The sequence below is a fragment of the Atractosteus spatula genome, unplaced genomic scaffold (genome assembly GCF_055471065.1).
Source record: "Atractosteus spatula isolate fAtrSpa1 unplaced genomic scaffold, fAtrSpa1.hap1 Scaffold_9, whole genome shotgun sequence".
NCBI lineage: Eukaryota > Metazoa > Chordata > Actinopteri > Semionotiformes > Lepisosteidae > Atractosteus > Atractosteus spatula.
The window spans coordinates 342612-458345 of NW_028296923.1; the positions used below are offsets into that span (position 1 = coordinate 342612).

The following is a 115734-nucleotide window of genomic DNA, read 5'->3' on the forward strand; positions in this document are numbered from 1 at the left end:
CTTTTGCACTTTTATTTGAACATTTCCATCGATTGTACAAGCACTTGAAAACTGTCCAATCCCTAGTTCATCAGGCATTTTCTTTTACGTTGCGGGCATTCTCCCGGTCTGGTGCCGGTCTGTGTCTTCTAGGATATAATGCCAGCGATTTTTTGTTAAATTTGGGATTCCAATAACGCCGCAGCAAACTCTTGTTTTTATGTCCACTATAACAGACAATCTCCTTTGCTTTTAACCGAGCGTTTAATAATTTCCTAAAATGAAAATGATTTACTTTATTTCCCTCACGGGATCAATAAAATTATCTATCATCTATCTACATAACCTATGGGACAGAATTCTTGGTTCTCCCTATACCAGAGATTATGGTAGGGCTTCAGAATGGTGATTGGCTGACAGCATCTGACACCCCTCTGATTGGAGGAAAAAGACGTACTGGTTTGCTATACATACTGTACCAGGAAGAGGATTTCTTTCTATTCGAATCGTGTATTTTAAAAGTTTAATTAAGAAGTAAAAACCTTACAGCGTACACAGATTTCTAAACTGATCAGGAGGAAGAAAAATCACCCGTGTTTCGTCCATAAAAAGTGGTTATTAACTATCGAAACCTGTTTTATTTATTTTATTTTTATTTAGATTAAGAGTTCCCGTCACCCCCATTCCTATTTAAATCACAAACCCGTGTTTAATTAAATGTCTTTTAACGTAAATCGTTATCTTTGTCTTATGCATAATAATGTTCACCACTCTGTCCAGCAAATTAATAATAAACTTTATTTTATATAGCGTTTTAAACGAATAAGTATTTAGATCGCTCATAAACCTAATCACTTATTCTGCATAAACACAGCGTAATTGCTCTGTGAAAATGCTTTTTCTTTTTATTTAGGCTCAGATTTCAACTATAGATCGTATTATTAATAACCATAATAACGACCAACCAACAAAAACAACCATATAAACATAATACCAACCAAAAACATAGATAACAACCACAATACAAAATCAAATATATCAAACCATTAAACTCTCTCAAATTCCTCCAATTATCATAACCCCGCCCCTTATGCAAAACCAAACCTTCCTCACATCCCAGTTTATCCTCTTTATCATAAACAAAATCCACCTTAATTTTCAACATAAAGCATTACACAAAATCAATACCTCAACACTCCATACTCAACAACGATAATTCACAAACAGCCAGAACATGTAACTCCACATTCCCAAATAGACCTAATTTCCCCGCCCCTTATGCAAAACCAACATCCCTCCCCTGTTCTCTCTCTCCGCTGGCATTTGTAATTGTTTTTACTTTTAAATAAATTTTAGCAAAGTCATGTATTTTAAAAATCTTAAGATTTCTATATTTATGTCTTTATTTAGTGGTTTCATTAGTGACAAAGGCTAAACTTTCTTGGAAAAATGTCTTTTATGTAAACCATGTTTGCTATTAATTCATTTAGGGCTAGAATATGTTCATTGTCTTTCAATGAAAAAAGGGTTCCTTTCGCCGTAGTTGGGAGACATTAGAAGCTTGCCACTCCCAGACTGTTACACCAACGTATTAGCATGTTAAAGCGATTTCATTGAGGAGCCTAGCTTTCTTAACTAGTAAGTACTGTACTTACTGGGTTTTTGAGGGCGGGAGGTGTCTTTCGCTGGAAATCTCGCCCCCTTCTACTTTGAAAATACCTGTGAAACCGGTTTAATTCGTCACAGCCAGCACTCCCGCAGAGAGGGGGGTTGTACTTGCAGTGTATCGGTATACAGTAGATGGGAAAGCCAGAGCCGACCGCTACGCCGCCCACGTGTTATGCTCTTCGTTAATGTCTAAGCCGGAACACATCATTATATCTCATTTTGTATTTCTTAAAAAAAAAATCATTTGCCCAGCCTAACAGTATTGTTGTTATTGTTTTTAACCTGTAAAGCGCTTTGAGGAGCCACCTTTAAAGGCGCCATATACAATAAAGTTCATTATTATTACTATTGTTAATTTGCTGGACAGAGAGGTGAACATTATTACACAGAAGACAAAGATAGCGATTTACGTTGCATTGTGCATTGTGCTGCTGTAATACAGTTTTAAATAATTAAAAGTCTAAACAGTATCAGCTTTTTTTATGGGTTTTAAATAAAGGCGATTTAAACGCAATTTAAGTCAATATAAATGTTTATATTGTAACGCATAGGTGACTATTCATTGTTATTAAAATGACTTAAATTCGATCATGTTGTGATATTTAGAAATATACATTTGTTTGGTGCGAGTGAAGTTTTATTTAATCTCTGAGCCATACTGATTCTTATGGAAGCCAGTTTCCGCCAGGGAGTAAAAAAAAAACACACTATGGTATTCTCTCCGATGCAGTGCAGTTAAAAACATATCTCTGATGCTGTTCCTAAATGAATATCGTTTATGACCATCAGACGCTTTATGCTCCTTTTCTTTTTTCCAGTGGATTGAACAGGGAGAGGCATTTCATGATGTACTTTTCACTGATGAAACAACAGTGGCTCTGGAACAGTTTTCAACCATGTCGTTTTATAAAAAGGGAAGATATGTGAACAAGCAAAACCCAAAACAAACATGTATGCCATACGGCGTACGCATTACTGAAGCTAAAAGTTTAGCCTTTGTCACTAATGTAACCACTAAATAAAGACATATAGAAATCCCTACGTTACAGACTGTATATGGCTGGTATTGGTAGTTTAAAGAAAAAATACACACCAGTATTCCACTTTCACAGAAAAGGTTAAAAGACTATCACTTTTCACAAAGTATATAATCCTAATATGGTCAGAAGGAGCACGTACAAACGTTTCCCAAATAACAACATGTAAGACTTTGATGCTTAAAATGTTTAGGGAGAAATGGAATACTGGTGTGTTTTTTCTTTAAACTACCTAGACCAGCAATATACAGTGCAGTTTACATACAGTAATATGTTTATGTTCCTAAATTAATATCGTTTATGAGCATGTGAAAGGCATGGTGAATCGGAGATTCTCAAGAATTACTTTGTATGATTGGAAACGAATGCGTGATCGGATCAACTAAATGCTGTGGTGTTACTTTTTGTCAATGAAAAAATAAACTCTTTTCGTTTACAAAGATGGTTACAAAGAATGTGGACCAGGGTAATATTTTGAGCTTACAGCTTGTCCAAGGTCATTCATTATTAATACTATTAGTAATATCTTCGGTAAAGACTTTGATGCATAAAATATTCCTGCATAATTAAAATATTTATAATAAAGGTGGTAGGTTGTGTACTTTTGTCCAAAAGAACAATCTTGCTTTTATAAAAGATACCGCCTTTTTAATGTTTAATGATTAACATGCTGTAATACACTGTTTAAATTTAAAAGTCTAAAGAGTATACAACTTAAATTCTTAATTGAATAAAGATTGTCCCTCAGCAGTGATTCGAAACTGACGTTTTCTGGTGACAGCTCAAATGCTGTACAGGAGAGGTTAACCTTTATTAGCTCCACCTGGCGGTTTTACAAGGTGATTCCGGATACTATTAACATAATCTAATTTGCATACGTTATGATGCGGTTTATTGTGACACGCCCACCATGTTATACCGCAGCATACCCCGCTTGTTTTGAATGGCTGCATCTGTATATTCCCTTTTAATCAAATTCTAAAAGTATGCTTGTTGCCTCCGGTATCACGTTAGTTAAAGACTTCGATGCTTAAAATGTTTAGGGAGAAATGGAATACTGGTGTGTATTTTTTCTTTAAAGTACCGAGACCAGCCATATACTGTATGTTTATGTTCCAAAATTAATATCGTTCATGGCCTTCACACGCATTACAGTATGCTCCTATTCTTTTTAGGCTCAGCTACTAAGATTTCCCTTCAGTGGTAAAATTCCATATAAATATTCAATACTAAAACAGGCACAGTAAAGACATTTAAATCTTTCTACGACCGACCAACGCACCACGAGTGCCCCTGTCGGTCAACCAATCACGTACCGCAGTATATTGCGTCATCGCGCGTCACGATCCGCGAGGCCGTAGCCAATTACCTCCGGTACGTGTCAGTGCCGCGCACTTTGAATGGCTGCATCTGTAGTCCACATGAAAGGTAGAAATATTCTCTTGTCTGTCTCTTGTTTGTATATAACTGAATGTCCCTGACAATGTACTATTAGTTTTAATTTAAGAATGGCATTTGTGTTAAAATATGCCAGATAAGTTTATGTAACTGCTCATGCGACACTCAGTTGTAATTAGTCAAAAAATAAACTTGAAGAACAGCTGCAGGTTTGAATCTGAACATGTATCAGATTGCAGCGCCTTTTACTTCCATTGACAAATGATAGAGATTCGAAGAGAGATCCTTCAGACCAGCAAGCAAACCCATGGCTATTTCGGTTTTCTATCTAGGCAACGTCGGTGTCTGCAATAGCATAAATGAAAGCGTTATGCAATTTCTGCGGCTACATTTGTTGCACTTCATGTGCAGTGAGAGTGTTTCTCACACCAAATAAAAAGTCAACAATTAGCGATCAGGCCTTCTCCTCAGTTAATACACTGAAACCCTTTGATGTTAACAGTTCTTTACAGGCGTGCTTTACAAGAACCTATCGTGTCGGTTCTTTCAGCTTTATTAGGTTTTCAAAGGCATAAGTAGAACACCGGTCGTGCGAACACAAAACGTGTCGTTATCTGAAGAATTGATTTCCATGGCACAGGGTCCAAGCGATTTAGCGTTTTTATAGTACCAGAAAAAGGGGAAGCGGCACTTTGCCTTTGCTGCGCAGGCATACGGTGACGTACGGCAGACGCCGTAGTCGGCAGGATTCAAAACTGCGCGGGGAGTCCCCAACAGATTTTTAGTCTATCGCCTTAACCACTCGGCTACGACTACAGCAAGCGCTGCTGCCGCTGCATTGCATTCCTCCTACAATCTAACATGGAGTGCGAGGTGGCTGCGGAAACCTTTTCAAAGTCGCTCTCTGTTCAAAAAAAATGTTTGACAAAATACATGCCGGCAGACAGATACGCCTCCGAGGGTTTAAGGGCAGCTTCACGTTCGAATGATCAAGTCTCCCCGTCCGGATGTCAAAATGCAACTTTGGCAGACAGATAAAACATCAACAAACGAGAAATGTGGACAAGGATTTTACAAGCTGCACCACACTGCACTTTGAAAAGCTTTTACATTAGTGTTAGACGCGGGAATTGCCTTTGATTTACGCGCTTACGAAAGCCCTCAGCTCCTGAAGTTGAATATAATGCCGTTACGTGTCGAAGCAGTATTTTACGTCATCCTACCACTGCAACACGGGGCATATATGGAAATGAGCACACGCTACGAATCGTCTCAATCACTACCTAGAGATGTAAGGCGCATTGAAGGGTGCACCCCCATCGTTAATCGTTGCGCGTTTGTGAAAGGAAAGCTCTTGAGCAGTCTTTGAAACAGTTCGGATGAAACACTTGATTGCTTCCATGTGCATCTGGAATTGATTTCTTATTTTCATTTCACGCCGCCCAAAGCATTTCTAAAACAGCAGATTCGCGTTTGGGAATGCGTCCTGCTGTACAAATAAAACTGGTCTACGGGTCTGAAACCTGCTCCACGGAAAACACTTTTGTTGCGCTTTTGATTGTACTGTATAACGTCTAGAGGAATCACAAACTATTTGAGAGGCCATCATTCCAGGGGGAACTGACAAAGTCTATCTCTAAACACCTAGCGCAGTTTCTCGAGAGACTGTCAAAAATTGCTTTCTCCGTTTGCGTTGCAAGTAAGTGAAAGAGCAGTCTTAACCCAGAGCCACTTGGGAGCAGTGGCACGTAAATACTGTTCAATTCAATTCAATTCAATTCAAGGTGCTTTATTAGCATGACCGATGGGTACAATCAGTGTTGCCAAAGCAAATAAAATAATACAATTAACATAGAACAAAACATAAAATAAAATCTACAGACATATTACAGACATTTACAACAGAGACATGTCATAAAATATTTACATATACTGTAAACATATTGAGCATTATTGGGAGACAGGCTCACTGTTCCTCAGGCTGTGACAGGAGATCACATACTGGGCTGCCAGTTCAACTGAGTTCCCTCCTCCCTCTCCCAGTAGGATTGGGACCCGTTGTGATCTGGCAGGTGTGGGATCTCTGGGACTAGATTTCTGAATTTAGAGAAGGATGTTTCTCTAATCCCAGAGTATCTGTCACAGTGCAGTAGGAAGTGCATCTCTGCCTCTATTTCTCCCCGCTGGCAGTGGGAGCACAGCCCGTCCTCTTTGGGCAGCCAGGTCTGCCTGTGTCGCCCAGTTTCTATTGCCAGGCTGTGGTCACTGAGCCTTTACTTCCTCAGGGTCTGATTCTTTTTGTTGTTTCTTATCTTGGTCAAATATTCGGCTTGTGTGTATTGCCTGTTTAGGGTTCTGTAGCATTGCAGTTTATGTTGTGTTTGTGTGTGTGTGTCCCAGTGTGTGAGATATTGCTGTTTGGTCTGTGATGTGGTTGAGTCTGAGTTGTGGTGCTCTAGCAGTGCTGTCCTGATGCTGGTTAGTGTCAGTGTGGCTTGTGTCAGTGAGCCTCGGGACCAGCTGGCTCAGGGGGCTCTGTTTTGGGCTCAGCTCTTGGCTCAGCAGGGCTTTGTGGTGGTATGAATTTTGGTCACTGTTTTTTAGGTGTAGCCAATACTTTAATAATCTTTTTTGTATGTTTATCAATAGTGGGTACTGGCCTAATTCGGCCCTGCATCCGTTGTTAGGTGTTTTTCTCTGCACATGGAGGATGTTTCTACAGATCTCCATGTGCAGAGTTTCTGTGGGGTGTTTGTCCCATTGAGTGTACTCCTGGACTGTGAGGGGGGCCCACACTTCACTGCCGTATAGGGCAATGGGTTGGATTACACTTTTAAATATTTGGAGCCAGATTCTTGTTGGTGGGTTGATGTTGAAGAGCCTCCTTCTTATTGCGTAGAATGCCCTGAGTGCCTTCTCCCTCAGTGCCTTCACTGCCAGGTCAAAACTCCCAGATGAGCTGATGGTGAGACCGAGATATGTGTAGCTGGATGTATGCTCCAATGTGTTGCTGTTGAGTGTGAATTTGTTCCTGTTTCCCTGAGGTCTGGCTTTCTTCTGGAAAACCATAACTCTGGTCTTGTCCAGATTGACTGTCAGTGCCCAGGTCTGACAGTACTGCTCTAGCAGTGCCTGATTCTGCTGCAGCCTCTGTTCTGTGGGCGACAGCAGGACCAGGTCATCTGCATAGAGAAGGAACATGATTTCTGTGTCATGTAGTGTGAGACCAGGAGCTGCAGACTTTTCCAACATTCCTGCTAATTCGTTGATATAGATATTGAACAGTGTTGGGCTCAGGCTGCAGCCCTGTCTCACCCCACGGCATTGGGTGGAGAATTTGGTCCTTTTGTTTCCAATTTTCACTGCACATTTGCTCTCTGAATACATTAATTTAATAATGTCGTACACATTGCCTCCTATGCCACTTTGGAGTAGTTTATAAAACAATCTTTCATGCCAAATCAAGTCAAATGCTTTTTTGAAATCGACAAAGCAGGCAAAAATTTTTCCTTTGTGTTTTTGGTGGACGTGTTTGTCTATCAGTGTGTGTAGGGTGTAAATGTGATCAGATGTGCGGTGATCTGGTAAGAAGCCAATCTGACTCTTACTCAGGACATTGTGTTCGGTAAGGAAGGCCACTATTCGTGTATTTAGGATACTGCAGAATACCTTCCCCAGGTTACTGTTCACACAGATGCCCCGATAGTTGTTGGGATAGAGTCTATCTCCACTCTTATAGATGGGCGTGATCAGTCCTTGGTCCCAGGCCTCGGGGAAACATCCGGCTGTCATGATAAGATTGAGGAGTTTGAGCAGGGCTTGTTGCAACTTTGGGCTGCTGTGTCTCAGCATCTCATTTATGACTCCATCTTGGCCACAGGCTTTGCGTGGTCTGAGGGCCTGGAGTTTGTCTAGTAGCTCCTGCTCAGTGATAGGGGAGTCTAAGGGGTTTTGGTTGTCTTTGATAGCCAATTCAAAAATTTCGAGTTTTTCATAAATGGTGTTTTAGTCTGATTGATTTGTATTTGGGAGCCTTTGATAGTGATTTTCAAAGTATGTTTGCCAGATTGTTCCATTTTGGATGGCCAATTCTTCTGGTTTTGATTTGTTTAAATTGTTCCACTTCTCCCAGAAACAGTTCTGATTTAGTGTCTCCTCAATTTCTGCAAGTTGTTTGTTTATGTATGTGTTTCTTTTCTTTTTCAGCGTGTGTTTGTAAAGTTTTACCGTATCACAGTAGCTGAGGTTTAGTTTTGTGTTGTGTGTTTGTCTGTGTTTTTGATTTGAGAGTTTTCGTAGTGCATTTCTGATGTTTTTGCACTCCCTATCAAACCACTTTTCTTTTGCTTTTGTTTTTTGGTAGTTTTTTGATTTAGTTGTTTTTAGTTTAGATTTTGATGCCAGTTTGTGAAATAGGTGATTTAGTTTTTGTGTGGCCAAGTTTATGCCTAATTTGTTGGATTGATACGGAGTGTTTAGGAATGTGAATTTCTTCATCGCCCAGTACAGTTTGGTATCTGTCTAGGCTGTTTGTGTCCCATCTGTACGCCTGGTTGAGGTCATACAGCTGGCTGGGCTGTGTCAGTGTGTCTCTGTGCTGGTGTGCTCTCTTCATGTAGAGTGTGATCTGGCTATGGTCGGAGAGGAGTTTGTGGCCTGATAGTGAAGGCACTGATACAGAAGGGGTCCAGGTCGGTGATGGCGTAGTCCACCACACTGCTGCCCAGAGCTGAGCTGAAGGTGAACCTGCCTAGAGAGTCCCCTCTAGTGCTGCCTTTGACGATGTACAGGCACAGCCCTTGACAGCTGGAGCAGCTCGCACCGGTGCTGTTGACCGTGGTGTCATGGCTGCACCTGTGTGAGGTGACTGGTGTGTGGTACAGAGGGGATTGTCCGAATACATGAGTGTTTCCCTGTGTGTTAGTAAAGTCTGCCAGTGTGCCTGTTTGTGCATTGAGGTCACCACAGAGCAGCACGTTTCCCTGGCCCTGGAAATGACCGATCTCCGTGTGGAGACTGGGGAGAATTCCCCCACTGTAGTAAGGGGATTCTGAGGGTGGGATGTAGACAGCACACAGAAAAACCTCATTTTCTGTACATATGGTATTTCTTTTGATTTTAAGCCAAACTTGTGACTCTTCTCTCTTAACTAATTGTATGGAGTGACTGAGCTCCACTCTGTACCACACAATGATCCCCCCAGAGTCTCTGCCCCGGGTGATTTGTTTTTTTTTGACAAAGGGCACCATGATCTCCTTGTAGCCGGGGGGACAGTGGGTAGCCAAGTCTCCCTGACACCATGTCTCCTGTAGGATCATGATGTCTGTCTCCTTTACATTCTTCATAAAGTCAGGATCAGTGTTCTTCAGCCCAAATGCTGACAAGCCCAGACCCTAAATGTTCCATATACTTATCGTTAGAGATCTCATTGTTATCGTTTGAATTATCTTTGCAGTTTGTTTTTGCTTTCTGGAACTGTAACAAATTTGTGTCGGACACTTACATCATCAACAAAAACAGTATTGTCTGTCGCTGTGGGTGGTGGTAGTTTAGCTCATAAGCCGGGTGCAGATGAGGTTCAGGAGCTGCCAGATTTCTCCCAGCTCCAAACCGCTCGGGACTGCTGGTCTGGCCAGGGCTGCGGCGTAGCTGTGCAGGAGGGGCTCGGTCCAGCTCTGCTGTTGTGCTGGGTGGGGGTTTGTGGATTGGCCTGGTTCAGCTGCTGGTCTGGCTGAGGGGCATGGGGTGAGGCGCTGGTTCTGGTCCCGTTCGGTCGTTGGTCTGGGTTGGAGGGCTGTAGGATGGGGCTGGTTCTGTTCTTTGTGGGTTGAGCTGGTCTGGGGTGGGGGTGTGGGTGTTGGGGTGTTCCTCTGGTAGTCCTGCTGTTTCTCTCTGGGGTGCTGTTTGGGTGTCTGCCCAGTGTGGTGTCTTTCAGAGTTTTTGTGAAGAGTCCGATGGTCTGTTTTTTGAGGTGTTTATGGTCATGTAGATGCTGTGATCCAAGGGTGGGGTGATGGGCCAGGTGGACGTTTGGGAGCAGGGCACAGCACTGTGAGATCTCAGCTTTGATTCTCTGGATGGTGTGGTGCTGCTCATCCTGTCTTGACAGCAGGGTGGAGATGACAATTGGGCGCGAGGGAACTCCTGTATGGCCCTCTCTGCCACTCTCCTAATGGACTGGGCCACCTGCTCCCTCCAGGTCCTCAGATCGTTGGTGCCGGTGTGGATGATGATGTGCCGTGGGGCTCCCAGGACAGACCTGGACAGCAGCTGCAGGGCCTTCTCTGTCGTCGGACACCAGAGCTTTGCTGTTTGTAGTCCCGGGAAGAGCCTGTGCTCATCAATGTACTTCCCGTTGGAGTCAATGAGAAGGGCTACTTCCGTGCATCTGCCTCTGGTGTCTGGTGTGCTGCCAGGCGGGGGGCTGCATGGGGGGTGCAGTGTGTGAGGTGGAGGTGTTGGGTGGGGCCGTCTCTGGGACTGGGTGTGTGTGTGGGTCACCCTGAGTGTTTGGCAAGGTGGATGTGCTTTTGGGGAGTGATGTTGTGAGTGGATCTGGGATGCCGGGGGGTGCAGTGGGTGTGGTGTTTGCTACGGTGGGGGTATTGGGTAAGTGGGAGTTGGTGGTGGAGGTTGTAGGGATGTCAGGTTGTGTGGGGGTCGGTGTGTCTTTGCGGGTTGGGGGTGGGTGTTGTGTGTTGTGTGTTCTGGGCCTCAGGGCTGTTCTGTTGCAGTCGGGGCTGCAGTGGGAAGTAGTGAGTTTCCTCAGCTGTTCTTTGAGGGTCTTGCTTGTCCTCTCCGCGAGCTGCACCTCCTCTCTCAGCTCTGCTACTTCCGACTGCAGCTTACTGTTGTCCTGCAGCAACTCTTCCATCTGTGCCCTGAGCTGTTTGTTGGAGGTTTTGCATTCGTTCCTGTGTTTGTTAACCTCGTCTCTTAGCTGTTGTGCTGTCTGCCCCTCTGTGAGTCTCCCCAGCATCAGTTCCTTGGACTCAGTGAAGTCCAGCTCCAGAGCAGAGAGTTTCTCTCTCAGGAGGCGGGCTGTGCTGTGGTCATAGGGGGGTTGGTGTGGGCCGTGTGTGTCTGGGTGGTGTGATTCAGTGTTGCCTAGGGCTACACTCTTGCTGATCTGTTCTGTAGCTGTGGCTGTGTTCATGGGCTCAGAGTCAGGTGGAGCTGAACTCTCCGGTGTGGTAGGCATCAGGCTACTGGGTCTCTCTCCTGTTTCTGGGGGAGGTTTCTCCAGGTCAGCCTGTGATTTCAGGTCCGTGAACTTTTCCTCAAATAGCTCCAGAGCAGCCTCACTGCCCTTTATCATCACTGTACCATTGTGGTAAGTGTTGACGGTCAGGACAGTGTCTTCTAGCTCGCTGTCACCCCCTATGGAGATTTGCCTGCCTTTGCTGATGCCCCTTCTCGTGGTGTTTGTATATGTCTTGCACACAGCTGTGTGCCAGGCATTTGGGTGCTCAGTAAAGAAGAGCAGGTTTTAATGTGTTTTTCTCCTGCCTGGCAGTAGTCAGCGATAAGGGTCTCTGGATTTTCCTTCATCCATGTGTCTTTGTACTGTTTCCTGGTCTTAACGGTTTTCGCGTCCTCAGGGTATTGGAGTACTGTGCTGAGAGGGCAGGGCTGGTCCAGTGGGGCTGTCTTCTGCTCTGTACTCATCTTGCTTCTTTTAAATACAATTGGCCCAGGTGAGGCTAGGGCGTTTTGAATACAATCAGCCCCACTGTTGCTTGGGAACAGGTTCTTCAACTTTGGCCTTTTGAGTTTAATGGGCCCAAGTGGTATTTGGTTTAGTTTAAACTTTAAGGTAACTTTTTCTAAAGACTTTTTTTTTACTTTTATTTAGTAAATCAGTTCAATTTTAGAGGCCTCTTCAAATAAGGAGAAGAAAGATCAGGGCTTACCAGTTGTTTTTCATGCTTATGGCTGAGTTCTTGGCTTCTCTTGATGCTGCTTGTATTTTCCCTTTCCTTCTTGTTTCCTTTGGTGTACTTTTTATTTCTTTCTTGTCTTCTTATTCTATTTCCTTGTTTTAATTGTTCCTTTTTTCTGTTTGCTCCTCTTCATTTCTTGAAGATTTTTCTCTTTGAAGTTTTTCCTCAGGTCCTTTATCTTCAGGTGTAGCTGTGTCTTATAGTTGGTCTTCAGATTTTCAGATGTTTGCTTTGTTGTTTTTTTTTCAATGATAATTTCAATGATTTTTCTTTACTTCTTTGGTTTTCTTTAGTTTTTGTTAGATGTTGCCTTATTCCTAGACTATTTGTTCAGTTACAGAAAACAATAAAATCTCAAAGAAATTAGGAGCTCAACTTCTGAGCTGCCTCTCTCTCTCTCAGTAAATACTGTTACTGTCACTGCTCGATACCGATGTTAGCCTACTATACCATCTTCAGCCACAGCTAGAAAATGTACTGCTCTAGTACCGGAGCAAAAGAAAGCAAGGCCAACTTTGAATGGGCACATGTGTCAAATGCTGAATGTGACAAGGATGGGATTCAAACCCATGCATGCAAAGCCCAATGAATTAGCAGTCCATTGCCTTAACCACTTGGCCACCTCGTCAAGGAAACTGGGCTGTCCGTACATGTGTTGGCGTGCTCCAGATGATCTTTTTTTTTTCCCTTGTACTCGAAGGGTCATTTTTCTGTTCCACATGCGATTTCAACATTTTCTTTGGGAGATATCAAGCCACCAAGCCACTGCTGTGCTTCAGTGGCCGGTGTGGAGTTCAGTGGCCCTGTTGTACACGGAAAGCACATTGAGCTCCTTGGACATGAAAAGTTCCAGATAAAAGCCATTTGTCATCCTTTCTCTTGGTGTCGATGTTGCTTTTGTATGTAAAGGTGGCAACTTGCTCAGCGAGCAGGCGGAGCGCGCACCGAATGCAGATGTCTCAGAGTGGTGTGTCCAAGTAGTTGTAAAAGGACAGCACTCCAGGGGTGCTGTGGCTTAGTTGGTTAAAGTGCCTGCCTAGTAAACAGGAGATCCTGGGTCCGAATCCCAGCGGTGCCTTTTTTTTCTGTCTTCTCGTACAGAACTGGTCATTATGGACAACCTCCTACGGCTAGACTTAATTCAATGCAAGTATTCATTTCCTGTCTTGAACGACTTTTTTTTAAATGGATGCAACTTGCAAAAGATGAAATACAAACCTTGCTAATCTGCGCTCGTGGCTGGCAAAAAAAAGTCAGCAATGTTTTCTCATTAACCTTAACCCTGCGAATGGAGAATAGTTAAATGACCAAGTCTATGCAGCTTAATCGGTCCGCACATCGGGCTCTTAGGGTGGTGAATCACGCTCACCCCAGTCCTTAATCTTTTAAAGAGGATAAAAAATTGAACCTAGCCGCCACATCTCATACATTCTGTTCAGTGATATAAAGGTAACATTTATCCTCGCTCCAGAGAAAATCACACGTTTAGGGCATTTTTTTTTTCACTTTACCATGAGTCGGGCTCGGCTGCACAGAGGCGAGAGCAGAGCAATGAGGTCACGGGGACAGGGTAGTCACACACTGGCGGTTTAAACACGCGGAAGATCACTGAGGGATCTATATGGACCCTCCGTGCGCCATCAGTCCGCACTCTGGACTCTGAATCCTGCCATCTGAGTTTAGATCTTGGCTGAACCTGAGCCGCAGTTCCTTCTTAAAACGTAATCTGGTGAGCGTTTTATAGAATCGTTCTTGTATGGATTCAGAACTAGCAATACATCAGGAACGAACCGGTCTTCTTCCTGTCTAAAGAGTGTGACCTGCTTGGACCCGCAGTCGCTTTTCTCATGTGCACAAACTCTCACTAGTAAGCCAGAACTAACTAGCTGGTCTTCAGAGAGCCTACTACCAGAGCGTCGCAGCAGGAATCTCTCCCACTTCCCTCATGCCAAACCAGCACTGCCTGACACTAGGCCAGAGAATGCTGATTGGACACAGCAACAAGCCTGCCACTGTTTCTTTGTGTCCACGGGAGATCTGAATCCACACAGATTGGATGAGTATTCAATATTCTGAGTTACAGCTCGAGAATTCAATTGTTACCTCAACCCCAGTTGATATCAGTTTAATTCCTATGAGTGATGTACTTGCTTTTGAGTATCTAGTGTAGAAACTGAAATCAAAGCTCATTAACGAAATGGTATAAATGAATGGTATACTCAATGTATGTCCCTCTTGGTTTGTAACTCTTCGTGATCGAATATATACCTTTTGTATTCTGCTAACCCTCACTATAAGATCTGTTATGTTTATATACACATTTTATGCCTTAATAAATGTATTGTTGTGTAATAGTATCCGTGTGTGTGTGTGTTATCCCGCAAGGTTGGTTTTCTAATAGCCATCAAAGAATCATTTTGTGACTTACTGCTACAATTAATAATTGTCCCTGTAATGCACAAAACCCCTACATTTATTGGTGCCTCATGAGAGGATGCCTACAAACTCAAACTCAGTGACTGACTACAGAAAGTGATAAATAGCACTAAAGTATCTGCCAACGTGCACTAGAACAGTCCAGAATGCTGGTTCTGCTGGCGATCCTCTCCTGGGTCCCTGCTCTGGACATCCCTTCCCCCGCCTCTCTGGGCAGACCAGACACCCGCATTGCAGCTCTTCACCACTACCGTATTTTTTTATTTATTTTACCTTATACGGCATCCAAAGTTTCATCTAAATGCTCAGAATACCCCATTTCTGGTACCAAAATTTGTAGCCTGGCAAAGAACACACCGTACTACAATGAATTTAAATGGGGATTTTTTAATTCTGGATCTGCATGAAATCATAAAAATGAGGGGTTGTATTATTTTCTGTTACAGAACTTAGGTTGGATGCAGTATAACCTTTAACTCAAAAGCTTCACATAGATATACCTGGAGATATACACACACCAGGATGCACAAAGAGCGACTATAGCTCTTTGTTATTATATATACTATAATAACAAAGACAAAGCAAAAAATATGGTAGTGGCAATTTCCTCTTTGATCTCGCCTAATCCAAGATGCACAGAACATCAGTCTTATTTGAACATGCTCTTTGCATTCACATCATGTGTAGCCACAGACCACGCTCAACTGTACGATGTCCACTCCCACAATTACTGGCGTGCTGATGTCACTCATACGTGCATGTCTTAAAGAGACAGCTACCAATTTCAGTGTCAGATTTCAAATATCCCCTCCATAACCACCTGGTTACACAGTCATCGCTCAGAATCCCCAGTAAGATTCTCCCCAATTCAGTTTTGCAGTGCTTTAGCTCTTTCAAAGGGTTGGGCTTTGCTAGTCGCATTCCTAGGTTCATCACAGCATTTGAAAATATTCACCAATGTGTTGGCTGGGAATCAAACCTGGGTCAACTGCTTGGAAGGCAGCTTTGCTCACCACTATACCACCAACGTACACAACCAGAAGCCATGGAGCACACCATCAGAGAATGCTCACGATATCGGAAGCTGTCTCTGGGACGTGCTGATTCCACATATTGTGAATAAATCATGATATTGTTAGTAACTGTAGCTAGACGTTCAAATGAGTTTCATGGCCAGATGGACTGTTTCCTCGAGTGGTATAGTATTGCAGTGAGACAGCACGATGCCTGCAAGACTATGTCACGCTAAACGCCACAGATTATGATTGTCCATTTGTGTCAGTCGTCCTGCAGCTACAGGAAGAGAGACACAAACATGCTGCAATGCTTTCAGGACATTAGGATTTGTTTGTGCAACATCCGAGAAGAGTACTTGTGGCTTCAATGTGAACTGTACGTGCCTGCCCCCTTTCATCTGTAGTGCATGAATTCCTCCCGGCATGCACCGGGGTAAAGTTTGATAACGATTTTGGCATGCCAGTAGCGTTTTCACGAAACCTCCTAGGGTTACGAGAACACTTGCTTTGTGTATAAAGTACATTGTGACTGTTTTCACAGCCTTCACTTTGTCGTTTTTATGACATTTTTTTTGACAACTCACTAATATTCTCTTGTCCATATCAACACAATGGAAACACAGAACGCCTTCAAACCAGATGCATTTTAAAGAAGACCCCCTTATTTCAGTATATTACCTGTAGTGCTATAGTCAAAAAATCATTAAAAAATAAAGAAAAGTTCACAACACAAAACAAAGCTGGGAAAGGTCAGAGGACCGGCCTAGTATGTGAAACACTTAGCTGCAGCATTGTGGGTGTTGTGCTTAAAAAGAAATTGAGTCATGAAGAAGACCCCACTATCCCAGTGTATTGCATGTCTCATGGTGCCAATATAAAACAAAAAGGTTTCACAAGCCAAAGCAAGGCTTGGAAAGGTCAGAGGACCTGCTTAGTGTGTAAAACACTTACTTGCAGCATTGTGGGTGCTGTGGTTTGAATGCTATTGTCTTCTGAACAGCATTCCCCTATCCCAGTGCATAGTGCCACATTAAATAAAAGCACGAGAAAAAGAGATTCAGAACGCAAAGCTGTGTCAGCCTCCTGTGTAAAAAATCGGTTGGTACATCATGGGAGCTGTTTTTAATATGCTGCTGAGTAAAGAATATTCTTAATTTTCCTGCTGTCAGCAGTATTGTGTATATAGTTGACCCTTACCTGAATGAAAACAGGATACAAACAAAGGGTTTCAGAAATCAAACAAAGCTTTGGTCCCATGCTTACAGTCTGGGGAATTGGAGACTGCACTGTTCTGCTTCCTATGGTGATATACAGGTTTTTCGCACAAAACCGTATTGAGCAGTCTTTCTCACATTGTGAACGTGTGTATAGAGTGGTCCACCAGGTTACAGTTAGTGCGTAATTATGCATCATTGAAAAACCGGAGGTTTAAAAAAAGATAATTGGCTCACTGATAGTTTGATGTAGAGAGTGTGAAAATTTTCATAAGTCATAGTCTTTAAAATGCATTTGGTTTGAAGGCGTTCTGTGTTTCCATTGCGAAGATATGGAGAAAAGAATTTTCGTGCGTGCTCAAAAAAATAGCTTAAAAATGACAAACAGATGGAGCCATTCAAAGTGCGCGGCACAGACACGTACAGCGGGTAATTGCCTACGTCCTTGCAAATTGTGACACACGATGACGCGCAATACTGTGGTACGTGATTGGTAGACCGAAAGGGGCACTCGTGGTGCATTGGTCGGTCGTAGAAAGAACAGTTATTTATGGGGGTGGGTGGGTCTTTCACAGAGGCTCAGGACAAATCCCCCGCCTGAAAGTCTACTGTGTGCGTTCAGACAGTCACAGGTCAAGAGCCAGGCAGGAGGACAATGGACAGAAGAGCCAACGAACTAAAAATAAAAGAACGAATATGAAAAAGCCACCATCTTTTTCTTTTTGACATTTTCCGACTTTCATGCAAGTCAGGACAAAGTTGCTCGTAGCTACTTGTGGATTCAAATACTCTATCGAGTGCTTTGATGAGTTTTTGCAATTTGATTGTCGTCCTGTCGTCCTGTTTCTGTTTTTTTTTCAATCTAGTGATGGAAAGCATGAGGGAAATGATGGAGCAATCAATAACCGCTCCGGAAAAATGGCCGAAAGAAATGGCCCGTCACTTAGGACATTTGTGAAGCAGAGGAGTGACATCACCACAAAGGCGACATATTCTGCTGATCGTTTTGGTGAATAATGATTGAGGCGCGTTAAGAGAAAGGTAGCTGCGTCAGCATGCGTAGGCTGCAAAGGATCAAGCAAAGGTTTACTCCATGCTGAAAAGAGAAGAAAAGAAGCACCACGTTTCGGCTGTGGAGCCTTCTGCGCCATCTTCTTTAGCGGTGATGATGTTTACATTTGAAAAACTGAGACACGCGTCCCTGGGTGGGCTTGAACCACCAACCTTCCGGTTAACAGCCGAACTCGCAACCCATTGCGCCACAGAGACTGATGGCCTTTTGTGCTTCCTACATTTGCAGGTTTATGGTCAAGGAAAACAATCACTTGCGCTTCTTGCAGCCGGCGATATTTTTCCATTGACAACCAAGAAATGGATTTCATCTTTCACAAGCTGTATGGATTTCTTCAAAAACAAGTTCTTCCAGAAAGGAAATTAATTCTTGTATTAAACTGAACCAAGCTGTGCATGTTTATCTGAAATGATACATTCGGCACAACAAGACACAGAGAGAGGCACCGCTGGTATCCAGACCCAGGATCGCCTGCTTTCCAGGTAGGCACTTTAAGCCACTAGGAAACAGCGCCAGCGGAGCACCGCGCTTTTACAGACACTTGGACACATCTGCGTTCGGTGTGCACTTAACCTGCTCTCTGAGCCCCTTGCCTCCGTCCCATTTAATAGCAGAACTGACGCCAAGAGAAATGATGAGAAATGGCATTTATCTGGCACTTTTCATGTCCAAGGAGCTCAATGCCCTTGACACCTCCCCAAGGCGACAGAGCTGGGCATTCTTTGGCGACACCGTTTTTTCTTTTGTTTTATTTCTATACTTATTGATAGAAAAAAAACGATATGTCATGTACTGTAAGGGAAATGTCTCTTTTCATGGGGAAAGCTAGCACCAGCAAATGTTGTGTTTAGAAGTGATTGAACATGACACGTGACCTAATTTACCGCAGCAAAAGCTCACCCAGCAAGCCCTGCTTTACTTCTACAGGAGAGAAGTAGAGTCTGCAAGATGTTCAGCTGGGGAGCTACGTTAACATGCCTCGGCTGCAAAGGAACAAGTAATAGGTTTATTACATGCTGAAAAGAGAAGAAAGGAAACACAACGTTTCGGCCGTGAGGTCTTCTCACACCTGAAGAAGCCTCACACCTGTAAAAGGCTCCATGGTTTTCTTTCTTCTCTTTTCAACATGGAATACACCTATTGTCTGCAAGATGTGACAATTTCACGGTGTTTTGGAAGTAAACGTTTTTTCTTTGAATTCAAAATCAATCTGAATTTCAGCACGACACATCAACACTTTTTCTGTTTTAAGGAGATGATATTTTAAACCTGTTAAAAATAGTAGGAAACACAAGTTTCTTGCTTTGAAAATTTAGATGGGGAAGTGTACTACTAGTAGCAGTGTAGAGCTCTCTGTGGTGGAGTGCAAGTGCGTGTCACGTGGGCCAGTGGCGTAATGGATAACGCGTCTGACTTCGGATCAGAAGATTGTAGGTTCGAGTCCTGCCTGGCTCGTGAGGCTTTTAAACCTCTCAGGTTCCTCGATAACAGGTTGCCTTCATGTAAATGAACTAGAGAAAAACATTTGCCACAACCAGTAAATTAGCACGCAAGTGCGGGCTAGTTAACACAGTACTGTATGGAGATCATCTCCAGCTCCGAGCTCAATTGCAATGAAAAAACATGCAGAACAGAACTGGAGAGCAGCTGAGTTTGTGCTCAGTAGGGTGGGGAGGACTCAGCATTGCTATTGTTCTAATTAGCATGAACTGCAGGGGATCTGAATCAGAACATGTCAGTTAGTTTGATCATTGCGTCAATATGTAGGCCACGTTAATATAGAATTATTACTTTGTCTGTCTCTTCTTTGTATATAGCTGAATGTCCCTGACAATTTCATGTTAGTTTTTAAGAACGACATTGGTGCTAATATATACATATATAGCATATAAGGAACGCGTAAAAGTTTAGTCCATGCTGAAAAGATAAGAAAACCGCCACAACGTTTCATCTTGGAATAACTCTTTACTTGTTGTTTTGCAGCCTACCCATTCTGACCTAACTCATCCCTTGAAATTCCCTAACAGATAAGGGTACGTAACTGCTCATGCGATGCTCAGTTGCAATTTGTCACAAAACAAACAAGAACAGCAGCTGAGGGTTTGAGTTTGAACATGCACTGTATTAAAGCAGCTTTTATTTCCATTGATAAATGCTAGATATTCCTACAGAGATTCTTCAGGTGAGTAAGTGATTCCTGTTTCTGTTTCATATATATACAGTATATATATATGTGTTACATGTGTCTCTGCAATAGTATAAATGTGTTATACACTATCAGGGGCTGCTTTTTTGTGCACCTCATCTACAACAAGGGTTTTTTTTTTCATTTATGTTTGTGGACCTTCACCATTTGAGGTAGTGAGTTAGATAAGAAAGTTACAGGTATGGTGAGCAATGACTGACAAAGGCGCGTACTGCATATTCCTTACAGAAGAGTAAGCAATTTGTTCTAAAAAACACCAGCTAAAGTCCAACAGCGTTAGCAATCTTATTACTTAAACACAATTAACATCAATAAACTGTAAGGTGCTGGTACATGGGAGTGGATTTGATCTTCTATTAAACAAAAATACAATTACAGCTCTAAAAAGGTCAACCTAGACTTCTGTAACAGATCTGTTCAGGTCATCGCTGTTCCTCTGACCTTGTGAGTGTTTGGAATTTTAAAACTGTATTTTGCTTGCCTTTCATGTGGTCTGTGTAAAAGTCACTGTGGCGTATGCGGTCCTACACAGCCTTGCTATAGACGTGACGAGCCTCCGCTATGTTGCAATGGAGAACGGGTTCAGTACGGAGCTGCTGGAAAGCTGGTTGCAGAAAAAGCATCATTATCTGCGTCCAGCCGCAAAGCGTCACTCGTGGGTGCTGAAGAATCGATTTCCAAGGCAGCGGGTCCAGGCGATTTAGAGTGTTAAAGGCCCCAGCGAAAACAAAACGGCGCTGGTCCTTTTTCACACACGCACGCGACCAAATGCAAAGAACGCCGTAGTCGGCAGGATTTGAACCTGCGCGGGGAGACCCCAACGGATTTCAAGTCCGTCACCTTAACCACTCGGCCACGACTACAGCAAGCGCTGCGCCCGCTGCCTTCTTGCTACAGTCGAACAGGGAGTGCGAGGCGGCGGCGGCAACTTTTTTCAAGTTCGCTCTCCGTTTAAGAAACCTTTTACGCCAAAAGTGCAAGCAGACACACACACCTCAGAGTACTTAAGGGTGGCTTCAAGTTGGAATGATAAAGTCTCCCCGTTCGGACATGAAAATAGAACTTTCTTAGACAGAAAGAAATCAACAACGGAGAAATGTGGACGACGATTTCAGTCACTGCACTTTGAATAGCATTTTTACTCGAGTTACAGGAGATGCACGAATGGCCCTTGACCTACGCTCTTACGAATGCCTTGAACATTCAAACAAAACAGCCCTCAAGTCCTGCGGTTTAATATAATGCTGTTACGTGTCGAGGCAGTATTTGACTCCGTCCTACCGTTGAGACACGGGCCCTTTATGGAAACGAACACACGCTACGGATCGTCTCTAATCAGTCCCTACAGTTGGAAGGCTCCTTGAAGCGTGCACCCCCATCATTCATCTTTGCGCATCTGTGAAAGGTATACTCTTGAGCAATGTTTGAGCCAGCTCTAAGGCAACTAGTGCTATTGGACAGACACCTCTGGAAGATCCTAAGAGTCTCTTAACACCACTTCCAGCAGCAAGCTTAATTGTTCGCTGGAGGTCTCCCACCCAGGTACTGACCAGGCAAACAATCACCAGTACATTGAATGTGGAAGTTAATCCTGAAATCCAATTACATATCTCAAGGTAAGACAAATCCATAAGAGCATGTCTTAGTATTACTTCGTTTACATTAGTATGGCACTGAGTTGGAGCTCCTCTTTAAGCTGTGGTTTAGTTTTGCATTCATGTGTTTCTGGAGCAGTTATTTATGGGGGTGGGTGGGTCTTTCACAGAGGCTCAGGACAAATCCCCCGCCTGAAAGTCTACTGTGTGCGTTCAGACAGTCACAGGTCAAGAGCCAGGCAGGAGGACAATGGACAGAAGAGCCAACGAACTAAAAATAAAAGAACGAATATGAAAAAGCCACCATCTTTTTCTTTTTGACATTTTCCGACTTTCATGCAAGCCAGGACAAAGTTGCTCGTAGCTACTTGTGGATTCAAATACTCTATCGAGTGCTTTGATGAGTTTTTGCAATTTGATTGTCGTCCTGTCGTCCTGTTTCTGTTTTTTTTTTTCAATCTAGTGATGGAAAGCATGAGGGAAATGATGGAGCAATCAATAACCGCTCCGGAAAAATGGCCGAAAGAAATGGCCCGTCACTAAGGACATTTGTGAAGCAGAGGAGTGACATCACCACAAAGGCGACATATTCTGCTGATCGTTTTGGTGAATAATGATTGAGGCGCGTTAAGAGAAAGGTAGCTGCGTCAGCATGCGTAGGCTGCAAAGGATCAAGCAAAGGTTTACTCCATGCTGAAAAGAGAAGAAAAGAAGCACCACGTTTCGGCTGTGGAGCCTTCTGCGCCATCTTCTTTAGCGGTGATGATGTTTACATTGGAAAAACTGAGACATGCGTCCCCGGGTGGGCTTGAACCACCAACCTTTTGGTTAACAGCCGAACGCGCTAACCGATTGCGCCACAGAGACTGATGGCCTTTTGTGCCCCCTACATTTGCAGGTTTATGGTCAAGGAAAACAATCACTTGCGCTTCTTGCAGCCGGCGATATTTTTCCACTGACAACCAAGAAATGGATTTCATCTTTCACAAGCTGTATGGATTTCTTCAAAAACAAGTTCTTCCAGAAAGGAAATTAATTCTTGTATTAAACTGAACCAAGCTGTGCATGTTTGTCTGAAATGATACATTCGGCACAACAAGACACAGAGAGAGGCACCGCTGGTATCCAGACCCAGGATCGCCTGCTTTCCAGGCAGGCACTTTAAGCCACTAAGAAACAGCGCCAGCGGAGCACCGCGCTTTTACAGACACTTGGACACATCTGCGTTCGGTGTGCACTTAACCTGCTCTCTGAGCCCCTTGCCTCCGTCCCATTTAATAGCAGAACTGACGCCAAGAGAAATGATGAGAAATGGCATTTATCTGGCACTTTTCATGTCCAAGGAGCTCAATGCCCTTGACACCTCCCCAAGGCGACAGAGCTGGGCATTCTTTGGCGACACCGTTTTTTCTTTTGTTTTATTTCTATACTTATTGATAGAAAAAAAACGATATGTCATGTACTGTAAGGGAAATGTCTCTTTTCATGGGGAAAGCTAGCACCAGCAAATGTTGTGTTTAGAAGTGATTGAACATGACACGTGACCTAATTTACCGGAGCAAAAGCTCACCCAGCAAGCCCTGCTTTACTTCTACAGGAGAGAAGTAGAGTCTGCAAGATGTTCAGCTGTGGAGCTACGTTAACATGCCTCGGCTGCAAAGGAACAAGTAATAGGTTTATTGCATGCTGAAAAGAGAAGAAAGGAAACACAACGTTTCGGCCGTGAGGTCTTCTCACACCTGAAGAAGCCTCACACCTGTAAAAGGCTCCATGGTTTTCTTTCTTCTCTTTTCAACATGGAATACACCTATTGTCTGCAAGATGTGACAATTTCACGGTGTTTTGGAAGTAAACGTTTTTTCTTTGAATTCAAAATCAATCTGAATTTCAGCACGACACATCAACACTTTTTCTGTTTTAAGGAGATGATATTTTAAACCTGTTAAAAATAGTAGGAAACACAAGTTTCTTGCTTTGAAAATTTAGATGGGGAAGTGTACTACTAGTAGCAGTGTAGAGCTCTCTGTGGTGGAGTGCAAGTGCGTGTCACGTGGGCCAGTGGCGTAATGGATAACGCGTCTGACTTCGGATCAGAAGATTGTAGGTTCGAGTCCTGCCTGGCTCGTGAGGCTTTTAAACCTCTCAGGTTCCTCGATAACAGGTTGCCTTCATGTAAATGAACTAGAGAAAAACATTTGCCACAACCAGTAAATTAGCACGCAAGTGCGGGCTAGTTAACACAGTACTGTATGGAGATCATCTCCAGCTCCGAGCTCAATTGCAATGAAAAAACATGCAGAACAGAACTGGAGAGCAGCTGAGTTTGTGCTCAGTAGGGTGGGGAGGACTCAGCATTGCTATTGTTCTAATTAGCATGAACTGCAGGGGATCTGAATCAGAACATGTCAGTTAGTTTGATCATTGCGTCAATATGTAGGCCACGTTAATATAGAATTATTACTTTGTCTGTCTCTTCTTTGTATATAGCTGAATGTCCCTGACAATTTCATGTTAGTTTTTAAGAACGACATTGGTGCTAATATATACATATATAGCATATAAGGAACGCGTAAAAGTTTAGTCCATGCTGAAAAGATAAGAAAACCGCCACAACGTTTCATCTTGGAATAACTCTTTACTTGTTGTTTTGCAGCCTACCCATTCTGACCTAACTCATCCCTTGAAATTCCCTAACAGATAAGGGTACGTAACTGCTCATGCGATGCTCAGTTGCAATTTGTCACAAAACAAACAAGAACAGCAGCTGAGGGTTTGAGTTTGAACATGCACTGTATTAAAGCAGCTTTTATTTCCATTGATAAATGCTAGATATTCCTACAGAGATTCTTCAGGTGAGTAAGTGATTCCTGTTTCTGTTTCATATATATACAGTATATATATATGTGTTACATGTGTCTCTGCAATAGTATAAATGTGTTATACACTATCAGGGGCTGCTTTTTTGTGCACCTCATCTACAACAAGGGTTTTTTTTTTCATTTATGTTTGTGGACCTTCACCATTTGAGGTAGTGAGTTAGATAAGAAAGTTACAGGTATGGTGAGCAATGACTGACAAAGGCGCGTACTGCATATTCCTTACAGAAGAGTAAGCAATTTGTTCTAAAAAACACCAGCTAAAGTCCAACAGCGTTAGCAATCTTATTACTTAAACACAATTAACATCAATAAACTGTAAGGTGCTGGTACATGGGAGTGGATTTGATCTTCTATTAAACAAAAATACAATTACAGCTCTAAAAAGGTCAACCTAGACTTCTGTAACAGATCTGTTCAGGTCATCGCTGTTCCTCTGACCTTGTGAGTGTTTGGAATTTTAAAACTGTATTTTGCTTGCCTTTCATGTGGTCTGTGTAAAAGTCACTGTGGCGTATGCGGTCCTACACAGCCTTGCTATAGACGTGACGAGCCTCCGCTATGTTGCAATGGAGAACGGGTTCAGTACGGAGCTGCTGGAAAGCTGGTTGCAGAAAAAGCATCATTATCTGCGTCCAGCCGCAAAGCGTCACTCGTGGGTGCTGAAGAATCGATTTCCAAGGCAGCGGGTCCAGGCGATTTAGAGTGTTAAAGGCCCCAGCGAAAACAAAACGGCGCTGGTCCTTTTTCACACACGCACGCGACCAAATGCAAAGAACGCCGTAGTCGGCAGGATTTGAACCTGCGCGGGGAGACCCCAACGGATTTCAAGTCCGTCACCTTAACCACTCGGCCACGACTACAGCAAGCGCTGTGCCCGCTGCCTTCTTGCTACAGTCGAACAGGGAGTGCGAGGCGGCGGCGGCAACTTTTTTCAAGTTCGCTCTCCGTTTAAGAAACCTTTTACGCCAAAAGTGCAAGCAGACACACACACCTCAGAGTACTTAAGGGTGGCTTCAAGTTGGAATGATAAAGTCTCCCCGTTCGGACATGAAAATAGAACTTTCTTAGACAGAAAGAAATCAACAACGGAGAAATGTGGACGACGATTTCAGTCACTGCACTTTGAATAGCATTTTTACTCGAGTTACAGGAGATGCACGAATGGCCCTTGACCTACGCTCTTACGAATGCCTTGAACATTCAAACAAAACAGCCCTCAAGTCCTGCGGTTTAATATAATGCTGTTACGTGTCGAGGCAGTATTTGACTCCGTCCTACCGTTGAGACACGGGCCCTTTATGGAAACGAACACACGCTACGGATCGTCTCTAATCAGTCCCTACAGTTGGAAGGCTCCTTGAAGCGTGCACCCCCATCATTCATCTTTGCGCATCTGTGAAAGGTATACTCTTGAGCAATGTTTGAGCCAGCTCTAAGGCAACTAGTGCTATTGGACAGACACCTCTGGAAGATCCTAAGAGTCTCTTAACACCACTTCCAGCAGCAAGCTTAATTGTTCGCTGGAGGTCTCCCACCCAGGTACTGACCAGGCAAACAATCACCAGTACATTGAATGTGGAAGTTAATCCTGAAATCCAATTACATATCTCAAGGTAAGACAAATCCATAAGAGCATGTCTTAGTATTACTTCGTTTACATTAGTATGGCACTGAGTTGGAGCTCCTCTTTAAGCTGTGGTTTAGTTTTGCATTCATGTGTTTCTGGAGCAGTTATTTATGGGGGTGGGTGGGTCTTTCACAGAGGCTCAGGACAAATCCCCCGCCTGAAAGTCTACTGTGTGCGTTCAGACAGTCACAGGTCAAGAGCCAGGCAGGAGGACAATGGACAGAAGAGCCAACGAACTAAAAATAAAAGAACGAATATGAAAAAGCCACCATCTTTTTCTTTTTGACATTTTCCGACTTTCATGCAAGCCAGGACAAAGTTGCTCGTAGCTACTTGTGGATTCAAATACTCTATCGAGTGCTTTGATGAGTTTTTGCAATTTGATTGTCGTCCTGTCGTCCTGTTTCTGTTTTTTTTTTTCAATCTAGTGATGGAAAGCATGAGGGAAATGATGGAGCAATCAATAACCGCTCCGGAAAAATGGCCGAAAGAAATGGCCCGTCACTAAGGACATTTGTGAAGCAGAGGAGTGACATCACCACAAAGGCGACATATTCTGCTGATCGTTTTGGTGAATAATGATTGAGGCGCGTTAAGAGAAAGGTAGCTGCGTCAGCATGCGTAGGCTGCAAAGGATCAAGCAAAGGTTTACTCCATGCTGAAAAGAGAAGAAAAGAAGCACCACGTTTCGGCTGTGGAGCCTTCTGCGCCATCTTCTTTAGCGGTGATGATGTTTACATTGGAAAAACTGAGACATGCGTCCCCGGGTGGGCTTGAACCACCAACCTTTTGGTTAACAGCCGAACGCGCTAACCGATTGCGCCACAGAGACTGATGGCCTTTTGTGCCCCCTACATTTGCAGGTTTATGGTCAAGGAAAACAATCACTTGCGCTTCTTGCAGCCGGCGATATTTTTCCACTGACAACCAAGAAATGGATTTCATCTTTCACAAGCTGTATGGATTTCTTCAAAAACAAGTTCTTCCAGAAAGGAAATTAATTCTTGTATTAAACTGAACCAAGCTGTGCATGTTTGTCTGAAATGATACATTCGGCACAACAAGACACAGAGAGAGGCACCGCTGGTATCCAGACCCAGGATCGCCTGCTTTCCAGGCAGGCACTTTAAGCCACTAAGAAACAGCGCCAGCGGAGCACCGCGCTTTTACAGACACTTGGACACATCTGCGTTCGGTGTGCACTTAACCTGCTCTCTGAGCCCCTTGCCTCCGTCCCATTTAATAGCAGAACTGACGCCAAGAGAAATGATGAGAAATGGCATTTATCTGGCACTTTTCATGTCCAAGGAGCTCAATGCCCTTGACACCTCCCCAAGGCGACAGAGCTGGGCATTCTTTGGCGACACCGTTTTTTCTTTTGTTTTATTTCTATACTTATTGATAGAAAAAAAACGATATGTCATGTACTGTAAGGGAAATGTCTCTTTTCATGGGGAAAGCTAGCACCAGCAAATGTTGTGTTTAGAAGTGATTGAACATGACACGTGACCTAATTTACCGGAGCAAAAGCTCACCCAGCAAGCCCTGCTTTACTTCTACAGGAGAGAAGTAGAGTCTGCAAGATGTTCAGCTGTGGAGCTACGTTAACATGCCTCGGCTGCAAAGGAACAAGTAATAGGTTTATTGCATGCTGAAAAGAGAAGAAAGGAAACACAACGTTTCGGCCGTGAGGTCTTCTCACACCTGAAGAAGCCTCACACCTGTAAAAGGCTCCATGGTTTTCTTTCTTCTCTTTTCAACATGGAATACACCTATTGTCTGCAAGATGTGACAATTTCACGGTGTTTTGGAAGTAAACGTTTTTTCTTTGAATTCAAAATCAATCTGAATTTCAGCACGACACATCAACACTTTTTCTGTTTTAAGGAGATGATATTTTAAACCTGTTAAAAATAGTAGGAAACACAAGTTTCTTGCTTTGAAAATTTAGATGGGGAAGTGTACTACTAGTAGCAGTGTAGAGCTCTCTGTGGTGGAGTGCAAGTGCGTGTCACGTGGGCCAGTGGCGTAATGGATAACGCGTCTGACTTCGGATCAGAAGATTGTAGGTTCGAGTCCTGCCTGGCTCGTGAGGCTTTTAAACCTCTCAGGTTCCTCGATAACAGGTTGCCTTCATGTAAATGAACTAGAGAAAAACATTTGCCACAACCAGTAAATTAGCACGCAAGTGCGGGCTAGTTAACACAGTACTGTATGGAGATCATCTCCAGCTCCGAGCTCAATTGCAATGAAAAAACATGCAGAACAGAACTGGAGAGCAGCTGAGTTTGTGCTCAGTAGGGTGGGGAGGACTCAGCATTGCTATTGTTCTAATTAGCATGAACTGCAGGGGATCTGAATCAGAACATGTCAGTTAGTTTGATCATTGCGTCAATATGTAGGCCACGTTAATATAGAATTATTACTTTGTCTGTCTCTTCTTTGTATATAGCTGAATGTCCCTGACAATTTCATGTTAGTTTTTAAGAACGACATTGGTGCTAATATATACATATATAGCATATAAGGAACGCGTAAAAGTTTAGTCCATGCTGAAAAGATAAGAAAACCGCCACAACGTTTCATCTTGGAATAACTCTTTACTTGTTGTTTTGCAGCCTACCCATTCTGACCTAACTCATCCCTTGAAATTCCCTAACAGATAAGGGTACGTAACTGCTCATGCGATGCTCAGTTGCAATTTGTCACAAAACAAACAAGAACAGCAGCTGAGGGTTTGAGTTTGAACATGCACTGTATTAAAGCAGCTTTTATTTCCATTGATAAATGCTAGATATTCCTACAGAGATTCTTCAGGTGAGTAAGTGATTCCTGTTTCTGTTTCATATATATACAGTATATATATATGTGTTACATGTGTCTCTGCAATAGTATAAATGTGTTATACACTATCAGGGGCTGCTTTTTTGTGCACCTCATCTACAACAAGGGTTTTTTTTTTCATTTATGTTTGTGGACCTTCACCATTTGAGGTAGTGAGTTAGATAAGAAAGTTACAGGTATGGTGAGCAATGACTGACAAAGGCGCGTACTGCATATTCCTTACAGAAGAGTAAGCAATTTGTTCTAAAAAACACCAGCTAAAGTCCAACAGCGTTAGCAATCTTATTACTTAAACACAATTAACATCAATAAACTGTAAGGTGCTGGTACATGGGAGTGGATTTGATCTTCTATTAAACAAAAATACAATTACAGCTCTAAAAAGGTCAACCTAGACTTCTGTAACAGATCTGTTCAGGTCATCGCTGTTCCTCTGACCTTGTGAGTGTTTGGAATTTTAAAACTGTATTTTGCTTGCCTTTCATGTGGTCTGTGTAAAAGTCACTGTGGCGTATGCGGTCCTACACAGCCTTGCTATAGACGTGACGAGCCTCCGCTATGTTGCAATGGAGAACGGGTTCAGTACGGAGCTGCTGGAAAGCTGGTTGCAGAAAAAGCATCATTATCTGCGTCCAGCCGCAAAGCGTCACTCGTGGGTGCTGAAGAATCGATTTCCAAGGCAGCGGGTCCAGGCGATTTAGAGTGTTAAAGGCCCCAGCGAAAACAAAACGGCGCTGGTCCTTTTTCACACACGCACGCGACCAAATGCAAAGAACGCCGTAGTCGGCAGGATTTGAACCTGCGCGGGGAGACCCCAACGGATTTCAAGTCCGTCGCCTTAACCACTCGGCCACGACTACAGCAAGCGCTGCGCCCGCTGCCTTCTTGCTACAGTCGAACAGGGAGTGCGAGGCGGCGGCGGCAACTTTTTTCAAGTTCGCTCTCCGTTTAAGAAACCTTTTACGCCAAAAGTGCAAGCAGACACACACACCTCAGAGTACTTAAGGGTGGCTTCAAGTTGGAATGATAAAGTCTCCCCGTTCGGACATGAAAATAGAACTTTCTTAGACAGAAAGAAATCAACAACGGAGAAATGTGGACGACGATTTCAGTCACTGCACTTTGAATAGCATTTTTACTCGAGTTACAGGAGATGCACGAATGGCCCTTGACCTACGCTCTTACGAATGCCTTGAACATTCAAACAAAACAGCCCTCAAGTCCTGCGGTTTAATATAATGCTGTTACGTGTCGAGGCAGTATTTGACTCCGTCCTACCGTTGAGACACGGGGCCTTTATGGAAACGAACACACGCTACGGATCGTCTCTAATCAGTCCCTACAGTTGGAAGGCTCCTTGAAGCGTGCACCCCCATCATTCATCTTTGCGCATCTGTGAAAGGTATACTCTTGAGCAATGTTTGAGCCAGCTCTAAGGCAACTAGTGCTATTGGACAGACACCTCTGGAAGATCCTAAGAGTCTCTTAACACCACTTCCAGCAGCAAGCTTAATTGTTCGCTGGAGGTCTCCCACCCAGGTACTGACCAGGCAAACAATCACCAGTACATTGAATGTGGAAGTTAATCCTGAAATCCAATTACATATCTCAAGGTAAGACAAATCCATAAGAGCATGTCTTAGTATTACTTCGTTTACATTAGTATGGCACTGAGTTGGAGCTCCTCTTTAAGCTGTGGTTTAGTTTTGCATTCATGTGTTTCTGGAGCAGTTATTTATGGGGGTGGGTGGGTCTTTCACAGAGGCTCAGGACAAATCCCCCGCCTGAAAGTCTACTGTGTGCGTTCAGACAGTCACAGGTCAAGAGCCAGGCAGGAGGACAATGGACAGAAGAGCCAACGAACTAAAAATAAAAGAACGAATATGAAAAAGCCACCATCTTTTTCTTTTTGACATTTTCCGACTTTCATGCAAGCCAGGACAAAGTTGCTCGTAGCTACTTGTGGATTCAAATACTCTATCGAGTGCTTTGATGAGTTTTTGCAATTTGATTGTCGTCCTGTCGTCCTGTTTCTGTTTTTTTTTTTCAATCTAGTGATGGAAAGCATGAGGGAAATGATGGAGCAATCAATAACCGCTCCGGAAAAATGGCCGAAAGAAATGGCCCGTCACTAAGGACATTTGTGAAGCAGAGGAGTGACATCACCACAAAGGCGACATATTCTGCTGATCGTTTTGGTGAATAATGATTGAGGCGCGTTAAGAGAAAGGTAGCTGCGTCAGCATGCGTAGGCTGCAAAGGATCAAGCAAAGGTTTACTCCATGCTGAAAAGAGAAGAAAAGAAGCACCACGTTTCGGCTGTGGAGCCTTCTGCGCCATCTTCTTTAGCGGTGATGATGTTTACATTGGAAAAACTGAGACATGCGTCCCCGGGTGGGCTTGAACCACCAACCTTTCGGTTAACAGCCGAACGCGCTAACCGATTGCGCCACAGAGACTGATGGCCTTTTGTGCTCCCTACATTTGCAGGTTTATGGTCAAGGAAAACAATCACTTGCGCTTCTTGCAGCCGGCGATATTTTTCCACTGACAACCAAGAAATGGATTTCATCTTTCACAAGCTGTATGGATTTCTTCAAAAACAAGTTCTTCCAGAAAGGAAATTAATTCTTGTATTAAACTGAACCAAGCTGTGCATGTTTGTCTGAAATGATACATTCGGCACAACAAGACACAGAGAGAGGCACCGCTGGTATCCAGACCCAGGATCGCCTGCTTTCCAGGCAGGCACTTTAAGCCACTAAGAAACAGCGCCAGCGGAGCACCGCGCTTTTACAGACACTTGGACACATCTGCGTTCGGTGTGCACTTAACCTGCTCTCTGAGCCCCTTGCCTCCGTCCCATTTAATAGCAGAACTGACGCCAAAAGAAATGATGAGAAATGGCATTTATCTGGCACTTTTCATGTCCAAGGAGCTCAATGCCCTTGACACCTCCCCAAGGCGACAGAGCTGGGCATTCTTTGGCGACACCGTTTTTTCTTTTGTTTTATTTCTATACTTATTGATAGAAAAAAAACGATATGTCATGTACTGTAAGGGAAATGTCTCTTTTCATGGGGAAAGCTAGCACCAGCAAATGTTGTGTTTAGAAGTGATTGAACATGACACGTGACCTAATTTACCGGAGCAAAAGCTCACCCAGCAAGCCCTGCTTTACTTCTACAGGAGAGAAGTAGAGTCTGCAAGATGTTCAGCTGTGGAGCTACGTTAACATGCCTCGGCTGCAAAGGAACAAGTAATAGGTTTATTGCATGCTGAAAAGAGAAGAAAGGAAACACAACGTTTCGGCCGTGAGGTCTTCTCACACCTGAAGAAGCCTCACACCTGTAAAAGGCTCCATGGTTTTCTTTCTTCTCTTTTCAACATGGAATACACCTATTGTCTGCAAGATGTGACAATTTCACGGTGTTTTGGAAGTAAACGTTTTTTCTTTGAATTCAAAATCAATCTGAATTTCAGCACGACACATCAACACTTTTTCTGTTTTAAGGAGATGATATTTTAAACCTGTTAAAAATAGTAGGAAACACAAGTTTCTTGCTTTGAAAATTTAGATGGGGAAGTGTACTACTAGTAGCAGTGTAGAGCTCTCTGTGGTGGAGTGCAAGTGCGTGTCACGTGGGCCAGTGGCGTAATGGATAACGCGTCTGACTTCGGATCAGAAGATTGTAGGTTCGAGTCCTGCCTGGCTCGTGAGGCTTTTAAACCTCTCAGGTTCCTCGATAACAGGTTGCCTTCATGTAAATGAACTAGAGAAAAACATTTGCCACAACCAGTAAATTAGCACGCAAGTGCGGGCTAGTTAACACAGTACTGTATGGAGATCATCTCCAGCTCCGAGCTCAATTGCAATGAAAAAACATGCAGAACAGAACTGGAGAGCAGCTGAGTTTGTGCTCAGTAGGGTGGGGAGGACTCAGCATTGCTATTGTTCTAATTAGCATGAACTGCAGGGGATCTGAATCAGAACATGTCAGTTAGTTTGATCATTGCGTCAATATGTAGGCCACGTTAATATAGAATTATTACTTTGTCTGTCTCTTCTTTGTATATAGCTGAATGTCCCTGACAATTTCATGTTAGTTTTTAAGAACGACATTGGTGCTAATATATACATATATAGCATATAAGGAACGCGTAAAAGTTTAGTCCATGCTGAAAAGATAAGAAAACCGCCACAACGTTTCATCTTGGAATAACTCTTTACTTGTTGTTTTGCAGCCTACCCATTCTGACCTAACTCATCCCTTGAAATTCCCTAACAGATAAGGGTACGTAACTGCTCATGCGATGCTCAGTTGCAATTTGTCACAAAACAAACAAGAACAGCAGCTGAGGGTTTGAGTTTGAACATGCACTGTATTAAAGCAGCTTTTATTTCCATTGATAAATGCTAGATATTCCTACAGAGATTCTTCAGGTGAGTAAGTGATTCCTGTTTCTGTTTCATATATATACAGTATATATATATGTGTTACATGTGTCTCTGCAATAGTATAAATGTGTTATACACTATCAGGGGCTGCTTTTTTGTGCACCTCATCTACAACAAGGGTTTTTTTTTTCATTTATGTTTGTGGACCTTCACCATTTGAGGTAGTGAGTTAGATAAGAAAGTTACAGGTATGGTGAGCAATGACTGACAAAGGCGCGTACTGCATATTCCTTACAGAAGAGTAAGCAATTTGTTCTAAAAAACACCAGCTAAAGTCCAACAGCGTTAGCAATCTTATTACTTAAACACAATTAACATCAATAAACTGTAAGGTGCTGGTACATGGGAGTGGATTTGATCTTCTATTAAACAAAAATACAATTACAGCTCTAAAAAGGTCAACCTAGACTTCTGTAACAGATCTGTTCAGGTCATCGCTGTTCCTCTGACCTTGTGAGTGTTTGGAATTTTAAAACTGTATTTTGCTTGCCTTTCATGTGGTCTGTGTAAAAGTCACTGTGGCGTATGCGGTCCTACACAGCCTTGCTATAGACGTGACGAGCCTCCGCTATGTTGCAATGGAGAACGGGTTCAGTACGGAGCTGCTGGAAAGCTGGTTGCAGAAAAAGCATCATTATCTGCGTCCAGCCGCAAAGCGTCACTCGTGGGTGCTGAAGAATCGATTTCCAAGGCAGCGGGTCCAGGCGATTTAGAGTGTTAAAGGCCCCAGCGAAAACAAAACGGCGCTGGTCCTTTTTCACACACGCACGCGACCAAATGCAAAGAACGCCGTAGTCGGCAGGATTTGAACCTGCGCGGGGAGACCCCAACGGATTTCAAGTCCGTCGCCTTAACCACTCGGCCACGACTACAGCAAGCGCTGCGCCCGCTGCCTTCTTGCTACAGTCGAACAGGGAGTGCGAGGCGGCGGCGGCAACTTTTTTCAAGTTCGCTCTCCGTTTAAGAAACCTTTTACGCCAAAAGTGCAAGCAGACACACACACCTCAGAGTACTTAAGGGTGGCTTCAAGTTGGAATGATAAAGTCTCCCCGTTCGGACATGAAAATAGAACTTTCTTAGACAGAAAGAAATCAACAACGGAGAAATGTGGACGACGATTTCAGTCACTGCACTTTGAATAGCATTTTTACTCGAGTTACAGGAGATGCACGAATGGCCCTTGACCTACGCTCTTACGAATGCCTTGAACATTCAAACAAAACAGCCCTCAAGTCCTGCGGTTTAATATAATGCTGTTACGTGTCGAGGCAGTATTTGACTCCGTCCTACCGTTGAGACACGGGGCCTTTATGGAAACGAACACACGCTACGGATCGTCTCTAATCAGTCCCTACAGTTGGAAGGCTCCTTGAAGCGTGCACCCCCATCATTCATCTTTGCGCATCTGTGAAAGGTATACTCTTGAGCAATGTTTGAGCCAGCTCTAAGGCAACTAGTGCTATTGGACAGACACCTCTGGAAGATCCTAAGAGTCTCTTAACACCACTTCCAGCAGCAAGCTTAATTGTTCGCTGGAGGTCTCCCACCCAGGTACTGACCAGGCAAACAATCACCAGTACATTGAATGTGGAAGTTAATCCTGAAATCCAATTACATATCTCAAGGTAAGACAAATCCATAAGAGCATGTCTTAGTATTACTTCGTTTACATTAGTATGGCACTGAGTTGGAGCTCCTCTTTAAGCTGTGGTTTAGTTTTGCATTCATGTGTTTCTAGAGCAGTTATTTATGGGGGTGGGTGGATCTTTCACAGAGGCTCAGGACAAATCCCCCGCCTGAAAGTCTACTGTGTGCGTTCAGACAGTCACAGGTCAAGAGCCAGGCAGGAGGACAATGGACAGAAGAGCCAACGAACTAAAAATAAAAGAACAAATATGAAAAAGCCACCATCTTTTTCTTTTTGACATTTTCCGACTTTCATGCAAGCCAGGACAAAGTTGCTCGTAGCTACTTGTGGATTCAAATACTCTATCGAGTGCTTTGATGAGTTTTTGCAATTTGATTGTCGTCCTGTCGTCCTGTTTCTGTTTTTTTTTTTCAATCTAGTGATGGAAAGCATGAGGGAAATGATGGAGCAATCAATAACCGCTCCGGAAAAATGGCCGAAAGAAATGGCCCGTCACTAAGGACATTTGTGAAGCAGAGGAGTGACATCACCACAAAGGCGACATATTCTGCTGATCGTTTTGGTGAATAATGATTGAGGCGCGTTAAGAGAAAGGTAGCTGCGTCAGCATGCGTAGGCTGCAAAGGATCAAGCAAAGGTTTACTCCATGCTGAAAAGAGAAGAAAAGAAGCACCACGTTTCGGCTGTGGAGCCTTCTGCGCCATCTTCTTTAGCGGTGATGATGTTTACATTGGAAAAACTGAGACATGCGTCCCCGGGTGGGCTTGAACCACCAACCTTTCGGTTAACAGCCGAACGCGCTAACCGATTGCGCCACAGAGACTGATGGCCTTTTGTGCTCCCTACATTTGCAGGTTTATGGTCAAGGAAAACAATCACTTGCGCTTCTTGCAGCCGGCGATATTTTTCCACTGACAACCAAGAAATGGATTTCATCTTTCACAAGCTGTATGGATTTCTTCAAAAACAAGTTCTTCCAGAAAGGAAATTAATTCTTGTATTAAACTGAACCAAGCTGTGCATGTTTGTCTGAAATGATACATTCGGCACAACAAGACACAGAGAGAGGCACCGCTGGTATCCAGACCCAGGATCGCCTGCTTTCCAGGCAGGCACTTTAAGCCACTAGGAAACAGCGCCAGCGGAGCACCGCGCTTTTACAGACACTTGGACACATCTGCGTTCGGTGTGCACTTAACCTGCTCTCTGAGCCCCTTGCCTCCGTCCCATTTAATAGCAGAACTGACGCCAAGAGAAATGATGAGAAATGGCATTTATCTGGCACTTTTCATGTCCAAGGAGCTCAATGCCCTTGACACCTCCCCAAGGCGACAGAGCTGGGCATTCTTTGGCGACACCGTTTTTTCTTTTGTTTTATTTCTATACTTATTGATAGAAAAAAAACGATATGTCATGTACTGTAAGGGAAATGTCTCTTTTCATGGGGAAAGCTAGCACCAGCAAATGTTGTGTTTAGAAGTGATTGAACATGACACGTGACCTAATTTACCGGAGCAAAAGCTCACCCAGCAAGCCCTGCTTTACTTCTACAGGAGAGAAGTAGAGTCTGCAAGATGTTCAGCTGTGGAGCTACGTTAACATGCCTCGGCTGCAAAGGAACAAGTAATAGGTTTATTGCATGCTGAAAAGAGAAGAAAGGAAACACAACGTTTCGGCCGTGAGGTCTTCTCACACCTGAAGAAGCCTCACACCTGTAAAAGGCTCCATGGTTTTCTTTCTTCTCTTTTCAACATGGAATACACCTATTGTCTGCAAGATGTGACAATTTCACGGTGTTTTGGAAGTAAACGTTTTTTCTTTGAATTCAAAATCAATCTGAATTTCAGCACGACACATCAACACTTTTTCTGTTTTAAGGAGATGATATTTTAAACCTGTTAAAAATAGTAGGAAACACAAATTTCTTGCTTTGAAAATTTAGATGGGGAAGTGTACTACTAGTAGCAGTGTAGAGCTCTCTGTGGTGGAGTGCAAGTGCATGTCACGTGGGCCAGTGGCGTAATGGATAACGCGTCTGACTTCGGATCAGAAGATTGTAGGTTCGAGTCCTGCCTGGCTCGTGAGGCTTTTAAACCTCTCAGGTTCCTCGATAACAGGTTGCCTTCATGTAAATGAACTAGAGAAAAACATTTGCCACAACCAGTAAATTAGCACGCAAGTGCGGGCTAGTTAACACAGTACTGTATGGAGATCATCTCCAGCTCCGAGCTCAATTGCAATGAAAAAACATGCAGAACAGAACTGGAGAGCAGCTGAGTTTGTGCTCAGTAGGGTGGGGAGGACTCAGCATTGCTATTGTTCTAATTAGCATGAACTGCAGGGGATCTGAATCAGAACATGTCAGTTAGTTTGATCATTGCGTCAATATGTAGGCCACGTTAATATAGAATTATTACTTTGTCTGTCTCTTCTTTGTATATAGCTGAATGTCCCTGACAATTTCATGTTAGTTTTTAAGAACGACATTGGTGCTAATATATACATATATAGCATATAAGGAACGCGTAAAAGTTTAGTCCATGCTGAAAAGATAAGAAAACCGCCACAACGTTTCATCTTGGAATAACTCTTTACTTGTTGTTTTGCAGCCTACCCATTCTGACCTAACTCATCCCTTGAAATTCCCTAACAGATAAGGGTACGTAACTGCTCATGCGATGCTCAGTTGCAATTTGTCACAAAACAAACAAGAACAGCAGCTGAGGGTTTGAGTTTGAACATGCACTGTATTAAAGCAGCTTTTATTTCCATTGATAAATGCTAGATATTCCTACAGAGATTCTTCAGGTGAGTAAGTGATTCCTGTTTCTGTTTCATATATATACAGTATATATATATGTGTTACATGTGTCTCTGCAATAGTATAAATGTGTTATACACTATCAGGGGCTGCTTTTTTGTGCACCTCATCTACAACAAGGGTTTTTTTTTTCATTTATGTTTGTGGACCTTCACCATTTGAGGTAGTGAGTTAGATAAGAAAGTTACAGGTATGGTGAGCAATGACTGACAAAGGCGCGTACTGCATATTCCTTACAGAAGAGTAAGCAATTTGTTCTAAAAAACACCAGCTAAAGTCCAACAGCGTTAGCAATCTTATTACTTAAACACAATTAACATCAATAAACTGTAAGGTGCTGGTACATGGGAGTGGATTTGATCTTCTATTAAACAAAAATACAATTACAGCTCTAAAAAGGTCAACCTAGACTTCTGTAACAGATCTGTTCAGGTCATCGCTGTTCCTCTGACCTTGTGAGTGTTTGGAATTTTAAAACTGTATTTTGCTTGCCTTTCATGTGGTCTGTGTAAAAGTCACTGTGGCGTATGCGGTCCTACACAGCCTTGCTATAGACGTGACGAGCCTCCGCTATGTTGCAATGGAGAACGGGTTCAGTACGGAGCTGCTGGAAAGCTGGTTGCAGAAAAAGCATCATTATCTGCGTCCAGCCGCAAAGCGTCACTCGTGGGTGCTGAAGAATCGATTTCCAAGGCAGCGGGTCCAGGCGATTTAGAGTGTTAAAGGCCCCAGCGAAAACAAAACGGCACTGGTCCTTTTTCACACACGCACACGACCAAATGCAAAGAACGCCGTAGTCGGCAGGATTTGAACCTGCGCGGGGAGACCCCAACGGATTTCAAGTCAGTCGCCTTAACCACTCGGCCACGACTACAGCAAGCGCTGCGCCCGCTGCCTTCTTGCTACAGTCGAACAGGGAGTGCGAGGCGGCGGCGGCAACTTTTTTCAAGTTCGCTCTCCGTTTAAGAAACCTTTTACGCCAAAAGTGCAAGCAGACACACACACCTCAGAGTACTTAAGGGTGGCTTCAAGTTGGAATGATAAAGTCTCCCCGTTCGGACATGAAAATAGAACTTTCTTAGACAGAAAGAAATCAACAACGGAGAAATGTGGACGACGATTTCAGTCACTGCACTTTGAATAGCATTTTTACTCGAGTTACAGGAGATGCACGAATGGCCCTTGACCTACGCTCTTACGAATGCCTTGAACATTCAAACAAAACAGCCCTCAAGTCCTGCGGTTTAATATAATGCTGTTACGTGTCGAGGCAGTATTTGACTCCGTCCTACCGTTGAGACACGGGGCCTTTATGGAAACGAACACACGCTACGGATCGTCTCTAATCAGTCCCTACAGTTGGAAGGCTCCTTGAAGCGTGCACCCCCATCATTCATCTTTGCGCATCTGTGAAAGGTATACTCTTGAGCAATGTTTGAGCCAGCTCTAAGGCAACTAGTGCTATTGGACAGACACCTCTGGAAGATCCTAAGAGTCTCTTAACACCACTTCCAGCAGCAAGCTTAATTGTTCGCTGGAGGTCTCCCACCCAGGTACTGACCAGGCAAACAATCACCAGTACATTGAATGTGGAAGTTAATCCTGAAATCCAATTACATATCTCAAGGTAAGACAAATCCATAAGAGCATGTCTTAGTATTACTTCGTTTACATTAGTATGGCACTGAGTTGGAGCTCCTCTTTAAGCTGTGGTTTAGTTTTGCATTCATGTGTTTCTAGAGCAGTTATTTATGGGGGTGGGTGGGTCTTTCACAGAGGCTCAGGACAAATCCCCCGCCTGAAAGTCTACTGTGTGCGTTCAGACAGTCACAGGTCAAGAGCCAGGCAGGAGGACAATGGACAGAAGAGCCAACGAACTAAAAATAAAAGAACGAATATGAAAAAGCCACCATCTTTTTCTTTTTGACATTTTCCGACTTTCATGCAAGCCAGGACAAAGTTGCTCGTAGCTACTTGTGGATTCAAATACTCTATCGAGTGCTTTGATGAGTTTTTGCAATTTGATTGTCGTCCTGTCGTCCTGTTTCTGTTTTTTTTTTTCAATCTAGTGATGGAAAGCATGAGGGAAATGATGGAGCAATCAATAACCGCTCCGGAAAAATGGCCGAAAGAAATGGCCCGTCACTAAGGACATTTGTGAAGCAGAGGAGTGACATCACCACAAAGGCGACATATTCTGCTGATCGTTTTGGTGAATAATGATTGAGGCGCGTTAAGAGAAAGGTAGCTGCGTCAGCATGCGTAGGCTGCAAAGGATCAAGCAAAGGTTTACTCCATGCTGAAAAGAGAAGAAAAGAAGCACCACGTTTCGGCTGTGGAGCCTTCTGCGCCATCTTCTTTAGCGGTGATGATGTTTACATTGGAAAAACTGAGACATGCGTCCCCGGGTGGGCTTGAACCACCAATCTTTCGGTTAACAGCCGAACGCGCTAACCGATTGCGCCACAGAGACTGATGGCCTTTTGTGCTCCCTACATTTGCAGGTTTATGGTCAAGGAAAACAATCACTTGCGCTTCTTGCAGCCGGCGATATTTTTCCACTGACAACCAAGAAATGGATTTCATCTTTCACAAGCTGTATGGATTTCTTCAAAAACAAGTTCTTCCAGAAAGGAAATTAATTCTTGTATTAAACTGAACCAAGCTGTGCATGTTTGTCTGAAATGATACATTCGGCACAACAAGACACAGAGAGAGGCACCGCTGGTATCCAGACCCAGGATCGCCTGCTTTCCAGGCAGGCACTTTAAGCCACTAGGAAACAGCGCCAGCGGAGCACCGCGCTTTTACAGACACTTGGACACATCTGCGTTCGGTGTGCACTTAACCTGCTCTCTGAGCCCCTTGCCTCCGTCCCATTTAATAGCAGAACTGACGCCAAGAGAAATGATGAGAAATGGCATTTATCTGGCACTTTTCATGTCCAAGGAGCTCAATGCCCTTGACACCTCCCCAAGGCGACAGAGCTGGGCATTCTTTGGCGACACCGTTTTTTCTTTTGTTTTATTTCTATACTTATTGATAGAAAAAAAACGATATGTCATGTACTGTAAGGGAAATGTCTCTTTTCATGGGGAAAGCTAGCACCAGCAAATGTTGTGTTTAGAAGTGATTGAACATGACACGTGACCTAATTTACCGGAGCAAAAGCTCACCCAGCAAGCCCTGCTTTACTTCTACAGGAGAGAAGTAGAGTCTGCAAGATGTTCAGCTGGGGAGCTACGTTAACATGCCTCGGCTGCAAAGGAACAAGTAATAGGTTTATTGCATGCTGAAAAGAGAAGAAAGGAAACACAACGTTTCGGCCGTGAGGTCTTCTCACACCTGAAGAAGCCTCACACCTGTAAAAGGCTCCATGGTTTTCTTTCTTCTCTTTTCAACATGGAATACACCTATTGTCTGCAAGATGTGACAATTTCACGGTGTTTTGGAAGTAAACGTTTTTTCTTTGAATTCAAAATCAATCTGAATTTCAGCACGACACATCAACACTTTTTCTGTTTTAAGGAGATGATATTTTAAACCTGTTAAAAATAGTAGGAAACACAAGTTTCTTGCTTTGAAAATTTAGATGGGGAAGTGTACTACTAGTAGCAGTGTAGAGCTCTCTGTGGTGGAGTGCAAGTGCATGTCACGTGGGCCAGTGGCGTAATGGATAACGCGTCTGACTTCGGATCAGAAGATTGTAGGTTCGAGTCCTGCCTGGCTCGTGAGGCTTTTAAACCTCTCAGGTTCCTCGATAACAGGTTGCCTTCATGTAAATGAACTAGAGAAAAACATTTGCCACAACCAGTAAATTAGCACGCAAGTGTGGGCTAGTTAACACAGTACTGTATGGAGATCATCTCCAGCTCCGAGCTCAATTGCAATGAAAAAACATGCAGAACAGAACTGGAGAGCAGCTGAGTTTGTGCTCAGTAGGGTGGGGAGGACTCAGCATTGCTATTGTTCTAATTAGCATGAACTGCAGGGGATCTGAATCAGAACATGTCAGTTAGTTTGATCATTGCGTCAATATGTAGGCCACGTTAATATAGAATTATTACTTTGTCTGTCTCTTCTTTGTATATAGCTGAATGTCCCTGACAATTTCATGTTAGTTTTTAAGAACGACATTGGTGCTAATATATACATATATAGCATATAAGGAACGCGTAAAAGTTTAGTCCATGCTGAAAAGATAAGAAAACCGCCACAACGTTTCATCTTGGAATAACTCTTTACTTGTTGTTTTGCAGCCTACCCATTCTGACCTAACTCATCCCTTGAAATTCCCTAACAGATAAGGGTACGTAACTGCTCATGCGATGCTCAGTTGCAATTTGTCACAAAACAAACAAGAACAGCAGCTGAGGGTTTGAGTTTGAACATGCACTGTATTAAAGCAGCTTTTATTTCCATTGATAAATGCTAGATATTCCTACAGAGATTCTTCAGGTGAGTAAGTGATTCCTGTTTCTGTTTCATATATATACAGTATATATATATGTGTTACATGTGTCTCTGCAATAGTATAAATGTGTTATACACTATCAGGGGCTGCTTTTTTGTGCACCTCATCTACAACAAGGGTTTTTTTTTCATTTATGTTTGTGGACCTTCACCATTTGAGGTAGTGAGTTAGATAAGAAAGTTACAGGTATGGTGAGCAATGACTGACAAAGGCGCGTACTGCATATTCCTTACAGAAGAGTAAGCAATTTGTTCTAAAAAACACCAGCTAAAGTCCAACAGCGTTAGCAATCTTATTACTTAAACACAATTAACATCAATAAACTGTAAGGTGCTGGTACATGGGAGTGGATTTGATCTTCTATTAAACAAAAATACAATTACAGCTCTAAAAAGGTCAACCTAGACTTCTGTAACAGATCTGTTAAGGTCATCGCTGTTCCTCTGACCTTGTGAGTGTTTGGAATTTTAAAACTGTATTTTGCTTGCCTTTCATGTGGTCTGTGTAAAAGTCACTGTGGCGTATGCGGTCCTACACAGCCTTGCTATAGACGTGAAGAGCCTCCGCTATGTTGCAATGGAGAACGGGTTCAGTACGGAGCTGCTGGAAAGCTGGTTGCAGAAAAAGCATCATTATCTGCGTCCAGCCGCAAAGCGTCACTCGTGGGTGCTGAAGAATCGATTTCCAAGGCAGCGGGTCCAGGCGATTTAGAGTGTTAAAGGCCCCAGCGAAAACAAAACGGCGCTGGTCCTTTTTCACACACGCGACCAAATGCAAAGAACGCCGTAGTCAGCAGGATGTGAACCTGCGCGGGGAGACCCCAACGGATTTCAAGTCCATCGCCTTAACCACTCGGCTACGACTACAGCAAGCACTGTGCTCGCTGCCTTCTTGCTACAATCGAACAGGGAGTGCGAGGCGGCGGCGGCGGCGGAGGCGGCAACTTTTTTCAAGTTCGCTCTCCGTTTAAGAAACCTTTTACGCCAAAAGTGCAAGCAGACACACACACCTCAGAGTACTTAAGGGTGGCTTCAAGTTGGAATGATAAAGTCTCCCCGTTCGGACATGAAAATAGAACTTTCTTAGACAGAAAGAAATCAACAACGGAGAAATGTGGACGACGATTTCAGTCACTGCACTTTGAATAGCATTTTTACTCGAGTTACAGGAGATGCACGAATGGCCCTTGACCTACGCTCTTACGAATGCCTTGAACATTCAAACAAAACAGCCCTCAAGTCCTGCGGTTTAATATAATGCTGTTACGTGTCGAGGCAGTATTTGACTCCATCCTACTGTTGAGACACGGGGCCTTTATGGAAACGAACACACGCTACGGATCGTCTCTAATCAGTCCCTACAGTTGGAAGGCTCCTTGAAGCGTGCACCCCCATCATTCATCTTTGCGCATCTGTGAAAGGTATACTCTTGAGCAATGTTTGAGCCAGCTCTAAGGCAACTAGTGCTATTGGACAGACACCTCTGGAAGATCCTAAGAGTCTCTTAACACCACTTCCAGCAGCAAGCTTAATTGTTCGCTGGAGGTCTCCCACCCAGGTACTGACTAGGCAAACAATCACCAGTACATTGAATGTGGAAGTTAATCCTGAAATCCAATTACATATCTCAAGGTAAGACAAATCCATAAGAACATGTCTTAGTATTACTTCGTTTACATTAGTATGGCACTGAGTTGGAGCTCCTCTTTAAGCTGTGGTTTAGTTTTGCATTCATGTGTTTCTAGAGCAGTTATTTATGGGGGTGGGTGGGTCTTTCACAGAGGCTCAGGACAAATCCCCCGCCTGAAAGTCTACTGTGTGCGTTCAGACAGTCACAGGTCAAGAGCCAGGCAGGAGGACAATGAACAGAAGAGCCAACGAACTAAAAATAAAAGAACGAATATGAAAAAGCCACCATCTTTTTCTTTTTGACATTTTCCGACTTTCATGCAAGCCAGGACAAAGTTGCTCGTAGCTACTTGTGGATTCAAATACTCTATCGAGTGCTTTGATGAGTTTTTGCAATTTGATTGTCGTCCTGTCAGCCTGTTTCTGTTTTTTTTTTTCAATCTAGTGATGGAAAGCATGAGGGAAATGATGGAGCAATCAATAACCGCTCCGGAAAAATGGCCGAAAGAAATGGCCCGTCACTAAGGACATTTGTGAAGCAGAGGAGTGACATCACCACAAAGGCGACATATTCTGCTGATCGTTTTGGTGAATAATGATTGAGGCGCGTTAAGAGAAAGGTAGCTGCGTCAGCATGCGTAGGCTGCAAAGGATCAAGCAAAGGTTTACTCCATGCTGAAAAGAGAAGAAAAGAAGCACCACGTTTCGGCTGTGGAGCCTTCTGCGCCATCTTCTTTAGCGGTGATGATGTTTACATTGGAAAAACTGAGACATGCGTCCCCGGGTGGGCTTGAACCACCAACCTTTCGGTTAACAGCCGAACGCGCTAACCGATTGCGCCACAGAGACTGACAGCTTTTTATGCTCCCTACATTTGCAGGTTTATGGTCAAGGAAAACAATCACTTGCGCTTCTTGCAGCCGGCGATATTTTTCCATTGACAACCAAGAAATGGATTTCATCTTTCACAAGCTGTATGGATTTCTTCAAAAACAAGTTCTTCCAGAAAGGAAATTAATTCTTGCATTAAACTGAACCAAGCTGTGCATGTTTGTCTGAAATGATACATTCGGCACAACAAGACACAGAGCAAGGCACCGCTGGTATCCAGACCCTGCCTGGAAAGCAGGATCACCTGCTTTCCAGGCAGGCACTTTAAGCCACTAGGAAACAGCGCCAGCGGAGCACCGCGCTTTTACAGACACTTGGACACATCTGCGTTCGGTGTGCACTTAACCTGCTCTCTGAGCCCCTTGCCTCCGTCCCATTTAATAGCAGAACTGACGCCAAGAGAAATGATGAGAAATGGCATTTACAGATGCAGCCATTCAAAATGCGCGGTAAAAACCCGCGGTACAGTAACTTACCCACAAGCCACCGCAGGGCACCGGAGGGCACCGCGGTAAGTGATTGGCTGGCCAAAATGACCGACAGGGGCACTCGTGGTGCATTGGTTGGTAGTGCAAAGATTTAATCATTTAATGTCTTTACTGTGCACATTTTAATCCGCTTAGTTTTGAATATTTATATGGATTTTACCACTAAAGGGAAATTTTAGTAGCTGAGCATAAAAAGAAGAGGAGCATAACGCATCTGAAGGTCATAAACGATATTAATTTAGGAACATAAACATTACTGTATGTATGTAAACTGTACTGTGTATGGCTGGTCTTGGTAGTTTAAAGAAAAAATACACACCAGTCTTCCATTTCTCCCTAAACATTTTAAGCATGAAAGTTTTATGAAACGGTACCCAATATGCGATTCCTGTATAGAATGAATTTTAATTTAAAAAAAATATTTAACACGAACATTAAGCTGTTTACATCTTCCGCCTGAGAACAGTCACCCGTTGCTACCCAATGCAGAAACACAGCCACTAACTAGCAAAGAGAGGACATTAGCTACCCAATATGATAAAGAAATAAATGATTATTTTGTTTATTTCTTTTGCACATTTATTTGAACATTTCCATCGATTGTACAAGCACTTGGAAACTGTCCAATCCCTAGTTCATCAGGCATTTTACCGGTCTGGCGCCGGTCTGTGTCTTCCAGGATATAATGCCAGCGAACTCTTGTTTTTATGTCCACTATAACAGACAATCTCCTTTGCTTTTAACCGAGCGTTTAATAATTCCTAAAATGAAAATGATTCACTTTATTTCCCTCACGGGATCAATAAAAGTATCTATCATCTGTCTAAACTATGGGACAGAATTCTGGGGTCTCCCCATACCAGAGATTATGGTAGGGCTTCAGAATGGTGATTGGCTGACACCATCTGACACCCCTCTGATTGGAGAAAAAAGACGTGCTGGTTTGCTATACATACTGTACCAGGAAGAGGATTTGTTTCTATTCAAAACGTGTATTTTAAAAGTTTAAGAAGTAAAAACCTTACAGCGTACACAGATTTCTAAACTGATCAGGATCGTTATCTTTGTCTTATGCATAATAATGTTCACCGCTCTGTCCAGCAAATTAATAATAAACTATTTTATATAGCGTTTTAAACGAATAAGTAATTAGATTGCTCATAAACCTAATCACTTGCTTTTTCTTTTTATTTAGGCTCAGATTTCAACTATAGATCGTATTATTAATAACCATAATAACAACCAACCAACAAAAACAACCATATAAACATAATACCAACCAAAAACATAGATAACAACCACAATACAAAATCAAATATATCAAACCATTTTACTCTCGCAAAGTCCTCCAATTATCATAATCCCGCCCCTTATGCAAAACCAAACCTTCCTCACATCCCAGTTTATCCTATTTATCATAAACAAAATCCACCTCAATTTTCAACATAAAGCATTACACAAAATCAATACCTCAACACTCCATACTCAACAACGATAATTCACAAACAGCCAGAACATGTAACTACACATTCCCAAACAGACCCAATTTCCATAGCCCCGCCCCTTATGCAAAACCAACATCCCTCCCCTGTTCTCTCCCTCCCCTGGCGGTTGTAATTGTTTTTATTTTCAAATCAATTTTAGCAAAATCATGTATTTTAAAAATCTTAAGATTTTTATATTTATGTCTTCATTTAGTGGTTTCATTAGTGACAAAGGCTAAACTTTATTGGAAAAATGTCTTTTATGTAAACCATGTTTGCTATTAATTCATTCAGGGCTAAAATATGTTCATTGTCTTCTAATGAAAGAAGGGTTCCTTTCGCCGTAGTCGGGTTGAAATTAGAAGCTTGCCACGCCCGGACTGTTACACCAACGCATTAGCATGTTAAAGCGATTTCACTGAGGAGCCTAGCCTTTAACTAGTAAGTACTGTACTTACTGGGTTTTTGAGGGGGGGGGAGGTGTCTTTCGCTGGAAATCTCGCCTCCTACTTTGAAAATACCCGTGAAACCGGTTCAATTCGTCACAGCCAGCACTCCTGCAGAGAGGGGGGTTGTACTTGGAGTGTATACAGTAAACGCGTTATGCTCTTCGTTAATGTCTAAGCCGGAACATATCATTATATCTCATTTTGTATTTCTTAAAAAAAAAATCGTTTTCCCAGCCTAACAGTATTGTTTTTAACCTGTAAAGCGCTTTGAGGAGCCACCTTTAAAGGCGCCATATACAATAAAGTTCATTATTATTACTATTGTAAATTTGCTGGACAGAGAGGTGAACATTATTACACAGAAGACAAAGATAGCAATTTACGTTGCATTGTGTATCGTGCTGCTTTAATACAGTTTTAAATAATTAAAAGTCTAAACAGTATCAGCTTTATTTATGGGTTTTAAATAAAGGTGATTTAAACGCGATTTAAATCAATATAAATGTTTATATTGTAACGCATAGGTGACTATTCATTGTTATTAAAATGACTTAAATTCGATCATGTTGTGATATTTAGAAATATACATTTGTTTGGTGCGAGTGAAGTTTTATTTAATCTCTGAGCCATACTGATTCTTCTGGAAGCCAGTTTCCGCCAGGGAGTAAAAAAAAAAAACACACTATGGTATTCTCTCCAATGCAGTGCAGTTAAAAACATACCTCTGATGCTGCTCCTAAATGAATATCGTTTATGACCATCAGAAGCTTTATGCTCCTTTTCTTTTTTCCAGTGGATTGAACAGGGAGAGGCATTTCATGATGTACTTTTCACTGATGAAACAACAGTGGCTCTGGAACAGTTTTAACCATGTCGTTTTATAAAAAGGGGAGATATGTACACGTTACTGAAGCTAAAAGTTTAGCCTTTGTCACTAATGTAACCACTAAATAAAGACATATAGAAATCCCTACGTTACAGACTGTATATGGCTGGTATTGGTAGTTTAAAGAAAAAATACACACCAGTATTCCACTTTCTCCCTAAACATTTTAAGCATCAGAGTCTTACATGTGGTTATTTCGGAAACGTTTGTACGTGCTCCTTCTGACCATGTTACTGTTTACTGTTACTGACCATATTAAGTTTAAGTGCCTGTGGGCACTTTTCCTGTCCGTGGGGGGTGGACCGTCTTTCATTAGAAGGTTAGTCTGTTCTACTCTGAGAATGTAGAGGGGGTGGAAAGTGCCCGCGGTCATTTAATTAGTATTAAAATTCGCACTGATTCCCTTGCAAAGATACGGACATAGGAATATTCGTGCGTGGTCAAAAAATGGCATAAAAACGACAAAGTGAAGGCTGTGAAAACATTCACAATGTACTTTATACACAAAGCAAATATACCCCCCCCCCCTCAATTCAATTCAAGCTGCTTTATTAGCATGACAGATGGGTACAATCAGTGTTGGGTATTTACTTTGCTTTGAGATGCCACTTTTAAAGGTGATATATAAAATCAAGGCTTTAACTTGCTTTAACTCCGCAAGTCTGAGTTCTTGTGTCTGTCCTATCCGAACCCGAAAGTATTACAATATGTATCTTTATAGCAGGTGGTGTACAGCTTTTTAGTATAGATTACACTTTTCTAAAATGTATTTAAAAAATAAAAACGATTACAATCTAATCTTTCCACGTTTGATCCCAAAATAAATCTAAACGGGGAGAAAGCTATGCTGAAAGTTTATTAAGATACTTAGAAGACAAAGATATCAATTTATGTTGCATTTGTCTGATTGTGAATCAAAAAACACATATATTTAAACCCGCATTTTCGATTTAAATCAAAACATTATTTAAATCAATATAAATGTTTATATTGTAACGCCTAGGTGACTATTCATTGTTATTAAAATGACTTAAATTCGATCATGTTGTGATATTTAGAAATATAAATTTGTTTGGTGCGAGTGAGGTTTTATTTAATCTCTGACTCAGTGATGGCCTGGCATGGTGAGGTGCGCTGGCAGCTATGTGGTGTTACGCAGTGGTGGCCTGACACGGTGAGGTGCCCTGGCAGCTGTATGATGCAGTGGTGGCCTGGCACGGTGAGGTGCGCTTGCAGCTATGTGATGCAGTGGTGGCCTGGCACGGTGAGGTGCGCTGGCAGCTGTGTGATGCAGTGGTGGTCGGGTATGTAGAGGTGCACTGGCAGCTGTGTGTTGTGACGCAGTGGTGGCCTGGCACGGTGAGGTGCGCTGGCAGCTGTGTGATGCAGTGGTGGCCGGGCACGGTGAGGTGCGCTGGCAGGTGGGTGATGCAGTGGTGGCCTGGCACCGTGAGGTGCGCTGGCAGCTGTGTGGTTTGTCACAAAACAAACAAGAACAGCAGCTGAGGGTTTGAGTTTGAACATGCACTGTATTAAAGCAGCTTTTATTTCCATTGATAAATGCTAGATATTCCTACAGAGATTCTTCAGGTGAGTAAGCGATTCCTGTTTCTGTTTCATACAGATGCAGCCATTCAAAGTGCGTGGTACAGATACCGCAGGTATGATGACACGGGATACCGCGGTGCGTGATTGGTTGACCGACAGGGGCACTCGTGGTCCGTTGGTCTGTCGTAGAAAGACTTACTGTAAACGTCTTTACTGTGCCCGTTGTAGATATTGAATTTTACCACTGAAGGGAAATCTTAGTAGCTGAGCATAAAAAGAATAGGAGCATACTGTAACGCGTGTGAAGGCCATAAACGATATTAATTTTGGAACGTAAACATACAGTATATAGCTGGTCTTGGTACTTTAAAGAAAAAAATACACACCGGTATTCCATTTCTCCCTAAACATTGTAAGCTTCGAAGTCTTTAACTAACGTGATACCGGAGTCAACAAGCATACTTTTAGAATTTGATTAAAAGGGAATATAATATGGAATCGCGTATCTCAAGAATTTAATAACGGTATGATTATATCCGTGTACTGCGGCAGGGCTGTGTAGGGCTGTTTCGCCTGCTTGATCATGCAAGCTCTCTTGTAGCCTCCTGGTCTAGGTGCGTGACTACTAACTAGCAGGTTGTGTGTTTGAATCCAGCTGGTGCTGGACTTTCATTTTAACAAACATTTCTTCAAAAAAATAGGTAAGCGATATTATGGACAATCAGTTGACTTTTATATTTCAAAATATCGCAACATGATCGATATTTGCGATATTTTGAACATATCTTCCCTTCTGACAGCGGTTCCTGCTTCTATTGTGTGTGTGTGTGCAACAGTAAATTTTTATAGAGAAATGGAGGCTGGACAGTATGCGTTACAATATAAACATTTATATTGATTTAAATCGTGTTCTGATTTAAATCGCAAACGCGTGTTTAATTATGTGTTTTTAATCATAATCAGGCTAATGCATTTCTACATTTTCTGTATGAACCAGCTTAGAGGTTCATACAGAAAGACAGCTTGTGTTTAAATTGAGTGTAAGGTAATTTATGCTTCTAAAGTCATGGTCAGTATTATTGTACTGTGCTGTACTGTGTCACATTATTTTATAGCGTTTTTATTGCGTTATTAAATCCGGTGGCGCTGTGTTAGTTTCCTGACTCACATTATTTAAACTACCACACTGATCATTCATCTCTAAATAAACTTTATTTTATTTTATAAACTAGTATAGTTTGCTATACTAAATAAACTTTATTTTATATAGCGTTTTAAGCGATTAGGTAATTAGATTGCTCATAAACCTAATCACTTTTTCTACATAAACACAGCGTGATTGCTCTCTGAAAATGCTTTTCCTTTATTTTTAAAGTAGGCTCAGATTTCAACTATAGATCATATTATTATAAACTTTCTTGGAAAAATGTATTTTATGTAAACCATGTTTGCTATTAATTCATTTCGGGCTAAAATATGTTCATTGTCTTCCAATCGAGTTGACATTGGAAGCCTGCCACACCCGCACTGTTAAACCAACGCATTAGCACGTCAAAGCCCATTGAGCCAGTATTGGCTTTAGTATCCCCCCCTTCTCCCCTCAATTCAATTCAAGGTGTTTTATTTGCATGACAGATGGGTACAAGCAGTGTTGGGTATGTATATTGTAACGCTTACAGCAGACAGGCACTGTGTAGGAGCCGATATTAATTTTGGAACTTAAACATACAGTATATGGCTGGTCTCGGTACTTTAAAGAAAACATACACACCAGTATTCCATTTCTCCCTAAACATTTTAAGCATCGAAGTCTTTAACTAACGCCATACCGGAGTCAACAAGCATACTTTTAGAATTTGATTAAAAGGAAATATAATATGGAATCGCGTATCTCCAGAATTTAAAGACCAGACAATCGCAAACTCGTTTTCAATAAAATTATTTTATTCATTCAGCAGTTTGTGAGAGGGACATCCAGCAGGGAGAGACACACACACCGGTTTTCATTGACAACATTGTTTTTTTTTCAATTCCTCTTGTCTAACAGGAATGTTTTGTTTGTGGACAGACTGTTAGACAAGAGGAAAAGACCGCCTCCTCTTACGAAGCATTTCGTTGATCCGATCACGAATTCTTTTCCAGTCGTACGCAGCAAGGGTTGAGAATCTCCGATTCACCATCGTACTAATGGTTTCCCGGAGATTACAAGGCAAGGCACTTTTGCCTCTGGACCCATCGAAATTTACAGACGTGGTCCACCCCCAGTAAATTTCAAAAGTCACAAGATTTCGAAACACGAGGGCGGCGTAGCGGTCGGCTCTTGCTTTCCCGTCTATGCCGATGCACTGCAAGTACAACCCCCCCTCCATCTCCTGGGTGATGGGTAGCAGTTGGACATCTGGGAGAATTATTCGTCCCACTGGCATCTGTGAATTCCGCTGTGCTTCCTGGGGGGAGATAGCCGGCGGGGACAGCATCAACAGAGTCCTGCGCGGTGGTGAACTGAGAGGCCGGGATGGAGTTTTTTAATTTGTTAGACAAATTTCCTCTTGTCTAACAGTCTGTCCACAAACAAAACATTCCTGTTAGACAAGAGGAATTGAAAAAAAAACAATGTTGTCAATGAAAACCGGTGTGTGTGTCTCTCCCTGCTGGATGTCCCTCTCACAAACTGCTGAATGAATAAAATAATTTTATTGAAAACGAGTTTGCGATTGTCTGGTCTTTAAATTCTGGAGATACGCGATTCCATATTATATTCCCTTTTAATCAAATTCTAAAAGTATGCTTGTTGACTCCGGTATCGCGTTAGTTAAAGACTTCGATGCTTAAAATGTTTAGGGAGAAATAATTTAATTTTGAAAGCCACTGAGACATCAGGTACTACTGTTGTATTTATGAAAAAGAAACAAAACAAAAAACATACTAACAACTGTGCCATCCTACTCCTTAGTTAATACATTTTATTATTCATAAACAGTTAACATTGTTAGCAAAATATTTTGAATTATATTTAACCCTATTTTTTCTTTAGTTTTGTATTTAACTTATTATATGATAGTCAGACTTAATGTATATTTGAACAATGAAAATATATTTTTACAAGATTTTACATTAAGCACTTAAAATTAATATGGTTAATAATAGTAAACTGTAACATGCTGTAACAAGATCGGTTAAACTGCGAAGAAAATGCTTTCAGAGAAAATGTTTCAGGTGTGAAGAACATAAATCTCCAATGCAATTTCAACCAAACCTGTTCCCACACACCCTGCCCCCACTACCATTAGAATATACACAAACATTTTAGCGTTTCATTCTGAGCAGAAGACCCTCACACCTGAAGAGTGCTGGCTGTGACGAATTAAACCAGTTTTTCCGGTTTCAATCACAGACCATGTGACATGGGACTCAGTAAACTAACAGCGCCACTGGATTTGATAATACCTAACCAAAATCCGCAATATGGAAACAGAACCTGTGTGATTGTTGATAGATGATGTACTCGTAACATTTTTTCAAGACGAACTACAACATTTAAAAAATGACTTGTATGTACTTGATATCTCTAATCAATCCATGGCTCCCAGCACAAAACGAAAGTAACACGCATACCGTTTCGCGCTAATTATTAGTTGCTCAAAAGTAATTTGACCGTATGAAATGCATAATATAAACCTAGAAACATATACGTGAGCAGTACTTAAGCACTGTAGTATCGGTGTTAAGACATACCTCTCAAATACTGTAAATCAAGTTAAAAATATCTCAAGACCGATTCTGGTCGTAATGAAACCATGTTTCGTGTATGTTTTCTTTTTCATCTTGAAATAACTCATTTCTAAATACCTTTTTCACTGTTAACATCTTGCAGCAACTTTGCGACAAAATATACACTCTGACAGTTCATCCTGCTACCAACATTAAATAAAACAAATCTTTAGATTTCTATATTTATGTCTTTATTTAGTGGTTTCATTAGTGACAAAGGCTAAACTTTCTTGGAAAAATGTATTTTATGTGTTGCAGAAAAAACTGACTTGCTTTAACAAAATATGTTTACAAATCCTTTCACCTGGCATTTTCGTAGTTAGAAATTATGGAACGCTCTGTTAAAAGCAAGGGAGTTTTTATGTCCGTTGCAGTTCTTTTGCAACATGAATATAATTATATCGTTATTAATTTCTTGAGATACGCGATTCCATATTATATTCCCTTTTAATCAAATTCTAAAAGTATGCTTGTTGACTCCGGTATCACGTTAGTTAAAGACTTCGAAGCTTACAATGTTTAGGGAGAAATGGAATACTGGTGTGTATTTTTTTCTTTAAAGTACCGAGACCAGCCATATACTGTATGTTTATGTTAAGATTTCCCTTCAGTGGAAAATTAGATATGAATATTCAATACTTAAACGGGCACAGTTAAGACATTAAATATACATATACATATTGTATACAGTACAGTTTGCATACGGTAATATGCTTATGTTACGTGATTAAAAAATAAATAAATAAATAAAACTGGAAGGTCCAGCACCAGCTGGATTTGAACACACAACCTGCCAGTTGGTAGTCACGCACCTAGACCAGTAGGCTACAAGACAGCCCGCATGAACAAGCAGGCGAAACAGCCCTACACAGCCCTGCCGCAGTACACGGATATAATCATACCGTTATTAATTTCTTGAGATACACGATTCCATATTATATTCCCTTTTAATCAAATTCTAAAAGTATGCTTGTTGACTCCGGTATCACGTTAGTTAAAGACTTCGAAGCTTACAATGTTTAGGGAGAAATGGAATACCGGTGTGTATTTTTCCTTGTGATATTTTAAGCTCTAGTTGAATGATAGGTGTCGCATTTTAAATCATTTTCGTAGCTAGAAATTATGAAACGCCCTGTTAAAAGCAAGGAAGTTTTTATGCCCGTTGAAGTAAAACAAAATGCCTGACAAAGTATGGCTTGGACAGATTCCAAATGCTTGTACAAATGTGCTAAAGAAATTATACTTTGAGTATACAGCTTGTCCAAAGTCATCCATTATTAATACTATTAGTAATATCTTCAGTAAAGGCTTTGATATTTCTGATAAAGGTAGGTTGTGTACTTTTGTCCAACTGAGCAATCTTGCTTTCATAAAATATACCAACATTTTAATGACTGATGATTAACATGCTGTAATACACAGTTCAAAATTAAAGGCTCAAATAATGTACATGAGAGGTTAAGCTCCCCCTGGCGGTTTTACAAGGCAACGCCAGATAGTTAACCACGTGACACCACGTTAACTGCATCATACCGCGTGATACTGTGACACGCCCACCGGGGTATGCCGCGAAATACCTCATGCATTTTGAATGGCTGCATCTGTATATATACAGTATATATATATGTGTTACATGTGTCTCTGCAATAGTATAAATGTGTTATACACTATCAGGGGCTGCTTTTTTGTGCACCTCATCTACAACAAGGGTTTTTTTTTTTCATTTATGTTTGTGGACCTTCACCATTTGAGGTAGTGAGTTAGATAAGAAAGTTACAGGTATGGTGAGCAATGACTGACAAAGGCGCGTACTGCATATTCCTTACAGAAGAGTAAGCAATTTGTTCTAAAAAACACCAGCTAAAGTCCAACACCGTTAGCAATCTTATTACTTAAACACAATTAACATCAATAAACTGTAAGGTGCTGGTACATGGGAGTGGATTTGATCTTCTATTAAACAAAAATACAATTACAGCTCTAAAAAGGTCAACCTAGACTTCTGTAACAGATCTGTTCAGGTCATCGCTGTTCCTCTGACCTTGTGAGTGTTTGGAATTTTAAAACTGTATTTTGCTTGCCTTTCATGTGGTCTGTGTAAAAGTCACTGTGGCGTATGCGGTCCTACACAGCCTTGCTATAGACGTGACGAGCCTCCGCTATGTTGCAATGGAGAACGGGTTCAGTACGGAGCTGCTGGAAAGCTGGTTGCAGAAAAAGCATCATTATCTGCGTCCAGCCGCAAAGCGTCACTCGTGGGTGCTGAAGAATCGATTTCCAAGGCAGCGGGTCCAGGCGATTTAGAGTGTTAAAGGCCCCAGCGAAAACAAAACGGCGCTGGTCCTTTTTCACACACGCACGCGACCAAATGCAAAGAACGCCGTAGTCAGCAGGATTTGAACCTGCGCGGGGAGACCCCAACGGATTTCAAGTCTGTCGCCTTAACCACTTGGCCACGACTACAGCGAGTGCTGCGCCCGCTGCCTTCTTGCTACACTCGAACAGGGAGTGCGAGGCAGCGGCAGCGGCGGCGGCGGCGGCGGCAACTTTTTTCAAGTTCGCTCTCCGTTTAAGAAACCTTTTACGCCAAAAGTGCAAGCAGACACACACACCTCAGAGTACTTAAGGGTGGCTTCAAGTTGGAATGATAAAGTCTCCCCGTTCGGACATGAAAATAGAACTTTCTTAGACAGAAAGAAATCAACAACGGAGAAATGTGGACGACGATTTCAGTCACTACACTTTGAATAGCATTTTTACTCGAGTTACAGGAGATGCACGAATGGCCCTTGACCTGCGCTCTTACGAATGCCTTGAACATTCAAACAAAACAGCCCTCAAGTCCTGCGGTTTAATATAATGCTGTTACGTGTCGAGGCAGTATTTGACTCCGTCCTACCGTTGAGACACGGGGCCTTTATGGAAACGAACACACGCTACGGATCGTCTCTAATCAGTCCCTACAGTTGGAAGGCTCCTTGAAGCGTGCACCCCCATCATTCATCTTTGCGCATCTGTGAAAGGTATACTCTTGAGCAATGTTTGAGCCAGCTCTAAGGCAACTAGTGCTATTGGACAGACACCTCTGGAAGATCCTAAGAGTCTCTTAACACCACTTCCAGCAGCAAGCTTAATTGTTCGCTGGAGGTCTCCCACCCAGGTACTGACCAGGCAAACAATCACCAGTACATTGAATGTGGAAGTTAATCCTGAAATCCAATTACATATCTCAAGGTAAGACAAATCCATAAGAGCATGTCTTAGTATTACTTCGTTTACATTAGTATGGCACTGAGTTGGAGCTCCTCTTTAAGCTGTGGTTTAGTTTTGCATTCATGTGTTTCTAGAGCAGTTATTTATGGGGGTGGGTGGGTCTTTCACAGAGGCTCAGGACAAATCCCCCGCCTGAAAGTCTACTGTGTGCGTTCAGACAGTCACAGGTCAAGAGCCAGGCAGGAGGACAATGGACAGAAGAGCCAACGAACTTAAAATAAAAGAACGAATATGAAAAAGCCACCATCTTTTTCTTTTTGACATTTTCCGACTTTCATGCAAGCCAGGACAAAGTTGCTCGTAGCTACTTGTGGATTCAAATACTCTATCGAGTGCTTTGATGAGTTTTTGCAATTTGATTGTCGTCCTGTCGTCCTGTTTCTGTTTTTTTTTTTCAATCTAGTGATGGAAAGCATGAGGGAAATGATGGAGCAATCAATAACCGCTCCGGAAAAATGGCCGAAAGAAATGGCCCGTCACTAAGGACATTTGTGAAGCAGAGGAGTGACATCACCACAAAGGCGACATATTCTGCTGATCGTTTTGGTGAATAATGATTGAGGCGCGTTAAGAGAAAGATAGCTGCGTCAGCATGCGTAGGCTGCAAAGGATCAAGCAAAGGTTTACTCCATGCTGAAAAGAGAAGAAAAGAAGCACCACGTTTCGGCTGTGGAGCCTTCTGCGCCATCTTCTTTAGCGGTGATGATGTTTACATTGGAAAAACTGAGACATGCGTCCCCGGGTGGGCTTGAACCACCAACCTTTCGGTTAACAGCCGAACGCGCTAACCGATTGCGCCACAGAGACTGATGGCCTTTGGTGCTCCCTACATTTGCAGGTTTATGGTCAAGGAAAACAATCACTTGCGCTTCTTGCAGCCGGCGATATTTTTCCACTGACAACCAAGAAATGGATTTCATCTTTCACAAGCTGTATGGATTTCTTCAAAAACAAGTTCTTCCAGAAAGGAAATTAATTCTTGTATTAAACTGAACCAAGCTGTGCATGTTTGTCTGAAATGATACATTCGGCACAACAAGACACAGAGAGAGGCACCGCTGGTATCCAGACCCAGGATCGCCTGCTTTCCAGGCAGGCACTTTAAGCCACTAGGAAACAGCGCCAGCGGAGCACCGCGCTTTTACAGACACTTGGACACATCTGCGTTCGGTGTGCACTTAACCTGCTCTCTGAGCCCCTTGCCTCCGTCCCATTTAATAGCAGAACTGACGCCAAGAGAAATGATGAGAAATGGCATTTATCTGGCACTTTTCATGTCCAAGGAGCTCAATGCCCTTGACACCTCCCCAAGGCGACAGAGCTGGGCATTCTTTGGCGACACCGTTTTTTCTTTTGTTTTATTTCTATACTTATTGATAGAAAAAAAACAATATGTCATGTACTGTAAGGGAAATGTCTCTTTTCATGGGGAAAACTAGCACCAGCAAATGTTGTGTTTAGAAGTGATTGAACATGACACGTGACCTAATTTACCGGAGCAAAAGCTCACCCAGCAAGCCCTGCTTTACTTCTACAGGAGAGAAGTAGAGTCTGCAAGATGTTCAGCTGGGGAGCTACGTTAACATGCCTCGGCTGCAAAGGAACAAGTAATAGGTTTATTGCATGCTGAAAAGAGAAGAAAGGAAACACAACGTTTCGGCCGTGAGGTCTTCTCACACCTGAAGAAGCCTCACACCTGTAAAAGGCTCCATGGTTTTCTTTCTTCTCTTTTCAACATGGAATACACCTACAGATGCAGCCATTCAAAATGCGTGAGGTATTTCGCGGCATACCCCGGTGGGCGTGTCACAGTATCACGCGGTATGACGCAGTTAACGTGGTGTCACGTGGTTAACTATCCGGCGTTGCCTTGTAAAACCGCCAGGGGGAGCTTAACCTCTCATGTACAGCATTTGAGCCTTTAATTTTGAACTGTGTATTACAGCATGTTAATCATCAGTCATTAAAATGTTGGTATATTTTATGAAAGCAAGATTGCTCAGTTGGACAAAAGTACACAACCTACCTTTATCAGAAATATCAAAGCCTTTACTGAAGATATTACTAATAGTATTAATAATGGATGACTTTGGACAAGCTGTATACTCAAAGTATAATTTCTTTAGCACATTTGTACAAGCACTTGGAATCTGTCCAAGCCATACTTTGTCAGGCATTTTGTTTTACTTCAACGGGCATAAAAACTTCCTTGCTTTTAACAGGGCGTTTCATAATTTCTAGCTACGAAAATGATTTAAAATGCGACACCTATCATTCAACTAGAGCTTAAAATATCACAAGGAAAAATACACACCGGTATTCCATTTCTCCCTAAACATTGTAAGCTTCGAAGTCTTTAACTAACGTGATACCGGAGTCAACAAGCATACTTTTAGAATTTGATTAAAAGGGAATATAATATGGAATCGCGTATCTCAAGAAATTAATAACGGTATGATTATATCCGTGTACTGCGGCAGGGCTGTGTAGGGCTGTTTCGCCTGTTTGTGCATGTGAGCTGTCTTGTAGCCTACTGGTCTAGGTGCATGACTACCAACTGGCAGGTTGTGTGTTCAAATCCAGCTGGTGCTGGACCTTCCAGTTTTATTTATTTATTTTTTAATCACGTAACATAAGCATATTACCGTATGCAAACTGTACTGTATACAATATGTATATGTATATTTAATGTCTTAACTGTGCCCGTTTAAGTATTGAATATTCATATCTAATTTTCCACTGAAGGGAAATCTTAACATAAACATACAGTATATGGCTGGTCTCGGTACTTTAAAGAAAAAAATACACACCAGTATTCCATTTCTCCCTAAACATTGTAAGCTTCGAAGTCTTTAACTAACGTGATACCGGAGTCAACAAGCATACTTTTAGAATTTGATTAAAAGGGAATATAATATGGAATCGCGTATCTCAAGAAATTAATAACGATATAATTATATTCATGTTGCAAAAGAACTGCAACGGACATAAAAACTCCCTTGCTTTTAACAGAGCGTTCCATAATTTCTAACTACGAAAATGCCAGGTGAAAGGATTTGTAAACATATTTTGTTAAAGCAAGTCAGTTTTTTCTGCAACACATAAAATACATTTTTCCAAGAAAGTTTAGCCTTTGTCACTAATGAAACCACTAAATAAAGACATAAATATAGAAATCTAAAGATTTGTTTTATTTAATGTTGGTAGCAGGATGAACTGTCAGAGTGTATATTTTGTCGCAAAGTTGCTGCAAGATGTTAACAGTGAAAAAGGTATTTAGAAATGAGTTATTTCAAGATGAAAAAGAAAACATACACGAAACATGGTTTCATTACGACCAGAATCGGTCTTGAGATATTTTTAACTTGATTTACAGTATTTGAGAGGTATGTCTTAACACCGATACTACAGTGCTTAAGTACTGCTCACGTATATGTTTCTAGGTTTATATTATGCATTTCATACGGTCAAATTACTTTTGAGCAACTAATAAGAAGCGCGAAACGGTATGCGTGTTACTTTCGTTTTGTGCTGGGAGCCATGGATTGATTAGAGATATCAAGTACATACAAGTCATTTTTTAAATGTTGTAGTTCGTCTTGAAAAAATGTTACGAGTACATCATCTATCAACAATCACACAGGTTCTGTTTCCATATTGCGGATTTTGGTTAGGTATTATCAAATCCAGTGGTGCTGTTAGTTTACTGAGTCCCATGTCATATAATAAGTTAAATACAAAACTAAAGAAAAAATAGGGTTAAATATAATTCAAAATATTTTGCTAACAATGTTAACTGTTTATGAATAATAAAATGTATTAACTAAGGAGTAGGATGGCACAGTTGTTAGTATGTTTTTTGTTTTGTTTCTTTTTCATAAATACAACAGTAGTACCTGATGTCTCAGTGGCTTTCAAAATTAAATTATTTCTCCCTAAACATTTTAAGCATCGAAGTCTTTAACTAACGCGATACCGGAGTCAACAAGCATACTTTTAGAATTTGATTAAAAGGGAATATAATATGGAATCGCGTATCTCCAGAATTTAACGACCAGACAATCGCAAACTTGTTTTCAATAAAATTATTTTATTCATTCAGCAGTTTGTGAGAGGGACATCCAGCAGGGAGAGACACACACACCGGTTTTCATTGACAACATTGTTTTTTTTTCAATTCCTCTTGTCTAACAGGAATGTTTTGTTTGTGGACAGACTGTTAGACAAGAGGAAAAGACCGCCTCCTCCTACGAAGCATTTCGTTGATCCGATCACGAATTCTTTTCCAGTCGTACGCAGCAAGGGTTGAGAATCTCCGATTCACCATCGTACTAATGGTTTCCCGGAGATTGCAAGGCAAGGCACTTTTGCCTCTGGACCCATCGAAATTTACAGACGTGGTCCACCCCCAGTAAATTTCAAAAGTCACAAGATTTCGAAACACGAGGGCGGCGTAGCGGTCAGCTCTTGCTTTCCCGTCTATGCCGATGCACTGCAAGTACAACCCCCCCTCCATCTCCTGGGTGATGGGTAGCAGTTGGACATCTGGGAGAATTATTCGTCCCACTGGCATCTGTGAATTCTGCTGTGCTTCCTGGGGGGAGATAGCCGGCGGGGACAGCATCAACAGATTCCTGCGCGGTGGTGAACTGAGAGGCCGGGATGGAGTGTCCTGAGGCGGTGTGTGCTCTGCAGGCTACGAAGAAATAATGAAAGAAAGAAAAGAAAGAAAATATAATTATCGAACGTGAGACTGTCTTTCTCTGACTTACATTCCCGAATGTCCCCCGCCCCGGTCAACAATCCTAGGAAGAACACGAAACAGCCTGTTAATAAAATTGTTACAATTTTGTTCGGTCAGTTCTTCCTCCCAGAATTTATAGATCGCATCGATCAGTTCCTGCTTTGTGACGGGCTTAGCGGTTTTCCGAATGTAGTCTTTCAACGAATGCCAAACCATTTCTATCGGATTTAGATCTGGGGATTCGGCTGGAGTTTTCACCCAGTTCACTCCTTCTGCTATAAGCCTCGCCCTTGCTGCTGTGTGTTTCGGATCGTTGTCTTGAAAGAGACGGTGCCTTGATCCAAACTGCTCCCTGATATATGGGGCAGCATGCTGTGTGACCACGACTTCCTCGAAGAATACACGGTCCATAATTCCTTCGAAAATAAGAAGTGGTCCCGGGCCTCTTCTAGATATACCCCCCCAGACGTGAACCTTCAGTGGATGCTTGGGCTTTGGCTTGTCCACATGTCTCCCCTTTTTGCAAAATGCCATTGTTGAAAACTGTTCCAGAGCCACTGTTGTTTCGTCGGTAAAAAGTACATCCTGAAATGCCTCCCCCTGTTCAATCCATTGGAGCGCTTGCTTGAGTCTTTCCTCTTTTTTAGCTTTATCATGGGGCATGTGTTGGTTTTTCTGTATCTCCATCCAAGCCTCCTGCGTACTCTTCTTATCGATGTCGGGCTTATATTCGCACCGAGGTCAGCCCATAGCCGTCTTTGGACTTGCATCGCCGGTAGCTCATCATTTTCATCGGTCAGTTTGTCGATAGCTCGCACAATAGGACTTGAAAAAAAAAAGAGATCAGCAGTTAGTTTTAAAAATAATGTGCGTAGTTGTATTTACATGCAAGAAAAGTATTTTTAGAAATTTATTTACCTTTGAATCGTCCTCGGTTTAGATTCTCTTTGCCTCCTCTCCCCTTTATAATGCCGTCTCACTGTGCTTTCAGAAACGAAGATGTCCATCGAAGCCAACTGCTGTACAATGTCCCGTGTTGACTTCCCATTTCTTTTCATCCTCATTATTTGGTGTGAGAGAGTACAGGTGAATATAGCATAAAAGACACCAAGGGATTGGGTGAGCTCCCATCACAAAAAAAAAAACTGCGAACCTGCACTACAGCGACCATAGTACAGTATGGAGACCAAGACCTTTTACGGGAAGAGACGAGGTGCTTCTGCCGCCCCAGCTTCCAAAGAGCGAAGGGTAAGCAAATACAGCAGACTTCATCTGAAATATGCGATTACAGCGCATATTACAAGGTATTATTGCCGTTTTGAATTTTAAATTCAATTATAATTATTTCTTCGTAGCCTGTTCTTCAAGAAAACACCGCACGGGCGAAACGATCTACCACAAGGACAGTAAAAAAGAAAGCGGTAAGACGGAAAAAAAGAAAAGTTTATTTTGACTTCTGTTCCGCGACTGATGAATACTACTGTGTGACTTTATTTCTTACATGAATTATGTTATTTTGCCACAGGCCGTGGGTCTCTGCTCTCGGCCACTGGCCAGGGTGCCAACCTGTAGAAGCAGCACCTGTATGGAGACATTTTGGCAGCAGCTGGAGCAGTACGATGCATTACTGGGGAGGACTGGGAGGCTAGAGACACTCCTGAAAATGCAGAGGAAGGAGACAGTATGTTCCAGCAGTCAAACAGTTGAGCAGCTGTCTCCTGAAAAGTGCCTCTCCCCGCCGCGCAGGTTGCAATGCCTGGCGGAAGCTCTGCCCCCCGCAGAGCACACACCGCCTCAGGACACTCCATCCCGGCCTCTCAGTTCACCACCGCGCAGGACTCTGTTGATGCTGTCCCCACCGGCTATCTCCCCCCAGGAAGCACAGCGGAATTCACAGATGCCAGTGGGACGAATAATTCTCCCAGATGTCCAACTGCTACCCATCACCCAGGAGATGGAGGGGGGGTTGTACTTGCAGTGCATCGGCATAGACGGGAAAGCAAGAGCCGACCGCTACGCCGCCCTCGTGTTTCGAAATCTTGTGACTTTTGAAATTTACTGGGGGTGGACCACGTCTGTAAATTTCGATGGGTCCAGAGGCAAAAGTGCCTTGCCTTGCAATCTCCGGGAAACCATTAATACGATGGTGAATCGGAGATTCTCAACCCTTGCTGCGTACGACTGGAAAAGAATTCGTGATCGGATCAACGAAATGCTTCGTAGGAGGAGGCGGTCTTTTCCTCTTGTCTAACAGTCTGTCCACAAACAAAACATTCCTGTTAGACAAGAGGAATTGAAAAAAAAACAATGTTGTCAATGAAAACCGGTGTGTGTGTCTCTCCCTGCTGGATGTCCCTCTCACAAACTGCTGAATGAATAAAATAATTTTATTGAAAACGAGTTTGCGATTGTCTGGTCTTTAAATTCTGGAGATACGCGATTCCATATTATATTCCCTTTTAATCAAATTCTAAAAGTATGCTTGTTGACTCCGGTATGGCGTTAGTTAAAGACTTCGATGCTTAAAATGTTTAGGGAGAAATGGAATACTGGTGTGTATGTTTTCTTTAAAGTACCGAGACCAGCCATATACTGTATGTTTAAGTTCCAAAATTAATATCGTTTATGGGCTTCACACGCGTTGCAGTATGCTCAGGCACTAAGTAAAAGGAGATGCTTCGTATTGCTTGACTAATTTTAAAAACTAAGTTATAAATGCAGGCGCTGCTCTGGTGCGTCGGCTCCTACACAGTGCCTGTCTGCTGTAAGCGTTACAATATACATACCCAACACTGCTTGTACCCATCTGTCATGCAAATAAAACACCTTGAATTGAATTGAATTGAGGGGAGAAGGGGGGGATACTAAAGCCAATACTGGCTCAATGGGCTTTGACGTGCTAATGCGTTGGTGTGGCAGGCTTCCAATGTCAACTGGACTCGATTGGAAGACAATGAACGTATTTTAGCCCTAAATGAATTAATAGCAAACATGGTTTACATAAAATACATTTTTCCAAGAAAGTTTATAATAATACGATCTATAGTTGAAATCTGAGCCTACTTTAAAAATAAAGGAAAAGCATTTTCAGAGAGCAATCACGCTGTGTTTATGTAGAAAAAGCGATTAGGTTTATGAGCAATCTAATTACCTAATCGCTTAAAACGCTATATAAAATAAAGTTTATTTAGAGATGAATGATCAGTGTGGTAGTTTAAATAATGTGAGTCAGGAAACTAACACAGCGCCACCGGATTTAATAACGCAATAAAAACGCTATAAAATAATGTGACACAGTACAGCACAGTACAATAATACTGACCATGACTTTAGAAGCATAAATTACCTTACACTCAATTTAAACACAAGCTGTCTTTCTGTATGAACCTCTAAGCAGGTTCATACAGAAAATGTAGAAATGCATTAGCCTGATTATGATTAAAATCACATAATTAAACACGCGTTTGCGATTTAAATCAGAACACGATTTAAATCAATATAAATGTTTATATTGTAACGCATACTGTCCAGCCTCCATTTCTCTATAAAAATTTACTGTTGCACACACACACACAATAGAAGCAGGAACCGCTGTCAGAAGGGAAGATATGTTCAAAATATCGCAAATATCGATCATGTTGCGATATTTTGAAATATAAAAGTCAACTGATTGTCCATAATATCGCTTACCTATTTTTTCGAAGAAATGTTTGTTAAAATAAGGGTCCAGCACCAGCTGGATTCAAACACACAACCTGCCAGTTGGTAGTCACGCACCTAGACCAGTAGGCTACAAGAGAGCTCACATGATCAGGCAGGCGAAACAGCCCTACACAGCCCTGCCGCAGTACACGGATATAATCATACCGTTATTAAATTCTTGAGATACGCGATTCCATATTATATTCCCTTTTAATCAAATTCTAAAAGTATGCTTGTTGACTCCGGTATCACGTTAGTTAAAGACTTCGAAGCTTACAATGTTTAGGGAGAAATGGAATACCGGTGTGTATTTTTTTCTTTAAAGTACCAAGACCAGCTATATACTGTATGTTTACGTTCCAAAATTAATATCGTTTATGGCCTTCACACGCGTTACAGTATGCTCCTATTCTTTTTATGCTCAGCTACTAAGATATCCCTTCAGTGGTAAAATTCAATATCTTCAACGGGCACAGTAAAGACGTTTACAGTAAGTCTTTCTACGACAGACCAACGGACCACGAGTGCCCCTGTCGGTCAACCAATCACGCACCGCGGTATCCCGTGTCATCATACCTGCGCACTTTGAATGGCTGCATCTGTATATATACAGTATATATATATGTGTTACATGTTTCTCTGCAATAGTATAAATGTGTTATACACTATCAGGGGCTGCTTTTTTGTGCACCTCATCTACAACAAGGGTTTTTTTTTTCATTTATGTTTGTGGACCTTCACCATTTGAGGTAGTGAGTTAGATAAGAAAGTTACAGGTATGGTGAGCAATGACTGACAAAGGCGCGTACTGCATATTCCTTACAGAAGAGTAAGCAATTTGTTCTAAAAAACACCAGCTAAAGTCCAACAGCGTTAGCAATCTTATTACTTAAACACAATTAACATCAATAAACTGTAAGGTGCTGGTACATGGGAGTGGATTTGATCTTCTATTAAACAAAAATACAATTACAGCTCTAAAAAGGTCAACCTAGACTTCTGTAACAGATCTGTTCAGGTCATCGCTGTTCCTCTGACCTTGTGAGTGTTTGGAATTTTAAAACTGTATTTTGCTTGCCTTTCATGTGGTCTGTGTAAAAGTCACTGTGGCGTATGCGGTCCTACACAGCCTTGCTATAGACGTGACGAGCCTCCGCTATGTTGCAATGGAGAACGGGTTCAGTACGGAGCTGCTGGAAAGCTGGTTGCAGAAAAAGCATCATTATCTGCGTCCAGCCGCAAAGCGTCACTCGTGGGTGCTGAAGAATCAATTTCCAAGGCAGCGGGTCCAGGCGATTTAGAGTGTTAAAGGCCCCAGCGAAAACAAAACGGCGCTGGTCCTTTTTCACACACGCACGCGACCAAATGCAAAGAACGCCGTAGTCGGCAGGATTTGAACCTGCGCGGGGAGACCCCAACAGATTTCAAGCCCGTCGCCTTAACCACTTGGCCACGACTACAGCGAGCGCTGCGCCTGCTGCCTTCTTGCTACAATCGAACAGGGAGTGCGAGGCGGCGGCGGCGGCAACTTTTTTCAAGTTCGCTCTCCGTTTAAGAAACCTTTTACGCCAAAAGTGCAAGCAGACACACACACCTCAGAGTACTTAAGGGTGGCTTCAAGTTGGAATGATAAAGTCTCCCCGTTCGGACATGAAAATAGAACTTTCTTAGACAGAAAAAAATCAACAACAGAGAAATGTGGACGACGATTTCAGTCACTGCACTTTGAATAGCATTTTTACTCGAGTTACAGGAGATGCACGAATGGCCCTTGACCTACGCTCTTACGAATGCCTTGAACATTCAAACAAAACAGCCCTCAAGTCCTGCGGTTTAATATAATGCTGTTACGTGTTGAGGCAGTATTTGACTCCGTCCTACCGTTGAGACACGGGGCCTTTATGGAAACGAACACACGCTACGGATCGTCTCTAATCAGTCCCTACAGTTGGAAGGCTCCTTGAAGCGTGCACCCCCATCATTCATCTTTGCGCATCTGTGAAAGGTATACTCTTGAGCAATGTTTGAACCAGCTCTGGAAGATCCTAAGAGTCTCTTAACACCACTTCCAGCAGCAAGCTTAATTGTTCGCTGGAGGTCTCCCACCCAGGTACTGACCAGGCAAACAATCACCAGTACATTGAATGTGGAAGTTAATCCTGAAATCCAATTACATATCTCAAGGTAAGACAAATCCATAAGAACATGTCTTAGTATTACTTCGTTTACATTAGTATGGCACTGAGTTGGAGCTCCTCTTTAAGCTGTGGTTTAGTTTTGCATTCATGTGTTTCTAGAGCAGTTATTTATGGGGGTGGGTGGGTCTTTCACAGAGGCTCAGGACAAATCCCACACCTGAAAGTCTACTGTGTGCGTTCAGACAGTCACAGGTCAAGAGCCAGGCAGGAGGACAATGGACAGAAGAGCCAACGAACTAAAAATAAAAGAACGAATATGAAAAAGCCACCATCTTTTTCTTTTTGATATTTTCCGACTTTCATGCAAGCCAGGACAAAGTTGCTCGTAGCTACTTGTGGATTCAAATACTCTATCGAGTGCTTTGATGAGTTTTTGCAATTTGATTGTCGTCCTGTCAGCCTGTTTCTGTTTTTTTTTTCAATCTAGTGATGGAAAGCATGAGGGAAATGATGGAGCAATCAATAACCGCTCCGGAAAAATGGCCGAAAGAAATGGCCCGTCACTAAGGACATTTGTGAAGCAGAGGAGTGACATCACCACAAAGGCGACATATTCTGCTGATCGTTTTGGTGAATAATGATTGAGGCGCGTTAAGAGAAAGGTAGCTGCGTCAGCATGCGTAGGCTGCAAAGGATCAAGCAAAGGTTTACTCCATGCTGAAAAGAGAAGAAAAGAAGCACCACGTTTCGGCTGTGGAGCCTTCTGCGCCATCTTCTTTAGCGGTGATGATGTTTACATTGGAAAAACTGAGACATGCGTCCCCGGGTGGGCTTGAACCACCAACCTTTCGGTTAACAGCCGAACGCGCTAACCGATTGCGCCACAGAGACTGATGGCCTTTGGTGCTCCCTACATTTGCAGGTTTATGGTCAAGGAAAACAATCACTTGCGCTTCTTGCAGCCGGCGATATTTTTCCACTGACAACCAAGAAATGGATTTCATCTTTCACAAGCTGTATGGATTTCTTCAAAAACAAGTTCTTCCAGAAAGGAAATTAATTCTTGCATTAAACTGAACCAAGCTGTGCATGTTTGTCTGAAATGATACATTCGGCACAACAAGACACAGAGAGAGGCACCGCTGGTATCCAGACCCAGGATCGCCTGCTTTCCAGGCAGGCACTTTAAGCCACTAGGAAACAGCGCCAGCGGAGCACCGCGCTTTTACAGACACTTGGACACATCTGCGTTCGGTGTGCACTTAACCTGCTCTCTGAGCCCCTTGCCGCCGTCCCATTTAATAGCAGAACTGACGCCAAGAGAAATGATAAGAAATGGCATTTATCTGGCACTTTTCATGTCCAAGGAGCTCAATGCCCTTGACACCTCCCCAAGGCGACAGAGCTGGGCATTCTTTGGCGACACCGTTTTTTCTTTTGTTTTATTTCTATACTTATTGATAGAAAAAAAACGATATGTCATGTACTGTAAGGGAAATGTCTCTTTTCATGGGGAAAGCTAGCACCAGCAAATGTTGTGTTTAGAAGTGATTGAAGATGACACGTGATCTAATTTACCGGAGCAAAAGCTCACCCAGCAAGCCCTGCTTTACTTCTACAGGAGAGAAGTAGAGTCTGCAAGATGTTCAGCTGGGTAGCTACGTTAACATGCCTCGGCTGCAAAGGAACAAGTAATAGGTTTATTGCATGCTGAAAAGAGAAGAAAGGAAACACGTTTCGGCCGTGAGGTCTTCTCACACCTGAAGAAGCCTCACACCTGTAAAAGGCTCCATGGTTTTCTTTCTTCTCTTTTCAACATGGAATACACCTATTGTCTGCAAGATGTGACAATTTCACGATGTTTTGGAAGTAAACGTTTTTTCTTTGAATTCAAAATCAATCTGAATTTCAGCACGACACATCAACACTTTTTCTGTTTTAAGGAGATGATATTTTAAACCTGATAAAAATAGTAGGAAACACAAGTTTCTTGCTTTGAAAATTTAGATGGGGAAGTGTACTACTAGTAGCAGTGTAGAGCTCTCTGTGGTGGAGTGCAAGTGCATGTCACGTGGGCCAGTGGCGTAATGGATAACGCGTCTGACTTCGGATCAGAAGCTTGTAGGTTCAAGTCCTGCCTGGCTCGTGAGGCGTTTAAACCTCTCAGGTTCCTTGATAACAGGTTGCCTTCATGTAAATGAACTAGAGAAAAACATTTGCCACAACCAGTAAATTAGCACGCAAGTGTGGGCTAGTTAACACAGTACTGTATGGAGATCATCTCCAGCTCCGAGCTCAATTGCAATGAAAAAACATGCAGAACAGAACTGGAGAGCAGCTGAGTTTGTGCTCAGTAGGGTGGGGAGGACTCAGCATTGCTATTGTTCTAATTAGCATGAACTGCAGGGGATCTGAATCAGAACATGTCAGTTAGTTTGATCATTGCATCAATATGTAGGCCACGTTAATATAGAATTATTACTTTGTCTGTCTCTTCTTTGTATATAGCTGAATGTCCCTGACAATTTCATGTTAGTTTTTAAGAACGACATTGGTGCTAATACAGATGCAGCCATTCAAAATGCGCGGGCGATACCGCATTATTTTGCGGTACGCTGTACGCAGTCTACCGCAACCTACCGGTAAATACCGCGAGTTACCGTAAATTCTCCTATAATACGACAAGCAAAATAATAGTATCCGGAATTTCCGCAAGGTGGAGCTAATAAAGCTCAACCTCTCATGTTTGAGCTGTGGCCATCAAAGTCTTTAACGAAGATATAACTAATAATATTAATTATGAATGACCTTGGACAAGCTGTAAGTGTAAACTCAAAGTATTGCCCTGGTCAACATTCTTTTTTTCATTGACCATCTTTGTAAAAGTAACACCACAGCATTTCGCAATCACGCATTTGTTTCCAATCATGCAAAGTACAGTGATTCACCATGCCTTTCACATGCTCATAAAAGAGATTGATTTAGGAACATAAACATATTACCGTATGCAAACTGTACTGTATACAGTATGTATATGTATATTTAATGTCTTAACTGTGCCCGTTTAAGTATTGAATATTCATATCTAATTTTACCACTGAAGGGAAATCTTAGTAGCTGAGCATAAAAAGAATAGGGGCATACTGCAACGCGTGTGAAGGCCATAAACGATATTAATTTTGGAACATAAACATACAGTATATGGCTGGTCTCGGTACTTTAAAGAAAACATACACGAAACATGGTTTCATTATGACCAGAATCGGTCTTGAGATATTTTTAACTTGATTTACAGTATTTGAGAGGTATGTCTTAACACCGATACTACAGTGCTTAAGTACTGCTCACGTATATGTTTCTAGGTTTATATTATGCATTTCATACGGTCAAATTACTTTTGAGCAACTAATAAGAAGCGCGAAACGGTATGCGTTTTAGTTTCGTTTCGTGCTGGGACCCGTGGATTGATTAGAGATATCAAGTACATACAAGTCATTTTTTAAATGTTGTAGTTCGTCTTGAAAAAATGTTACGAGTACATCATCTATCAACAATTACACAGGTTCTGTTTCCATATTGCGGATTTTGGTTACGTAATATTATTTTCTAGATTTCACGTTGTGAATATATGATTTGGGCAAACAGAGCCGCAAAGAAGTACATTATGGGTTGTTGTTTTTTTTTTGCAGTTTTATCTAGAACAAGCGATACTTAAACCTTTGTCTGATTCTTGTGAAACTATCCACACGACAGTTACAGTACCTAGGAGTTGACTTCAGTGATGTCACTGATGGGATGTTTCTAAAAATCCATCCTCTGTAAAACGTCTTCTCTAGTTGTCCTGCATATGTATTCGCTAATGAAGCTGTGTGTTCTGAGCCTGGATCTCTACATTTCTGTATGAACCAGCTTAGAGGGCTAAAGACAGCTTGTGTTTAAATTGAGTGTAAGGCAATTTATGCTTCTAAAGTCATGGTCAGCATTTATTATTGTACTGTGCTGTAAACTTGTTCTGTGCCAAGTCACATTATTTTATAGCGTTTTTATAGCATTATCAAATCTGGTGGCGCTGTGTGTTAGTTTCCTGACTCCCATGTCACATGGTCTGTGATTGAAACTTGTAAAACCGGTTTAATTCGTCACAGCCAGCACTCCGGTTGTAAAGTAGAAGCAGGCGAGATTTCCAGCGAAAAACACCTCCCCCTTCTTCAGGTGTGAGGGTCTTCTGCTCAGAATGAAACGCTAAAATGTAATTTAGGCTCTGAATGGGTTCAATTATGATTTGGGCTTGATTAAGGTCGCTGCCTTTCATCTAAAACCCTACTTGAATCCTTCTAAACTAAAAATCAGTGTTAGTGAGTTCTAAATAAAGAGGTACTGTATCCAGGTAACAGTGAAACGGGCGGACAGTCTGGGGAGATCGCCCGTTTTCCATGTAAATAGTTCCTTGGTTCCGCACCCCTTAGTGTTTCTCTTGCTCTCTCTCGGGACACCTGACCATTAGCTCGAAAGATTTGAGTGCTTTGTGTATATTCTAATGGTAGTGAGGGCAGGGTGTGTGGGAACAGGTTTGGTTGAAATTGCATTGGAGATCTATGTTCTTCACACCTGAAACATTTTCTCTGAAAGCATTTTCTTCGCAGTTTAACTGATCTTGTTACAGCATGTTACAGTTTACTATTATTAACCATATTAATTTTAAGTGCTTAATGTAAAATCTTGTAAAAATATATTTTCATTGTTCAAATATACATTAAGTCTGACTATCATATAATAAGTTAAATACAAAACTAAAGAAAAAATAGGGTTAAATATAATTCAAAATATTTTGCTAACAATGTTAACTGTTTATGAATAATAAAATGTATTAACTAAGGAGTAGGATGGCACAGTTGTTAGTATGTTTTTTGTTTTGTTTCTTTTTCATAAATACAACAGTAGTACCTGATGTCTCAGTGGCTTTCAAAATTAAATTATGCATGCAAACCTGTGAACTAGAAAGATAACTAAGATATCCATCCATTATATTCCATAATATCCATGAAATATATGGCACTGAAATATGTGTGATGCAGTGGCGGCCTGACACGGTGAGGTGCCCTGGCAGATGTATGATGCAGTTGTGGCCTGGCACGGTGAGGTGCACTTGCAGCTATGTGACGCAGTGGTGGCCTGGCACGGTGAGGTGCGCTGGCAGCTGTGTGATGCAGTGGTGGTCGGGTATGTACAGTGCCTTGCGAAAGTATTTGGCCCCCTTGAACTTTTCAACCTTTTGCCACATTTCAGGCTTCAAACATAAAGATATAAATTTTTTATTTTATGTGAAGAATCACCAACAAGTGGGACACAATTGTGAAGTGGAACGAAATCTATTGGATTTTTGAAACTTTTTTAACTAATAAAAAAATGAAAAGTGGGGCGTGCAAAATTATTCGGCCCCTTTACTTTCAGTGCAGCAAACTCACTCCAGAAGTTCAGCGAGGATCTCTGAATGATCCAATGTTGTCCTAAATGACTGATGGTGATAAATAGAATCCACCTGTGTGTAATCAAGTCTCTGTATAAATGCACCTGCTCTGTGATAGTCTCAAGGTTCTGTTGAAAGCGCAGAGAGCATCATGAAGACCAAGGAACACACCAGGCAGGTCCGTAATACTGTTGTGGAGAAGTTTAAAGCCGGATTTGGATACAAAAAGATTTCCCAAGCTTCAAACATCCCAAGGAGCACTGTGCAAGCGATCATCTTGAAATGGAAGGAGTATCAGACCACTGCAAATCTACCAAGACCTGGCCGTCCCTCTAAACTTTCAGCTCAGACAAGGAGAAGACTGATCAGAGATGCAGCCAAGAGGCCCATGATCACTCTGGATGAACTGCAGAGAACTACAGCTGAGGTGGGAGAGTCTGTCCATAGGACAACAATCAGTCTTACACTGCACAAATCTGGCCTTTATGGAAGAGTGGCAAGAAGAAAGCCATTTCTCAAAGATATCCATAAAAAGTCTCGTCTAAAGTTTGCCACAAGCCACCTGGGAGACACCCCAAACATGTGGAAGAAGGTGCTCTGGTCAGATGAAACCAAAATCGAACTTTTTGGCCACAATGCAAAACGATATGTTTGGCGTAAAAGCAACACAGCTCATCACCCTCAACACACCATCCCCACTGTCAAACATAGTGGTGGCAGCATCATGGTTTGGGCCTGCTTTTCTTCAGCAGGGACAGGGAAGATGGTTAAAATTGAGGGGAAGATGGATGCAGCCAAATACAGGACCATTCTGGATGAAAACCTGTTGGAGTCTGCAAAAGACCTGAAACTGGGACGGAGATTTATCTTCCAACAAGACAATGATCCCAAACATACAGCAAAATCTACAAAGGAATGGTTCACAAATAAACGTATCCAGGTGTTTGAATGGCCAAGTCAAAGTCCAGACCTGAATCCAATCGAGAATCTGTGGAAAGAGCTGAAAACTGCTGTTCACAAACGCTCTCCATCCAACCTCACTGAGCTCGAGCTGTTTTGCAAGGAAGAATGGGCAAGAATTTCAGTCTCTCGATGTGCAAAACTGATAGAGACATACCCCAAGCGACTTGCAGCTGTAATCGCAGCAAAAGGTGGCTCTACAAAGTATTAACGCAAGGGGGCAGAATAATTTTGCACGCCCCACTTTTCATTTTTTTATTAGTTAAAAAAGTTTCAAAAATCCAATAGATTTCGTTCCACTTCACAATTGTGTCCCACTTGTTGGTGATTCTTCACATAAAATAAAAAATTTATATCTTTATGTTTGAAGCCTGAAATGTGGCAAAAGGTTGAAAAGTTCAAGGGGGCCGAATACTTTCGCAAGGCACTGTAGAGGTGCACTGGCAGCTGTGTGTTGTGACGCAGTGGTGGCCTGGCACGGTGAGGTGCACTGGCAGCTGTGTGATGCAGTGGTGGCCTGGCACGGTGAGGTGCGCTGACAGCTGTGTGGTGTGGCGCAGTTGTGGCCTGGCACGGTGAAGTGCGCTGGCAGCTGTGTGATGCAGTGGTGGCCGGGCACGGTGAGGTGCGCTGGCAGGTGGGTGATGCAGTGGTGGCCTGGCACCGTGAGGTGCGCTGGCAGCTGTGTGGTGTGACGCAGTGGTGGCCTGGCACGGTGAAGTGCGCTGGCAGCTGTGTGGTGTGACGCAGTGGTGGCCTGGCACGGTGAAGTGTGCTGGCAGCTGTGTGGTGTGACGCAGTGGTGGCCTGGCACGGTGAGGTGCGCTGGCAGCTGTGTGGTGTGACGCAGTGGTGGAAATGTTCACCATGTTTCACCATGCTGAAAATGTTTGTACCAGACTTTTTTGAGGCCTGTTTAATTGTGTCTGAAGTCTGATGTTGTAAATTTTATTGTTAAAAAGCTCCATGAAAATGTCACTACTAAAGTTAGCTGGTACTGTTGGTATTGTAAGTGGCAAGTAGAGCTCATATTTTAGATTTTGTGTAGTTGCTAGTGTTGAACTGTGTGTTGGATGCACATGAATATATTAATTATATGCCAGCGCACCTCACCGTGCCAGGCCACCACTGCGTCACAACACACAGCTGCCAGTGCACCTCTACATACCCGACCACCACTGCATCACACAGCTGCCAGCGCACCTCACCGTGCCAGGCCACCACTGCGTCACATAGCTGCAAGCGCACCTCACCGTGCCAGGCCACCACTGCATCATACAGCTGCCAGGGCACCTCACCGTGTCAGGCCACCACTGCGTAACACCACATAGCTGCCAGCGCACCTCACCATGCCAGGCCATCACTGCGTCACACCACACAGCTGCCAGCGCATGTAACCGTGCCAGGCCACCACAGCGTCACACCACACAGCTGCCAGCGCACCTCACCGTACCAGGCCACCACTGCATCACACCACACAGCTGCCAGCGCACTTCACCGTGCCAGGCCACCACTGCGTCACACCACACAGCTGCCAGCGCACTTCACCGTGCCAGGCCACCACTGCGTCACACCACACAGCTGCCAGCGCACCTCACGGTGCCAGGCCACCACTGCATCACCCACCTGCCAGCACACCTCACCGTGCCCGGCCACCACTGCATCACACAGCTGCCAGCGCACCTCACCGTGCCAGGCCACCACTGCGTCACAACACACAGCTGCCAGTGCACCTCTACATACCCGACCACCACTGCATCACACAGCTGCCAGCGCACCTCACCATGCCAGGCCACCACTGCATCATACAGCTGCCAGGGCACCTCACCATGTCAGGCCACCACTGCGTAACACCACATAGCTGCCAGCGCACCTCACCATGCCAGGCCATCACTGAGTCAGAGATTAAATAAAACCTCACTCGCACCAAACAAATTTATATTTCTAAATATCACAACATGATCGAATTTAAGTCATTTTAATAACAATGAATAGTCACCAAGGCGTTACAATATAAACATTTATATTGATTTAAATAACATTTTGATTTAAATCGCAAATGCGGGTTTAAATATATGTGTTTTTTGATTCACAATCAGACAAATGCAACATAAATTGATATCTTTGTCTTCTAAGTATCTTAATAAACTTTCAGCATAGCTTTCTCCACGTTTAGATTTATTTTGGGACCAAACGTGGAAAGATTAGATTGTAATCGTTTTTATTTTTTAAATACATTTTAGAAAAGTGTAATCTATACTAAAAAGCTGTACACCACCTGCTATAAAGATACATATTGTAATACTTTCGGGTTCGGATAGGACAGACACAAGAACTCAGACTTGCGGAGTTAAAGCAAGTTAAAGCCTTGATTTTATATATCACCTTTAAAAGTGGCATCTCAAAGCAAAGTAAATACCCAACACTGATTGTACCCATCTGTCATGCTAATAAAGCAGCTTGAATTGAATTGAGAGGGGGGGGGTATATTTGCTTTGTGTATAAAGTACATTGTGAATGTTTTCACAGCCTTCACTTTGTCGTTTTTATGCCATTTTTTGACCACGCACGAATATTCCTATGTCCGTATCTTCGCAAGGGAATCAGTGCGAATTTTAATACTGGCGGAAACTGGCTTCCAGAAGAATCAGTATGGCTCAGAGATTAAATAAAACTTCACTCGCACCAAACAAATGTATATTTCTAAATATCACAACATGATCGAATTTAAGTCATTTTAATAACAATGAATAGTCACCTATGCGTTACAATATAAACATTTATATTGATTTAAATCGCGTTTAAATCACCTTTATTTAAAACCCATAAATAAAGCTGATACTGTTTAGACTTTTAATTATTAAAAACTGTATTAAAGCAGCACGATACACAATGCAACATAAATCGCTATCTTTGTCTTCTGTGTAATAATGTTCACCTCTCTGTCCAGCAAATTTACAATAGTAATAATAATGAACTTTATTGTATATGGCGCCTTTAAAGGTGGCTCCTCAAAGCGCTTTACAGGTTAAAAACAATACTGTTAGGCTGGGAAAACGATTTTTTTTTAAGAAATACAAAATGAGATATAATGATATGTTCCGGCTTAGACATTAACGAAGAGCATAACGCCTGTACTGTATACACTGCAAGTACAACCCCCCTCTCTGCAGGAGTGCTGGCTGTGACGAATTGAACCGGTTTCACGGGTATTTTCAAAGTAGGAGGCGAGATTTCCAGCGAAAGACACCTCCCCCCCCTCAAAAACCCAGTAAGTACAGTACTTACTAGTTAAAGGCTAGGCTCCTCAATAAAATCGCTTTAACATGCTAATGCGTTGGTGTAACAGTCCGGGCGAGGCAAGCTTCTAATTTCAACCCGACTACGGCGAAAGGAACCCTTCTTTCATTAGAAGACAATGAACATATTTTAGCCCTGAATGAATTAATAGCAAACATGGTTTACATAAAAGACATTTTTCCAAGAAAGTTTAGCCTTTGTCACTAATGAAACCACTAAATAAAGACATAAATATAAAAATCTTAAGATTTTTAAAATACATGACTTTGCTAAAATTTATTTGAAAATAAAAACAATTACAACCGCCAGGGGAGAGAGAGAACAGGGGAGGGATGTTGGTTTTGCATAAGGGGCGGGGCTATGGAAATTAGGTCTGTTTGGGAATGTGTAGTTACATGTTCTGGCTGTTTGTGAATTATCGTTGTTGAGTATGGAGTGTTGAGGTATTGATTTTGTGTAATGCTTTATGTTGAAAATTGAGGTGGATTTTGTTTATGATAAACAGGATAAACTGGGATGGGAGGAAGGTTTGGTTTTGCATAAGGGGCGGGATTATTATAATTGGAGGACTTTGCGAGAGTAAAATGTTTTGATATATTTGATTTTGTATTGTGGTTGTTATCTATGTTTTTGGTTGGTATTATGTTTATATGTTTTTTTTTGTTGGTTGGTTGTTATTATGGTTATTAATAATACGATCTATAGTTGAAAACTGAGCCTAAATAAAAAGAAAAAGCAAGTGATTAGGTTTATGAGCAATCTAATTACTTATTCGTTTAAAACGCTATATAAAATAAAGTTTATTATTAATTTGCTGGACAGAGCGGTGAACATTATTATGCATAAGACAAAGATAACGATCCTGATCAGTTTAGAAATCTGTGTACGCTGTAAGGTTTTTACTTCTTAAACTTTTAAAATACACGTTTTGAATAGAAAGAAATCCTCTTCCTGGTACAGTATGTACAGCAAACCAGCACGTCTTTTTTCTCCAATCAGAGGGGTGTCAGATGGTGTCAACCAATCACCATTCTGAAGCTCTACCATAATCTCTGGTATGGGGAGACCCCAGAATTCTGTCCCATAGTTTAGACAGATGATAGATACTTTTATTGATCCCGTGAGGGAAATAAAGTAAATCATTTTCATTTTAGGAAATTATTAAACGCTCGGTTAAAAGCAAAGGAGATTGTCTGTTATAGTGGACATAAAAACAAGAGTTCGCTGGCATTATATCCTGGAAGACACAGACCGGTGCCAGACCGGTAAAATGCCTGATGAACTAGGGATTGGACAGTTTCCAAGTGCTTGTACAATCGATGGAAATGTTCAAATAAATGTGCAAAAGAAATAAACAAAATAATCATTTATTTCTTTATCATATTGGGTAGCTAATGTCCTCTCTTTGCTAGTTAGTGGCTGTGTTTCTGCATTGGGTAGCAACGGGTGACTGTTCTCAGGCGGAAGATGTAAACAGCTTAATGTTCGTGTTAAATAATTTTTTTAAATTAAAATTCATTCTATACAGCAATCGCATATTTGGGTACCGTTTCATAAAACTTTCATGCTTAAAATGTTTAGGGAGAAATGGAAGACTGGTGTGTATTTTTTCTTTAAACTACCAAGACCAGCCATACACAGTACAGTTTACATACATACAGTAATGTTTATGTTCCTAAATTAATATCGTTTATGACCTTCAGATGCGTTATGCTTCTCTTCTTTTTATGCTCAGCTACTAAAATTTCCCTTTAGTGGTAAAATCCATATAAATATTCAAAACTAAGCGGATTAAAATGTGCACAGTAAAGACATTAAATGATTAAATCTTTGCACTACCAACCAATGCACCACGAGTGCCCCTGTCGGTCATTTTGGCCAGCCAATCACTTACCGCGGTGCCCTCCGGTGCCCTGCGGTGGCTTGTGGGTAGGTTACTGTACCGCGGGTTTTTACCGCGCATTTTGAATGGCTGCATCTGTATATACATATATAGCATATAAGGAACGCGTAAAAGTTTAGTCCATGCTGAAAAGATAAGAAAACCGCCACAACGTTTCATCTTGGAATAACTCTTTACTTGTTGTTTTGCAGCCTACCCATTCTGACCTAACTCATCCCTTGAAATTCCCTAACAGATAAGGGTACGTAACTGCTCATGCGATGCTCAGTTGCAATTTGTCACAAAACAAACAAGAACAGCAGCTGAGGGTTTGAGTTTGAACATGCACTGTATTAAAGCAGCTTTTATTTCCATTGATAAATGCTAGATATTCCTACAGAGATTCTTCAGGTGAGTAAGTGATTCCTGTTTCTGTTTCATATATATACAGTATATATATATGTGTTACATGTGTCTCTGCAATAGTATAAATGTGTTATACACTATCAGGGGCTGCTTTTTTGTGCACCTCATCTACAACAAGGGTTTTTTTTTCATTTATGTTTGTGGACCTTCACCATTTGAGGTAGTGAGTTAGATAAGAAAGTTACAGGTATGGTGAGCAATGACTGACAAAGGCGCGTACTGCATATTCCTTACAGAAGAGTAAGCAATTTGTTCTAAAAAACACCAGCTAAAGTCCAACAGCGTTAGCAATCTTATTACTTAAACACAATTAACATCAATAAACTGTAAGGTGCTGGTACATGGGAGTGGATTTGATCTTCTATTAAACAAAAATACAATTACAGCTCTAAAAAGGTCAACCTAGACTTCTGTAACAGATCTGTTCAGGTCATCGCTGTTCCTCTGACCTTGTGAGTGTTTGGAATTTTAAAACTGTATTTTGCTTGCCGTTCATGTGGTCTGTGTAAAAGTCACTGTGGCGTATGCGGTCCTACACAGCCTTGCTATAGACGTGACGAGCCTTGCTATAGAAGTGCAAGCAGACACACACACCTCAGAATACTTAAGGGTGGCTTCAAGTTGGAATGATAAAGTCTCCCCGTTCGGACATGAAAATAGAACTTTCTTAGACAGAAAGAAATCAACAACGGAGAAATGTGGACGACGATTTCAGTCACTGCACTTTGAATAGCATTTTTACTCGAGTTACAGGAGATGCACGAATGGCCCTTGACCTACGCTCTTACGAATGCCTTGAACATTCAAACAAAACAGCCCTCAAGTCCTGCGGTTTAATATAATGCTGTTACGTGTCGAGGCAGTATTTGACTCCGTCCTACCGTTGAGACACGGGGCGTATATGGAAACGAACACACGCTACGGATCGTCTCTAATCAGTCCCTACAGTTGGAAGGCTCCTTGAAGCGTGCACCCCCATCATTCATCTTTGCGCATCTGTGAAAGGTATACTCTTGAGCAATGTTTGAGCCAGCTCTAAGGCAACTAGTGCTATTGGACAGACACCTCTGGAAGATCCTAAGAGTCTCTTAACACCACTTCCAGCAGCAAGCTTAATTGTTCGCTGGAGGTCTCCCACCCAGGTACTGACCAGGCAAATAATCACCAGTACAGATGCAGCCATTCAAAATGCGTGAGGTATTTCGCGGCATACCCCGGTGGGCGTGTCACAGTATCACGCGGTATGACGCAGTTAACGTGGTGTCACGTGGTTAACTATCCGGCGTCGCCTTGTAAAACCGCCAGGGGGAGCTTAACCTCTCATGTACAGCATTTGAGCCTTTAATTTTGAACTGTGTATTACAGCATGTTAATCATCAGTCATTAAAATGTTGGTATATTTTATGAAAGCAAGATTGCTCAGTTGGACAAAAGTACACAGCCTACCTTTATCATAAATATTTATGCATCAAAGCCTTTACTGAAGATATTACTAATAGTATTAATAATGGATGACTTTAGACAAGCTGTATACTCAAAGTATAATTTCTTTAGCACATTTGTACAAGCACTTGGAATCTGTCCAAGCCATACTTTGTCAGGCATTTTGTTTTACTTCAACGGGCATAAAAACTTCCTTGCTTTTAACAGGGCGTTTCATAATTTCTAACTACGAAAATGATTTAAAATGCGACACTTATCATTCAACTAGAGCTTAAAATATCACAAGGATCCTCAAGAGCACAGCAAAGAGTGTATTAAAAGACACTTGTATTTATCAACGCTTTCTTTTCCGTATACCAGATTTTATGGAACCACTTCAGAGGGGTGTCAGCCAGTCAGATTCCAGGATTCGGCACTTTAAAGGAAAAATACACACCGGTATTCCATTTCTCCCTAACGATTTTAAGCATCGAAGTATTTAACTAGCATGTGAAATAGCGTGTGAAAAAGTGGTAGTTTTAAGCTTTTCTGCTAATATAATATGGAATCGATATTGATTTAAATCGTGTTCTGATTTAAATCGCAAACGCGTGTTTAATTATATGTGTTTTTTAATCATAATCAGGCTAATGCAACATAAATTGATACAGTATCTTTGTCTTCTAAGCATCTTAATAAACTTTCAGCATAGCTTTCTACCCGTCAAGATTTATATTTCTTGGGATTTTGGGATCAAACGTGGAAGGATTAGATTATAATCGTTTTTATTTGTCAAATACGTGATTGTATTTCTGAATGTTATGTGACACCTACAGTAGTTCACTGCTTTAAATACATCGAATTAAGAAAGTTATGTGTAGCACTTTAGATCTTTTTTCTGAACCAGGGAAAATCTGATCATGTTTCTCTATAACAATAATAAAAAAAACTTTATTTTACATATCGCCTTTAAAAGTGGCATCTCAAAGCAATACAGTAGATCGAAAAACAGTTAAAAGGGACCAGATTAAATACCAGACAATCGCAAACGCATTTTCAATAAAATTATTTTATTCATTCAGCAGTTTGTGAGAGGAACATCCAGCAGGGAGAGACACACACACCGGTTTTCATTGACAAAATTGTTTTTTTTCAATTCCTTTTGTCTAACAGGAATGTTTTGTTTGTGGACAAACTGTTAGACAAGAGGAAAAGACCGCCTCCTCCTACGAAGCATTAATCGCGTATCTAAGGAAAATTGCAGTATACCTTTGTTCATGCACATCATTATACAGTACAGTATCTCAATTTGTATTTCGATAAAAAAAATCGTTTGCCCAGCCACTACTGTTGTTATTGTTTTTATCCTGTAAAGCGTTTTCTTTTTCTGCGTTTTCCATTTCCTTTTTCTGATCACTCGCTTTCTGGATACACATCTCACCTGTCCTGTTCTTTGTTTTCCTGGTTTGCTGATTATGCCTGCTGCGGTCCACTCCTACCCTCACACCTAAAGAATACTATTTTAAATTTCTTGGCGCAGTTCATTAACCCTTGTATGTGCTGTCCGCGCCCAAAATGCAATTAAAAAAAAGTAAAAAACCGCGCTCAAAATGCAATTTAGAGCTTAATAAGATACACTCCACAGGCAAAATTAAAGACAAAATTAAAGACGATTAAAATCTGTAATCTTTCCACTTGTACTGTGAGTCATCGGACAGTTTCTGCTTTGTGTAAGGATGGTGAGAAAGCTGTGTTCAATGTATTTAAGGGACTCAGAAGTAAAAGAAGATGCTTCATATTGCGTGACTAATTTTAAAAACCAAGTTATAAATGCAGACGCTCCCTCGGTGCCGCGCCGGGTGTAAATATCAAAGTATACATTCCCAACAAGAATTGTACCCATCTGTCAAACAAATAAAACACCTTGAATTGAATTGAGGGAGAGATGGGGGTAGTGGGACAGAGATACTGTAGACAGACTCAAGGCAAATAAGATACTTATGGGTACGCAGGCATTCACGACAGCAACATACGAAACGTTTGCACGTACTGTATAGTTAAGTTATTACTTGGTTTTCAAAGTGCAACGAAATACAATATTGTTGTTGCTGCTGTTCTGGTTGTTTTTATCCCGTAAAGCGTTTTGAGAAGCCACCTTTAAAGGCGATATATACTGTAAAACCACTGATTCTTATGGAATGTGCTCCGCAGGAGATTCAAATTTTTATTTATTTATTTTTTAATCGCGTATCTTAGGAAATCTCAGTATAACTTTGTTCATGAACAGTGGCATGTTACATTATCATTCGTTTTTTTAACAAGGCTCGCCAGCTAATGTGAATCGAAACCTGTCTTGCTAGCTTTTAAAGTCGTGCATGTGTAAACTGTACTAGAGGGCATGCAAGTTACTCTGCCCCTTTCAGCGGCAGGGAGTCCCTCTGCTGCAACACACAGCAGACAGAACGGGAGACTATTGCCTTTCATATCTGACACCAGTGAAGTAAAAGGGGTGTCTAAAGGGGTGATTTTAGACCACATTTTAGTTACTTTATTTTGTTTACTTTTAACATTTCTGTAATTTACAGTAGATGTCACAATAGAAGCCCGAAGCCTATTATACTCAGTCTAGCCTTGGATCCTCTGAGTCCCTTGACTCAGTTATTGCATATTAATTTCTTGAGATACGCGATTCCATATTATATTCCCTTTTAATCAAATTCTAAAAGTATGCTTGTTGACTCCGGTATCGCGTTACTTAAAGACTTCGATGCTTAAAATGTTTAGGGAGAAATGGAATACTGGTGTGTATGTTTTCTTTAAAGTACCGAGACCAGCCATATACTGAACGTTTAAGTTCCAAAATTAATATCGTTTATGGACTTCACACGCGTTGCAGTATGCTCCTATTCTTTTTATGCTCAGGCACTAAAATCTCCCTTCTGCTTTGTGTAAGGATGGTATCAAGAGCAATCTTAAGTGGTGAGAAAGCTGTGTTCAATGTATTTAAGGGACTCAAAAGTAAAAGAAGATGCTTCATATTGCTTGACTAATTTTAAAAACCAAGTTATAAATGCAGACGCTCCCTCGGTGCGCTGCTCTGGTGCGCCGGCTGTTACACAGTGCCTGTCTGCCGTAAGCGTTACAATATACATACCCAACACTGCTTGTACCCATCTGTCATGCAAATAAAACACCTTGAATTGAATTGAATTGAGGGGAGAGGGGGGGAATACTAAAGCCAATACTGGCTCAATACCCTCAATGGGCTTTGACGTGCTAATGCGTTGGTTTAACAGTCCGGGTGTGGCAGGCTTCCAATGTCAACTCGACTCGATTGGAAGACAATGAACGTATTTTAGCCCTAAATGAATTAATAGCAAACATGGTTTACATAAAATACATTTTTCCAAGAAAGTTTATAATAATACGATCTATAGTTGAAATCTGAGCCTACTTTAAAAATAAAGGAAAAGCATTTTCAGAGAGTAATCATGCTGTGTTTATGTAGAAAAAGCGATTAGGTTTACGAGCAATCTAATTACCTATTCGCTTAAAACGCTATTAAAAATTTACTCTGTTGCACACACACACACAATAGAAGCAGGCACCGCTGTCAGAAGGGAAGATATGTTCAAAATATCGCAAATATCGATCATGTTGCGATATTTTGAAATATAAAAGTCAATTGATTGTCCATAATATCGCTATTCTATTTTTTCGAAGAAATGTTTGTTAAAAGAAAAGACCAGCACCAGCTGGATTCGAAAACACAACCTGTCAGCTGGTAGTCACGTCTACAAGACAGCTCACATGAACAGGCAGGCGAAACAGCCCTACACAGCCTTGTCGCAGCACACGAATACCATTATTAAATTCTTTAGATACGCGATTCCATATTATATTCCCTTTTAATCAAATTCTAAAAGTATGCTTGTTGACTCCGGTATCGCGTTAGTTAAAGACTTCGAAGCTTAAAATGTTTAGGGAGAAATGGAATACTGGTGTGTATTTTTTTCTTTAAAGTACCAAGACCAGCTATACACTGTATGTTTATGTTCCAAAATTAATATCGTTTATGACCTTCACACGCGTTACAGTATGCTCCTATTCTTTTTATGCTCAGCTACTAAGATTTCCCTTCAGTGGTAAAATTCAATACCTACAACGGGCACAGCAAAGACGTTTACTGTCTTTCTACGACAGACCAACGGACCACGAGTGCCCCTGTCGGTCAACCAATCACGTACTGCGGTGCCCCGCGTCATCTTGCGTCATACTGAGCGACGTCACCTGCGGTACGTGTCTGTAACGCGCACTTTGAATGGCTGCATCTGTACATTGAATGTGGAAGTTAATCCTGAAATCCAATTACATATCTCAAGGTAAGACAAATCCATAAGAACATGTCTTAGTATTACTTCGTTTACATTAGTATGGCACTGAGTTGGAGCTCCTCTTTAAGCTGTGGTTTAGTTTTGCATTCATGTGTTTCTAGAGCAGTTATTTATGGGGGTGGGTGGGTCTTTCACAGAGGCTCAGGACAAATCCCCCGCCTGAAAGTCTACTGTGTGCGTTCAGACAGTCACAGGTCAAGAGCCAGGCAGGAGGACAATGGACAGAAGAGCCAACGAACTAAAAATAAAAGAACGAATATGAAAAAGCCACCATCTTTTTCTTTTTGACATTTTCCGACTTTCATGCAAGCCAGGACAAAGTTGCTCGTAGCTACTTGTGGATTCAAATACTCTATCGAGTGCTTTGATGAGTTTTTGCAATTTGATTGTCGTCCTGTCAGCCTGTTTCTGTTTTTTTTTTCAATCTAGTGATGGAAAGCATGAGGGAAATGATGGAGCAATCAATAACCGCTCCGGAAAAATGGCCGAAAGAAATGGCCCGTCACTAAGGACATTTGTGAAGCAGAGGAGTGACATCACCACAAAGGCGACATATTCTGCTGATCGTTTTGGTGAATAATGATTGAGGCGCGTTAAGAGAAAGGTAGCTGCGTCAGCATGCGTAGGCTGCAAAGGATCAAGCAAAGGTTTACTCCATGCTGAAAAGAGAAGAAAAGAAGCACCACGTTTCGGCTGTGGAGCCTTCTGCGCCATCTTCTTTAGCGGTGATGATGTTTACATTGGAAAAACTGAGACATGCGTCCCCGGGTGGGCTTGAACCACCAACCTTTCGGTTAACAGCCAAACTCGCTAACCGATTGCGCCACAGAGACTGATGGCCTTTTGTGCTCCCTACATTTGCAGGTTTATGGTCAAGGAAAACAATCACTTGCGCTTCTTGCAGCCGGCGATATTTTTCCATTGACAACCAAGAAATGGATTTCATCTTTCACAAGCTGTATGGATTTCTTCAAAAACAAGTTCTTCCAGAAAGGAAATTAATTCTTGCATTAAACTGAACCAAGCTGTGCATGTTTGTCTGAAATGATACATTCGGCACAACAAGACACAGAGAGAGGCACCGCTGGTATCCAGACCCAGGATCGCCTGCTTTCCAGGCAGGCACTTTAAGCCACTAGGAAACAGCGCCAGCGGAGCACCGCGCTTTTACAGACACTTGGACACATCTGCGTTCGGTGTGCACTTAACCTGCTCTCTGAGCCCCTTGCCTCCGTCCCATTTAATAGCAGAACTGACGCCAAGAGAAATGATGAGAAATGGCATTTATCTGGCACTTTTCATGTCCAAGGAGCTCAATGCCCTTGACACCTCCCCAAGGCGACAGAGCTGGGCATTCTTTGGCGACACCGTTTTTTCTTTTGTTTTATTTCTATACTTATTGATAGAAAAAAAACGATATGTCATGTACTGTAAGGGAAATGTCTCTTTTCATGGGGAAAGCTAGCACCAGCAAATGTTGTGTTTAGAAGTGATTGAAGATGACACGTGACCTAATTTACCGGAGCGAAAGCTCGCCCTGCTTTACTTCTACAGGAGAGAAGTAGAGTCTGCAAGATGAAACCCTCACGTCTCTCACTTGCATATAACGCTGTTACGTGCTGATGCGGTATTGTACTACATCCTAGCACTGCAACCTGGGGCGTACAGTATATGGGATCGAGCACACGCCACGAATCGTCTCTAATCACTTCCTACAACTGTAAGGCGCCTTGAGGTGTTACCCCTAAAATTCTTCTTTGCGCATCTGTGAAAGGTAAACTCTTGAGCAAACTCTGAACCAGCTCTAAGGAAACTAATCCGATTAGACGTTACTTTGACTTATCTTTTTAGCTCGGTGCTGGATTGCTCAAACTCCAGCTAGGGTTAGGGTTAGCATTCCCACGCTACTTAGACACTTTGTTTACGCTCAGTGCTGGATTTTGGGATCTTTAGGACGAGTGGGAATTTTCTCCTATCTGTCAATTCTGTTTTGTTTTGGAGACTCTTGGCTGCCTATGTTGTACAGTGCAGCGTGAAGGAAACATTTTCCAAAACTGTGTCAGCTCAAAAGTTGTAAGAAAACCTCTCCAGCTGCTTTAACTCTCTTCATTTTTGTCATTTAATGTGACACTCGATGTATAAATAAATAATGCGGTATCGCCGTCTTGTTTTGAATGGCTGCATCTGTATGCAAAAGGTGAGGCTCCAGTTCGACTTTATATGACAAAAGTATGGCAGACTGTGCAGGACCGGCAGATAACTTCCGCTTATTTTTACCATATTAAGCATTGGAAATCCTCCCACTTGCATTTGTCACAGTTTATTTTGGCTCCACCTAAGACACTTAAATCTTCAAACACTTTTCTCTTCTCCCGCAACACTCTTGTCTGTCGGCTGTCGTGGAAATTTACCTATCAAGGAAGCCACAAGAGAGAGTTCTCACCTGAGTAAGGTCTTTATTTCAATATTGCAATATTGGGAGCCCTGCTGCCACTTTGCAAAGTGCAACCAGAGACTCAATTTGTTACAAGCAGTACAGGGTTTTTATAAGATGTTGCACTGTAAGAGAAAGCTCAGCACTTTGTCCCTTCTAACACTTCCCCTTTCCCTAAGACAAAACAGATTACATCATAAAACAAAAGAAGAAGCACCACTAGATTTGTTTTTCAAAGCTTATCAGTTACTTTCGGCTAATCTAATGAGCCAGACAGCATATATTGTTTTGGTACATTGTCTTCTAAAGTAACCTGTTTTCTAAAAATCTGCTCGTACTGTAGCACAGCAGTTACATCCTTGAAATATATTTTCTAAAAGCACCAATATATTTTTTGCATAGCTCTCTACATTTTAAGAATCAATTTACTTATTAGATTTCCATTTCAATTCCCTCCTTTTTATTCTTGAAAATGGTTAAAAGTTAGATTCTTCATATGGATTCCCAGGAGGATCCCATACTTCAGATTCTTGCATTTTTATCAGAACATACTGATGCGTAAACATATTCATTACCATATTTCAAAGCATTGGAATAATACATGTCATACAGCAACATAAAAACAGGAAGACAAGTATCACAGCCCCTATAATCGGTGTTAGTAACTTAAAGAAAAACATTCCCCCTTGCCCAAACAGTGATTCTCACCAGGAGAGAAAAGCCGGTGTATCTTTAATGCCTCTTTCTTTGTTCACCTTGTCTTTCAGTTCTTTCAAATGCTGAATAGCGAGCGTAAGATTTCCGTAATCATCGTCATTTGATGGAATATATGTACAACAGTAGTCTCCTACTAAAGCACAAACTCCTCCAGATGTTGCAATTGAAGGTCCAGCACGAACCTGTTCTGAAGTGCCATTAATCTAACTCTCCTTAATTCTTGTTTGAAAGCGTCTAAGCCTTCTAACGTGATATTAATAAAAGAGTACATTTCATAGCGAGTAATTTGTAACCAGCGGGCATTAGCTACTGCCTGAATACTCAGTCCTGAGGAAAAAATCATTTCAGCTGCAGTAAATAGTCTATTGTCCTCTGGTATTTTAGATATATCTGGACCATATCTGTCAGCCCAACTGAGAGCGCGTTTAACCCTTGACTCCCTCTGAAGGGGCTTCATTGAATTTAACAAATAAGAGTTTACTGGGACAATGAGAATGGAGTGGTGTAATGTGACTAGAGCACACACTCCTCTCCAATGGGGAGGAAGGCTATCATAGACTTTCGCACCACATTGCCAATACCAATCCATCAAAACCATAGTTCCGTCAGATAAAGTATGGTTAGTAACCGTGGCGCTACAGCCTCCTGTTTTTCCTACTGAGGGGCCGCGACCTTTGTTTTCATAGCAATAAGAGTGATTAACCCTAGAAGGCAGGTAAACTGCTACTTTAACAGGAGAAGCAGTCCAGGTAATGTGATTTTTTAGGTAATCCCACAAAGGAGGACATTCTGCTTTTTTACTGGCAACATTGAAGTGAATAGCAAAATGCACTGCTGGATCACTGGGAGAAACGAAGCCTAATGCTACTGTAGTAGACTTATTTTTCTTCAGGCCTTTTGCATATGGATGCCCCTTTGAGTAGGTTAAATATGTTATGGTAAAGGTGGGAAAAGATCTAGGGTCTGGCTTTGGAAATCCTGCCACTAGACTTATACATTCAGAAATGTGACTACCAACTGGTCGGGGAAAAAGTCGCATGGGTGAGGCTGTAGAATGAGGCATTAAAGCACATACATAACAAGATGCATTAAATTTCTTTAACTTTACAGTATGATTTATAAATTTGTACCACAAATTACTCATATCCCCCACATTATTCATGGTTTGTTTCATTCAGCCAGTTTGTATACAAAGAGGCTTCGCGTTTAGATTCTTCCTCTTTCTGGGTGGTGACAGGCTTCCACATAAAAAGGAAAAAGGCTGTGCACATCAGTCCCGAGCAGGTGATCCCCATCTGTCCTTGTGGAGACATCACTCCTGCGCCTTGCTCAGTTTGTTTGTGACCTTTTTACAGTGGGAAGCGTGAATCCAGGGCACCCTTTCCTCGACTTTCACAGCACTGGCAGTGGTCAGCAGCCCCTGGCACGGCCCCCTCCACCTGGGTGAACACCACTTCTTTCTCCTGAAGTCTTTCACCAGAATCCAGTCTCCTGGCTGGAGTGTATGGCAGAGGTCCTGGTCTGGTGCAGGCACCGCAGCTTTAACCTGTTTATGAATATCACTAACAAGTTTTGACATTTTCCGGCAATATGCTACCAAACACTCATCTAAGTGGGTGAGGTCTGTGGCCTCCCCTTTTACTTCTGGAAGCCCTATTCTCATGTGGCGTCCAGTAAGAACCTTGTGTGGCGAGAGTCCTATGGTGGAATGTGGCCTGGCCCTTAAATACATCAAGACCAATGCAATGGGAGGCACGTCAACCAATTCATTCCTGTTTCAGCCATCATTTTTGTTAGTTTATTTTTTATGGTCCCATTTACACGTTCCACCGCTCCACTACTTTGAGGGTGGTACGAACAATGCTGTTTTAAATCAATGCCCATGTGATCTGCGAGAAAGGTAATGACATTGTTCACAAAATGGGTACCGTTATCTGAGCTAAGTTTTCCTGGAATTCCCCATCTGGGAATAACATCTTGGAGCAAGTGCTTAGCCACACTTTTAGCATCATCGTGTTTACAGGGAAAAACTTCTACCCATCTAGAAAACATGTCTACGATTACCAGGCAGTACTTGTATCCGTTACATGGTGTTAATTCAATAAAATCCATCATAAGGTGATCAAACGGATCATCTGGGATGGGGTGCGCTAAGGCCTGAGTTTTAGTGCCTCATCCTACATTGTTTTGTGCACAAATGAGACATTTATTACAACATTTCTCTGCAAAAGTTGTGAATCCCCTCGTGTCCCATTGCATACTTACCATACTTACCATCCCTCCTTTTGACACATGGTCTCGCCCATGTGTCACTTTAGCAATGTAGGGGAAGAAATGTCGGGGAAGACATGGTTTCCCCGTCAGGCCTAGCCAGACCCCATTAGAAAACAAGCCAGACCTTTTCCAGACTGCCTTTTCAGCCGGAGTGGCCAGGGCCTGCATGTCAGATAGTGAAGCCATTGCGGGCTCAGGGCTGAGAAGGGGAAGTAAAAGTGCAGAAGAAAAAGGGGATACTGCAGCCGCCTTTGCTGCAGCATCGGCCCTGGAGTTGCCTCTTGAAATCTCATCCAGCAAGTGGGTGTGTGCTGCACACTTGCACACTGCAATAGAGCTGGGCAACAAAATAGCCTCGAGCAAATTGCTTACCGGGAGGGAGTGTTGGATCGGTGTGCCTTGTGATGTGAGAAACCCCCTATTCTTCCAGAGAGTACCGAAGTCATGCACAACCCCAAAAGCGTATCTACTATCAGTGTAAATAGTAACTGACTTTCCGGTTGCCAGGACACAAGCCCTTGTTAAAGCCAAAAGTTCGGCTGCCTGGGCAGATAAATGCGAAGGGAGGCGAGCAGCCTCGACAGTGGAGTGGTCAGAGACCACTGCATACCCAACATGACTCAATCCGGTGGACGGGTCCTTACGAGCTGACCCATCAACATAGAAGAGCAACTCAGAGTTAGGAAGGGGAGAAGAAGAGAGATCCTGCCTGGGGGTTACCTGAGAGGTGATGGCCGCCCCTCGTCCTGAGTGGGCAACAAGGTTGCAGGGTTTAACACTGTGCATCGCTCGATAGTAACATGTGGCAGAGATAAAAGGACATGATGGTAGTGAAGAGTAGACGCGGAAGAGAAATGTGAAGTTTTACTCTGAAGGAGGATGAAAGCCACAGCATGTGGAACTAAAAGCTTCAACGGACGATAACAAACCAAAGAGGCAGAAGCCATGACAGCTGCAGCTGCTGCCACTACAGCACGTAGGCAGGCTGGGAGGCCTCTGGTTACAGAGGTAAGTCGCTGAGAATAATAAGCAACTGGTTTAAGACGGTCTCCGTGTTCTTGTAAAAGGACAGCACTGTAGAAACCAGACTTCTCTTCAACACATAAAGTGAACCCCTTAGTCATATCAGGAATGCCCAATGCAGGGGCAGACATCAGTGCAGTCTTGAGTTCACCAAAAGCGTTTTCCCCTTCTTCAGTCCAAGTCAGTCTGTCAGTCATATTCAGGCCTGAGGCGTGCGCCATGTCAGACAATGGCTGTGCTATTTTTGCATACCCAGGTATCCACGCCCTACAGTAACCTGTGCAACCTAAGAAGGACATCATTTCCTTCTTGGTGCAGGGTTTTGGAATTTTTTGGATCGCACTTATTCGCTCCGTGCCAATTGAGCGTGAATTTGCAGAAATGTCATGACCTAAATATCATACATTCTTTTTTACAAGCTGCAGCTTTGATAGTGAAACTTTATTTCCAGTACTGGTAAGATAATTTAAAAGATCTTTAGTATCCTGAACGCAAGCGCTTTCACTTGGAGAGCAAATCAACAAATCGTCAACATACTGCACAAGTGTACTACCGTTTTTAAAACCAAACCCTGAGAGACAGTACTGCAATGCAGAGGAAAATACAGTAGGAGCCTCGGCATACCCCTGAGGCATACGAGTCCAAGTATACTTTTTCCCTTGAAACGTGAAAGCAAACCAGAACTGGGACTCAGAGTGTACTGGGATACTAAAAAATGCATTTGCCAAATCTATTACAGAAAAAACTTTTGAGTCCCCGGAGATAGATGACAAAATAGTGGTTGGATTTGGAACTACAGGAGCTCGAGCATATATGGGTGTATTTACTGCTCTTAAATCTTGTACCGGGCGCCAGGATTCCCCATCAGCCTTTTTAACGGGGAACAGTGGAGTGTTACAGGGAGATGTTGGGCAGGGAATCAAAATTCCTGCGGCGACCAGCTGTTCAACCACAGGTTTGAGCCCAACTTCAACGTCTGGCCTGAGCAGATACTGGGGCTTACTCGGCCCATAGGTGGACTTGGGTTTTACTTCGAGCGGGGAAGCCCCCTCTATTAATCCCACATCATATTTGTGAGCCGCCCAGAGGGAGCTGGGCACCCCCTCTAGTGCGGGATGGGAAGTGTCAACAGGGGTAGACACAAATAATGCACCCATCTGATCATCTGGAGCCGTGAGATGCACTGTCCTCCAGGTTTGAAGGATCGCTGAGTATGGGCACCAACTGGCCTGGAGGGTGGCATTATATTTAACTCTCCTAGAGTCTGGAGCTGACCACGAGCAGCTTTCAACACACCGTTGGACAAAACTGCCCACGTCCTGCCAGCGAAAACCTGATGCTTTAGCAAGGGAAACATGAGGGTGCGTTCCCGCTCGATAAAGTGTCTTCTGCTCTTCTGTTAAGTTAATAGCTAATGCTGCAAAGTCTGCCGAAATTAAATACTCATTGCTTTTTATCTTATCACTACACAGTCCGTCACCGAACCACACCATCTCAAATTCCTCAGCTGGACCTCTAAAACTAACCTCTGCTGTACAATGTAAATTACTCACGTCCTGAAAATCACCCTGGCCTGACCACAGTCTTTTTATTTCTTGTAAAAGAAGTTGTGGCGTTTGTTCCTCATCCTGCACTAAGTCCCAGCTGTAATAGTAGTCAGGGACTGTGGATGAGTGTTGTAATAACATGGTGTGTGGCAAGCAGTCTTCATTGCGGGTTAGCTCAAGCCCTTGTTCTGAACAGACGATTCGGTGAGGCCCATTTTGCAGAGTAAATCTCTGCCACACAAATTAACAGGGCACTCTTTAGGAAGGAGGAAGGAGTGGTTACCAGGCCCAAACCCATGCTGCTGGCATTCCACTGTCAGGGGTGCAGTAAAATAAGACTTTGTGGGATGTCCCGTTACTCCTATTGTTAAAAATGGATTTTGAGGAGGGGTCGAACCTATAGATATTGTCCCTGAATAATGAGTGTGTGGCTCCGGTATCCACTAAAAATTCATATGGGTCTCAATTTATGTATAAAGTGACCTTGGGTAGCTGAGACGGGGGAGAGAGGGCAGGTAAGATAAAAGTCTCGGTGCCCTCAGGCCCTAGCTCAGCTTGCGATGAACGTCAGTCCCTTTTTTCCTACTGCCAGGGTGATCTCACGGTTACCTCAGGTGGAGGGGGTGGTGGTAGATCCCAGTTGTTGCCGTCGCTTCTTCGTTTTGCTGTGTTATGTTCGGGGCAGTCACGAGCCCAGTGTCCCTTCCGTCCACACTTGAAGCAAGTCTGGAAGTCCCCTCTCGGGCTTCTGCTTCTTCCTCTTCGGCCTCGCCGGGTGCGCTGTCCTCTCCCTCTGTTCTGCTCACCCTGGTAAAACTGTAACTGAGCCATTTGCAGCTGGTGAAGCTGATGATTATCCTTTCGGGCTTTTCGCTCTCTCTTGTCTGTGAGCTGTCTTTCAGCATGATAAACATGGTGACATACTTCTGCTAATCGGGCAGTGTCCCAGCCGATACAGGTAGCTTTTACCATGCCACCTATTTCTGGAAGCAGTCACTCTACAAAAAGGTTAGTGAGTTGGGTTTTATAAACTGACCCTGCCCCTCCTGCTGGGGGTTCAGGCAGGCCACTAAGATTACTGAAGAGAGGAGTCAGTCTCTCCAAAAAGTCATTACAGGTTTCCCCGGGTTTCTGGTTACTTCGCCTCAGCACTACCCAATCCACTTTCCCCGAGTATTTTGCCTCTATTCTGCGACATATGGCATTAAGCTGGGTCTGATAGTCACTGCCAGCATCGCTGCTGTATGGGTGGTCAGGGCTAAACTCATTTTGACCATCTCCCCTTACATTGCCATAATCAAGCTTCAAAGTCTTTATAAAAATAGTCTCTAGCTCTCCGCTCGTGGGTCTGGTTTGTGCTACCAGCCGTCTCAGGGCTGTCGTGTACTTACGCCCAGTGGTTTTGGGGTTTGGCAGCTCCCCAATAACTGCCGCCAACTCAGTTAATTTCCATGGGCGATAAACGAGGACAGTAGGTTCCTCATTATCACCGGTGCGGGGATTAGGACATTCAATCATTGGCATGTGGAGCACCCCCTCTCCCTCCTCCATGGACTGGGGACACGGAACGGCGGAAGGATCGGCGGAGCGACCCCCACCATACCGCACTCCTCTCCTTGTGCGGGACGGTGAGAGCATCCCCTCCGTGTCACCCTTTCTTTCATCCCGTCGCCTATTATACGGTGAAGCCGGTTGGCCCTCCCCATATGGTGGAGGCGACGGAAGGGTAGTCACAGGAGCAATAGTTACTGCAAGACAATCCAATTCGGGATACACTTTAGTAGTGCTCAACATCATCTGTTCAGGTTTCTTACCCCATCCTGAATAATGCCTCTTAGCACATTCCTCCCACACACTTACACATCTGCACATGTACTCAAAATCCCACCCGGGATCTCCCTCTGGGTTAAGTGAATCTGTCGTTTCGTGTAATAATCGTATGGCCCATGGCTGAAAACTACCTGCACAGGGCCATCTCTCATTTGTCCATCCTGACATATTATCAGTAAAAGGTTGACAGTATATTAACCCATATTCTCTTCCCACTATATTCATGGGCGTTTCAGTTTTCTTCCCACTATTGCCTAACTTACTTTGTCTTTCTCTAACTTGCTCCTCAATTTTCCACAACACAAAACACTTCCAGTCGACTTTCTTATTTCCCTTTTTCTCTTTTTCTTTTAACTGTTCTTCTAGTTGTTGTATCTGCCTGGTACTAAAACTACCATTTTCTGGAAAACCTAACTTACTCCACGAAGGAAGACACTTTATTCCCCTTTCTCCAAATTCTTTGTACATGTACTTCGCTGGACCGCTCGGTCCTGTTTTCGTCTTTGAATTTTCATTTCCCATTTTTACCGATCGGTGCCTTACTTTAGACCCTTATCACATTAACTACTCCGCAGAGCAAAAACCACACGTCTGTGTTAAGATAAGTTCTTTATATGAGTCCTGGACTCATCAAACCCGCGTGAGAACATCCTCACCGGCCTCCTCTTTCTCTGCAACAAAACCACAGAAAATATTCTGAATCGTCTTTTTACTTGAGTTCCAGACTCACTCACTCAAGCCCCAGGGTTAGAGCAAGATTTCTTAATCGTAAAACAAAAGGTTCATTAAAAGGATCACTTACTGACGTCAGACAGCAGTGAATTCTCCAGACACGTCTCTGGAAGGACAAACAGTTTATCCTCCGAGGTCCGTCCAATTTGCTAAAATTGTCCAGGCCAGGATGGAGTTTCAGCATCCGTCCGCGCTCAGGTTTGTGATCCCGGACGAGCCCCCAAATTGTCATGGAAATATAACTATCAAGAAAGCCACAAGAGAGAGTTCTCACCTGAGTAAGGTCTTTATTTCAATATTGCAATATTGGGAGCCCTGCTGCCACTTTGCAAAGTGCAACCAGAGACACCATTTGTTACAAGCAGTACAGGGTTTTTATAAGATGTTGTGCTGTAAGAGAAAGCTCAGCACTTTGTCCCTTCTAACACTTCCCCTTTCCCTAAGACAAAACAGATTACATCATAAAACGAAAGAAGAAGCACCACTAGATTTGTTTTTCAAAGCTTATCAGTTACTTTTTTGCTAATCTAATGACCCAGACAGCATATATTGTTTTGGTACATTGTCTTCTAAAGTAACCTAAACAGTGCGTACTGTGTTGACGCACTGTTTTCTAAAAATCTGCTCGTACTGCAGCACAGCAGTTACATCCTTGAAATATATTTTCTAAAAGCACCAACATACTTTTTGCATAGCTCTCTACATTTTAAGACTCAATTTACTTATTAGATTTCCATTTCACAGCACTATGTGGCAGTTTTGCATGACAACCCATCTTACCACGGAAAGAAACCTAACAGCTTTGGTAACATAGGAGGAAATGACCTGGCCCATACGTGGCTCAAACCCACAACGTTGGCATTATTAGCACCACGCTCTAACCAACTGAGCTAACCGGCCTCACGACAGTGGTCCTCTCTGTGCTGCAAAAAATTGAACTCAGGGAATTTCTTTTGTCCTCCTTTGAATAGAAAGCCATGCAATTCAGTGTACGGGCTTTCTGTGCGGTTTAATGGTTCTTGTAACCCAAATCCTACACTGGCCTGAAGTGCCCCCCCATTTCACAGCATTTTTCAGCTGATTTAAAATGTACCTAAAGGAGAAGCATAATTGAAGACCATCAATTACCAAGAGCTTTTGTCAAAGGTTTTGGCGGTCATTTTTAATGACCACAGAGCGCTATGACCTCGGTTTTACATCTCATCCAAAAGACAGCGCCCTTTTACAACACAGCGTCTCCGTCACTATACTGGGGCATTGGGACCCGCACAGACCTCAGGGCGAGCGCCCCCCCGCTGGCTCCATTAACACCGCTTCCAGCTGGAAGCTTTGTTTTTCCCTGTAGCTCACCCTCTTCCGGGTACTGAGCTGGCTCACACCTGCTTAGCTTCAGTGGGTTTTCAGTTGCGAGTAGCAAGGGGATGCAAGTGATGGAGCCGCTCGCTGCAAAAGCCACTGTGTTGGCCGGGAATCGAACCCGGGCCTACCATGTGGCAGGCGAGAACTCTACCACTGAACCACCAATGCTCACTGTCAGGAGCTCCAAAAAAGACACTTTTTTTTCCGCTCAGTGCAAAAAGCGTCGACATCTGCTTCCAGCTGCAAAATGCCGTTCGCGGACACTGAAGAATTTATTTCCAAGGCAGCGGGTACAAGCGATTTCACGTTTTAAAACCACCAGGAAAAGCAGAAAGGCACATTTCCTCGCTCACGCCAGCACACAATGACAGGAGGCAAACAACATAGTCAGCAGGATTCAAACCTGCGCAGAGTGACCCCAATGGATTTCTAGTCCATTGCCTTAACCACTCGGCCACAACTACAGCAAGCCCCACTGCTGCTGCATTCTTGCTACAATCTTACGTGGATCGCGAGGCACCGGCAGAAGCCTGTTGCAAAGTCTTTCTCCGTTTCAAAAGAACATTTCCAAAATACAAGCCTTGCAGACAGACACGCCTCAGAGGACTTAAGGGTGGCTTCATGTTGGAATGATAAAGTCTCCCCGTCCGGACATGAAAATGGCACTTTGTTAGACGCAATAAAAGAATCAACAACAGAGAAATGCCCACAAGCATTTTAAAAGCTGCACCACGCCGCACTTGAAATAGCTCTTACATTAGTGTTAGACGCAGGAATCGCCTTTTTATTTACGCTCTTACCAACTCGATGGAAAGCAAAACAAAGCAAAGCAGAGCAAAACAAAAGGAACGAACTAAAACCCTCACGTCCCGCACTTGCATATAACGCTGTTACGTGCCGAAGCGGTATTGTACATCATCCTAGCACTGCAACCCGGGGCTACAGTATATGGGAACAAGCACACGCCACGAATCGTCTCTAATCACTCCCTACAGCTGTAAGGCGCCTTGAAGCGTGCACCCCCAACGTTCTATTGGGGCATCTGTAAAAGGTAAACTCTTGAGCAATCTCTGAACCAGCTCTAAGTAAACTAATCCGATTAGACGTTACTTTGACTCATCTTTTTACGCTCAGTGCTGGATTGCTCAAACTCCAGCTAGGGTTAGGGTTAGCATTCCCATGCTACTAAGACACTTTGTTTACGCTCAGTGCTGGATTTTGGGAACTTTAGGACGAGTGGGAATGTTCTCCTACAGATGCAGCCATTCAAAATGCGTGGTACAAACCCGCGGTACGGTAATCTACCCACAAGCCACCGCGGGGCACCGTAGGGCACCGCGGTAAGTGATTGGCTGGCCAAAATGACCGACAGGAGCACTCGTGGTGCATTGGTTGGTAGTGAAAAGATTTAATCATTTAATGTCTTTACTGTGCACATTTTAATCCGCTTAGTTTTGAATATTTATATGGAATTTTACCACTAAAGGGAACTTTTAGTAGCTGAGCATAAAAAGAAGAGGAGCATAACACATCTGAAGGTCATAAACGATATTAATTTAGGAACATAAACATTACTGTATGTACGTAAACTGTACTGTGTATGGCTGGTCTTGGTAGTTTAAAGAAAAAATACACACCTGTCTTCCATTTCTCCCTAAACATTTTAAGCGTGAAAGTTTTATGAAACGGTACCCAAATATGCGATTGCTGTATAGAATGAATTTTAATTTTAAAAAAATTATTTAACACAAAAATTAAGCTGTTTACATCTTCCGCCTGAGAACAGTCACCCGTTGCTACCCAACGCAGAAACACAGCCACTAACTAGCAAAGAGAGGACATTAGCTACCCAATATGATAAAGAAATAAATGATTATTTTGTTTATTTCTTTTACACATTTATTTGAACATTTCCATCGACTGTACAAGCACTTGGAAACTGTCCAATCCCTAGTTCATCAGGCATTTTCTTTTACGCTGCGGGCATTCTCCCGTTCTGGCGCCGGTCTGTGTCTTCTAGGATATAATGCCAGCGAACTCTTGTTTTTATGTCCACTATAACAGACAATCTCCTTTGCTTTTAACCGAGCGTCTAACCCCTCTGATTGGAGAAAAAAGACGTGCTGGTTTGCTATACATACTGTACCAGGAAGATGATTTCTTTCTATTCGAAACGTGTACTTTAAAAGTTTAAGAAGTAAAAACCTTACAGCGTACACAGATTTCTAAACTGATCAGGATCGTTATCTTTGTCTTATCCATAATAATGTTCACTGCTCTGTCCAGCAAAGTAATAATAAACTTTATTTTATATAGCGTTTTAAACGAATAAGTAATTAGATTGCTCAAAAACCGAATCACTTTTTCTACATCAACACCGGTGAAACCGGTTTAATTCATTACAGCCAGCACTAGCGTAGAGAGGGGGGTTGTACTCGTTAATGTCTTAGCCGGAACATCATTATATCTCATTTTGTATTTCTATAAAAAAATCGTTTGCCCAGCTTAACACTATTGTTGTTATTGTTTTTATCCTGTAAAGCGCTTTGAGGAGCACAGCCTTCTCACCACTTAGATTACTTTTTGATACCACCCTTACAGAAAGCAGAAACTTCTTGTATTTTCCGATGACATACAAGTGGAAAGATTACAGATTTTAATCGTCTTTTTTCTGAACCAGGGAAAATCTGATCATGTTTCTCTATAACAATAATAAAAAACTTTATTTTACATATCACCTTTAAAAGTGGCATCGCAAAGCAATACAGTAGATGTAAACCACAGATTACAAAGTAAATACTCAGACAAACACAAACGCGTTTTTAATAAAATGCTTTTATTCATTCAGCAGAGAGAGAGCGTAAAACCTGGGCGTAACAGCTGTTCCTTTTTCTGATCACTCGCTCTCTGGATAAACGTCTCACCTGTCCTGTTCTTTGTTTTCCTAATTTGCTGATTATGCCTTCTTCGATCCACTCCTGCCCTCACACCTAAAGAAGACTATTTTATTTCTTTCCGCGGTCCACTGTGCAATTAACCCTTGTATGTGCTGTCCTTAAGGTGATATCACATAAAGGGGATATGTAAAATAATGTTTTTTATTATTGTTATGGAGAAACATGATCAGATTTTCCCCGGTTCAGAAAAAAAGATCTATAGTATACTAGTTAAGAAAAATAAATCTAAACGGGGAGAAAGCTATGCTGAAAGTTTATTAAGATACTTAGAAGACAAAGATATCAATTTATGTTGCATTTGTCAACATTCAACATTGGTTCCGGTCGAGAGGGAATGCTGGCGCATTTGGCTGCCATTCCTCTCACCAGTTTTTCATTTTTATCTACTTAGTTAAGTTTTTTTTCCCTTTTCTCCTCGATTACACTGATTTCTAATTTATCTATTTTCATCCGCTTCACGCTATCCGCTCCACGTTACAAATTCACAAATGCGACTTCCACTGCATTGTGAACTTACTCAACTGAAGACCTTCACCACTTGCTACCGCCTTCTCTGGATTTCCTTCCCGTCTCGATTCATCGATCAGGTCTCTGAGGTACACTGCACTGCAACTTCTTCAACTAAAACAAAGCTACTTCCTGGTCAAAGACACATTCGATTACTGCCGTTTTACTGGGATTTTACGACCGACTCGCTACATCCATCGCAGCACAGGACGCCGTTTTTTTCGTTCGTCTGCCTGCGGAGTCTCTATCCCTGCCTTTCGGCGCAGTCTGTAAGTCCATCACGTACCGGCGCCGATCTAAAAAATCTCCTCTCACTACCGCACCTGGACCGCACTCCGCTTCCCCCTGCATCCCCGAGACTGGCCAGATCAGCGCTACTCAACACCCGCTCCGTTAACAGCAAGGCTCTTCTTTTATGTGACATTATCAAAGAAAAACAACTGGACCTTCTGTGTTTAACCAAAACATGGCACAAACAAAACGATGGACTCCTGTTCAACCAACTAGTTCCTCCTGGATATGGTTTGTTTTACCTTCCGCGTCTTTCAGGCAGAGGCGGGGGCATCATTGTTATTTACAACCTTTTTTACATTTAAGTCCTATAACTATACCTCCTCCCTCTTCTTTTGAGTGTCTTGTTTTAAATGTTTCTATCCCCCAATCTACTATTATTGCCACAGTTTACAGACCACCCAAACCCAGTGGAGTCTTCTTAGGTGAGTTTGCTGATTTTCTCTCATTCTTATCCCTTAAATTTAAAAGGATCCTTATTCTAGGGGACTTTAATATACACATTGATTCAACCTCTTCCAGTCTGGCTAAAGACTTCCTTTCTCTTTTGGGATGCTTTGACCTTACTCAGTTTGTTTGTACCCCTACACATAACAAAGGACACACCTTAGATCTAATTATTGCAAATGACTCCTTTGTCTCCCACTGCTCTCCCCTTGATCTAGGCCTCTCTGACCACTTAGCCATTCTCTTCAATCTGGAATTACCTGTTTCTAACACCTCCTCCCCACGCTCTGTAAATTTCCACAACTGGCGATCAATTGATCACCCAAGGTTTGCAAATTCTGTTCTGTCCTCCTTATCCTGTTTCTCTTCCTCTGACCCTCTAGAGGACAAAATACAGTTACTTGACAATGCTCTTTTATCTACTCTCGACACCTTTGCCCCTTTAAAAACTCGAACCATCTCCTTCTCTCGCCCTGCCCCCTGGTACAATGACCATCTGCGATTCATGAAGGCAGCCTCTCGCAAACTTGAGCGTAGGTGGTGACTTTCTGGCCTAAATGTACATTATCAGGCCTGGAGAGATTACTTATCTGATTATAAGGTTACTATAGAGTCTGCTAGATCCACCTACTTCTCTCACATCATTGAAAATCACCAAAACAACCCCAGACATCTTTTCTCCACCATCAACAGACTGCTCAAGCCAAACTGCCCTACCACATTACCTGCCTCATCACAACTTTGCAACACATTCTTAGATTTCTTTAGTTCTAAGATTGACAACATCCGGCATCACATTCTCTCCACTACGGATATAATTTCCATACCTCCTCCCTCCTCATCCAACTTCTCTGGTTCCCGTCTCTCCAGCTACTCTCTTCTTGACTCAGCATCCCTAAACAAACTAGTTACGTGCATGAAACCCACCACATCTATTTTAGATCCCATTCCCACCACTTTATTCCAGTCCTGTTTCTCTTCTCTCTGTCCCATTGTCCTCAATATCATACATGAATCCTTGAGCACCGGCATTGTACCAACGGTCCTCAAAACTGCTGCTATTACCCCCGTGCCAAAGAAGCCTAACATGGCTCTCGACAATCTTAACAACTTCCGCCCCATCTCCAACTTACCCTTTCTCTCTAAAATTCTAGAACGTGCTGTCACACTTCAGTTACATAACCACCTCATGACAAACAACCTTTTCGAACCCCTCAAATCTGGCTTCCGTCAACTTCACAGCACAGAAACCACCCTAGTCAAAGTCACCAATGATCTCCTAATAGCTTCTGATTCTGGTTCTCTTTCTATACTCATCCTTCTTGATCTCAGTGCTGCCTTTGACACTGTTGACCATAACATCTTACTTTCTCGTCTTGAGACTGTGTTTGGAGTCTCTGACACTGCCCTCAAATGGCTTAAGTCTTACCTCACTGATCGCTGTCACTTTGTCTCTCTCAATGGGTACAGGTCTGAAATTGGTCTTGTCAAGTCTGGTGTCCCCCAGGGCTCAGTACTGGGCCCCTTGCTCTTCAGCATTTACATGTTCCCACTTGGTCAGCTTTTAAGATCACATGGCCTCAGCTTTCATTTTTACGCTGACGATACTCAAATATACATCCATACCAAACCTGACACTGATGTGGCTGTCTCTATTCCATCTAATTGCATCTCTGACATAAAAATTTGGATGGCTCAAAATTTCCTTCATCTTAACTGTGACAAGACTGAAGTCATGCTTATTGGTACCCCCCATCATCTTCGTAAAGCCAGTCCTGTAACCCTGTCTGTAGATGGCTCTGTACTTGAGGTTCAATCAAAATGAAAAACCTTGGGGTTATATTCGATTCTGGCTTAACATTCGACCCACATGTACAGCTTACTGTCAAAACATCTTTTTTTCACCTTAGAAATATCGCAAGACTACGCCCTATGCTATTATTAACTGTGGCTGAAAAGCTGATCAACATATTTGTATTCTCTCGAATTGACTACTGCAATGCTCTACTCCCTGGGGTATCTAAATCTACTCTGAACAAGCTGCAGTATGTCCAAAATTCAGCAGCCAGAATCCTGACCAGGTCTAGTGCAAGTGTTCACATTACTCCTATCCTGGAGTCCTTGCACTGGCTTCCGGTCAAATTCCGCGTAGACTTTAAAATCCTCATGCTCACCTATAAGGCTTTACATGGCTTGGCACCTCAATACCTGTCTGAACTTTTATCGCCCTACTCCCCACCTCGCAACCTCCGCTCTTCAAATTCTGCCCTCCTTACTGTCCCCCAAGCCCGTCTACATTGTATGGGCGACAGGGCCTTCTCCTGCTATGCCCCCAAGCTCTGGAACTCTTTGCCCAAGGATATTAGAGAGTCACCTTCTCTAAACTCCTTCAAATCCAGACTCAAAACCTTCTTCTTCAGAAAAGTCTTTACTTAACTGGTTCCATTCTTCACCCCTCTGCTCTTCTTAATACCACCTTCCACGGTCTCCTCTATTGTTATTGTTGTATTGTTGTAATTATAATTATGTCCTATCTTGTGAAATCTTCTTTGTTGTAGTCTTCTTATTTATTGTTATTGTCATCCTGTAAAGTGCTTTGAGAAGCCACCTTTAAAGGCGCTATATAAAATAAAGTTTATTATTATTATTATTATTATTGTGAATCAAAAAACACCTATATTTAAACCCACGTTTGAGATTTAAATCAAAACGCGATTTAAATCAATATAAATGTTTATATTATAACGCCTAGGTGACTATTCATTGTTATTAAAATGACTTAAATTCGATCATGTTGTGATATTTAGAAATATACATTTGTTTGGTGCGAGTGAAGTTTTATTTAATCTCTGAGCCATACTGATTCTTATGGAAGCCAGTTTCCGCCAGGGAGTAAAAAAAAAACACACTATGGTATTCTCTCCGATGCAGTGCAGTTAAAAACATATCTCTGATGCTGTTCCTAAATGAATATTGTTTATGACCATCAGACGCTTTATGCTCCTTTTCTTTTTTCCAGTGGATTGAACAAGGAGAGGCATTTCATGATGTACTTTTCACTGATGAAACAACAGTGGCTCTGGAACAGTTTTCAACCATGTCATTTTATAAAAAGGGGAGATATGTACGCGTTACTGAAGCTAAAAGTTTAGCCTTTGTCAAAATATGTAACCACTAAATAAAGACATATAGAAATCCCTACGTTACAGACTGTATATGGCTGGTATTGGTAGTTCAAAGAAAAAATACACACCAGTATTCCACTTTCTCCCTAAACATTTTAAGCATCAGAGTCTTACATGTGGTTATTTCGGAAACGTTTGTACGTGCTCCTTCTGACCATGTTACTGTTTACTGTTACTGACCATATTAAGTTTAAGTGCCTGTGGGCACTTTTCCTGTCCGTGGGGGGTGGACCGTCTTTCATTAGAAGGTTAGTCTGTTCTACTCTGAGAATGTAGAGGGGGTGGAAAGTAATCCCGTGTCGCATTAACTAACCTCTTCAGTTTATTCCGCCAGACAGTACATGAATATAATTATATCGTTATTAATTTGTTTAGATACGCAATTCCATATTATATTCCCTGTTAATCAAATTCAAAAAGTATGCATTTGTTAGATAACAAGCGAATTCACAGAAAAGGTTAAAAGACTATCACTTTTCACAAAGTATGTAATCCTAATATAAGTCTAAACAGTATCAGCTTTATTTACGGGTTGCAATTTAAAAAAAAGTCAAAAACCGCACTCAAAATGCAATTTAGAGCTTTCTGGCAAGAGGAGACACCCAAATTAATAATGTAACATGCCACTGTTTGTGCATGAACAAGGTTATACTTGTTCCCCGGCGGAACACATTCCATAAGAATCAGTGCTTTTATATATCGCCTTTAAAGGTGGCTTCTCAAAACGCTTTACAGGATAAAAACAACAATAACAGCAACAACAACAATATTGTATTTCATTGCACTTTGACAGATCGTCCTTAAATCAATTGTTGACTTTTCTCTCTTTACTACTGTACTTGTCTGGATTGACTGAGCTCCGCTCTGTACCACACAATGATCCCCCCAGAGTCTCTGCCCCGGGTGATTTGGGTTTTTTTGACAGAATGTAAAAAACTCTCTCTCTCGCTTGCCCTCCCCCCCCGTGTATTGTTTGTTTTTTTTGTGTTGTCCTTTGACAAAACAAGGCTCGCCAGATAATGTGAATCGAAACCTGTTTTTCTAGCTTTTAAAGTCGTGCGATGTGTAAGCGGGAACACATCATTATATCTTACATATGAAAAATACATAATATAGCTCCCAAACAAACACAAATGTGTTTTTAATAAGATGCTTTTATTCACTCATAATCTGACAATTTCAGGAAGACTAAGGAAGGACTAAGGGAATTGTCATCTGTTGTTGAAGCTCTGTGAGCTCGGTGACTTTGAGACCACTTGTTATCCCAAGTTGTTTGATTCCCCACAATTCAAATAGAGAAAAAAGAGCTGACTCACAAGATTTAAGATGTGGCTGTCAATGTTGGATTAAAAAAAAACACATTGCCCGACGTTTGTTGCATTGCTTGAAAAATAACTTTATTTTGAGAGACTGGATAAGTAACTCAAGTGTTTTTTTTAACTTCCTGAAAAACAAGTAATAATTGTGAATGTCTTTGGACGTGCTGGCTGGACAGGAGGCTCTACTGTACACAGAGAGGGGCGGGAGGGGGGGACAAGCCGATACATACTCTTAGAGTTTGATTAATAGGGAATATAATATAAAAATAAGATACACTCTACAGACATTCACAACAGCGACTGTCAGAAGATAGGACACAGCGGCTCAGACACCCGCTGAATGGAAAGGGGCACTTTAATGTTCTGTATGGCTAATACTAAAGCCAATACTTTAATATTCTTTTCTGTATGTTTAACAATAGTGGGTACTGGCCTAATTCGGCCCTGCTCCCCTTGTTAGGTGTTAATGTGTTGTTGTTAAGTGTGAATTTGTACCTGTTTCCCTGAGGTCTGGCTTTTTTTCTGGAAAACCATAACTCTGGTCTTGTCCAGATTGACTGTCAGCGCCCAGGTCTGACAGTGCTGCTCCAGCAGTGCCAGGTTCTGCCGCAGCCTCTGTTCTGTGGGCGACAGCAGGACCAGGTCGTCTGCAAAGAGCAGGAACTCGATTTCTGTAATTAATGCAGACCAGTAAATCAAGGGACAAAACAATTATTGCGCCCGGCTCCTCAATGGGGTTTGACGTGCTACTGCGTTGGTTTAACAGTCCGGGTGTGGCATCCTCTAATGTCTCCCGACTTTGGCAAAAGGAACCTGCCTTTCATTGGACGGGAAAGCAAGAGCCGACCGCTACGCCGCCCCCGTGTTTCGAAATCTTGTGACTTTTGAAATTTACTGGGGGTGGACCACGTCTGTAAATTTCGATGGGTCCAGAGGCAAAAGTGCCTTGCCTTGCAATCTCCGGGAAACCATTAGCAGCATGGTGAATCGGAGATTCTCAACCCTTACTTTGTGCGACTGGAAAAGAATTTCGTGATCGGATCAACGAAATGCTTCGTAGAAGGAGGCGCTCTTTTCCTCTAGTCTGACAGTCTGTCCACAAACAAAACATTCCTGTTAGACAAGAGGAATGTAAAAAAACAATTACTTTTTGTCAATGAAAACCGGTGTGTGTGTCTCTCTCTGCTGGATGTCCCTCTCACTCTCTGCTGAATGAATAAAAGCATTTTATTAAAAACGCGTTTGCGTTTGTCTGGTATTTACTTTGGTCCTTTTAAGTGTTTTTCCATCTACTGTATTGCTTTGAGATGCCACTTTTAAAGGTGATATGTAAAATAATGTTTTTTATTATTGTTATAGAGAAACATGATCAGATTTTCCCCGGTTCAGAAAAAAAGATCTAAAGTATAATAGTTTGTCACTCTTCTCATCCCCTCTTTGCTAAATGGCTTTTGAATAGAGTCACATGAAGAGAGAGGTGAAACAGCCCTACACAGCCCTGTCGCAGTACACGAATATAATTATATCGTATTAATTTCTTTAGATACGCGATTCTTTTAATACACTCTTTGCTGTGCTCTAGAGGATCCTTGTGATATTTCGAGCTCTGGTTGAATGATAAGTGTCGCAGTTTAAATAATTTTCGTAGTTAGAAATTATGAAACGCTCTGTTAAAAGCAAGGGAGTTTTTATGTCCGTTGCAGTAAAAGAAAATGCCTGACAAAGTAGAGCTTGGACAGATTCCAAGTGCTTGTACAAATGTGCTAAAGACATTATACTTTGAGTTTACAGCTTGTCCAAAGTCATTCATTATTAATACTATTAGTAATATCTTCGGTAAAGGCTTCTTTAGATAACTTCTGCTTGTTTTTACCATATTAAACACTGGAAATCCTCCCACTTGCATTTGTGATACTTTATTTTGCTTCCACCAAAGACACTCTTCAATCTTCAAACACTTTTCTCTTCTCCTGCAACACTCTCATCTGTCGGCACTATGGGGCAGCGTTGCATGACAACCCATCTTACCAGGGAAAGGAACCTAACAGCTTTGGTAACAGAGGAGGAAATGACCTGGCCCGTACAGGGCTCAAGCCCACGACCTTGGCGTTATGAGCACCACGCTCTAACCAACTGAGCTAACCGACCTCACGACAGCAGTTCTCTCTGTGCTGCAAAAAATTGAACTCAGGGAATTTCTTTTGTCCTCCTTTGAATAGAAAGCCGTGCAATTCAGTGTACGGGCTTTCTGTGTGGTTTAATGGTTCTTGTAACCCAAATCCTACACTGGCCTGAAGTGTCCCCCCATTTCACAGCATTTTTCAGCTGATTTAAAATGTACCTAAAGGAGAAGCATTATTGAAGACCATCAATTACCAAGAGCTTTTGTCAAAGGTTTTGGTGGTAATTTTGAATGACCACAGAGCGCTATGACCTAGGTTTTACATCTCATCCAAAAGACAGCGCCCTTTTACAACACAACGTCTCCGTCACTATACTGGGGCATTGGGACCCGCACAGACCTCAGGGTGAGCGCCCCCCAGCTGGCTCCATTAACACAGCTTCCAGCTGGAAGCTTTGTTTTTCCCTGTAGCTCACCCTCATCCGGGTACTGACCTGGCTCACACCTTCTTAGCTTCAGTGGGTTTTCAGTTGCGAGTTGCACGGGGATGCAAGTGATGGAGCCGCTCGCTGCAAAAGCCACTGTGTTGGCCGGGAATCGAACGTGGGCCTGCAACGCGGCAGGCGAGAACTCTACCACTGAACCACCAATGCTCACTGCCAAGGACTCCAAAAAAGACGCTTTTTTCTGTGCAAAAAGCGTCGACATCTGCTTCAAGCTGCAAAATGCCGTTCGCGGATGCTGAAGAATTTATTTCCAAGGCAGCGGGTACAAGCGATTTCGCGTTTTAAAACTGCCAGGAAAAGCAAAAGGCACCTTTCTTTGCTTGCGCCAGCACACAACAACAGGAGGCAGACAACATAGTCAGCAGGATTCAAACATGCGTGGGGAGACCCTAACAGATTTATAATCTATCACCTTAACCACTCGGCCACAACTACAACAAGCACTGAGGCCACTGCATTCTTGCTACAATCAAACAGGGAGTGTGAGTCGGCGGCGGCGGCAGAAACTTTATTCAAGTTCACTCTCCGTTTAAGAAACCTTTTACGCCATACGTGCAAGCAGACACACACACCTCAGAGTACCTAAGGGTGGCTTCAAGTTGGAATAATAAAGTCTCCCCGTTCGGACATGGAAATAGAACTTTCTTAGACAGAAAGAAATCAACAACGGAGAAATGTGGACGACGATTTCAGTCACTGCACTTTGAATAGCATTTTTACTCGAGTTACAGGAGATGCACGAATGGCCCTTGACCTACGCTCTTACGAATGCCTTGAACATTCAAACAAAACAGCCCTCAAGTCCTGCGGTTTAATATAATGCTGTTACGTGTCGAGGCAGTATTTGACTCCGTCCTACCGTTGAGACACGGGGCGTATATGGAAACGAACACACGCTACGGATCGTCTCTAATCAGTCCCTACAGTTGGAAGGCTCCTTGAACCGAGTACCCCCATCATTCATCTTTGCGCATCTGTGAAAGGTATACTCTTGAGCAATGTTTGAGACAGCTCTAAGGCAACTGGTGCTATTGGACAGACACCTCTGGAAGATGCTAAGAGTCTCTTAACACTATTTCCAGCAGCAAGCTTAATTGTTTGCTGGAGGTCTCCCACCCAGGTACTGACCAGGCAAACAATCACCAGTACATTGAATGTGGAAGTTAATCCTGAAATCCAATTACATATCTCAAGGTAAGACAAATCCATAAGAACATGTCTTAGTATTACTTTGTTTACATTAATATGGCACTGAGTTGGAGCTCCTCTTTAAGCTGTGGTTTAGTTTTGCATTCATGTGTTTCTAGAGCAGTTATTTATGGGGGTGGGTGGGTCTTTCACAGAGGCTCAGGACAAACCCCCCGCCTGAAAGTCTACTGTGTGCGTTCAGACAGTCACAGGTCAAGAGCCAGGCAGGAGGACAATGGACAGAAGAGCCAACAAACTAAAAATAAAATAACAAATATCAAAAAGCCGCCATCTTTTTCTTTTTGACATTTTCCGACTTTCATGCAAGCCAGGACATAGTTGCTCGTAGGTACTTGTGGATTCAAATACTCTATCGGATGCTTTGATAAGTTTTTGCAATTTGATTGTCGTCCTGTCAGCCTGTTTTGTTTTTTTTCAATCTAGTGATGGAAAGTATGAGGGAAATGATGGAGCAATCAATAACTGCTCTGGAAAAATGACAGAAAAAAATGGCCCGTCACTAAGGACATTTGTGAAGCAGAGGAGTGACATCACCACAAAGGCGACATATTCTGCTGATCGTTTTGGTGAATAATGATTGAGGCGCGTTAAGAGAAAGTTAGCTGCGCCAGCATGCGTAGGCTGCAAAGGATCAAGCAGAGGGATACTCCATGCTGAAAAGAGAAGAAAAGAAACAAGACGTTTCAGCTGTGGAGCCTTCTGCGCCATCTTCTTTAGCGGTGATGATGTTTACATTGGAAAAACTGAGACATGCATTCTCAGGTGGGCTTGGACCACCAACCTTTCAGATTATAGCCAAACACACTAACCAATTGCGCCACAGAAACTGACTGCCTTTTTCCCTCCCTACATTTGCAGGTTGATAGTCAAAGAAAACAATCACTTGCGCTTCTTGCAGCCAGCAATATTTTTCCACTGACAACCAAGAAATGGATTTCATCTTTCACAAGCTGTATGGATTTCTTCAAAAACAAGTTATTCCAGAAATGAAATGTATTCTTGCATTAAACTGTACCAAGCTGTACACGTTTGTCTGAAATGATACATTCGGCACAACAAGACACGGAGAAAGGCACCGATGGTATTCAGATCCAGGATCTCCTGTTTACTAGGCAGGCACTTTAAGCCACTAGGGAACTGCGCCAGCGGAGCACCACGCTTTTACAGACACTTGGACACATCTGCGATCGGTTTGCACTTAACTTGCTCTCTGAGCCCGTTGCCTCCGTCCCATTTAATAGCAGAACTGACGCCAAGAGAAATGATGAGAAATGGCATTTATCTGGCACTTTTCATGTCCAAGGAGCTCAGTGCCCTTGACACCTCCCCAAGGCGACAGAGCTGTGCATTCTTTGGCGACACCGTTTTTTCTTTTGTTTTATTTCTATACTTATACAGAACAGAACTGGAGAGCAGCTGATTTTGTGCTCAGAAGGGTGGGGAGGACTCAGCATTGCTGTTGCTTTAATTAGTATGAACTGCAGGGGATCTGAATCAGAACATGTCAGTTAGTTAGATCATTGTCAACATGTAGGCCACGTTAATATAGAATTATTACTTTGTCTGTCTCTTCTTTGTACAGATGCAGCTATTCAAAACAAATGGGCGATACTGCATTATTTTGCAGTGCACTTGACGCAGTGTAACACAAGTTACAGTATTAATACTGTAAATTCTCGCATAGTGCCGCAAGATACCATGTGGTACCGCAAATTAAATAATAATATCCGGAATTTCCGCAAGGTGGAGCTAATAAAGCTCAACCTTTCATGTGTGAGCTGTCGCCATCAAAGTCTTTACCGAAGATATTACTTATAGTATTAATAATCAATGACCTTGGACAAGCTGAAAACTCAAAGTATTGCCCTAGTCCACATTCTTTTTTTCATTGACCGTCTTTGTAAAAGTAACACCACAGCATTTCACAATCACGCATTTGTTTCCAATCATGCAAAGTACAGTAATTTATGAGAATCTCCGATTCACCATGCCTTTCACATGCTCATAAAAGAGATTGATTTAGGAACATAAACATATTACTGTATGCAAAATGTACTGTATACAGTATGTATATGTATATTTAATGTCTTTACTGTGCCTGTTTTAGTATTGAATATTTATATGGAATTTTACCACTGAAGGGAAATCTTAGTAGCTGAGCATAAAAAGAATAGGAGCATACTGTAACGTGTGTGAAGGCCATGAACGATATTAATTTTGGAACATAAACATACAGTATATGGCTGGTCTCGGTACTTTAAAGAAAAAATACACACCAGTATTCCATTTCTCCCTAAACATTTTAAGCATCGAAGTCTTTAACTAACATGTGAAATAACATGTGTATAAAAAGTGGTAGTTTTAAGCTTTTCTGCGAATATACTCGATACCGGAGTCAACAAGCATTCTTTTAGAATTTGATTAATAAGGAATATAATATGGAATCGCGTATCCAAAGAAATTAATAACGATATAATTATATTCATGTACCGCAACACAAGAATAGTACATGCTGTACAATGTCTGTTGAGACTGTTTGTGTAAGGCTGTTTCACCTCTCCTCACACAACCTTGTGGGTGGTCCTGTGTTCTAGGTGCCCCCCTACTAAACCAGAAGTTGTGTGTTCAAATCCAGTGGTGCTGTGACTTTTCTTTTAACACACATTTCTTTGAAAAAACAGAATAGCAATGTTATGGACAATTAATTGACAATAAATACAGAAAAGCACATATTCAATTTGGGAAATAGTTTTAATATGTAGATAGTTCCCTGGTTCTGCACCCCTGGGTGTTTCTCTCTCTCTCGCTTGTTCGCTCGCTCGCCCTCTTTCTCTCTCCCTCGCTTGCCCTCCCCCCTCTCTCTCTCTCAATTCAATTAAATTCAAGGTGCTTTATTTGCAGGACTCGTTGTGTGTCTCTCTCTGGTCGGGTTGCAGGAGAGCTCGCTGGCAGGTGGTGACGGAGAAGAAAATAAAGGCAGCTTTTAACTCCGCAAGTCTTAGTTTTTGGGTCCGTCCTATCCGAACCCGAAATCGTTACACTATCATTCTGTCCATCGAAAACCTGTTTATATGTGACCTTTCAGAACACCTGTCTGTTTTCTTCCTAGCACAATTTATGAGCACTCTGTGATTAAATTAATTCTCATTACATTATCATTCTCACTGTGCATAACAAGGAAGATTAATAAACATAAGGTTTTTTAATGACAATCTATTGTTTATCTCATGGATAAATAGTCAAGTCTAGCCAAAAGAGAAAACATCGACTTTATTTAATCTCCAGCGAAAGTATTAATGGTTTTTAATTACCATACTTTTATGGTACATGACTTTGCTAAAATGTATTTAAAAATAAAAACGATTACAAACGCCAGCGGAGAGAGAGAGAGACACACACACAGTTTTTCATTGTCAAAAAGTAATTGTTTTTTACTTTGTCAACACCCAGACGAACGCAAATGCGTTTTTAATAAAATGCTTTTATTCAATCTTTATCAGACTCACATTCCTGAATGTCCCCCGCCCTGGTCAACAATCCTAGGAAGAACACGAAACAGCCTGTTAATAAAATTGTTACAATTTTGTTCGGTCAGTTCTTCCTCCCAGAATTTGTAGATCGCATCGATCAGATCTTGCTTTCAGAGATCAACAGTTAGTTATAAAAATAATGTGCATAGTCGTATTTACATGCAAGAAAAGTATTTTTAGAAAGTTATTTACCTTTGAATCGTCCTCGGTTTAGATTCTCTTTGCCTCCTCTCCCCTTTATAATGTCATCTCACTGTGTTTTCACAAACGAAGATGTCCATCGAAGCCAAATGCCTGTCTCGTGTTGACTTCCCGTTTCTTTTCATCTTCATTATTTGGTGTGAGAGAGTCTTCGTTATTTTGGCCATAGTCCTCCTTACCAAAGCGATACAGTGGTGCAGCTTGAAGTCTGTACCTGTATACGGTATGGTACAGATAAAACTTACACCATACCGATGAGCTAATACCAGGGAAAGACACTCCTATTTTATTTAAAATACAATACGCCAGCAAATGTGTCTGATGCATTAGCAAGTTTAAAAAAATTGCATCGAAAAGCCGGGCGTAACAATTGTTCCTTTTTCTGATCACTCACTGTCTGGATACTCGTCTCACCTGCCCTATTCTTTGTTTTCTTGTTATTTACTGAGTATGCCTGCTGCGATCCACTCCTGCCCTCACACCGAAAGAAGACTATTTTACATTTCTTTGTGCAGTCCATAGTGCAATTAACCCTTGCTAATACATTTGTGGCCTTTTCAAAGTCTGTGCTGTCCTCAGAAAGCGAGATGATCTCTGGTTCTTTGACAAAACAGGGCTCGCCAGATAATGTGAAAAAGACACGAATTGAAAGCTTTTTCTATAGCTTTTAAAGTCGTGCAATGTGTAAGCAGGAACACATCATTATATCTTATATATGAAAAATACACAATATAGCTCCCAAACAAACGCAAACGTGTTTTTAATAAAATGTTTTTATTCATTCACAATCTAACTTGCATACTGTAACTCACATTCCCGAGTGCCCCCCACCCCGTCTGACAATTTCAGGAAGACTAAGGAAGGACTAAGGAAGTTGTCATCTGTTGTTGAAGCTCTGTGAGCTCGGTGACTTTGAGACCACTTGTTATCCCAAGTTGTTTGATTCGCCACAATTCAAAAAGAGAAAAAAAGCTGACTGACAAGATTTAAGATGTGGCTGTCAATGTTAGATTAAAAAAAAACACATTGCCCGACGTTAGTTACATTGCTTGAAAAATAATTTTATTTTGAGAGACTGAATAAGTCATTCAAGTGTTTTTTAACTTCCTGAAAAACAAGTAATAATTTAACAATATGTGCAACTGTTTTATGATATGTCGCTGTTGTGAATGTCTGTGGAGTGTATTTTATTTGCCTGTCCTGGCTGGTGGAGCTCATCCAGCTGTGTCTGGATATCTTGGTCAAATATTCGGCTAGTGTGTATTGTCTGTTTAGGGTTCTGTAGCATTCCACACGGCTGGACAGCTTGTTCCCCCCTCCCGCCCCTCTCTGTGTACAGTAGAGCCTCCTGTACTGGCTGGAGCCAGCCAGGAGAGGCAAATAAGATACACTCTACAGACATTCACAACAGCGACTGTCAGAAGATAGGACACAGCGACTCAGACACCCGTTGAATGGAAAGGGGCACTTTAATGTTCTGTAAGGCTAACATTAAAGCTAATACTTTAATATTCTTTTCTGTATGTTTAACAATAGTGGGTACTGGCCTAATTCGGCCCTGCACCTGTTGTTAGGTGTTTTTCTCTGCACACGGAGGATGTTTCTACAGATCTCCATGTGCAGAGTTTCTGTGGGGTGTTTGTCCCATTGAGTGTACTCCTGGTCTGTGAGGGGACCCCACACTTCACTGCCGTACAGGGCAATGGGTTGGACTACACTTTCAAATATTTGGAGCCAGATTCTTGTTGGTGGACTCTGGTTTTGTCCAGATTGACTGTCAGCGCCCAGGTCTGACAGTGCTGCTCCAGCAGTGCCAGTTTCTGCTGCAGCCCCTGTTCTGTGGGTGACAGCAGGACCAGGTCATCTGCATAGAGCAGGAACTTGATTTCTGTGTCGTGTAGTGTGAGACCAGGAGCCGCAGACTGTTCCAGCATTCCTGCTAATTCGTTGATATAGATATTAAACTGTGTTGCGCTCAGGCTGCAGGCCTGCAAGCCTGGGCTCAGGCTGCAGCCCTGTCTCACCCCACGGCCCCACAGCCAGTGGTGGTGATGTAATTAATAAATCTTTAATAACCAGCAAAATCCAGGAAACACTCAATGTCCTCTTTGAACTTTGGAAGGGAAACACAGAAAGCCTTAAAACCCGTTAAGTTCCCTAAAGCTTTCTCAGTCAGGTATATTGTAAATGTTGTGAATGTCTGTAGATTGTATCTTATTTTTAGTTTTTGTTTTGTTTCACGTTAATTTTATATGGGAGAGTGTCATAGAGACGACTCCCTTAACCCCCATCTTGATTTAAATACTTTTATTCTTTCACAATCTGGCAAAGCCAGACAGAATTCACATTCGCTGCAGCCAAATGGCCTTGCAGAT

At 42.3% G+C, this 115734-nt stretch overlaps 24 non-coding genes and 1 pseudogene across 25 annotated transcripts; 7 read left to right on the forward strand and 18 right to left on the reverse strand.

Moving 5' to 3' along the window:
• Positions 1-4816: 4816 nt before the first annotated feature.
• Positions 4817-4898, reverse strand: trnaf-aaa (transfer RNA phenylalanine (anticodon AAA)). The gene has a single exon. It is a non-coding gene; the product is annotated as a tRNA-Phe (tRNA).
• A 14247-nt stretch (positions 4899-19145) lies between these two features.
• Positions 19146-19218, forward strand: trnar-ucg (transfer RNA arginine (anticodon UCG)). The gene has a single exon. It is a non-coding gene; the product is annotated as a tRNA-Arg (tRNA).
• A 1532-nt stretch (positions 19219-20750) lies between these two features.
• Positions 20751-20832, reverse strand: trnas-uga (transfer RNA serine (anticodon UGA)). The gene has a single exon. It is a non-coding gene; the product is annotated as a tRNA-Ser (tRNA).
• Positions 20833-22357: 1525 nt separating this feature from the next.
• Positions 22358-22431, reverse strand: trnan-guu (transfer RNA asparagine (anticodon GUU)). Its single transcript has one exon. It is a non-coding gene; the product is annotated as a tRNA-Asn (tRNA).
• A 1185-nt stretch (positions 22432-23616) lies between these two features.
• Positions 23617-23689, forward strand: trnar-ucg (transfer RNA arginine (anticodon UCG)). Its single transcript has one exon. It is a non-coding gene; the product is annotated as a tRNA-Arg (tRNA).
• Positions 23690-25221: 1532 nt separating this feature from the next.
• trnas-uga (transfer RNA serine (anticodon UGA)) lies at positions 25222-25303 on the reverse strand. Its single transcript has one exon. It is a non-coding gene; the product is annotated as a tRNA-Ser (tRNA).
• A 1525-nt stretch (positions 25304-26828) lies between these two features.
• trnan-guu (transfer RNA asparagine (anticodon GUU)) lies at positions 26829-26902 on the reverse strand. The gene has a single exon. It is a non-coding gene; the product is annotated as a tRNA-Asn (tRNA).
• A 1185-nt stretch (positions 26903-28087) lies between these two features.
• trnar-ucg (transfer RNA arginine (anticodon UCG)) lies at positions 28088-28160 on the forward strand. The gene has a single exon. It is a non-coding gene; the product is annotated as a tRNA-Arg (tRNA).
• A 1532-nt stretch (positions 28161-29692) lies between these two features.
• trnas-uga (transfer RNA serine (anticodon UGA)) lies at positions 29693-29774 on the reverse strand. The gene has a single exon. It is a non-coding gene; the product is annotated as a tRNA-Ser (tRNA).
• Positions 29775-31299: 1525 nt separating this feature from the next.
• trnan-guu (transfer RNA asparagine (anticodon GUU)) lies at positions 31300-31373 on the reverse strand. The gene has a single exon. It is a non-coding gene; the product is annotated as a tRNA-Asn (tRNA).
• Positions 31374-32558: 1185 nt separating this feature from the next.
• Positions 32559-32631, forward strand: trnar-ucg (transfer RNA arginine (anticodon UCG)). Its single transcript has one exon. It is a non-coding gene; the product is annotated as a tRNA-Arg (tRNA).
• Positions 32632-34163: 1532 nt separating this feature from the next.
• trnas-uga (transfer RNA serine (anticodon UGA)) lies at positions 34164-34245 on the reverse strand. Its single transcript has one exon. It is a non-coding gene; the product is annotated as a tRNA-Ser (tRNA).
• A 1525-nt stretch (positions 34246-35770) lies between these two features.
• Positions 35771-35844, reverse strand: trnan-guu (transfer RNA asparagine (anticodon GUU)). Its single transcript has one exon. It is a non-coding gene; the product is annotated as a tRNA-Asn (tRNA).
• A 1185-nt stretch (positions 35845-37029) lies between these two features.
• Positions 37030-37102, forward strand: trnar-ucg (transfer RNA arginine (anticodon UCG)). The gene has a single exon. It is a non-coding gene; the product is annotated as a tRNA-Arg (tRNA).
• Positions 37103-38634: 1532 nt separating this feature from the next.
• Positions 38635-38716, reverse strand: trnas-uga (transfer RNA serine (anticodon UGA)). The gene has a single exon. It is a non-coding gene; the product is annotated as a tRNA-Ser (tRNA).
• Positions 38717-40241: 1525 nt separating this feature from the next.
• trnan-guu (transfer RNA asparagine (anticodon GUU)) lies at positions 40242-40315 on the reverse strand. The gene has a single exon. It is a non-coding gene; the product is annotated as a tRNA-Asn (tRNA).
• Positions 40316-41500: 1185 nt separating this feature from the next.
• On the forward strand, positions 41501-41573 carry trnar-ucg (transfer RNA arginine (anticodon UCG)). Its single transcript has one exon. It is a non-coding gene; the product is annotated as a tRNA-Arg (tRNA).
• Positions 41574-43100: 1527 nt separating this feature from the next.
• On the reverse strand, positions 43101-43182 carry trnas-uga (transfer RNA serine (anticodon UGA)). The gene has a single exon. It is a non-coding gene; the product is annotated as a tRNA-Ser (tRNA).
• Positions 43183-44719: 1537 nt separating this feature from the next.
• On the reverse strand, positions 44720-44793 carry trnan-guu (transfer RNA asparagine (anticodon GUU)). Its single transcript has one exon. It is a non-coding gene; the product is annotated as a tRNA-Asn (tRNA).
• An 11049-nt stretch (positions 44794-55842) lies between these two features.
• trnas-uga (transfer RNA serine (anticodon UGA)) lies at positions 55843-55924 on the reverse strand. The gene has a single exon. It is a non-coding gene; the product is annotated as a tRNA-Ser (tRNA).
• A 1543-nt stretch (positions 55925-57467) lies between these two features.
• Positions 57468-57541, reverse strand: trnan-guu (transfer RNA asparagine (anticodon GUU)). Its single transcript has one exon. It is a non-coding gene; the product is annotated as a tRNA-Asn (tRNA).
• Positions 57542-66558: 9017 nt separating this feature from the next.
• Positions 66559-66640, reverse strand: trnas-uga (transfer RNA serine (anticodon UGA)). The gene has a single exon. It is a non-coding gene; the product is annotated as a tRNA-Ser (tRNA).
• Positions 66641-68135: 1495 nt separating this feature from the next.
• Positions 68136-68209, reverse strand: trnan-guu (transfer RNA asparagine (anticodon GUU)). The gene has a single exon. It is a non-coding gene; the product is annotated as a tRNA-Asn (tRNA).
• Positions 68210-69391: 1182 nt separating this feature from the next.
• On the forward strand, positions 69392-69464 carry trnar-ucg (transfer RNA arginine (anticodon UCG)). The gene has a single exon. It is a non-coding gene; the product is annotated as a tRNA-Arg (tRNA).
• Positions 69465-87611: 18147 nt separating this feature from the next.
• Positions 87612-95780, reverse strand: LOC148804772 (uncharacterized; annotated as a pseudogene). Its single transcript, XR_016090715.1, has one exon. The product of XR_016090715.1 is annotated as an uncharacterized LOC148804772 (transcript).
• Positions 95781-115734: the final 19954 nt, after the last annotated feature.